This window comes from Hermetia illucens, chromosome 3, assembly GCF_905115235.1.
Source record: "Hermetia illucens chromosome 3, iHerIll2.2.curated.20191125, whole genome shotgun sequence".
NCBI lineage: Eukaryota > Metazoa > Arthropoda > Insecta > Diptera > Stratiomyidae > Hermetia > Hermetia illucens.
The window spans coordinates 111,483,049-111,618,689 of NC_051851.1; the positions used below are offsets into that span (position 1 = coordinate 111,483,049).

At 44.4% G+C, this 135,641-nt stretch overlaps 1 protein-coding gene across 1 annotated transcript; it reads right to left on the bottom strand.

Annotated features, from left to right (window-relative positions):
• Positions 1 to 54,579: 54,579 nt before the first annotated feature.
• On the bottom strand, positions 54,580 to 121,658 carry LOC119652438 (metallo-beta-lactamase domain-containing protein 1). The gene is made up of 3 exons (XM_038056581.1): positions 121,415 to 121,658; positions 93,698 to 93,862; positions 54,580 to 55,012 (listed from the first exon to the last, which is right to left on the bottom strand). Exons 1-3 carry the CDS (start codon positions 121,578 to 121,580, stop codon positions 54,699 to 54,701), a joined length of 645 nt encoding a protein of 214 aa, XP_037912509.1. The 5' UTR covers positions 121,581 to 121,658; the 3' UTR covers positions 54,580 to 54,698.
• Between the last annotated feature and the right edge of the window lie 13,983 nt (positions 121,659 to 135,641).

Consider the following 135,641-nt stretch of genomic DNA (forward strand, 5'->3'; position numbering starts at 1 on the left):
AAATCTTCCAAGAGGTTTCACTTGAGCTCGGGCTGGAGTCATCAAATTACCGGACTAGTCAAAGGAGTAACACAAGTACTCCACCTGTAAGGCACTCCATGAATCCAGTAGTCAGGAGAAGCTTAGTAACTGGGGATGTCGACCCAATTTATAATGAGGCTTTGACCGCATTCCAGGTCGCATTCACAGAGTATGCTGAGATTCTCCCAGACGCTAGGCCAAGGATCCCAAAACTGAAGTTTACTTCGGCAACTACTAACATCATTGCTGCCGTTGACAGAATTTTGGCTGATCGTTTGGCTAGCGAGATTACTGCTACAGAGGTTCACAGCCTGATCTACGTTGCAGCTGCCACGGTTATTCGTCTCCATAACCAACATCTTAGAGCGAATAACAGAGGTATGCGCAGAAGGACTTTGCCGTTCTGGGTGTTTCGACTCAACAAAAGAGTCGAAAAGTTGAGAAAGGAGATTGGTCGTGTGACGCAAGCACTCCTTGGAAATCCATCACCAAGAGTGCACAGATGCGTTGCGAACATCATTGGAAACTACCATCTGTCCAATGATATGCCAATCGAAGAAATCCTCGAGGTGCTGAAGCAGAAACTTGCGGTATGCTCCAATCGCATCCGTAGGTATCAGAAAAGCTTTCAGCGAAGGGCAGACAACACCTTGTTCTTCCAGAACCAACGAGGATTCTACAAAAATCTCATCAACTCAGGTAGGGAAAGTAACCTCAATCTGGATCAGGCAGAAGACTTCTGGAGAAGTGTTTGGAGCGAATCCAGTCGTTGCAATTTAGAAGCAGCGTGGCTCCCACACCTTATGCGTTCATGCGAGGCCCTCCCCGAAATGACCATGCCTGACGTAACTGAAGTCGACGTTAAAGCAGTCCTTGAGAAGGCAGGTAACTGGAAGGCGCCAGGAGTTGGCAAGATTCACAACTTCTGGCTGAAGCGGTTCAAGAGCACTCACAGGATATTGGCAAATCAATTTAATCAGATGATTGCCGATCCTGATTTAGTTCCACCATTTTTCACCAAGGGGATAACTTTCCTCATCCCCAAGGAACAGGGTGTCTCTTGCCCTTCAAAATGTCGACCAATTACTTGTCTTCCTACCATCTACAAGGTCTTCACTTCAGTTCTGTGCGCGAACATCTCAAAACATCTTGATGTTCATAAATTGATAGCTGAGGAGCAAAAAGGATGCGCAAAAGGCTCCCGAGGCTGCAAAGAACAGCTTATAATCGATACGGTAGCTGTAAAGCAGGCTGTCCACCAAAAACGAAACATCTCGACAGCCTACATCGATTATAAATCAGCCTTTGACTCCATATCACATTCGTGGTTACTACAAGTGTTACGCTTGTATAAAATCAACCCGAATGTTGTTCTTCTACTGAGAACAGTAATGAAGAATTGGAGCACGAAGCTATCGGTATCTTCGCAAACATCAGGAGAGATACCAATCAGGCGTGGCATTTTCCAAGGCGACTCTCTAAGCCCACTGTGGTTTTGTTTGGCTTTGAATCCGCTATCCCATCTTTTGCATGAAAGCAAATACGGGTTCCAAGTCAAGCATGGCATATTGTCGAAATGTACATTAAGCCATTTAATGTACATTGACGACATCAAATTGTATGCCAAAGACGAGAACCAACTTCGCTCCTTGCTGGACATCACCATCCAGTTCAGCAGGGATATCGGCATGCAGTTGGGTTTGGAGAAATGTCGCATAAAAACAATTGTTCGGGGAAAACACACCGACAACGAAGGATACAGCCAAAATAACATCCGAATTGAGGGCATGGATTCGGACGACGTCTACAAATACCTCGGCATATTGCAAGCAACAACACCTGCTGTAGCAATAATTAAATCTAAGTTGCTGGGGGAATTTGAGCGGCGTCTGGATCTTGTCCTTAAAACTGAGCTGTACGGGAAAAATAAAATCATGGCAATCAACACCTTTGCCATTCCCGTCCTTCTATACACTTTCGGTGTGATACAGTGGAGTAATACTGATTTAGAATCTGTCAATAGACGGGTAAGGGTAGTTCTTGCAAACAATAACATGCACAATAGAGCTGCCGAAAAATTGAGGATCACTATCCCACGTCATCAGGGAGGAAGGGGGGTACTTGATTTAAAAACGTTGCACTACAATCAAGTGCATTCTCTTCGTGAGTTTTTCTATGAGAAACAATCCTCTAGCCAAATACATCAGGCTACCGTCATGGCAGATAATAAATTATCTCCTTTGAACTTGAGAAGCAGAGAATGGGATCCCATGTCGAATGTTACTTCTGTAAAATACTGTAAACTTATCCACTTTATCATTGCCTACTATGTAATATTTTCTCTAAAAATACTGTAAACTTATCATTGCCTACTATGTAATATTTTCTCTAAAATACTGTAAACTCATATGTACCGGCCTACTAAGTATAGGTAAAAATTGTATAAAATAGGAAATATGAATTAAAAATACGTAGTTCGTTGGAACTATCAAACTCAAGCTTAACGTGTTTTATTCTGTGGAGTCCAAGCAATTTGCTGCTCCCAAAATTTACACTGCTTGACTAGATCATTGTGGAGTTCAGGCAATTGCTGCTCCCATAGCTGGTTAGTCTGGAGTTTTGGCATTTAGCTGCTCCGACTAACCATAATCTAATCTAGAAAGAAAGAAGAGTAAGGTATTGCCAAGTGGACTGGCAACAATCACATAAGGTGGCACATCACAGGGATTGCCAAGTGGACTGGCAACAACCACATAAGGTGGCACATCACATGGCGACCGTGACAGTCTAAAGACTTCGTACATAAGTAACAGTCTAAAGACTTCTACTTACTATCGTTTCTACTATTGTGAAAATTTGAAAATCAAGGTCGTGTAAATGAACGACATTGGGGAAAAATTCGACCAGCTTTACCAGAAAATCTGGCGATTGCTCAAAAAACCAGAGCGAAACAATGGAGGCATAACACTATATAAAGTTGGAGAGCAACCACCACGCTGGAAGCCGTCAGAATCAACACCGACAACTACGGTTGATGATAAACTTGCGAGACCTCGACGCCTTACGATAGAAGAATATAAGAAACGAACGAAACGACTATCCAATAATGTATCTGTCAGCGCTAAAGGAGGACGAAGAAGAGAACTCCAGCGGCAGTTCATAAAATATAAACGGTTAGAGCAAATCGCAGCTACACCAGAAGAAAACAACAAGTATAAATATTTAATAACCAAAGTTAAAAAAGAAATAAATTATTTAAAAAAAATGCAAAAAAAAAATAATAAAGTTAATCAGTAAAATAATATAAAAAAAAAATGTTTGTTAGAATTAGTTTAATAAATGTAATAGTAATAAATAATAAATGATTTTTTTGTTTGTTCCAAATAATGTTAGTATTTATATCACATGATTGAAAGCACGACAATATAACAATATAAAAGTAGATGTCTGAAAATGTTATTCTTTGCTTTTTCTAAATGGACAAATTAGAATCTCTAAAAGAGAAACTTCAAATTACACTAATAAATCTACGGAAAAGTGTAAATCGTCCTTACAGTGAAAAAACTATACGCGAAAAACGCGAATTAATTGAACAAACACTAATAGACGCAAAGTCGACTGAACAAAATATACGAACAGACGTTAAAACAGCAACTCTAATAAAAAGAGTTTGCAAGGAAATACAGCAACTATCTGCTGAAATACTTTCAATATTAGACAAACAACAATTAGGGAACATGGCTTTCGACATTAAAACAGCCACAGCTTTAGTCAAATACTTTGACGGAAACCCAGAGGAAACAGAATCCTTCATTGAGTCAGTTTCACTATTGAACGAACTCACACCAGTAGAACACAAAGGTATTCTACTTAAATTTGTGAAAACCCGGATAACCGGCAAAGCCAAATACACGGTATCCGAGGAATTAAACACAATAACTAAACTAACCAATAAACTGAGAGTAAAATTCTCTATAAAAATATCGCCTGATGCCGTTCTGGCACAACTTAAAAGTTGTAAACAGGGAAATACCAAATTAACTGATTTTACAAATAAAATAGAGGACTTGTCAAGACAATTGACAAGAGCCTTTGTATCAGAAAAAGTCGCAGAGGGCGAAACTGCAGAGAAATTAGCCGAAAAATTTGCAATGCAAACAATAGCGGAAAATGTTTCGAACAGCGAAACCTCATTAATTTTGCGTGCCGGTAATCTTACAAATCTATCCGACACAATTGCAAAGGCAATTGCAGTCGATAACCCAATTCCCAAAAATGTCTATCATTAACAATACTTCAGAAAACCGCATTCCTAGCAAAGACATGCAGCCTGATCAACTGCACGTTTTCGAGGTTCTATCACCTAATGAGGTAGTGCGTTTACTGGAATTGAAATTGCGCAATATAAAAATAAAAATACTGATATAGAAATGGACGTAATACGTAAAAATAAAGTCCAAATAAAGCGGTATATAAATCTAAATAATAACCAACCAATTGAACCGGCATTAGTGCAGGAACTCACAGAGCTGGAAAAATATCTAAATAATAGGTTTCAGACCAAGACTCTGAAATTATCGGCCGAAAGTGAATTATTCACTATATTAAATACAACCGCATTTAAAACGCTAGCGAATCATACTTTGAAAAATATGGATATCCAAATATACAAACCACTAATTACAATAACGGACAAATCGAAAATAATAGAAATATTGCATAACAATCACTCTACTCCAACAGCAGGACACATTGGACAGAGTAGAATGTATAAAAAACTTCGTGAAATATACAAATGGAAAAACATGAAAAAAACAATCGCTAATTATATTAAAAACTGTAGTTCATGTACAAAAAATAAACATCAAAAACAAAATAGGGAATTACTAGAGATAACAACAACACCAACCAAAGTATTCGATACCATGTCCATAGACACAGTTGGACCGTTTACCAAAACCAACCAAGGTAATAAATACGCTGTAACTATGCAGTGTGATCTGAGCAAATATGTGATAATAATACCTATTCCAAACAAGGAAGCGAACACTGTTGCAAGAGCAATTGTCCATGGATTCATATTAAACTACGGACCCATGAACAAAATAAAAACAGATCTCGGTACTGAGTACAAAAATCAAGTATTCTCAGAGATATGTAAATTGCTAAAAATAGAACAAATATTTGCAACACCAGCTCATCCTGAAACCATAGGAGCTCTAGAACGTAACCATAAGTGTCTAAACGAATACCTACGAAGTTTCGTTAACGAAAACAAAGACGATTGGGATGATTGGGTACAGTACTACTCTTTCTGTTACAACACGTCACCCAATTCCATACATGGTTACACACCATTCGAGTTAGTGTTTGGAAAAAAAGTAAATATACCCTCAGAACTCTCTAAAACAAAACCAGAACCAATATATAATTACGACTTGTACAATAATGAACTAAAATACAGATTACAAAATTCCATTAGCAAAGCCAGACAACTTCTAGAAAAAGCAAAGAAAAAGACAAAAAACCAAAATGACCCAAAATGTAACCCATTATCATTGAAAATAGGAGATCAAGTTTTGTTATCCGTCGAAAACAGACGAAAACTAGACCCATTGTATGAAGGTCCTTATAGCATAATATCAATTGACAATGTAAATTGCCTGATAAAAGACCAGGACAATAAAATATCTAAAATTCACAAAAATAGGTTAAGACGAATAAATAAATAAATAAAATAAACAAAATTGCTTTGAAATTGCCTATACTGTTGAAAATACTATTATAAATATACCACCTAATTAATCAATACCAATACAATATATTACAATAAGTAGACTTTAAAAATATTACTCATTATTGTTAAAAAAAAAAAATTGTAACTATACATAATATAAACAATAAAGAAAAAACGAATTGTCTACCGTTCCTAAAGACAATTCATTTTTTTCAAAAGGGGTAAGGTGTAAAATACTGTAAACTTATCCACTTTATCATTGCCTACTATGTAATATTTTCTCTAAAAATACTGTAAACTTATCATTGCCTACTATGTAATATTTTCTCTAAAATACTGTAAACTCATATGTACCGGCCTACTAAGTATAGGTAAAAATTGTATAAAATAGGAAATATGAATTAAAAATACGTAGTTCGTTGGAACTATCAAACTCAAGCTTAACGTGTTTTATTCTGTGGAGTCCAAGCAATTTGCTGCTCCCAAAATTTACACTGCTTGACTAGATCATTGTGGAGTTCAGGCAATTGCTGCTCCCATAGCTGGTTAGTCTGGAGTTTTGGCATTTAGCTGCTCCGACTAACCATAATCTAATCTAGAAAGAAAGAAGAGTAAGGTATTGCCAAGTGGACTGGCAACAATCACATAAGGTGGCACATCACAGGGATTGCCAAGTGGACTGGCAACAACCACATAAGGTGGCACATCACACTTCAGTCCAACAGAAGATCGACATGTGGAAAGAGAAACCCATTCACGGAGGTCATATAAAAAATTTGTTGTTGTCAGGCATTGACATCGAAGCCTCCAACAAATGGTTGACAAATGGTGTACTTTTCTATGAGACCGAAGCATTCCTAACTTCAATTCAGGATGCTTCGCTCCCAACAAAAAATTATAAACGGTACATTCTTCACGACTCCTCAATCACCAACTCCAGTTGTAGGTTATGCAACTGTGAAGAGGAGACCATCCAGCACATAACATCTGCGTGCAGGATGTTGAGCGGTACCGAGTACACCAATCGTCATAACTCCGTCTGCAAGATTCTCCATCAAAACCTTGCGTTGAAGTATAACTTAGTGGCAACCTACCATCCTTACTATAAGTATACTCCGCAGAGAATCTTGGAAAATGATCGGGTCAAACTACTGTGGGATCACACTATTGCCACCGACCACAGTGTAAATCATAACAGACCCGATCTAGTTCTGCTTCTGAAGGAAGAACGAGCGTGCTTTATAATCGATGTAGCCGTACCGTTGGACCGGAACACTGTTGAAAAACAGCACGAAAAAATCCGGAACTACGGCCCCTTGGCAGACGATATGAAGCAGACTTGGAGACTACAAAAGATCCAAGTAGTCCCAGTAATAATTTCAGCGACGGGATTAGTCCCGCAGAACTTACATAAAGCGCTGAAAACGCTCGATCTTAGGGCTGGACTATACATGGAGATGCAAAAAGCAGTTATCCTTGCAACCTGTGCTATAGTCCGAAGAGTCCTGTCCGGTAACAATCTGACCTAATGGGTTTCAGTCTTGATCCGCACTGTCTTCAATATAAGATCCATGTCTCTGTAGTGTAGGACCTCCGCGTCATTGGCTGAAGTGTTTGCGACAATCGGGATGTAGCAATACATTTTCGCATGGTCGCACACACTTTGCGTTAAAACGCATCATCGCTGTGATGCGGGCCTTTGGATGTTGCCTTCAGCCCATCCTTAGGTTGGTCGCCCCTCGGTCCGGTTGGGCGGGAAGAGGGTCCGTGGGCTTTTTGTATATACATATGTATGTTACATGTGAAAAATAAATTAATTTGTAAATAAGTAATTAAAATAGCTTCAGAATAGTAACTAGTTTCTATTGAAATTATTTAAAAGCCAACCGGTTATGTATCATATACATAGAAACGAACTTGATAGTGGGAGCTCCGGGATTCGACTGGAGATACTCCAGAGCGAGAGCAATTGATATTAAGCGGGATGAAAAAGAGAAATCCTGGTACTGGTGGATGCAGGATGCCGGTTAGCGGTGGCCGTGCTCAGTTCTGCCATTTGTTTCTTGGTGGGACTATGTAAATAATATAAATATTGCGCGGGTGTTACTTTCACCTCCGGTCATTATGAATTATATATTTTATTATATTGTATTGTGTTTATTTCGCTCATCAAAAAAGAAAAAAAAAAATTGGGAAATACAAAAATATCTTTAAATACATATATCATTCATTTTATCAGCTTTAAATTTCAATTTCAGAAGTGGTTTTTAAGGTTTTGTGTAAACACAAAATCTTATTAAAATCGGTTTACTGTCTGTCTGTCTGTCCGTCTGTTTGTCTGTCCGTCACACGCATTTTTCTCGGAGACGGTTATAGCGATTGACACGTAGACATGTGGTAGAAAGGCGGGAACTGTGAACGCTCACGCATACAATGAATTACATCCTTTTACGTCGAATTTAAGGGCAAAAGGGGGGTGTAGACATTTTTTTCATCAAATATAGTCATGTGGGGTATCAAATTAAAGGTCTCGATTAGTACTTTTTAAAGCCGATCTTAGTTTTGACGTTCGTTGGAAGAGTGGGGAGCGCGGGGGGTTGAAAATGATTACTTCTTTAAGGGGGCCATTCTCAGAAACTACCAAACCGAAAAATCTGAAAAAATCTCCGAAATACCTTCCATGCCGATATCTGTTTAAATAAAGTTAATAATAGTATATTACCACAATTTTTTGTAATTGGTTAGAAACCCCCCTTAAGTTCATCCTAGTACCATGAAATTTTGCAGTGATATAGGCTATAGTATAGGGCATGATCTTACCAAGTTTGGTGGAAATCGCACTATTACTAACAAAGTTATAATACCTCAAATTTGTTGCTTCTTCGAAAATTGAAGACTATGAATGTCAATATCACCCGAAAGTGGATATTCTCACATAATATATGGATATATTACGTGCTACGTACTAAGAAATACACAAAACCTTTCATACCTGAAGCGTCCAGCTTCCGGTGTCCTGACTTGTTTAAGATGTAAAGTGTAGAATTAGGTTAGAGAATTTCTTTTAATTTTTTTGTTCGTCAATAAAGCAAAGCTAACCTTGTCGGGCTTCTGACCATTTAACGATAACTTACATATTATTTTTCGATGTAATGAATTTTGTTATATTAATTATAGTTTGTTATTTATTAAAAAAAACTTTGAGTGCTTACAGTGGTCATAATGTTTATTCCATTTTTCCTTATTAGATTATAAGATTGCTTTTTCATTCATTTTTCTCGATCTATATTATTAATGTTCAACATTTGGTTTAAATAAAAATGATTTTGAAAATGAAAATCGTGCATGAATGGCTGGGTATGGGAAAGTTCTGTTCGAAGCGGGAGCCGCGCGAGCTCACAATCGACCAAAAACGATTATGAGCAGTGTCTCTCTCTTTCTCCATAAAAAACTCGAATTTATGCATCAATATGCGACAATGGACGAAACATGGCTCCATTGTTTCATACCAAAAACGATCGTCATCTGAGTGAACTGCACGTGGCGAACCGATACCAAAGCGTACAAAGACGCAACAGTCGGCTGGCAAGACTATGGCATCAGTACGTTGGGATGCACATGGTATAATATCCCCGACTACCTTGAGAAGAGAAAAATCATTAACGGCGACTATCACATAGCGTTATAAGAGTGTTTGGAGGATAAAATCGCGGAAAAACGGCCCGATTTGAAGAAAAAGGAAGTGCTGCTTCATCAAGAAGCCAATGAAGATGATAAAATCAAATTATGTCAATTTTTTTTTTAAGTTAGCCTACGAACTTTTAAGCTTGCAGGGTAGTCTACTAAATTATTAATAATAATCGTTGGCGCACAATCTATATTGGATCAGGGCATTGAAGTGTGTTAGAGCACTTCATTCAAGACCGTAACGGTACACTACAGTACACTGTAGCAGGCAATGTGGTCAGCATTGCACTCGCCCGAGATTATTACCCTGATTTGACTCAGGTACTCATTCACAGCTGAGTCGACTGGTGTCCGACGTCAAGTCACGATACAAATTCCATTGTTACCCAATGCTCTAATCACTGAGCTATTCGGACACACCTGCTACTAAATTATTGTTGGTTAAAATGCACGTTTGTCAACCAGTTGGCAACTGTACAAAGCACAAACAACATCGCTCGTAATGGTAACTACGGTGAATTTATATGATTCCATGATTATGATTACGGTGATTAGGATTCCATGATTACATGATTGCAATCGTAATCATGACCTGTGATTATGATTACAATCGTGTAATTAGAAAATCACGCTCATTGTTGATTATGATCACAATCATAAACGTGATTATCCAGGGTATCAAACCTCCGTTGTTCTGGCCTGCCTTTTGGTCGTTTACCATCGACTTTGATGTTCAGACCAATCTTGGCAAGTGAATTCTCGTTAGCGCGAATTATGTGACCATTGCCTCTCTCGCAATTTTTCCACGATCGGTGCAACCCCATACCGATCACCGATATCCTCATTTCAGATGTGATCAAAACGTGTCAAACCACTAGTCCAACCCAAAATCTTCGTCTCCATTACCGCAAGTTTGAACTCAATCTATTATTAATAAAGTTATTGCAAGCTAAATTTCTGCATTTCCCGTAAATTTATTGCACTCTAAGAGCTGTATGATGAACCGCTTCGCGTCAATGTCAGTGTTTATCAAGGAAGCGCCCTCTCAAAACTCCTCTTTGTTCTCTTATGGACAATATTGCACGGAACATCCAACGTCTAGCGTCCTATACACTACTTTATGCATGTTTTCCAAGCATCTATAATAATAGCAACAAATCGGAATACCGGAAGCTCGAGCATAAAGGTTTTGTGTTGATCTTAAAATATGTGAGAAACTTCTACGCACATTTTTCCATCCGTATATAGCTACAAATCCAATATGTTTCTTCATATTTTTCCAAACTACAAGATATGCGTATATATTACGGCCATAGATATTATCCTTACCCTAAACAAACAAACTGCCTATTTCCGAATACTGTACATATCCATACACGTATATAAATTGATCGTACCTATATTTCCGGTTTGCTTCATGCACAAAAATATATATATGTACGTATATAGTACGTATATTGAATACGGCTGGTTTAATGAACAAATATATCTAACTGGATTAACTACCCGCAAACTTCATTAGCACGCATATATACTTACATACACACATGTCTGTATGGAGTAATTGATATTGATATACAAATGACCCAAAAACTTAAAATAAAATGTTTCTTTGTGACCCCCATTCATATCAGCTCACTTTGTTGTGGTATTAACGAATTGATATGGGATGATGACGTCATACACGTTGTAGAATGCACGAAATTCACAGCGAATGGCAAAGTTTCACCCTTTATAACTTTGTTAATAATGTTTGGATTTTCTTTAAACTTGACTAAATTGTGCCTTATGTCGTTCTTTACACAATTGTGAAATTTTGTAGTTCTAGCATGAACTTAAGGGGGGTTTCCCGCCAAATTTCTAAAATATGCTAATATACTATTATTAACTTTATTTATACAGAATCGGAACCGGATGTATTTTGAAGCCTAGATTTCGTAGAGATGTACCACTGTGATTTTTTCAGATTTTTCGGTTGGATAGGTTCTGAGAACGAGACTTGTTACACTCTTTGATGGTCATATTTTGACTCCGCACTGAGTTTCGAAAAATGCTAATTGAAAAATACTAAGAAAAATTTGCACCCTCAACACAAAATGGCGCCACTTGCTATTATATATGCAAAGGGAACACCAGACCACACGCCCTCATTAATTTTCGTGGCCATCGCTTGAGCTGTTTTCGAATAAATCGGGTGTGACTGACAGACAAACCTGTGAGGATTGGCTAGATCTCCCATCATGCGCGACCTAATCTGGCGGATTGGGGCATACCTATTGATGTGTAAATATGTGTTCATGCACTTATTTTTTCTGACTGTGCATGGGCTAGTGTTTGCTCATCTCTGGTGCGTGGACCAAAATTGCTATGGGAAGGTTACCCAGGACATAAAACAGCATGGAAGACGAGAGAAGCAGGAAACTTACGGTGTAGGAGCTCGGAACCCCAAACCGGTGGCTTTTGGAAGTGAGCAAGCAGACTCCCGGTCGTCGATATCCCTCGACCGCAGTGCCTCGGTGGTGGACAACTTGGCCACCTTGTCATATAATGTTACAAGTGATTTGGACCTGGAGAGGAAGGTGTTCAAGCAAAGTACGACCTTACCGAGAACACCAATAACACGACTAAACAAAGATGAAATGAGGACAGATTGTTGTAAGACAAAAACCGTGATAACACCCACCGCATATGCTCAAGATGCGCGACAGCAGGAAGTACTCAAGCACCAAGAAAGGGATCCATTCAAAAGAAGCTCGTCAACTTTCAGAACTCCATCAATGCCAAAGACGGTGAAGGATAAGGTACAGGCAAGGTCAATAAATGCCAAAAGTGAAGTGAAGTGGCTTATAGGGAGCAGAGTCCCGATCCGGAGGAATTACCATTTACCCAGCTTGGGGCGAAAATAGTTGAGCTGTTCGAGTATATCAAAGACAAGTACAACGTGCACCAAGCCATAAAAAATATGATGAGAGCTATTAGAGTGCTCTACAACAAATCGCAGCAGGAGGAACGAAATTCCAAGGGCAAGTCGAAATCTGTTGCCCTAACCATGTCACAGGCGACTCAAATGAAACCTAACCGTATTACAATCAACCTGCCACCAAACAAGAGAGTGCGGGAAAGAGATGTGGATCCAATGGGAGATCAGCAGGCTCCTAAGAGGAAAAAGGGGATACAAATAGTTCCGAAAAATGGAACTAAAAGCATCGAAAAGAGAAAGCAGATCTCTCAAGTGCGAGCTCCGACAATCGACTCGACAAAATCCAAGGGGAATGAAAACGGTGCATGGACCAATATAGTTAAGAAAAAGGCAAAAGTGAGAATTCGCCCAGAAGCGATTGTAATCTCCAGCAATGGAAGTTTGGCATTACTCCCGGTTGTTGAGAACCAAGGCCATTGATGCCATCAAATTGGTTACTGGCTTGGTCGAAGATGAAATCCACGGAAAGGATAGTACCAGCAAATATTGGGTGGTTATAACACTGGACGTGAAAAATGTATTCAATTCGGCCAATTGGAATGTAATATGGAATGGTATGATACTGATGACTCATGTTTCCCCGGATGTCCCGCAGGGCTCCGTATTGGGCCCACTACTGTGGAACATCATGTACAACGATGTGCTTAATATTCCCCTTTCGAAGGGGGCGACAGTGGTGGGTTACGCTGACGACATAGCGCTGGTTGTTGTCGCAAAGCATCTCGAAGATGTTGAGTTATACTCAAACGAGGCAATCAGTGCTCTTAAAAGTTGGCTAGAGAGCTCTGGTCTGACACTAGCAGAGGAAAAAACAGAAGCGGTCCTCATCATCAAGCGCCGGAAGACAAATTACGCCTGTAATTGAATCGGGAACCATATCACCACTTCCAAGCCGGCCATTAAATACTTGGGGGTGGTGATAGACAGGAACCTCAGTTATAGGCAACACGTGCAGTATGTTTGCGATAAATCATCCACTGCTAGTATGGCCCTGATGAGGATGATGACGAACGTGGGGGGGCCACAGCATACCTATAGGTTGCTTATAGCCAAGGTGATGACCTCAATCATGCTCTATGCGACCCCAGTTTGGAGAGAGGCGTTGCAGATGTCAGTTAACACCAACAAATTGAGTGCAGTCTACCGGAGATGCAGCATTCATCATCTTTGGAATGATGCCGATTGACATACATACAATACATACAATAGCATATAATAGCTAATCTGCTGCATCCAAAAACAGGCCGTTTAAAACATCATCTGATTTGAAAATAGAATTCAATCCTCCAGTTACAAACAGTACTACTCAGTAGCGACCTCGAGAATATGTTTGAATCAGATAAGATTCAGATTGATTGTTGCTGCTTAGTGGAAAAGAGGATGTACGTTGCCAAGGTAGTAGTTGTGGCGTGTAGCAGGCGCCTGCCCCTTCGAGACCCTGATCGGATAGTGTGCATTGAATCGGTATCAGTGAACCGCGTTGCCCCAAGCGAGCGTTGATCTGTCCGTGAGTTCCGAGATCAACTCATCGTAGGTCAGGTCTCAGAGAAGTGGGGTAGGGGTTCTTTTCCACAAGCACATGGTCATGAGTGTTCGCAAAATCATCTATACCCCTTTTTCCTATGGCACCTTTTGCCATCTGTCTACTCATGCTGACCCCCATGGCCATTAAGTTCGCCTGTGAGGAAAATGTAGTCATCAACAGACACGTTGTAGGTCTTTGCATCGACAAGTCGCGAGAAGGCATCTTTCCTCGACATCAGGTCGACTTGTCTGTGGCGCGTATACTATGAAGAAGTGATTAGTGCGATCGGCTGATATAATGGTGAGCTTTATTAGCCGGTCATCAATCGTTCCGTAAATAATAAAGGGAATTAAAAGTCGAGATGGTTTAGTGAGAGTAGCTGAAATCAGAACATCCTCAGGAGTCCTGGAAAGAGGGATTCATAAGATAGCATCTTTATCAGTAGAACTTGAATACTTTTCCAGCAGAAAGGCTCAGTACCACCAGATAAACAAACAGCACCTTCCACCCGCTCGCACAAGAGCAAAGCTCGCTGCTGGCAAGATCTGGTCGACGAGGTGAACGGGGATCCGTGGGGACTCGGTTACAAACTGATAACCCGAAAAATCGGGGCTCTGCGGAAACCCTGTTCATTTAAGGCAGAGCAGATGGACCGCATTGTAACGGCACTCTTCCCTGCGTACCCCGTATGGGATGGTGACGTCGGCACGGAGAGCGCAGAGGACTGTCCACTTTTCTCTATAAAAGGGTTGGAACAGGCAGTCTTCTCTATGAAAAATAAGAAGGCGCCAGGACCTGATGGTATTCCAGCAGAGGTATACAAACTGGTATTCCAACACCAGCCAGACCTACTGCTCGGCGCATTCAACGCTTGCCTGAAAGAGGGCATTTTCCCTGCTCGTTGGACAGTTGCGAGGCTTGCGCTGATCCATAAAGGGAAAGTCGACCCCGAATTGCCGTCTTCATACCGCTCATTATGTATGCTTGACACTGCTGGGAAAATGCTCGAAAAGCTCATCAGAAGTAGACTCGCTGAAGCGAAACGCGCTGCCGAAGATTTATCTTGCCGGCAGTTTGGTTTTAGGGCAGGGAGATCGACAATTGATGCTGTCATGCAAGTCGTGGACGCCGTTCGACGAGCAGAGGCACATAGCCGCCGAACTCGACGGGTGGTGCTCCTCGTAACATTTGACGTCAAAAACGCCTTTAATTCCGATAGATGGAAAGACATTCTAGGCACACTAGACAATACTTTCAACGTACCGAACTATCTCTTACGGATTTTGAGGGACTATCGAAGGAACCGCTCCCTGCTCTATGAAACACTAGAGGGTCAAAGGTGGATGGAGGTCACGTCGGGGGTAGCACAGGGATCCATCCTAGGGCCAGACCTCTGGAACGCTACCTATGACAGTCTGCTTAAACTCAACATGCCAGAAGAGTCGCGCCTGGTCGGCTATGCAGACGATGTCACACCGCTTGTTGCCGCCGAACAGGCGCAAAGCAGACTCGATAAATTGATGCGACGGTTAAGCGGATGGATGACTAATCATGGTTTCAACCTTGCACTGGAAAAACCGAAGTAGTCATCCTGACTAAAAAGAGAAGTCCGACCCTGCGTTCCATATCGTTCGGCGAGTCGATAATCGAGTCAAAATCAGCGGTAAAGTACCTCGGGTTGACTCTTGACTCAAAGATGAGCTTTTCTGAGCAAATCAAAGCAGCAGCGAACAAGGCCCCGGCTGGAGTTTCGCCGTAAAGTAGGCTAATGGCAAACATTGGGGTTCCTACGTCTAGTAGGCGACGTCTCCTGATGAGTTCAACGCAGTCTGTCCTGCTCTACGGCGCAGAGGTATGGGCTGGGGTTCTTAAAAACGAGGTATATCGTAAACGCCTCGCGCAAGTACAGAGACGGGGAGCTTTACGGGTAGCGTCTGCATACCGCACTGCCTCTGAACCGGCCGTGATGGTGATCGTGGGAGTGATCCCCGTTGCCCTTCTTGCTAAGGAGCGTCAGGCCATATACAAGCGCAAGGGAGATGAGCCAAGAGAGGTGGTTGCTCGCGAAGAACAGCAACACACTCTAGACGAGTGGCAGCTCTCTTGGCAAAATGAAATTAGAGGCAGATGGACTGTGCGGCTCATCGGCAACTTAGGTGCGTGGCTTAATCGGAAGCATGGTGAAACTGACTACTTCCTTACCCAATTTTTAAGCTGACATGGAGGTTTTCAGTCTTACCTGCACAAGATTGGAAAGGCGCGTTCTCCGCATTGTGTGTTTTGCAGTGGAGTTGTGGACGATGCCCACCACACTTTTTTTTCTTGTGGAAGGTGGGATGGGGTTCGTCAGCAGCTCTATTTAAACACAGGGAATCTCTCTCCAGACAACATTGTCGAAAAGATGCTGAGGAGTTCTGACAGGTGGAACCGTGTCGCCCATTACGTTCAGGTCCTCCTCGTTGCTAAGAAGATAGAACTCGACCGGTGGAGGAGCCGGATGGCAGAGGGTTCCTTGAACTGACAATTCCCTGCCTCCTCTCCCCTCCCGTTGGTGAAAGGAATTCCCTGATTTGAAGGCTCTCCAAGGCGGGAGAGTTCGGGGACTAGCCCGAAGTAATGTGACAAACGGTTACAGGCTAGCTCTCTGACGATGAGGAGGTATTTAGTTGGTAGTCCGACGATGTACCGAATCGGGTGTCCAACACTGTGTGCGTAAATGCATTCACCTACCCTATAAAAAAAAACCTGCACGCAGTTTGATGTCGAAAAGCTAAGAATCGAAAAATTTCACGCTTCCCAATAAATTTGGTACTATGGACTAATTTAATGATACCAGTTTTAGTCAGACCACCACGGATCACAACTTTTCAATCTCTGCCAGGGCTTTACTTCGAAGGTTTAGCAGCAGATCACTCGATCATAAGCGATTGGAATTTTTATTTTTACCTAATTGCATTAGGTATATTCCTATGACTGGATTGCGTAACACTACACTATATATATATCCGTTTTATAACTCTAATATAAACGTTTATTTTACACTTAATTATATAACTATACTGTGCAATTAATTATAGAATAATTCCTTCAACTCGAGGCGTATTTATAACTGATGCCTGAACTTTTGAAACTCAATTGACTCCGAGGACGGACCTCCGTTTATACCTTGTATCATCACATCTCGTCAAGTTAACCTACAACGAAAACATGGGTGAATCCGTCCTACAAAGTTTGGCGAAGGTAAAAGTAAAACAGTAGGGACGTTCACCACATAACTGTCAGTGAGTAATTCCTCACGTTGACTTGTAACGGCATGTGTGTGAATAAGGAAGAGGCAAAGCCTTCGAGCGCTCAGTCTCTAATGGTCCATTGTACTCAGGAGAATCGAGTCTAATGAAGTATTCGATATTCGTTTATGTATCGCAGGATTTCCGTTAGTGGATGCGATGCTACCTGGTGCAGTTGGAGCACATCAGCACAAAAGATCCGATGTCTAATGCACCCGCAACCGGGGCACTCACATAGAAAATGTCCCGTGGATCTTGCTTCCTCATTACAGGATGGGTACCTATCATCTTGAAGAATTCCTAATCTCAACATATGCCCAGTTAATGAATTATGGCCAGTCAGCATGCCTACAATACTCTTGAAAATTTTCCTGCTTTTCAACAGAATAAAATTTGAAGTATGTTTGTTTGGTTCTAACAGGAAAAGTTTGGTGGCTATCTGCCATTACGGGAAGCCTGTTTCCAGTTTTTGATAGCAGTATTAACACAAGCTACTGACAGTCCAATTACTGGTTTCGGTCCGGGCATGAGTGAAACTGAACCCTCTTTTGCTAAACCGTCCGAGATTTAATTTCCCTCTATACCACAATGGCGGAGTACCCAGAGTAGTTCCACCATATTGAATCTAGAAACAGAGTTTGAACGGTTTCTAGATTCCTCAACGATTTTTGGAGTTATCAAAGGATGTGATCAGAAAGGACTGATAGCCAATGCGGCTTGACTATCTACAGATCGCGATGTGCCTGTCCTTCAACCTCTTGTCAATCACCCAGGTTGCCGCCCTTAGGATCGCATATACTTCAGCCTGTAAACCGTTCCCAAGGGAAAAGTCCACTTCTCATTTTTTTTCAATAGGTAAACTCCTGTTCCAGAATCCTGTTCTGTTATTGAGTCATTCGTATAGAAGACATCAGTACTTCCTTCTGATTGCTCCCAGATAACAGATGTATGTGGATCCAAGAATCAGAAGGCATTGCGAAAACTGGATTCAGTTCTCTTAATAACGTTTCCAATGCTTTTTGCCCCGTCCGCTGTTCCAGCGAATACTGTTTTGTTTCACCTTAACCCACCATACTACGGATGCATAGACAAACATCGGCCTAATGATAACAACATATATCCACACTACTACTTGAGGCTTAACTCCCCGTGTTGAGGCAACGGTTCGCCTACACAGCCCATAAGCTGTAACAGCTCGTTTCATTCTTATCTCTACCTGTTTGTTCCAAAGAAGCTTCTTATCTAGAAAGGGAAGGGCCACTCAGTTTCCTTCTTTTTGTAAATAATACCATTCTAGTTTTATTTGGATTTATTGAAAGTCCATCCCAATAGACTCCCCGCGTTGAAAAATGACTATATGTTTGTTTAGTTTGACCTGCCCAATTACCATATCCGTTAGAAAAAACCAATTCGAAAAATTCATCTGTTAATTACATTGGTTTACAAAAAAGGATTCTCACTACGCAGACAAAAAAAAACTCTGTGATTTGTTGACACTTCACCAAGCGTCATCGGGCGAGCAATTTGAAGCTTATCTACTTGAAAGCAGCCGATTTAGTTTTTGTTACTAATTATTTTTCAAATAATCAATCAGTTTTAACAGGAAAGTGGCAAATTGATGCGTGAATGGATAACCCTTCAATTCACTTTACATTTTGGCAGTAATGGTAACTAACTATACAGCAAATTCTGGCAAGTACAACGTCCCGGAAAAGAAAGGTCTTAAAACGGAAAGGTCAATATGTTGTTTAACGCATGTTAATTATACTAAGTAAAATAATAAGGTTGCAATGTTGATTAATATGTCTCCATTGATTGCATTATTTTTGTGAGGAAAATTAATGCAAATCTTCGCCATATTGTTACATAATTCATTTACATACGAAAGCGCAGAAGTTGTAGAAACGATGCAGTGGGGGTAGTACAGTTAATGTGCAAGGACAATGTATACACGGCTTGGCGGAAATAGCGCCGAACACAAGAAACTTCACTTGCATCTATACCTAAGTGGCAATAAAACATACGTTTCTGAAAGATTCACAGGTCGGAAAAAATGAAAACGTGGAACCTGGGAAATGCCTGCTGAAACAAGACCAACAGCTCTACTACCTATCTCCACCTCCACGTGGTGACCGCTGGCAGCTCTTTCTTAACGGAAAGCTGCCGAAGGAGAGGGATGAGTGCGAGTCTCCCGTGCCTAAAAACGGGACAAATTGTACCCACTGGTCATCCAGGTTGGGGTTTGGGTAGGGCTAACAACCCTACACATAAAACAACTTGTTACGAAGCCACAACAGGTGCCTCGGATTGGACGGATTACACAACGACAAATCCGGCAACAACAACGGAATAACGGTTTCCTGGAGAAGAGCCACTACACCATATATTTAGTGGCCATCCAGTAAACCATGTGCTCGGAGTAGGTTTCTTAGTCAGCCAAAATAATGAAACCTTCTATTATCGGCTTTGAAAACATATACGAACGGCTATGCACTCTGCGCTTGCGAGGCAAATTTATAAATATAAGCCTCATTAACGTTCACGCCCCTACAGAGGAGACTGCAGAGTCGGAGAAGGATACCTTCTACGAGGCATGATATGATATTAAAATCATACTTGGGGAGCCAAGTAGGGAAGGAGCCCGCATTCAGGCGATACGTTGGCTCAGATAGCTTACACGAAAATACAAATGATAACGGACTGCGAATTATTCAATTAGCAGGGTCACACGAAATGGTTGTTGTAAGTACCTGGTTTGCGCGGAAAGCGGTCCACAAATATAAGTGGGCCTCTCCAGATGGGACCACTTTCAACCAAATTGACCACGTGTTGATCGAACGCCACCACCTCTCAGCCTTGATGAATGTCAGAATATATAGGGGGGGGGGGCAATATAGACTCGGATCACTATCTCGTTGGTATGGTGTTCCAAGCTCCAAAAATAACACAACCCAGAATACCCTCTGACAATCAGGTGAGAGTTAACACTGAAGCCATCCACAACACAACCCTCCGCGACACCTATAAGAGGGAAATGGATGCCGCAATAACAGTAGTCAACAGAGATCCTGGAGATGAGATGTTCGTGAAGAACTTTATGTCATTGAACATCTTCTGAAGTTCAATGTGCACCTCAGTTATCTTCTTGTGTGTCCTGTAGGCTATTAGATCGTGAGCAAAGACAACCGATGACCTTTAACCAGATTTATTAAGCTCGAACAAATTGAGTAATTCGCCGGCAAATATTGCGAAAAGTGTAGGCACATTCACTTTTCCTTGTTGCAATGCATTCGGAACATGCAATTCTCTATCAGAAGTGGGATTTCTGCCCGTGATTGAAAAGCACTTGCCACACAGCATACTACATGCCATCGCTACGAGGTGACTGGGAAATTCGCTTTTCAGGAGCCCGAAAGTCAGCACATCGGACCAAATGGTATCAAATGTCTTCCTGATGTCTATAGGCAAGCGACTACGCACTCATTACTGTTATCCCGTCAGCAAATATCCGATGTTATCTTCACTATTGTATGGATGTACTGATTGTCGAATGTCCAGATCGAAATCCGCATTGCGTGTTCGATAATAAGTCTTTGTTCCTGATACGCCCTTCAGGGCTTTCAATACCAAAACCTTAAACACTTTGCTAATGTTAGGCAGCAAACTGACTGCGCGATAGCTTTTAGAACTGAATGAATCCTTCCCTCTCTTTAAGAACGGGCTTTTTTCATTGTCCTGAAAAGGAGGAACTCTTTTTCTTCTTTTTCTTCAGCCTTTGCCCCGTTCACAAGCGGGGTCGGCTCGTCGTGGTCGGTTTCGCCATTTGGCTCTATCGAATGCCTGACCTGGGTGCAATCTAGAGGTTTTTAAATCCCCATCCAGCGTATCAAACCACCGTTGTTTCGGCCTGCGTTTTGATCGTTTACCATTGCGTTGTAATGCGGCAATAAACAACGTTTGTTTATTTAGGATGAACACAATAGTTGCCATTGATATATATGTACATATGTGTATGGATATATATGTACATATGTTGGCGCAACAATCCATATTGGATCAGGGCCTTGAGGTGAGTTAGAGCACTTCATTTAAGACCGTAACGGTACACTAAAGGATAGCCTGTAGGAGGCAATGTGGTCAGCATTGCGCTCCCCGAAATTATTATCCTGATTTGACTCAGGTACTCATTCACAGCTGAGCCGACTAAAATCCGACGTCAAATCACGATACACTGCCACCAGTGAGATTTTGAACCTCGACCTTCCGTACGACAGCCTTGTGCTCTAGCCACTCAGCTATCCGGACATCCTGTATCATAATTATTTTTTTTTTGTATCATAATTAAAAATATATAGTTGATCTAATCAATAATTCATTCTTATTGCAAGTCAATCTAATATACGAATGTTTTTAAAATTGGGTTTTTCAAAGAAACCACTTCTTACCCCTGCGATGATGATAAAGGGGCTCAATTGATGCAAATAACATATGAATTTGATTGTTGGTATTTGGAAAAAGGTGACTAGACTTCTGTTCAATAAAAATAATCAGCCGTTTAGCTTCTATGTAGTCTCTGTTTCCCAAACTCAACAACCTTTTCCAAGTTTCTGATCAACTATTGGTATATTCATCCACTAACAAATCAGGTTTTATCAGACGGAGTCCTGTTGAAAAATTTAAAGAAGATTGCATCGTAAAAGCCTGGTCTAAGATTGGTAACAAAATTACTGGGCGCACGGCAATGAGGCGGGACCAATATGCAAAGGTGTTGGAAACCAAAATGATAATCAAAGTCACGAACGGTCATCAATGGCAATTTTATAAATGTGTATGGCTTTGCTCCATGCCAAAAGGCCAAAGAAGAACAGAATTTTTTCAGAAAAAAAGCCAAACAAGAGCAGTAGTAGGGTCCCACTTTAAGATAGTCTTGTGTATCTTATCGTAATTTCCTTGAAAACCAGTCGGAATACCGGAAGCTCACGCTTCGGGTATAAAGGTTGTGTGTTCACATTATGTAAGAAACTTCAACGCACATTTTTCTATCCGTATATACATAGCCACAAATCCAACATAATCCTTCATATTTTTCCAAACTACAAGAGATACGTAAATATTAGAACCATAGATATTATCCTCACCCTAAACAAACAAACTGTCTATCTCCGAAGACTGTGCATACACATGCAAGTATATAAATTGATCGTGCCCATATTTTCGAATTACTTCGTTCGCAAAAGCATACATATGTACAAGACCGTATGTACATATATACAGGGTGCGGCAGCATAACTTCCTTTTTTAAAATGCGCGCCACTCAGTTAGTTGATGTCATAGCGGAGCGCTAGTGGTCTCATTCAAGAGGGGATATTGTAAAGTTTTGTCCCGATACGGTTCAGTCGCCATCATTCGTTGGAATAGTGAGGAGCGTGCCTTTGCCGTTCAGGTTTACTTTTCAAGCGGATGTTCGGTTATTGCAACACAGCGTGCATTTCGGAATCGATTTAATTCAGCCCCGTTGGCTCCCGTCCCAGACCGCAAATCAATTGTTACATGGGTCACTACATTCAGACAAACTGCAAGTGCGACAGAAGGAAGAACTGGAGTTTCTCGGCGCGTTAGATCACCTGAGAACATTGAAGCCGTGAGAGCATCAATGTTGCGATCGCCACGGCGTTCTGCGCGCAAACACGCATCTGCCCTTGGACTATCCGATCGTTCTGTGAGAAGAATTCTTCGTGATGATCTTCATATTCATCCCTATAAGATGGTGATAGTGCAGGAACTTTCAGAACGTGACTTCAATTCTCGGATGAACGCGTGTGAGCTTCTTCTTGATGTCGTTCCCGAGGGTGCTATTGTTTTTTTTAGCGACGAAGCCCATTTTCATTTGTGTGGGTCGGTTGACAAACAAAACATGCTCTACTGGGCTGACACCAACCCTCGAGAATTGCATCAAAAGCCTTTGCATTCACCCAAAGTCACAGTGTGGTGTGGAATTTCCTCAGCTGGAATTATTGGTCCCGGGTTTTTTGAGGAAAATGAGGTTACAGTGACAGTGAATTCGGACCGGTATGTAAACATGCTACAGAATTTTTTTTCCCACGGCTAGAAAATTTGGATTTGGGGGACACTTGGTTCCAACAAGACGGTGCAACAGCACACACTTCGAGAGCATCGATAACTGTTTTGAGGGAACACTTTCCAGAGCTCCTTATCTCAATTAGAGGCGATTTGGAATGGCCGGTACGCTCTCCCGATCTGTCCTCTTGTGATTTTTTTCTATGGGGTTTTTTGAAATCCCGTGTTTATGTGAACCGTCCAAGAACCCTACAAGATTTGAAGACCAACATCCAAGAAGAAATTGCCAACATAACACCTGCTATGCTAACAAGAGACATGACAAACGTCAGAATCGGTTTATGTATGGAGAATGGGGGACATCATCTAACAGATTTGATCTTCTAAATAATGTAAATAAAAACTTTAGACATGTACCCACATTATGAAAAATAAATAAATATTTTCCGATGCATACAATAGTTTTTATTGAGTTTTGAAAAAAGGAAGTTATGCTGCCGCACCCTGTAGTACGCATATTAAATATGTATCTATCTGAATTAGACACTATCCGTAAACTTCATTAGCACACATATACTATATACCAACATACACACACGTCTGTTTGGAGTAATTGATATTCATATACAAATGACTAAAAAACTAAACAAAATATTTCTTTACGACCCCATTCATACGAACTCCCTTCGTATGGTACTAACGAATTGATATGTAATGATGACACCCTACAGGTTGTAGAATGCACGAAATTCACGGAAAATGGCAAAGTTTCACCCCCTATAACTTTGTTAACAATAATTGGATTTTGTTCAAACTTGACCAAGTTGTGCATTATGTTATCCCTTAACCTTATACTGAATGTACTTCTAGGATGAACATAAAGGGGGTTGCCGGATAAATTTCTAAAGTGTGGAAATATACTATTATATTATTAACTTTATTTGTATAGGTATCGGAACCGGATGTATTTTGAGGCCTAGATTTCGTGGAGATATGCATCACTGCGATTTTTTTCAGATTTTTCGGTTAGATAGGTTCTGAGAACGAAACCTGTTACACTTTTTGGGGGTCATATTTTGAGCCCCCACTCCCCTATGTTTCACCCGATATCAAATATGGAACCAGTTTCGGGAAATACTAATTGAGCCCTTTCATTTGATACCCTACATGGCCACATTTTATGAAAAAAATGTTGCACCCTCCATTCACATGTATGGGGAGCCCCCCCCTTAAACTCAACACAAAATGGCGCCACTTGCTGCGTGTAAAGGGAACAATAGATCATACGCTCTCACCAATTTTCGTGACAATCGATTTAGCCGTTTCCGAATAAATCGGGTGTGACAGAGAGACAGAGAGACAGAAAGACAGACGGACGGACAGACAAAGTCCTTGAGGGTTTAACGTGAGCACCTGTCTGGAAGACTTAATCCCACGATATTCTTAACACACGGATTGATTTTGTAACTACAAACAGAGCCCCGCTGTGACAAGCAACAACGGTACCAGTCTATACCAAGTGCATGGCTTAGCATTCATACTGGTGGATGCAAGACCTACCTAAATCTCTACCGAACTAAGGAGTACGGCACCCGTGTTGAAACGCAACACCACACCGAGGCCCGAAGGTCTCTTCTCACTTGAGCTTAACCAACAGCCCCCATGAAGCTCCCACTAGGGGGCCAATCGCAAACAACCGAGCTGTACTCACATACAACGGGAGTTCACCTGAAATATGAGAGTCCAGGGGCTATTCCGGTTCCCATGGTACCAGCATACCCCTGAGGTTTCGTGACCAAATTGCCACTTCAGATGAGTCCCCGTGCAGACTCGGGTCTGATCGCCCTGATTAGGGCTTTGGAGCATTCACCTACTGCATCACGGGCGGCATGATTCAACCACGCACCAGCAGATACAAAAAAAAAAGGAAGGATCCCCCGCCAAAATATCGGACTACGCTGGAGTAAAAGGAGCCAACAGCCAAAGGGATCCAAACCCAAGTTGGTCTTGGTTAAACCAATGAAGGAATGGGGTGAAGCAGGAAAAATAATTACAAAACGTAATCGTCAAGACGTGCTGGTAATAGCAGCAAAAGAGGGTATGTCCTACGCTGATATTTTACAAAGGGTTAAGGCTGATCCTATGCTGAAGGAGCTTAGCGATAATGTAACACGAATTAGGCGAACACAAAGGAGGATTGCTATTCGAACTATCGCCGGAAAAGAAGGATCATGGTGACATTCAAAGGAATATAGAGGCTTCACTCGCATAAGTCGGCCAATGGTAGCGATAGAATGTAAAGATCTTGACGAGGTCACTACCAAGGAGGAAATTTGTGCAACGCTCAAATACTAACTGAAACTGGAGGACGTGCAGGAAACGGACATCACGAGCAGAGGAGAGCGTACGGTGGAACGCAAACAGCGACCCTGACTATGTCTATGACCTCAGCTACAAAAGCACTGTCTGCGGGTAAAATCGGTTGGATCGTGTGTAGGCTATGTGAGCAAATTCTGCTAAAAAAGTGTTTTAAATGCCTCGGATGGCATATATGGCAAAGGATTGCACTAGCACTATTGATAACTGTGTCGAAGATGTGGAGAGGAAAATCATTTGGCGAAGGACTGCAGTAAAAACCGCCATTGCTTTCTATGCAGGGAAACCAAAAATCACGATTGTAACCACATAACGGGTAGCCCCAGATGTCCAACCTACAGGATATCTTTTAGTACATTACGTAAATGAGAGTCATTCAGCTGAACCTAAATCACTGCCAAGCCGCCCCGGGCCTGCTAGCACAGAAAGTATATGAGGAAGAAATCGATGTTGCTTTTGTCTGCGAGCAATACAAAAGCCTCCACCACGACGTCTGAGAAACAGACATAGGTGGAAAGGCTGCGGTGTGGGCTTGCGGCAGTCGAGCCTTACAGCAAGCAATGAAGCACCGCGAACACGATTTTGTAAGGGTTAAGAGCGATGACCTCTACATATACAGCTGTTATGCCGTCCCAAATATAACAATACCAGAGTATTGCAGCATGCTAGATAGACTGGCGAGAGACGCCCAAGGTCGCAACCCCAAAATTATTGCTGGCGACTTCAACGCTTGGGCAATGGAGTGGGGAAGTCAGAAAACAAATAAAAGGGGAAGAATCCTACTCGAGGTTTTCTCCAGCCTAAACGTCACTCTGGCAAACATCGAAAGCGTAAACACCTTTAGGCGTGGAGAGCTAGGTTCCGTTGTAGATCTTACTTTTGTAAGTGATTCGTTGGTCAAGCAGCTACACTGGCATGTTAGCGGAGAATACACCCATAGCGACCACCAGGCGATATATATTACTATTGAAAAGGGACCCAGAACAATAAATCCTCACTTGAAGAAACCAGAAACAGGTTGGTCATCATTTCTCGAGGTATTGCAGTGGAACACCGATTTTTTCTGGAACAGCCATAGAGAAAGCATCGCAGCTGTATCAACAGATATACCGAGCATGCAACGCTTCCATGCCACATTCTCGGAAATGCAACCCTAACTACTGGTGGAACGCTGAAATAGCGAAGTGTTTTACGGAATGCTTGAAGGCCAGTAGGCGGAGTCAACGCAGAGAAACATGCCAGAGTATGAGCAACGGTACCTCGAATATAAACAGGCACGAAAAAAGTTGCAATGGGGCATCATGAAAAGCAAAAATGATTGCTTCAAGCGACTCCGTGTTGAGGCAGACTCAGATCCATGGGGAGGAGCGTAAAAGTCCGTTATGTCAGCAATAAAAGGCAAAAGGTCCCCTCCTAGTTTCGATAGATAGTTTCGACATTATTCCCCCAACATCCGGAAGCAATCTCCCCATGGTACCAATGAGCGCCGAAGACATAGCTCCAGTAACCACAGATGAAGTCTTGGAAGCAGTGAAAACGGTCCGGGAGCCCGCAAACCCCGGCATGGATCGAATCCCCAATAAGGCGCTGAAATTGGCAATGAGAATGGCACCAAGCATGTTTGCACGGGTATTTACAGACTGCCTAGAAGAAGGGTCCTTCCCCGCAGAGTGGAAAATACAAAAGCTTGTATTGATCCCGTAGACAGGTAACCCGATAGGTGAACCAAAATCCTATAGACCTATCTGTCTTCTGAATACAATAGGCAAGGTCCTCGAGCGGGTAATCTATAACCGGTTATATCCGTTAACAGATAGTGGAGGTTATTTATCGAATAGGCAGTTTGGCTTCCGGAAGGCTCGGTCAGCGGTTGATGCTACCAAACGAAGGAAAATACTGCGCACTGGTGACTCTTGACATAAAGAACGCGCTCAATTCTGCCAGATGGAACCATATCATCGAAGCACTCATCGCGGCACAAACACCAAAATACATATTAAATATAATCTTCGATTACTTCCGACAGCGGACGCTACTTTATGATACGGACGAAGGGTCGAAGATGTATGTAATAACGGCAGGAGTTCGGCAGGGGTCTGTTCTGGGCCCTATGCTATGGAACTTAATGTATAATGGCGTTTTACGGTTTCCAGTATCTAAACAAGCCGTTGTCGTCGGATTCGCAGATGACGTAGGAGTGGTTGTAACGTCCAATCACCCCGACAAAGTACAGATATATGCGAACGAGGCTATATGGACGATCAAGTCTTGGCTTAAAAACCACAGGGCGGAGCTTACCGAACACAAGACGGAGTTGGTGCTCTTTACAAAGCGGCGGAAACAGGCAACTGTTGACATTTGCATCGGGGCGCATGCTGTTAGCTCTCAGCCATCGTTGAAATAACTGCGAGTAATATTCGACCCCAAGCTGAAATTTAAACCCCACCTAAAGAAGGGGGGTCAGGCTCGGTTGTAGACCTGACTTTTATCAGCCCTGCGCTGGCACGTGGTGTGTCTTGGTGCGTCAGGGAACGCTACACCCACAACGATCAGGGCAAAGAGCTATCATGCCCGAAACCGAAAAAGATTTCAGACTGGTCTGCAAAATCTTTGGATGAGCAAACCTTCGTAGAAGTGTGGTTAGATCAACCTAATAAAGCAGGCGCCTCTGTGGAAAGAGCCGTTCATCTGGTTCAATGCATCACCGAAGCATGTGACGCGTCCATGCCTAGGAGGTGTTCATTCCCCAATAGAAGACCAAACTACTGCTGGAATGTTGAACTGACCGGCCTTCGATCAGCCTGCCACCGACCCAGAAGAGCGACTCAGAAGGCGGTAGGTAGAGTCGATGAGGGGCAGAAAGAATGCGCCTATAAGGCAGCCCGCAAAACCCTCAAGCTCGCCATCCAGCGAAGTAACAGGAAATGCTTTAAGGAGTTCTGCTGAGAAGCGGACGTAAACCCGTGGGGAGTGCTTATAGAATCGTGATGGGACGATTCAGAGGCCGCTCCTCTTCGCAGATCATCCTCTTGCTGAAAATCATCCAGGGGTTATTCCCCCAGCAAGAGGAGGGTACCAACAGATTTCAACCACCTTTGAATTTGATCGCAATTCCGCCAGTAGAATAGGAGACAATAAAGCGCCGAGCCTGGACGGAGTACCGAATAAGGCCCTGAAGCTTGCCGTGAAATCCAGGCCGGACATGTTTGCTGATTTATTCGAAGCGTACATGTCCGAGAGAATATTTCCAGCGGTATGGAAGCGGCAGAAGTTGGTACTTCTGCCTAAGCCTGGTAAACCTCCAAGTGATCCAACCTCATATAGACCTGGTTGGGAAGTCTCCTAATAGAGCGCAGATCGCACCCAAGTCCAGCCAAGTAGTTAACTTGGCGCGCTTATTCCTTGGGAGCGATGGAGTCCTGGCCCTTTATCCCTCGCTGTCAAGTAAAGCTGTGGAAAGGACAAAGTTAGGGTCTTACCAATTGTTTTGGAAGTTCCAGTGGTTCCAATAAAGACACAAACACTCTTCTCTGGTTTCACTAATACTTTATTGAACTTTTAATAATATACTAATTTTGCTTATCTACCACTAACTTTCTAACTTTCCTAGCTACTCGATCGTTCGTTTACTCTCGATTACTCCAAACTTAATATCCAAAAAGAACTCCGTATCCGATAAAAAAAACACTCCGAACACGACTCCAAAATAACTCCAACACGACTCGACTCCAACCCGTTCGACTCCAACACGACTCGACTCCAACACGTTTGACTTCGCTCCATTTCCGCCTCGCAGCAGTTTAAATACGTAAAGTCCATTAGCAGCAACCCGGAACTTAAGTTTGTTTGAAAGGTCCAATCAAAACAAAAACTGTATACACAACTGTCAACCGTTGGGCGATGTCGTCAGAATATTCCCATATGCTATGGTGCTGGTGACGACATCGCTAAGTAGCAAGCCGGAACACGGAATCGCTTGCATTTTGCACATTAGCACATGTGCATGTTGTACATTAGCACATGGGCAAGGTTGCTGTTGTTTATTGTGATACTTGATCAGTCAGCAACGTACGCTGACCTTGCAGCAATCACTGCCGATGATTGCTGACGCTGTTGATGCGGACTTACGCGATCGATTGCTTGTGGGAAATCGCTTAAACATTCTCCCACCCGAGAAAGCTTCCTGCTGAGTCGGAGCATTTTGATGACGGTCATAATAACTTCGGTTGATCCTGATGATCTGCTTGTGCCAGATGAGTAATCCTGTGGTCATTGAATGTATTACCTATTATTACAAAAGATTTTCTTCTTACGAATTACATAACGAATTACAAGACGTGTACACTTCGCACCTATTTTCTAATGTTACAAAGTCATTTCTTACGGAATATACATAATAGTTTTATCAAGCTTACAAAAATCTTTACATGATACTTATCAGTTACGGTAATGATTGTTTTAAAATTCTCTCTTGAAAACTACCTTGCGAAGTAACAATTCAAAATTTTCTGTTCATTAATAACTTCCTTACAGTTTTTTTTTTTTTTTTAATGGAAGCTACTTTACAAAGTAATAACAGTTCAATTTAACTTACTAGTAACTTCCTTACAATTTTTAGATGGAAGTTACTTTACAATTTTTCAACATCGGTTCAATGGCGCTCCCCAAATTACGCTATTTCGTTCATCTACCACTTTTGTTAGTTTAGTAAACTATTACTACTGTATTTTTGTTAATCACCCAACAACAATACTAAAGTCATACATGGATTAAATTAAACACAGTAAGGATCATGAATCTTAGGCCGCGGCATGGGTTTTATTTACATTGCCGTGAAGGCTAATTCATGAACCTTAATTCGTAACATGGAATATATTTACATTGCCGTGAAAAAACTAGATACTCACTTCAACTACTATATTTACAAATCCAATACATATATACAGTGCACCTTCTTGATAAATTTTCTTATACAATTGAAGTGGTGATTCCTTCACCCCTGGTTTGTTCCCCTGACTCTCGCCAACTCCCTGGCCTTCTATCTTCCAAGGATAGGTGACTCACGAAGCTAGGTTCTTCTTCCGGATTTCTACCTCGTCTTTTAATTACCCAAATTAAACCACCGATAATGATTGCGATTAACGACAAACCTCCCCCAATTAATTCGTGTGGGATGTATTGCCGAAAATCTGATTCCAGTCCAAGTGCTGCTTCTAACTCCTGCCGCAAAATACTAATATCCCTGTCTACAGGAATGTTTGCGGCCACTGTCAACTTATCTAATTGGTGAAATCGAGGAGTCACTGCCTCAAATTTTGCTGTCCAATTCAATACTACGGTATGAGGAGTCCTGTGATATTGAACATGGCCATGTCAAGTGTGCAGTGAGCCAAGTCTATCAAGGACACTGGAAACCGAAGCTCTAAAGAAGTTTCACTACAGATTATTGGAATTTCCTTCACCTGACCCTTAAACACTGCCCCAAGTTGTGGTTTTAAACGTGCCACAAAAGTGCCATTACTCCACCTCCTAAGAGAACACCACTCTCGTAGATTTTTTGTTCCTTTTGCAATTTCACGCGCGCAGGACGGTCCTGATCGAACAAGCTTAGTTTCAAAGAATCCGGATAGAATCTCCACTGCATCTTCCTCAAAGAAAAATTTGTCATTTTTCCCAGGCCCCATGAATAAACCCCGAAACGGGACAGCCGTCCCCAAATCCTACGTAAGGCTTTGATGATCGGGGGTAGTAATTACTGCTACGTGGGCAAACCGTTCTTTGTAAGCCAGAGGGATTAAAAATTCGATAGTAACTAAATCGTCTTTTACCCATGCAGAAGGAGGATGAATGTCAAAGATGCTCTCCGGATGCTCCAAATTTGGTAAGGTCATCCCTGGAACATCCTTATTTATTCGCTTTACATATTCTGTAAGCTCTCCTATTGGTCTCAGTTTACGCAACTATTGATGCTTGGCCCATATCCCTGCTATTAGGGATTGTAGCTCCATTGAGTATTCTGATATTTCTTGTTGGAGCATTGCTTCTTCCTGTCGCTCCACAACAGCATTAATCTGCTCCTCAACCTGATGGTACTCGAGATCCGTGATATTAAGCATCAAGGATGCGATTTTAGCTTGCTGATTCTGCAAGCTCTGTATCTCATTACCGATCACGACATCTCGATAACCCATGTATACGAACACAGCTGGCAAGTACTTAACCCCTAGTTTCACAGCCTCTTTTACCATAAACGGAACCACGCTTGGGGCCCGCTTAGCTCGATTGAGAAAGAACAAACACAAAATCAAGGCAGCTCGAGCCAGAAAACCTCCTTTAACCTTTACGGCTCAACGGGTTCTAGACGCAGGGCCATCGATTGCTGCTTCGCCTCCCGGATTAGGCCTGCTATCTGCCGATAAATCCGGTTGCAGCTTACCATCCCCCGATAGTAATGGGACAAGCTGATGCACTGCACGGTTCACGTTATCCCGTTCAGTTGTTTTTGATCTCACTTGCCTCACCACACCGTTGGGATCCGGAAACGTCTCAACGACCCGTGCCACCTTCCAATTCAGGGGACTATGATCCTTTTCCTTTATTAGAACCAAATCCCTCTGTTCTAGCTGGCGCCCTGGATTTTTCCATTTGTATCGTTTCTGTAAATGGCCCAAATAATCTTGTTCAAATTTTACCCAAAACTGATGCTGTAATTCCTGGACCTGCAGCCACCGCCTTGTTGCAGGAAGATCTTCCCTGAGACCTTTCCCCATCGGAGGATTTAATAATCCCCCCTGGATTAAAAAATGTGCGGGTGTCAGCACCTGCAAATCGTGGCTATTATCTGACAACGGGTATAATGGTCTACTGTTAAGGATGGCTTCCCAAGTACATACAGCGGTATGGAAATCCTCAGATGACAGATTAACAACCGCTGGCATCCTTCTCACAAAACGCTTGAAGCTTCCCACTGCAGCTTCAAACAACCCTCCGAAATGGCTTGCCCTTGGCGGATTCTGGTGCCAAACTATCCGCTTTTGTGCTAAACTTTTCCCGACTTCGGCAGACACCTGCTGCCAAGCATTGGTCAATACCTTAGCTGCGCCGACCAACTTCGTGCCATTATCTGACCGAACCGACCTCGGCTGCCCCCTTCGACTCACAAATCTACGGAAGGAGGCAAGGTAGGCATTGGTGCTGAGGTCGGAACAAATCTCAAGATGGAGAGCCTTGGTTGCCATACACACAAACACAACCACGTATACTTTGATTGTTTTTGAATTTCGCAACGGGCCACTTTTGATTTGAAATGGGCCACAGAGATCAGTCCCAACGTTTTCAAACACAAATTCAGCTGCTGTCCGTTCTACTGGGAGATCAGCCATCCTGGGGGTAACTGTCAGACCTTTCATACGAATGCATTTGGTACACGTCCTTATCCATTTTTTAACCCTTTGCTGTAGGGCAGGTATACAATAGATTTCTCGAATTATAGTCATGGTGACTCCAATCCCACAATGATCATTGCCCTCATGAACCTGTCTAATGAGGAGATCCACCAAATGACATTTTCCTAAAATGATGGGGTGCCGCTGCTCAAATGGTAATGGAGCGTTGCTCAACCGTCCTCCCACCCTGAGAAGACCACTTCCTTCCTCCAAGAAGGGGTCGAGCGTACTTAGCCAATGATGTCTTTCCACGGGTAGCCCGTGTGCCAACCTCGCAATTTGCTTTCCAAATAGCTCCATTTAGTCGCCGCGACTTCTGCTTGTTTTAACTCCATGGCCGAAAGGAAGCCCGATTTCCTGTTTCTCCACCTCAAGCACCACGCAACGGTGTTGATCAGTCTAGTCAACGACGAGAACCGGGTACTAAAATCGGTAAAGCCCATCGACTCCCCATAATCTAAAGAGACGCAACTTATTGTTGAATTTTTTATCACAAAGGGAGTGGCAGGTAGATCCCCTTGCAAAAAAGGAGGACCCTCAAACCATAGCCTATGGTTTACAAATTTCCGGGGGAGCATTCCTCTTGATGCACAATCAGCCGGGTTTAACTTTGACTGTACATAATGAATTTCGGAAGGAGCGAGAACCTTTCTAATTGATGCGACCCTACGCTTTACAGCCTTATTTTCAATTTCCTTCTGACTTCGGATCCAAGCGAGGGCTACCTCAGAATCAGTGTAGGCTGAGCACTTTAGTGGAATTGCCCCTAAGCTTTTTTTGACATCCCTTAATAATTCGACTAATAATACCACGCTTTCCATTTCGAGCTTGGGGATGGTACAAAGCCCTTCGGCTTGACCAACCCGGGCCTTCAGAGGGGTAACTCGCCCTCTTGATGCAATAAGACGGACGACGTACCCCCGATGTGTCTTGACTCTGCTATAAATAACGGCAGCGTATCCATCCTCCGAAGCATCACTGAAACCAACTAACTCAGTTACGTGGCTCTCATTACCGTACCCAATCCACCTAGGAATTTGGACCTGATTCAAATCTCCTAATGAAGCAAACACTTTTTCTATTTGTTCTTGGGCAACTCCTGAAATCTCTTCATCCCAGCCATACCCTTCTTGCCACAACTTCTGAATTTCGATTCGTAGCTTCATTATAACGGGCAATAGCCAGCCAATGGGATCAAACAGAGATGCACTCACACTCAGGATGTTTCTTTTAGTGAACATAGTAATTTTTCTTACCTTGATACTATACTGAAAGCAATCCTTTTGAGGATTGTAGTGCAACCCCAGGATCTTTAAGTCGCTCTCGGCCTTTTGCAATTCTACAAAGGAATCAATTTGCCGCAATCTATCTATGTTTTCCAACACTTCTCTATGGTTACTGGCCCACTTCGTTAGAGACATCTTCCCCTTCTCCAATGTTACCGAAATTTTGTGAATCATTTCCTTGGCAGCATCAATGCTTGTTGCCCCATACAACAAGTCATCCATGTAGAAGGCGTTTTTTACTACCCATTTTGTCTCCTCATCGGGCGCGTTGTCCTCGGCTACCTGATGAAGTGTCCTAATCGCCTGCCAAGGAGCGCAATCAATCACATAGGTCACTGTTTTCAGAAAATACTCCTGAATAGGTTCCTTCGGGTTAGATCTCCATAAGATTCACAGTCTTAACTGGTCCTCTGGTTTCAGCAAAATCTGGCGATACATTTTAGTAATATCACTGGAGAAGACAAACTCAAATTTCCGACTACGGGTAACAATAGCAAAGATGTGGGTTTGTAACTTTGGCCCAGGAAGAATTGCTTGATTGAGACTAACGCCATTCGACGTCGGACTGGAGGCGTTAAAAACATTCCTGAGCTTCGATGTGGTAGCATCCTTGCGAATCACACTCAGGTATGGTATGTAATAAACGTCTCCACTAGTATCACCTCGGAGTTGAGTAGGGACTTCTTCCATATGGCCCAAGTCCCGATATTCTGACATGAACTTGTCCGATTTCGTTTTGAGTTTGACGTTTTTTAACCACCGTTTCTCCTGGCCGAGAAAATACTGAACTGCCTTGCTAAACGAGTTTCCCAACTGAACATCCTCCTGACACCACGGGGTTGGTACAACATACCGACCGTCTTCAGTTCGATAGTGCTGTGATTGGAATAGTTGTTCAGAAGAACCGGAACATGCAAAGCGTGATCTGTAACCGGATCTGCCAGCCTCTTGCCTGGGAACAATGAATTTATTCCCCTAGGTGGACGAGGAAGACCCCCTTTGGTAACTCGCTTGACTACTAGCGCCTTCGTTTCCACGTTTGAACCATCCTCTAAACTAAGAGTCAACCCGACAATTGAAGACACTCTTCCTGCGGATACTCCTCCCACTCCGGATACTTCCACATTGGTTCTTTTCTTAGTTAGTCGCAGCCTTTGAACTAATTCCTCAGTGACATAACTGCTCTGGCTACCCTGGTCGACCAAGCACCGAACTGAAATTACACTTCCATCCTTTGCCTTTATCTTTATCACAGCTGTGGGCAATATAGTTTCGGAATGGGCAAGTTTTGTAGAGTTTTCTGCGTGATGAGAAATACTCCCTTGCATGTATGACCCGCTCGACCGATCTTTGCCGGGATGCAATACTGTTTCATGCTGCCCATGACAAAGCTCGCATTTCAAAAACTTACGTCTTTGACATTCTGTACCTTTTTTGTACTTATGGGAGGCACAGAAGACACATATACCATAATGCCGGAGCAGATCCCTTTTGTACTTGCTGTTTATTAACCGTGGACATTTTAATACCAGATAATCTTCCATACAAATGTAGCATGGAAAACGCTTTATTTTTCCCCCTTGTGCTTTTGCGGCAAGGGAAATTTCCCTATGCGGTTTTTTTCGACCACCTAAGGTCTCTGCCTTCTTAGCAACGGAATGTTCTTCTGCTTGAACCTTCGCGAGTGCGCCCAACCCCTCCCAATTGGGAGACATAACTATGTATTTATTTTCCAGGAATAGATCAATATCATCAATTGTTACGGGAAGTTTTGGCTGTTTAAGCAATGAGTCGAATTCCCGTCGGGTGAAGACATCCATTTTACGGGTAAGGATAAAAGGTATGAATGGTACACCTTGATCACAATTGAACCCAGCCTTCCTCAGGTTTTGAACCACTGAGCACATTGTATCAAGTATCCAATGGTACTGGGGTCTTGTAATAATATCTGGGGAAGATCTATGAGGGCCTGGATCTCCGTTTCAACCAGCGCCCGAGGATTACTGTAGCGTCGTTCCAGAAGTTCCCAGGCCTTATCGTAGTTTTCCCCATGCACTCCTAAGTGCTGTACGACTCTCCTCGCATCACCTTTTAATTTGCTCTGCAGCATTATTAGTCTCTCTGCTCGCTCAATATCAGATCCTTCATAGACTGATTGAAAGATACTGTGGAAAGACTCAAAGTGACGAAGGTCCCCATCAAACGAAGGAATATCAGGGACTGGTGGACAAGGACGAGGTCTATGGCCGCGATTCCAATAAGGAATGCCTTCGGTCTCGGAGCTTCTTAGCCCGAAGCCTCTTGACGGCAACGTTATGTCACCAAAAGGTATGTTCAAGTCATCGCGAACCCTGGGAAACCATTCTCTAGAGAACAAGTTTAAGTCGCTTAAACAAGACCCATATGTCTTTTGGATACTGTGGGGAAAATGTTAGAGCTGTTAATCTATAATAGATTACTACCGGTTGTTCAGAGCCAAGGAGACCTTTAAGATCGGCAATATGGGTTCCGTAAAGCCAGATCAACCACTGATGCCATTAAATTGGTTACTGGCTTGGCCGAAGATGAAATTCACGGAAAGGATAGTACCAGCAAATATTGCGTGGTTGTAACCCTGGACGTGAAAAATGCATTCAATTCGGCCAATTGGAATCTAATACGCAAATCTCTAGCGAGGTATTCCGGACTATCTCGCTGCTATCGTCGATAGTTATTTAACTGAAAGGAGGCTCCGGTATGGCACTGATCATGGACCCCAGGAGTACGTTGTTTCCGCGGGTGTCCCGCAGGGCTCCGTATTTGGTCCACCACTGGGGAACATCATGTACAACGATATACTGAATATTCTTTTTCCGGGGGAAGTCACAGTGGTGGGTTACGCTGACGACCTAGCGCTGGTTGTTGTCGCAAAGCATCTCGAAGATGCTGCAATCAGTGCTATTAAAAGTTGGTTAAAGAGCTCTGGTCTGATACTTGCAGAGAAAAAAACATAAGTGGTCCTCATCACCAAGCGCCGGAAGACAAATTATTCCTTTATTAGAATCGGGAATCATACCATCACTTCCAAGCTGGCCATCAAATACTTGGGGGTGGTGATAGACAGGAAGCTCAGCTATAAGCAACACGTACAGTATCTGAGTGAAATTATGCGGTGTTTCCAACGATTAATTAATTGAAATAATGAAAAATCTTTTTGTTTCTTTTTCGTTGGTGTGAATTTTTATTCTTGCAAAAACTGATATTTCGGGAACAAGTTAGTACTGATGAAGGGAACAAGTGGTTCCCGAAATATCGGTATTTGCAAGAATAAAAATTCACTCCAACGAAAAAGAAACAACAAGTTTTAATTATTTCACGTACAGTATGTTTGCGATAAATCATCCACTGCTAGTATGGCCCTGGCGAGGATGATGCCGAACGTGGGAGGCATACCGCTAGGTTGTTTATAGCCAAGGTGGTGAACTCAAGCATCCTCTATGCAACCTCGATTTGGAAGGAGGCATTGCAGCTGTCAATTAAACCAACAAACTGAGTGCAGTCTACAGGAGGACAGCCCTGATGGTATGCTCTGTCTTCAGGACTGTCTCAGATGATGCAGCATTCGTCATCTCTGGAATGATGCCGATTGACATCTTGGCAGATGAGATGGCGAATATAAACAATGCGAAGCCAATCTCTCCCGTATCGCAGACGAAGAGCGCTGAGAGGAAGGGATCCATAAATAGATGGCAAGAACGGTGGGAACGATCGGTGGATTCACAGGCTTATTCCTGCCATCAAGGCGTGGTTGGAGAGACAACACGGTGAGATTAATTAAAATCTCACCCAGTTTCTCGCGGGGCATGGAGGATGTCGCCAATACCTGCACAGCTTTAAATTGGACACCTCACCCGACTGTTCACATTGCGATGGATTCCCAGAGCGCTCAGAGCATGTATTCTTCCACTGTCCGAGATTTGTGGAAGAAAGGAGGAATTTAGAGGAGACTCTAGGAGAGGTGCCGGTACCAGAAAATCTAGTGCCGAAAATGGTAGCACATCAAGAAAATTGGGATGCGGTCAACTCCATGATCGCATCTGTCCAAAATAAACTGCGAAAGGTAGAGGAGAGGCGAAAAGCTCGACCGCCTGCGCCGCGTATAGAAGAAAGGTGACTAAGCTAGAATGAGCTGACTCCGTCCCGTGATGTAATACCTTATGGTGGTTCCGCGGGGAGGGAAAGAGTCGGGGGTGGTTTTAGTGGGTAAAAATCCTACACGCTGGTGTGTCCAGACCAGTGGGTTTTGAAAATGTTCACCTCCTGCAAAAAAAAAACGACAGACAGACAGATAGGCATCGACTCGATAAAAATGGGGTTATAAAATTCAAAAAAAGAATTAATACAAGTTGCATATTCTTTTTATTTCGCTTTTATAGCAAAAATATACAATGTTTCATTATTGTTCTGCAAGAAATGTTCTTCAAGCTCGAGAACCCGGTACGGGCCTTCGCATGAAGGCTGCAGAGGCCTCCGGACAGCATCCGACCTGACCAGGAGCACAGACAGGTGTGGATGTGTGTCGGGTGGGAGGTGTGGTTTTAAGGCGGTGAAGGTTGTCTCTCGGCAGACGCAGCAATCCAGGATCTGTGAGACCCGATCTCTTGTCGAAGACCGGATCACTTGGGAACTTTGTGTTCTCCCCGTATACTAGCTCCGCGGGGATGGCAGCATATTTCTCTCGGCGGGTTGTTCGGAGGCCAAGTAGGACGAGAGGCAAGACTTGAGTCCAGGACGCTGGAGTTTGAATCCCAGGAGTTTTCGTAACTCGGAAAAAAGGGTGGACTCAAATTGCATTCCCTGGTCAGTGATGACCACTGCAGGGACGCCAAAGCGAGGTATCCACTCTCGACAGAGGGCTTCGGCACAAGATTGCGCCGTAATGTCTTTCAGAGGTATTGCCTCAGGCCACCACGTAAATCTGTCGATGAATGTGAGGCAATATTTGAAACCGTGCGAGTCTCGCAAAGGGCCTACGATATCGAGGCGTACTGGGCGGAAGCCCACTTCTTTTCTTACATGTCTGGTGACCTTATATTTCTGGCATGTTATACACTCTCTGGCCCAGGAGTTGACGTCTCAGATGTTGAAGCTGACGAGGGGATACTTTGTCGGGCTTTTGTTTTAAAGCATATGTGAGAGGCTTATGGTCCGTGACCACTGTGAAGGGCCTGCCTTCTAGGGAGAAACGGAAATATTTAGTGCTCAAATACGCGGCGAGCAGTTCTCGATCGTAGGTGCTGTAGTTGCGTTGAGCGGGGTTCATCTGTTTAAAGAAGAAGCTCAACGGCTGCCAGACTTGATTCACCTTGTGGTGAAGAGCAGCACCTACTGCGATGTCAGAGGCATCAACAAGAACGGCTAGGGGTGCATCTTGTTGAGGAAATGCCAAGAGTGTAGCATCAGCCAGTTGTTGTCGGGATTTGTGAAACGCGTGGACAGCCTCTTTAGACCACAAAATCTCTCGTGTGCCTTTTGTTTTGGGGCCAGACAAGTACGCGTTCAAAACGGGCTGGTGCTGGGCGGCCTTGGGTAGGAAACGACGATAGAAGTTTAGCATGCCCAAGAACCTCCTCAACTCCTTCACAGTTTTCGGACGCGATAAGCTTGTTATCGCTTGCATCTTGTCTGGGTCGGGCTGTATTCCGTCAGGGGTAATGGAGTGGCCCAGGAATCTTACCTGTGTCTGGAGAAACTTGAATTTATCAAAGTTTAGGACTAAACCGGCCTCGAGATGGGCTAAGTGCTCAGACTCTGAGGAAGAAGCGACCAAAACATCATCCAAATATACGGAAGAGAAGTCGGGGTTTCGTAGGACCGAGTGGATGAACCTTTGCAAGGTTTGCGCCGCATTGTACAACCCGAAAGTCATCCGGGTGGACTCGAAGAGTCCAAAGGGTGTGCATATTGCCGTCTTTGGAATGTCTTCTGGAGCTATACGGATTTGGTGATACGCCTTGGCTAAATCCAAGGTCGAAAAGATGCGGCAATTCGCAAGGTGATGCGCAAAGTCGTGGATGAGGGGAATTGGATATCGGTCAGAAACAGTCTGTGCGTTTAGCCTTCTGTAATCCCCAGAGGGGCGCCATTCGCCATTTGGCTTAGAGACCATATGCAGTGGGGAAGACCAACAGCTGTTTGAGGGCCTGCAGATACCCCGTTGAACAAGTTGTTCAAATTTTTTCCGTGCAATAGCCAGTTTCTGGGGTGGTAGAGGACGCACCTTCGAGATGATCGGGGAACCAGTAGTGTTAATGTGGTGCTGCACATTGTGCTTTACTGGTTTTAAGAGACTACACTCTGTAGTAATCTGGCTGAACTTTTGGAGGAGTGTTCGAACACGAGAGTCGGTGATGTCCTCCAAAAGAACGGAAAGGTTATTGTCAGTGTGAGATACCACTTGGCCCGACGAATTAGCAGTTTGCGAGATGATACACAAAGTCGTGGATGAGTGGAATAGGATATCGGTCAGGAACAGTTTATGCGTTTAGCCTTTTATAATCTCCACAATGGCGAATGGCGCCCCCATTCGCCGTTTGGCTTAGAAACCATATGGAGTGGGGAAGGCCAATGTCTGCAGGGTATCTGCTGTTGGATAAGTTGCTCGAATTCTTTCCGGATAATAGCCAGCTTCTGGGGTGGTAGAGGATGCGCCTTTGAGAAGATAGGGGAACCAGTAGTGTTAATGTGGTGCTGCACCTTGTGCTTGACTGGTTTAGAGAGATTACATACGGTAGTATAATAATATGGCTGATTTTTGGAGGAGTGCCCGAACACGAGAGTCAGTAATGCCCTCCAAAAGTACGAAAAGATTGTTGTTGGGGAGTGATATAAGGGACCTGTTCTGCAAGTTCACTAGCAACCCACAGTGACATAAGAAGTCTGCGCCTAAAATGGGGAAGCTGAGATCCGCCAGGATGAATCGCCACGGGAACGTCCTACGCAAGCCAAAACTCACGTCCACTTGCCTGTAACTGTAGGTATTAATGCGCGGAAAATTTGCCGCCGCAAGTTTTAAAGGTTGCAGGAATAGCCGGTGGTGCCGAGGTGCGGGAAGAACTGAAGTGCGCCTGCTGAGCGGGTCATCAATTGTTAGGTGACGTGGCGCTGCGTTCTGGGTGGCCGTCGCCAGGACCTCCGCGGACCTAGTTTTTTGTGGAAGGCGCGAATTTACATGGGAGCGTACATCTGGTAGCTTTTTCGCCGAATCTACGATGGAATCAACAAATGCTTGGGTCCGTAGGTTGTCCTGACGACCTGCTACCCGATCGCCCTTTTCGGGCGGTAGACTGCGAGCGAGCTCGCGAGCTGGCGCCCGAACGCTGAGCGTTGCCCTCATTTCCGCCATGCTGACCACAAGAGCGGCCATCTTGCGCATCAGCTCGCCTATTTCGATCTTGCTCCTATCCAATTGCCTCATTTCGCTAAGCAATTGGCTGGGAGTTCGATCGCCCAACGTCAAACCTCCCAGCAAGTGATCCAGCTTAGCTGACTCAATTACCGACAAATTGTAGAAGGCCGTTTTTACAATGTCTACCACCAGGAGGCTGGGCTCCTCATCCAGGCCCACAATGGCGTAGTTAAACTTGATCGCGTCCGCTGTGATTCCGGACATCTGCAATTGCGCCTCCAGATGGACGAATCGCAGCTCCGGGTTCCTTCGCCAAAAAAGAGGGACGCGCACAGCGAGGGCGATCGCTTGAGGGTCCGTTGTCCAGAGACATAACAATAGCTAAGTTAAACGATGCGAGATGAGTCGAGGACGCGGCCGTACCGAATTTGAACAGACCTTAATTTGACGATGACAGACCGCACCCCCAAATGCCCGTAGGAAAGAGAAAAGAAAAACCACCGATGCACACTGGAGCGGACGCTTGAAGCGCAGACCAAAATAAAACTCGAACACGAGAAAGCCAACGGCGAATTTAAAAAATGTCTGCAATTATTATTAATTCTATAATTATTATTTCCGAGTTATCACAATCTCGCCATATGCCGGCTTTTACCAAATACTAGCACTAAGTGCCAAGCATTTAGGCTCGGACGTTCTTACCTACTTAAAAACTACAGGGGCGCTGGTGGTGGTGGCGGGTGATAGGTCAACGGGAGAATCCGTCGAGAATTCCCCGCAACATTGAGCACGTATGCAGAATGGTTTGAACCAGACTGTGCGAAAGTCCCAGGACATCACGGGAAGCCGTGAGGAATTTAGGTACAATACCTGTAGCTGACAATATTATAGGAACTACAACCACCGTCTTGAGACGCCAAATTTCTCTGATTTCCCAAGCCAGTGGTTCATAGTTCACCTTCTTCTCGACGTATTTCCGTTCGATGTTGCTGTTATAGGGGATAGCAACATCAATTATATACGCGGAGCGACCCGTCTTGCCAAGTAACAATACGTCAGGCTTGTTATGTTGAGTATGGCGATGAGTCAGAACTTGCCGGTCCCAAAACATACTGTAAGCAGAACTATCAAGTACTGCTTGCGGCTCATATCGGTAAAGCGGACATGTCCCCGTGATCAGCTCATGCTTGTATGCAAAGTTTTGATGGATAAGCTTACATACAGCATTATGCCTTGTAATGTATTGTATCGGTGCCATAACAGTACAGCCAGAAATGAGATGGTCTAACGTCTCTAACGCCGAACAATACATTTTGCACTGGTCGTTTTCCACCCGTTCTTTCATGATCAGAATTTTATAAGCTCGGGTGGCGACTACGTCCTCCTGAATGGCACACACGAACCCCTCCGTCTCAGCAAAGAGCTCCCCAGCACATAGCCATCTGTTCGACAAACACAAATCAACACATGGCTGCCAAAGACGAGATTCACATGTTTACCGTGCATTGCTTTCGACTTCCATTCATCGATCCGCTCTTGTTCCGACTTCACCCCACTCAGAGGATTGAAAGTTCGATCCTTCAAGTTAAGTGGAGTCTGCCTTACAGACAGCCGCATGCAAGGCACTCGCCTGTTCTTTGCTGTAAATAAAAGCGCGCAGCGAGTCGACTGGGTAATGATGTTGTGTCGTCACGTCAACCACGCCCTCTCCGATGCCACGAGGCAGGTTCATCCGCTCCACGGCAAACTTTGGATGATGCATTCGGAATTTGGACATAGTTGTCCGTATCGGCTGCTGGACGTTTTCCAGATCGGTGTTCGTCCATAGCAATATTCCGAATGCATAAGCCAGTAAAGAGATAGCGAATACATTCAACGCGCTTAGTTTATTCTTCCCCGAGAGATTCGATTTCAGCATCAGCTTTACATTTTGCAGGAATTCGGACAGCAGAGCATCCTTCAGATCCCCAACTCGAGCATGGGTTCCTTGCAGAATTCCTAGGTATTTGTAAAAGTTTGTCTCTGTCATAGCTTCGGAGTGGAAGTCACCAATGTTATGTCCGACTCGTGATGACCTTTGCAGATGGGTTGGATTCGACACTTGTCTAATCCAATCTTCATCCAATTATCACGACTGAACATGTCTATTATTCGCAACAGACTTTTAAGATGGTCGTCAGTATCCGCATACAGCTTGATGTCATCTAAGTACATCAAGTGTTTCATTTCGCACTTAGCACGTAGGCTATACTTTATGGTAAAACCGTGCCCTCTAGTATCATTCAGTAGCCATGAAAGGGGGTTCAATGCCATCCAAAACCAAAGACGACTCAAAAAATCCTCCTTGAAGATGCCCCTCCTTATACGTATGGGCTCTGAGGTATTAGCACCCTCAGGTGTATGCACTGACTGTCGCCAAAAACTTTATTAGTTTCGGATCAATGCGATACAAATGTAGGACATCGATAAGCCAGGTATGCGGAGCGTTATGGAAAGCCTTGGCATAATCGATATAGCACCAAAGGAGATTTCTTTGGCCTCTAGTTGCTTGTCCTGCAACTAACGAATCGATAATGAGTTGCTCTTTACAACCCCTTGACCCAACTCGGCAGCCCTTCTGCTCCTCGGACAGAATGTTGTTGGTCTCGAGGTGCGCATTGACCCTTACACTAATAGGGGGGATAAGGTAGGTAATTCTCGCAGTGAGGAAGAGTGGAAATTCCTCCGACCGACTCATGACCTGATTTATGCGGTGTGCCAACCGACTGTATACGCTGGTAAATTTTTCATACCAGAAATTCTGCACCCGATCGAGACCTGAACCACTGCACTTCTTCGAGCTGTTTATGGCTTTTCGAACTTCCTCTTCGGTAACATCCGCAAAAATCATGCCAGGCGTATTAGCTTGGCGGATGCCTTCGGTGGTGATCCACTTAGCATGCTGGGCGGGTAACCCCCAAAGTCCACCCCAGTATTCTTTCGCTTCCGCTACCGAAAACTGCACTGTCTGGACACTCTGTTGGGAGTCGTTGAGAGATCTGAAAGAGATCCGCTGGTTCCTCGCGTATGTTGCGTTCGCCTAAAAACGGAACAAATTGTACCAATTGGTCCTCCAGGTTGGGGGTTGGGTAGGGCTGACAACCCTACACGGAAAACCGATGTTACGAAACCACGAAAGGAGCCTCGGATGGATCTTACAACGACGAACCCGGCAACGACAACGGATTAACGATTTGTGCATTTGTGATAAAGCTGATGAGCAGCTAGCCGATACCCTGTCCCAATATAGGGCTGATATAACAGCGTTACAAGAGATGCGATGGACAGGGACCGGTTTCCTGGAGAAGAGCCACTACACCATATATTACAGTGGCCATCCAATAAACCATGTGCTCGGAGTAGGTTTCGTAGTCAGCCAAAAAATGGAACCTGCCGTTATTGGCTTTGAAAACATAAGCGAACGACTATGCACTCTGCGCTTGCGAGGAAAGTTTAGAAATATAAGCCTCATTAACGTTCACGCCCCAACAGAGGAGACTGCAGAGTCGGAGAAGGATACCTTCTACGAGGCAGTAGAGCGAACCCTCGAAGCCTATCCCAGATATGATGTCAAACTCATACTTGGGGATTTTAACAGCCAAGTAGGGAAGGAGCACTTATTCAGGCGATACATTGGCACCCATAGCTTACACGAAAATACAAATGATAACGGGCTGCGGATGATCCAATTAGCAGTCACACGAAATGGTTGTTGGAAGTACCTGGTTTGCGCGGAAAGCGGTCCACAAACATATGTGGGCCTCTCCAGACGGGACCACTTTCAACCAAATTGACCACGCGTTGATCGAACGCCACCACCTCTCAGGCTTGATGAATGTCAGAACATATGGGGGGGGGGGGGCAATATAGACTCGGATCACTATCTCGTTGGCATGGTGCTCCGAGCTCGAATAACAATACCACCTAGAATCCCCTCTGAAAATCAGGTGAGAGTTAACATTGAAGCCATCCTATAAAAGGGAAATGGATGGTGCAATGACCGCAGTCAACAGAGGACCTGGAGATGAAGCATCAACAAATGATCTTCACAATCACCTGAAGAACGCTAGCATTGATACGGCCACAAACATACTTGGCCCCAGCCGCAAAAAGAGTCGGAACGGCTGGTTTGATGATTAATGTAAGCTAGTAACGGAACGGAAGAATGCCGCATACCGAGTAATGTTGCATTCTGAAAGAACGCGGGCACGCGCAAAGACTTATCACGAACTCCGTCGAGCGGAGAAGCGATTTCACAGACGGAAAAAGGAAGCCTAGGAGAACCAACAACTCTGTGAAGTAAAAAAGTACAGGGAGCAACCGCACCAGGGGCGTAAGTTTTACCAACAAGTCAGTAGGATGAAGCCTTATACACCTCGATGCTCATCCTGCCGACACAAAGAAGGAAATTTGATTTCCGACAGAATCGGCATATTGGAGCGATGACTCAACCCATCACTTTTGCATGATGATGCCACCACGAAGTTTAAGCGAAACAGTCGGTGCAATTCATCGACTAAAAAATCATAAGTCGCCAGGAGCCGATGGAATTACAGCCGAATTGGCTAAATATGGAGGCGACCAGTTACACCAAGTGGTTCATCAACTTGTGCTCAAGGTATGGGACAGCAAATCAATGCCTGACGATTGGCAACGAGGCATTATCTGTCTCATACATAAAAAGGGAGATATCACACAGTGCAACAATTATAGAGGTATCACGTTGCTGAGTACCATCTATAAGGTATTTTTCACTATCAACAACGGTCTACGGCAAGGGGATGCACTATCATTCATCCTCTTTAACCTGGCCCTCGACAAAGTGATCCGTGATGCCGAGGTAAATGCAAGAGGTACGATCCTCTTCAAGTCCACCCAACTACTGGCCTATGCTGACGATATCGACATCATGGGAAGAACCACCCGAGATGTATTATACAAACTGCCTTCATCCAGATCGAGCAGGCGGCGCGAGATCTTGGGTTGCACATCAATGAAGGCAAGACAAAATATATGGTGGCAACATCAGCACCGAAAACGAATCAACCAACAACATCAAACCGGTCAAACACAAACACGAAGAAGAATAAGGATAGGAGAATACAATTTTGACACCGTTGACAATTTCTCCTACCTAGGGTCGAAAATCACAACCGATAACAACTACGATGATGAAATCCGCGCACGGTTATTGTCAGCCAACAGAGCCTATTTCAGCTTACAAAGACTGTTCCGCTCGAAACGTCTCACCATAGGGTCAAAGCTCTTACTGTAAAAGACTATGATCTTGCCAGTCCTCATGTATTCCTCGGAAACTTGGGTTCTTAGCAAGAAAAATGGCAAACTCTTGGCCGCGTTCGAGAGAAGAATCCTCCGAAGAATTTTTGACCCCTTACATGAGGATGGACGATTCCGTAGTCTACACAATGACGAAATCTATGAGCGATACCATGACCGTCCGGTTGTGGATAAAATCCGGCTCAATAGGTTACTGTGGGCGGGTCACTTAATCCGTATGGATGAGGATGATCCCACCCGGAAAGCCTATAAGGGCAATAGCTATGGTAGAAAAAGAAGACGAGGCAGACCCTGCCTAAGATGGAGCGATGGCGTGGGTCAGGACGCCAGATAGCTTTTAGGGATATCGAATTGGTGGACCTCGGCGCAAAACCGGGATGTCTGGAGTTCCTTATTAAGGCAAGCCTAAACCGGATACCGGTTCTTGCGCCGTTGATGATGATGATACGTTCTTTATATGTAAACTCGCATGGTTTTGTATGGCACTGAAATCCCTTTCATGGCTACTGAATGATGCTGTGTCAGAGGACTCAAAGTATTGTAGGTTGCAGTTTCCAAATGTAACAAATCCATCCGTTCATGTCAACGGTTCATCATGCACGGAGTACGGCATTATATTATTACGAAAGGACCTCCAGTGGCGGAAAAACCTTGTAGACTCAAACCAGAGAGATTTAAATCAGCCAAGCAGGAGTTTGCATACATGGTTAAGATGAGTTACTGCCGGCCGTGGGCATCGCTGTTGCACCTAGTGCCCAAGAGGGATGGCACATTTCGTCCTTGCGGTGACTACCGTCGACTTAACGCCTCACCCAAACCGGATAGGTACCCTATGCCTTACATTCATGGTCCACCATAGGTATCTGGTGGAACACTCTGAGTTGAACTGAAGCTGACATCCAAAAAACTGCAGTCACCACACCCTTCGGACTGTTCGAATTTGCGGTGATGACATTCGGGTTAAGGAATGCTGCTAAAGACTCCATCTAGTTCCCTACTTACTTTAATACGAAGGAACTCATCGCAGCGTAGGAGCAGGACAAAGAACCCAACTTCGCTTGTACTTCGACAGTTTGAGGTTGAAAATGACAGACAGCTCGTGTGCGATACGTTGTCGTCTACCATGCGCCCTTTCGTTCCCGTAACATTGCGCAGGCCAGGGTTCGACATTTTCCACACCCTAGCAGTCGCGTCACACATAAAGCGATGAGCAGGAGGTATGTCTGGCCTAGCATGCGAAAACACATTCAACAGTGGGCTCGCACTTGCGAATGCTGTCAATGTTCCAAAATCGTTCGGCATACTAAGAACGATCTTCAAGAGTTTTTTTTTTATTTATATACATATCCCCCCAGGGGTCGTTAGCGATTTTTAAACGGGTCGCTTACGATACGGGGTGTGACATCCCCGAGGTGCCCGAGTCAGTAGTTCTGCCCCCTAGCTGGCAGCATACTTGCGTCCTAGGTAGTAGCCTCGAGAAAGCTTCTCGGTGAAGAGCGAACCGCGAATGACCGGTACACGTCGGGACACACTGGGAGTCTCCGGAGCCGTCGACAACTCTTTGTCGGCGTCGACGGGGTGATGTGAGCGTAGCTCTGCCAAGGTGGTAGTTGCGACGTGTATCAGGAGCCAGCCCCTTCGGGACCCTGGTCGGGAAGTGTGCATTGAACCGATGTTAGTAGACCGCGTTGCCCCGAGCGAGCGCTGATCCGTCCGTGAATTCCGGGATCAGCTAAGCGTAGGTCAGGCCTCAGGGAACTCGGGTAGGGGCTGTGTCCCCGAGGGTATACCCGTTCTTGACTATTGCGGCCCGCTCCCTTGCACACGATGCGCTGGTTACTTTTTCATGGAGAATATTCAGAAAATTATAAAAAAAACGACGAAACAACAGACAAGGAGGAAGAGCTGGGTGCGTTTGGGCGGAGCACAAAAATGCGTCGTTCACCGCAGCGATCAGTGAAAGAGGCAACGAGGGCTGACATACCCGATGAGACACCGGGGTGCCCAAATAAAGAAGAAGCCTCATCAAGTGGCGCGACTGACCGTGCGGAGATGGCAACTCCATTACCTTGCAGTGCCCCTGTTCTGGAAGCAAGCTCAGTGAGAAACGCTAGTCCTCAGCAGATGGGTTTGGACACAAATCGAGTGGAAGTGCATTCGACCGTCCTCGCTAGAGCCGAAGAGGAAAGGCTCATCAGAAAGTGCGCAGCAGTGGTGAAATGTAGCGGTCGGCAATGTTCCTTCAGAGGAACGTCAGCAAAGGCGTCAAAAACGGGCTGATGGAACTGGAGGAACTACTGGACCGCATTTCCTTTTATAGACGAATGTGGAGAGCAGCGGAAGACGATTGTAGAGCAGAAACAGTCGCGCGAAAAGGGATAAAAAGAAACAACGGACTCCGTCGCCAGAGACACATCTGTCCAAAAACAAGGAGGCTGCCAACCCAAAGCCAGTAGCGGAAAAAACGAGGAAACGAAGAAGGACTAGACCGTCAACTCTGCTCATTAAGCCGACGGAAGGCAAGACATTTGCGGAAGTCCTTAGTGAAATCTGCTACAGGATGAAACCCGAGGAGAACGGAGCAGAGGTGTCTTCGATACGGAAAACGAGAATGGTGGAGTTCTCGTCGAACTGGGCCCAAAGACGACCAACAAGAGCACGTTCTGCGAAGCGGTCAAGGGGCTATTGGGGGAGAAGGCTCTTGTTTCCAGCCTAGAACCCATGTGCTCTTTAGAAATACGGGATCTTGACTGCCTCACAGAAAAAGCCGAAGTAGAGGGTGCGCTAAAGCGTGAATGTTTAGAGGTGACCAATGCCCGGGTAGGTATTACCTTGTAAATGCTCGAGGCCAAAAGCTCGCCGTGGTGGAAGTCCCCGAGCAATATCCTTAACAGCGGGAGAATCAAAATCGGATGGGTAGTATGATCTAGTGCTGATTAGCGAGCAATACCGAAACAAGGACCCGTCCTCATGGTATCTCGACTTATCGGGCACCGCTGCCATCTGGGTTCGGGACGACGTTCGACTTCGTGTTGTTGCCGAAGGCCGGGGGGACGGATTTGTCTGGATCCGGTGTTTAGGGATAACGTTTTTTAGCATTTACCTGACGCCGAATGAGTCGATTCCGAACTTTCGGCGCCGGCTTGATGCTCTGGAGGACGCCGTTTCGAGCACGTAGGAACGAATCCTGGTTGGCGGTGATTTTAATGCCAGGGCTCTTGAATGGGGCATGCCTCAATCAGACTCCAGAGGAAAACGGATTCTGGAAATGGCGGCGAGAACCGGGCTCGTAATTTTAAACACTGGATCCACGCCAACGTTTCGGCGCCCAGGTTGTGAAGGAAACATTCCTGACATCACTTTTGCGTCGGAATCTCTGGCATCAGCGGTGGACGGGTGGCGAGTCCTAGAAGACTTCTCGGCAAGTGATCATCAGTACATTGCGTTCGAAGTGTTTGACACTACTTGCCGGCGAGCACCAACACGACGTTCCACTTGCGTGTGGAATGTCGCGAGGGTGAACATCGGAAGGTTCGTCGAAGCGGGGTGGTGGAGTCGCAGCTGACACCGTCGTAAATTCGGTGATGAATCTGATAACGACGGCGTGTGAGGCTTCCATGCCCGGAGAGGCGCCAGGCGCGACAAGCCTTCTATGTACTGGTGGAAATTGCCGACCTACGGAAAGAGTGTCATAAGCTCCGCCGTTTGGCACAACGTTTGTACGCCAACGAGGAGGCATGTGCCATAAAGGCACAATATAGATCAGCAAAAAGGAGACTCCGCAGCGCTATAAATAAAAGCAAAGCTCGCGGCTGGCAAAATCTTGTTAATGAGGTGAATGATGACCCGTGGGGACTTGGCTATAAGCTTGTCACCCGGAAAATCGGAGCTCTGCGGAAGCCCTGCATATTGAGCACTGACCAGATGGACCGCATTGTGCGGGCATTGTTCCCCAGACACCCTGTACGGCTTGATGTAAATAGCGCGGAACGCGTCGTGCATTGCCTCCTTTTCACAATGGGAGAACTCGAAGAAGTGGTTCTCACTATGAAAAACAGGAAGGCGCCAAGTCCTGATGGCATCCCGGCGGAAGTTTACAAACTGGTGTTCCGCCAACGGCCAGAATTGCTGCTCGAAGCGTTCAACGCGTGCTGGAAGGAGGGCATTTTTCCTTGTCGCTGGAAAGTGGTCAGACTTACGTTGATCAGTAAGGGTAAAGGAGACCCGGAGCTCCCGTCTGCATACCGACCGGTGTGTATGCTTGACACGGCCGGAAAAGTGCTCGAGAAGCTCATCAGGGGTAGACTCGTTGAAGCGATCCGTGTTGCCGGGGACTTATCTGCAAGGCAGTTCGGGTTTACAACAGGGAAATCTACAGTGGATGCTGTTATGGAGATCGTAGATGCGTTTAATCGAGCCGGGGCACACAGCCACCGATCTCGACGGATAGTGCTCCTCATAACGCTTGATGGCAGAAATGCCTTCAATTCCGTAAGATGGACAGATATACTAGGCACACTAGAGAACTCCTGTCACGTGCTAAGCTGTCTCTTGCGGATATTGAGGGATTATCTGAAAGACCGTCCCCTGTTCTATGAGACCCTAGAGGGCCAGAGGAGGATGGAAATCACGTCGGGAGTAGCACAGGGATCCATCCTAGGGCCGGACCTCTGGAACGCTTCCTACGATAGTCTGCTGAGACTCGATATGCCCGAAGAGTCGCGCCTGGTCGGTTATGCAGAGGACGTTGCGGTATTTGTTGCCGGACGCACTGTTGAACAGGCGCAAAGCTGACTTGGCATATTGATGCGACGGGTAAGCGGATGGATGACTGCTCACGCTTTCAACCTTGCGCTGGAAAAAACCGAAGTAGCCATCCTGACCAGAAGGAGAATCCCGACCTTGCGTCCCATATCAATCGGCGAGTTGAGTATAGAGTCGAAACCAGCGATTAAATACCTTGGTTTAATGCTCCACTCGAAGATGAGCTTCTTCGAGCAAATCAAAGCAGCCGCGGACAGGGGTGCAGCAGGAGTCGCGGCCTTGAGTCGGCTAATGGCGAATGTCGGGGGCCCTATATCAACTAGGAGACGTCTCCTCATGGGAGCAACGCAGTCCGTCCTTCTCTATGGTGCGGAGGTATGGGCTGATGCCCTTCACAAGGAGGTGCATCGTAAACGCCTCGCTCAAGTGCAGAGGCGGGGAGCTTTGCGAGTGGCGTCTGCTTATCGCACCGTCTCCGAACAGGCTGTGATGGTGATTGCGGGAGTGATCCCCGTTGCCCTCCTTGCCAAGGAGCGCAAAGCTATCTATCACCGTAGGGGCGAGGAAGAGAAGTAGTTGCCCGTGAAGAACGTCAACGCACCCTTAACGAGTGGCAACTTTCTTGGCAAAATGAGCCAAGGGGCAAGTGGACTGCGCGGCTCATCGACAAATTAGACCCATGGTTGAACAGAAAGCACGGTGAGATTGATTACTTCCTTACCCAACTTCTAAGTGGGTATGGAGGTTTTCAGTCTTACCTGCACAGGGTTAGGAGAGCGCGATCTCCTGATTGTGTGTTCTGCAATAGAGTGGCGGATGACGCTGAACACACCTTTTTCTCTTGCGAGAGGTGGGGCGGCCTCCGCCAGAAGCTTTATGCAGACACAGGGGAGCTCTCTCCAGACAACATTGTCAGAGAGATGCAGAAGAGCGCTGGCAGCTGGAATCGTATTGCGCATTATGTTCGGGCTCTTCTTACTACGAAGAAGATTGAACTCAACCGGCGGAGGGATCGGACGGTAAGGGGTTCCCTGAACTAACACCTCCCTTCCTCCCCTCCCTTCCCGTTGATGAAAGGAATTCCCTTACTTGAAGGCTCCCAAAGCCGGGAGAGTGGGAGGGCTAGCCCGAAGTAATGTGTCAAACGGTTCCAGGCTAGTTCTCTGATGACAGGGAGGTGTTTGGTTGGTAGTCCGCCAGCGTGCTGTTGCGGGAGTCCAACACTCTGTGCGTAAACGCATTCACCTACCCTACTCCCAAAAAAAAAAAAAATCACTTACATATGGATATAGTTGGACCTCTTCCACCGTCGCGAGGCTATTGGTACTGCCTCACACTGTAAGGCCCACATGGTGGGCCAGTCTGCGGAAAGCGTTGCAGAGGCATTCTACGCTACTTGGATTTCCCGTTTTGGACCTCCTAGCCTGATTACAACTGATTACGAAACTCAATTTGAGTCATCGTTATTTACTGCACTCACCAAACTCCTTTATTGAAATCGTATCGGCATCGATCATTAAAACCTCCCATCATGTGCCATCAGGACAGTCATCATTGGGTGGACATCATTTCCACGGTTTTGCTTGGATTGCGAAACTGCATCAAGGAGGACATCGGTAGTTTACCAGCAGAATTAGTTTTCGGAACCACTCTGAGAATTCTTGGAAAATGACAGTTGTGCCCTAAACCGTTTATTCATCACAACAGTCAAACAATACTCGTCCGCAAGGAACTGAATACATGTACTCATGTATTTTTGCGTGTGGATTCAGTTAAACGATCACTTACCCAACCTTATATCGGCCCACATCGGATCGTAAAACGAATCAAGCCAACCGTATTTCGAATCGATGTTAACGGAAGATTGGTTAATGTGTCGTCAGACAGACTCAAACCAGCCTTTCTGATTTCCAAGCCTAACGAATGGTTCACGATACCATCAGCATCGTAGAGCCAACCGGAGAGAAGTCCTTCGAATCCTATCGATCCTATTACGAAGCTTAGCAAAAGAGTTTCATTAGCTGAGTTGAACATCAGCCAGCCAATGAAACGACAGTTCACATCATTGTCACAATCGAAATACTCAGGGAGGGGGGAGTACTGTAACGATCCGACCTTCAGCGATTAACCGCCATGAGCGTTACCATCAGCATGTAGCAAGCATATAAACACATTCTCTCTATTATGATAAAATATACATGATTCTAGTGTAACATACGCAACGCAACGCAAATATAATATTTATACAGTTATTAAGGTATTATTTTGTATTTCTCTTTGGGCATATTTCGCAGCAGAATTCCTCCAACAAAGTAACGTAACAGTAATATACAACCGTCATTGTTCAAGCCGCTACAGATTGGCGGCCCCTTACGATACATATTCCTCTATATAAAAAAAAACACAAATTCGTTTATATCCGAAATGCGGAGCTTCCGATTTCCGACTTGAGGGTATGGCCTGTACAATAGTGTAATTCATATGTTGTATGTATTGGGCAATCTTCGTCTGATTGCAAATAATCGTTCTTCTAGTCAATGTTAATAAAATTATGCAGGTAAACAAGGACACAGTCTCACCGCATTTTCCAGGAAATAGAATTTAGGACAATATTACTCAAAGTTATATATTTTCGAATGTATTTTAGCATTTTAAATTAGCAACACAACTATATTGCGAAGTTTGTAAATCATTGCATTTATTTTACCAGATAAACAATTTAAATCGAATGTTTTTTTATGTAGGCTTGGGCACGTTTTTGTTATACATGTAGTTTGATATACATATATTATTTGTATATTGAATCTTCTTTCAATTTGGATCTCATCTCATCAGTTACTTTGAATCCCATGCCATGGCCAGGAATGATATAGTCTACAAGGGTCGAAATTTTGTAGCGATTCTTCGCCTGCTTCTCAGGGTCTTCACTTCCAGCAGATCGCCATATTGAACAATCTGCGATGTCTTCCTCTTTTTCAAATAAGTCACCACAAATTCCTACACGATTACCCAAATTACAATTGCTTGCAATTACCGAAACACAAGAAATCGTGTGACCGGGAGTACTCAAAACCTCGACTTCGTCATTTATTTTATATGGAACTGAAACGAAAAAAAAATACAGTACAATTTCTCCATAAGCAATAATCCAAGCAAAAAAATTTTTTAGATGTGAGGAGCTTATTTCTAAAAGATATTAAATCCATTTTTAAGGTTTTGTTAAAAACAAAACCGTATTGAAATCGGTTTACTGTCTGTCGGTTCAAAACCTACCGTTGACTACTACCACCTTGTTATTTGAAACTTTTACTCACTAAAGCCACTTCCTTCTCCTTCGCCTAACCCGCAGGGCTGGCATTTCGGTATTATTTCGAATTGAAGCTCGTGCCGTTATTTACTACTTTGCCCCGAAGCTCCTCCTTCCTCAGCAGATTGTGGACCTTAGAGGCTAGTATATGGTCCACGATATTCTAGGGTGGCAACAGCACTCCCGCGTCAATTTCCACCTCTGCGATTTGTGTGGCGAACCTCGGGTAGTTAAAAACAATATGCTCCGCATCCTCCGGAATCATCCGGAATGTCGCGCAATATCGGGAGTCGTCACACTCGAAGCGAAAAAGGTGTCCACGGTACCCTCCGCATCCGCTTAAGAATTAAGTTAGATCGTAGCTTATTTCACCGTGCTATCGTTTGATCCATTTTGAGACATCTGGGATAATTCTGTTAGTCCACTCCAAAATAGCTTCATTTCGTGCTAAACACCGACGACAGGTGCAGGACTCGCCAATTGCATATGCTCGATAATAGAGTCAACTCTCGTTCGTCAAGATGTCAATGGAGACCATGCCTGCTAGCACACAGCTTCTTCGTCTGATATTGTACGGTAAACGAACGACGTTCATAGTGCAATCAATCGATACGAGTGAGCGATTTTCCTCCTAGCTTCATTGCTAATGCTCAGACTGGAGCTGCATAAAACAGGATGGAGCTGACAACTCTCGAGATAAGGAACTGACGGCTTTGCCTAGGGCTACCTAATTCGGTAGTGTTTTCGCCAACAATGTAGCAACTCCGGGAGCCTGTGTTGCTCAATTCTCGAGATGCGGTTTGAATTTCAGTTTTAGGTAAATCATGACTCCTATGTATTTAAGCGTTGGTTGTGAATGTTTGAAGTGTTGGCCAATCCCGATCTATATCGACGTTTGCTTCCTTCGCTTGACGATCTGGTTTCGAAAACTGCATCGTTTGCGAAAGACTTGATCTCCTTAAAATCTTGAACCATTTAAAATCTTGAGCCATGACAGTCACTCTGATGTCCTCTGAGAAGCCAATGACTGCCAATCAGTATTGTGCGAGCCAACTATCTTGATTGTCATTAGCAGCGCCGGGATCTTCCTAAACAATGGGTAGGATCGATTCACTTAGGAGCTGTCGAAAAAAATATTGACGAAATCTCACAGCAAATCGGGTTTCGTGATCGACGGTGAGGGTTTATTCTTGATCGATGCCATGACTGCCTTGTATGCACCATTCATTAGTTGGATTCCGCTTCCCTGCATATACCTCCTGAAGTGTTCGGTTTTACTTCTAGCAATGGCTGCTTGCGGTTTTTTTTCATGCCTTTCTATATCTGAATATATGAATGCCGCTTACCTTAGCTCGTGTGAATCCATCTTCTGGGCTATTGCTCGTGTTTTCAATGGCTCGGTTTCCGCGGGTCCGAATCCTTGGAATATTCGCATATGATCGCAACGTCAATTTCAGTTTTACTCTTTAAAGAAGCAAGTACTGAGCCACCTGGTAGTGGTATAAATTCAGCTGCAAAAACTTCATTCATGAAAAGATGAAATCGCTTCTTGAAAGCTTGATATATTTTGCGGCCTTCCTTTTCTCTCTACTTTAGTCCCAGTAGAGTCATTGATACGTGTCTCCAGATGGTGCGGTAGACTTTCACGGAGTAAGTTTGTTGATTGCACCGATTGTAATTTCCCCTTCTTGGGCTTTGGAGTATAACTCTCGAGGATTCTCTAGTGTCCCTACGTCGTTCGCGGTATTTTTTTCGTCTCGAAGACGATCTAGTTCTATTAGGCATATGATTTTGAGGGTGCCTGTGTTGCTACTTCTACTTTTATTTTTCTTTCCTTAAAGTAGCGTAGCCCGTTTCGTGCTTCAAAAACCGATCTTATGTAACGTACTTAAATTTTTATTTCACCGTGCACGTTGTGTCAAGCATTAACGCCGTTTGCTGATTCCGATCCCAATCATTTTCTGTCCGCCTGTCTGTCACACGCATTTTTGTGAAAAACGGTCATATCGATTAACACGGAATTCTGAGGAAAGGTTGGGAATGCGAACCCCCAAACATGCGCTGTATTACATTGCTGCAGGTTGAACTGAAGGAGGTCCCAATACACCTAAAGGACAGGTGTACAATTCAGCAAATATGGCCACGTGGGGTATCAAAATGAAAAGTAACGATTAGTGCTTTTCGAAGCATGTGTTAGTTTTGGCATTGGTTGCAAACGGAAGGTGTCCGGGGTTCCGCAAAAAGTCAATTACTTCAAGGACCCGATTTTAAAAACTACCAAATCGAAAAATTTGCAAATAAATAGATGGTCCGTGCGCATGGTATCTAAATACCTTGGTGTCTAAACACCGGAATATTCTCCGTTACAATGCCTGCTCAAATAAAGTTAATAATAGTATATAATATATTTTGAAAATTTACTGTGAATCGCTCTTAAATTCATCCTAGATCCGTAAAATCACAGCAAAAATATGTCCTATGTCCTAAATATGTCGGTTACCGGCCAGCACTCGGAATCATATCGGACAACGACGATTGAAACTGAAGGAAATTTTGGATTTTAGACGTTGATGTGTTGATTGCCTAGGACGACAGGTTTCGTCCAGGTTGCTCTAATGAGTGCATATCGGAAATATCCCGTGGTGTGTCGCACTGCACAACTGATATACGCCCCGCTTAACTGAGCGAGTTATGTCCCCATGACGACAATCAACATATATCATATATATAATATCTTACATTCATTTTTCGCCTTAGTAAACATAAAATCATTCTAAATTGCACTTTTTCCAAATTCGAAATAAAATACATTTTTCCGGCAAGTAAGTTCATTGTATCAAATATCTTTCTAGCACATGCCGGATGTGCATTTTCGAGTAAGCATAAAATAAAATGTATAAAACTCAAGATACTTTTCTACACTTGATATGGCACAAGGGTACCACCAAGTGCTTATCGATCAGGACCCCGAGGGGTCACAAGTACATTCTGTCGATGGTGGACGACTTGACAAGGTTTATGGATTTCGCTGCTCTGCCTGACCAGGAAGCTAATACAGTGGGCAAGGTGTTGTTTAATGAAATAATTAGTCGCTATTCTTTACCACGGTCCATTGTGACGGATCAAGGGGCAAGATTCACAGGTGAGGTTTTCAAGTCTTTATGTAAACTTTTAAATGTGAAGAAGTTGCAAACGACGGCATATCATCCGCAGTCTAATGCTGTAGAAAGGCAACAGTCGACCTTGGGGAACTATTTGAGATGTTTCGTGGATGATGCACCTGGAGATTGGGACAAATACCTCAGGACGGCGGCTCACGCTTACAATAACATGCCCCACCCTGGAACGGGGCTGTATCTGATGGAAACTCTTTTCGGGTTTGTATCAGATGTACCGAGTAGCCAAGAGAACCCCTGAGCCGGTTTACAATGACCAACTGTACCATAAGCATCTGTGTAGGAAACTGCAAGTTACTTTCAAGCATGCGAAAGAAAATTTAATTTTTAATTTAAGGGGGTATCTAAGAGGGAGTACGATAGGAGGATGAATTGTATTCAGGTACACATTGGTGATAGTGTCCTACTGAAAGATACGCGAATAAATAAATAAACTCAATTCTATCTTCCAAGGCCCGTACAAGGTTGTCAATATCCATTCTCCTGAAAATATATCCATTCTAGTGAATGGGAAGTTGCAAAGGGTTCACGTGAACAAAGTTAGAATTTTTTAGTGCCTAACAGGTCAAATGAATAATGTGGTTTTCTTGACTAGGTGAACGGGCAGTTTTCTCAACTAGGCAAGCGAGCGGACTGGCGACGGGTGCTGTAATTGCGGTGAATAAGTATAATCGTTTCCCATTTGTATAAATCCCTCTTTAGGCGACCGTAATTGAGTTTCTTCCTCTCTTTGCAGGCATCAGCTGCTGCTACTCCCACCATTAGTGTAAGATTTGCAGTAGATAAGTAGTAGATAAGAAAAAAAAGAAAAGGAAAATATTGTACCATAGTTAGTGGTAGATGGTAGTGGGAAAGAACGTGAAGTTTGTAAAATTAGAAATAACAACTGTACTACTAGTTTCCTGGTGCTGGACATTGGTTTGCGGCGGAATGCTACAGGTGAAACAGGTCGAGCCTACAGGCGCCCTGTTTGAAGAGATAGTGCGCTTGCATTTTTTTCGCGTCCCGTAGGTCTATCTTGACGAAAATCCAGCTAGGAAATACAAGCGAATCGTGGAAATGGTGGTGAACATCTCTAAGAATGCAAACAGGTTATGTGCACAGCTGATTGGAATTGACGCGAGGTGTGGAGTTCTGGCAGCAACCATACATCGCTGGCTGGATGAAGGAAAAAACGAAAGGAGGCAGCTTCGCCACGTGGTAACAGAAACCCTTCGGCGTGGGAGGCGATCTTTCTTTGATGGCATTGGGAGGCTTAGCAAGACTCTCTTTGGTACTATGGATTCCAGAGATAAGAAGCGAATTAATGACGGGCTGGCGAAGTTGGATGCCAAGGAGATTCGGACTTTTCATTTACTGGAGGAACAGGTGAGCGTGATGAAGTCCAATTACGAATTATACAACGAGAGGAGGAGGCAGGAAGCGAAAGAACGAAAGCGAATCGTGTTGCTCTACGCATCTTTACCAGCGGCTTTGAATTCGAGGGCGAGTGCGGTGAACTTCGAGGAGCGACGGAGTGATGTAATCGAGCTCTTTTTATTAGCGCAATTGGAAATTCAGTTTTCGCTGGACCGTCAACGAATTTTAAGGGGGATCATTGAGAGCGCGAAATATGGAAGGCTACATCCAGGTCTACTTCATAATCAAGACCTCCTAGCACTATTGAAACAGCTACCAAATCGGGATCCTCTGAATGACTTTGAATCTGGATCATCAATTGCTGGATCAATTGATGAAGGTTCGAATGGTGCAAAGTGGTCGCGAGCTGCTGTTCCGACTTGATGTGCCATTGCTAGAGAAGCGATTGTTTCAACTCTTCCGAGCGTATGCTATTCCGACGGCCCTGGATGAAGGGTTTCATTACTATTATTTGGAAGCCGACTATTTGGCGGTTAGTAGTGCTGTCCAACATTTCGCCCTGATGAGTTAAAAAAGGGAATTAGCGAATGTACCCCGATGTTGTTGGCAGCTGATGAGACACGCTTCGCATGTGAAAAGAAAGTCCCTATCATTATGTCGGCTGAAAGGATGTGTGTGACCAGCATTTTTGCCAAAATTGGTAATAAGGGCTGCCGTGACAGTTGGGCTAGCCCTTCGGATGAGATAATTAAAATGAGCACACGTAACCACTGGCTCTTTATCCTGAAGAAGGTAGTGGCAGTTACGCTCCTCCGCTCAGATGGGCAAGGAGAGTATAGCACCCTCAGCAGAATGGGAGTGTTGGTACTTGGAGAGCGGTGCGCTTTGCGGGTGGACGGGTTTCGCTTGATGTAGCAAGATGTAGTAAGGAAAGAGGTCTTCATTCATACGGGTCAGTGCTGCGACGTGGTTCAACGGTTGCCGGAAGAGATTCGTGAGCTCGTGCGACTTAACGAAACAAGGCCTTGTACGTACTGAGCGCCGAAGGATTTCGTGGGTGGTGGCGCAGCGAAGGTCGGGCGGTGGAGGAGCTAGCAAGACGAGTTAAGGAGGAGGAATTCGTTCGACATTCGTTCGAAAGACTGCATATGTACACATCAGCAGGTACACTAGGCATTATGTTCGTTATTATCACTGCAGTGGCGTTGATGGCATATGTCAGGCGGAGGAGGACAGCAGGATGAGATCAATCGACTAAGTCAGTAGGACGACATCAGTCAAAAGCAGAAAATACGGATATACCCAAAAAAAGCAACACCTTTATCGAGCAGCAATCTGTCGAGGAGCCGTCCAGTAAAAATTCCGATTCCACCATCTTTGCCGTTGGACACACGCACAGGTACCATAAAACAAGAGGGGTTAGTATCATTTACGAGCCAGGCTTGATCAGGGAAGAATAGTGCCGAATGTCAGCAACATCCATCTCGACAAGAAATAGCGATATGTCCACAGAAATCATCGGCATGATCATTGTTTAAGTAAAGTTAAGTGAAGTGTAATTATATTAATAGGAAAACTATCTATTTCATATATATTGTATGGAGTAAAAGGCATTGTAACGAGTAATTAATGATAATATATAGTAATTGCAGTAAAATTAAGTTAGTAGCAGGCCAAGATTGACTCGGGGCAATTGTAAGGTCGCTCTCAGGGATAGCTTCATCTAAGATGGGAGGGATGAGGTGATTCATTGGGCGCGACCGGGAAGTGTGTAACCGATATTGTGATGAAAATGCAAGCTTTGTATTACAATATGCGGAACATACGTGTCGATCAGTATTGTGTCGTAGAATGCTGAGTGTTTGCATAACAGCACTGACCTCTTAAACATGTTTTGAGGTTAAGGTAGGTCTAGAATAAGCATAAAGAAATGTTAGAGTTAGTCGATGTTAAAAAGCGAACCCGCAAGGTCGATAAAGTGCAAGTGAAGAAAATGAGAAAATATGTGTAATAAAGTTAATTAAGAAACGAAAATAAAGAGTTTTAGTGATTACAAAAAGTGGAGAGTGAAAGTAGAGGTCACGACACTATGGACAAATTGGTTGCCTCTAATTTTGATATCAGGACGCAGGCTCTCGGTCCCAAAGAAGATCTTGGTCTTCTTTACTGATCCAATACCACAGACTTTGCTAAAACCAAACTATGGTTCTTGTACCAAAAATATATAACTACAGTGTCAATACGTCAATACGAGCCATTAAGCACTTAATTGTGGCGCGGCAGGATTCGCGGCATTCGAAATTTATTTCGAATGTCGCGAATACCAGCGGACAGATGACGTCACCGGCGCTCTCCACTCAGTTCAGATCTCGCTACAAGAGTGAAGAACAGAGTAGTTGACGAGAAACGTCAGATGAAAAAATAATAATAATAAGAGAAAAAGACAGTTGGCAGTCATTGTGAGAAGAACGAGTTTTGTGCAGAAAGAAAATAGTTACGGACGGAAATCAGTATAATTTCTAATATCTCGGAGTTGTAATAGGAGTACTTTTTTGAAATTGTGTATTGAACTTTGTTAAATACGGGAACTTTGTTAAATACGAAAAACACGTCAGAAACCTATTTCGAATTATAAAAGAATAGAAGCTCCTAAATTGGTGACCCCGGAGCGAACATCGCCGCAGGAGTCAAAGCACCAGCTCAGCCACCGTACCACAGAATAATCGGGAAAATTGAGGAGATCTTGAGAAGCCTTTCGCGGTGCCAGCAAGATTCCGTGATGCAAATCCTGAGTGTGTGATGTGCATTTTATCGCTGCCGTTTTAAAATAGACTCGTTGCCGTCGTCACGGCAGCCCCGCTGTCGCCGTTTCCGCCACGTCTGTTGTTACGGACGCAGCAGCTGCCACCGCTGTCGTCACAGACACCGCAGCCCCAGACACCATCACCGAAGCACCAGACACCATCATTGCCGCAGCCACTTTCGCCGCCGGAATCGTCTCCACCATCGCCGCAGAGTTCGAAGCCGTCAGTGGCAGCCCTCGCCGTCAAAACCAGCGCCACCGCCGTAGCCGCCGCCACAACCACCAACAAAACAGACACCGCCGCGTTATTATTATTCATAATTTCATTAAAATTTTTTGTTTTAAAAAAAGGTGGTAAGAATAAAAACAAAATCGCCGCAAGAGACGGCGTCGAGGCGTTTGCATCGGCATCTTTTCGCTTGCTCTCCGCTCTTTTAGCGAATTTTTTGCTTTGGGGTGCGTCGTTGGTGTCGCTTTATTTTTTCGCTCGTGCGTGCATTTGTGGCTTCGGCCTGCCGTGTCGACTAGATCAGTTTCACCGCGTCTTCGCTTTAACACTCGCGTCGAAAAGAAGTTTTCTTTTTATCAGTCAAGATGTCGATCGACAACAAAGACGCGGCAGGCCCATCGGACCCGCAAGTGACCGCCCTCGCCGTGCGCGTCCCTCCGTTTTGGCGGCGGAACCCCGAACTGTGGTTCGTGCATTTGGAAGCACAGTTCCAGATGTTCGGGATCACAGCGGACGCGACCCGTTTTAATCACGCGGTGGTCGGCCTGGACGAGGAGTCCATCGTGCTCGTGTCTGACGTAGTGAAATCGGCTTCGCAGATTCGGCGATAAAGCGACCAAGTGTACAATCCCTTGTAAATTCACGCCTACCGCAAAAAACTAGGTCCGCGGGGGGTCTTGGCGACGGCCACCCAGAACGCAGCGCCACGTCGCCTAACTATTTTCGACCCTCTCAGCAGGCGCAACTACCTCATCGATAGTGGTGCGGAGGTTTCAGTTCTTCCCGTTCCTAGGCAACATCAACTTTTTCCACAACCGCTCAAACTGGCGGCAGCAAATTCCTCCCGCATAAACACATACGGGTATAGGCAAGTGAACGTGAGTCTTGGCTTGCGTGGGACGTTTTCTTGGCGTTTCATCCTGGCGGATGTCAGCTTCCCCATATTAGGCGCAGACAGGAAGTCTGTGTCACTATGTTTTGCTGGTGGACTTGCAAAATAACTCCCTTATAGATTCCACGACCAACCTTAATTCGTCGGGGCAAATGATATCTCACACTGACTCACACTTGGAAGACATCACCGACTCTCGTGTTCGGGCACTCCTCCAAAAGTTCAGCCAGATTACTACCGATTGTAGTCTCTCAAAACCAGTGAAGCACAATGTGCAGCACCACATTATCACTACTGGTTCCCCGATTTTCTCGAAGATGCGTCCTCTACCATCCCAGAAACTGTCTATTGCACGGAAAGAGTTTGAACAACTCGTTCAACGGGGTATCTGCAGGCCTTCAAACAGCTGTTGGTCTTCCCCACTCCATATGGTCCCTAAGCCAAACGGCGAATGGCGCCCATGTGGGGATTACAGAAGGCTAAATGCACAGACTGTTCCTGACCGATATCCAATTCCACTCATCCACGACTTTGCGCATCACCTTGCGAATTGCCGCATCTTTTCGACCTTGGACTTAACCAAGACTTATTACCAAATCCCAGTAGCTCCTGAAGACATTCCGAAGACGGCAATATGCACACCCTTTCGACTCTTCGAGTTCACCCGGATGACTTTCGGATTGTGCAATACGGCGCAAACCTTGCAAAGGTTCATCCACTCGGTCCTACGAAACCTCGACTTCTGTTTCGTATATTTGCATGATGTTTTGGTCGCTTCTTCCACTGAGTCTAAGCACTTCTCGCCCATCTCGAGTGCATTTTTCAACGTCTCCTTGAGGCCGGTTTAGTCCTAAACGTTGAGAAATGCAAATTTCTTCAAAAACAGGTGAGATTCCTCGGCCATTTCATTTCCCCTGAAGGAATACAGCCCGACCCAGACAAAGTGCAAGCGATAACAAGCTTCCCGCGTCCAAAGACAGTGAAGGAGTTGAGGAGGTTCTTGGGCATGCTAAACTTCTATCGTCGTTTCCTGCCCAAGGCCGCCCATCGCCAGTCCGTTTTGAACGCGTACTTGTCTGGCCCCAAAACTAAGGACACACGATAGATGGTGTGGTCTGAAGAGGCTATCCGTGCGTTTGACAAATCCCCATTGGCCGACGCTACACTCTTGGAATTCCCTCTGCAAGATGCACCCCTAGCCGTTTTTGTTGATGCCTCTCACATCGCAGTAAGTGCTGCCCTTCACCAAAAGGTGGATCAAGTTTGGCAGCCGTTGAGCTTCTTCTCTAAGCAGCGGGGCTCAACAGAACTACAGTACCTACGATCGCGAACTGCTCGTTGTGTACTTGAGCATCAAATACTTCCGCTTTTCCCTAGAAGGTAGGCCGTTCACAGTGTTCACGGACCATAAGCCTCTCACATATGCTTTGAAACAAAAGCCCGACAAAGCGTCCCCTCGTCAGCTTCGACACCTGAGCTTTATAAGCCAGTTTACATTAGACATCTAGCACGTGTCCGGCAAGGACAACATAGTCACTGACGCTTTGTCTCGTGTCTCCGAGGTTAACATCCCCGCCTCACTCGATTTCTCGGCTATTGCCAAGGCGCAGGAGGATGACGCAGCACTTCAGAGCCTCAAATCCAATCGCAAATACAAATTTCGGGAGTTGCCCATCTTCGGCTCAAACCTCTCGCTCTGCTGCGAAGACTCGGAAAAGGGACCTCGGCCATACATTCCGGCCACATTTCGCAAGGAAGTGTTCCACGCAGTTCACGACTTAGCGCATCCAGGCATCAGGATAATAACTCGGCTAGTCACCGAGAAATACTTCTGGCCCTCCATGAATAAGGACGTCAATTCCTGGGCCAGAGAGTGCATCGCATGTCAGAAGTGTAAAGTCTCCAGGCATGTAAGGAAAGAAGTGGGCTCATTCCCCCGCACTACCAACCGTTTCCACGCGATACACCTCGACATAGTAGGGCCTTTGCGAGACTCGCACGGTTATGGGTATTGTCTCACAATCATCGACAGGTTTACGCGGTGGCCTGAGGCAATACCTCTGAAAGACATTACGGCGCAATCTTGTGCCGAAGCCCTCTGCCGAGAGTGGATACCTCGCTTTGGCGTCCCTGCAGTGGTCATCACTGACCAGGGAATGCAATTTGAGTCCACCCTTTTCTCCGAGTTAGGCAAACTCCTTGGTTTTAAACGCCAGCGGACTACTGCATACCACCCGCAATCCGATGGGATGCTAGAACGTTGACACCGGACGCTGAAAGCCGCCATTATGGCACGCGACGATCCGTCCTGGACCCAAGTCTTGCCTCTCGTCCTACTCAGCCTACGTACAACCCGCCGAGAGGAATTTGCTGCCAGCCCCGCGGAGCTGGTATACGGGGAGAACTTGAGACTTCCAAGTGATCCGGTCTTCGACAAGAGATCGGGTCTCACAGAATCGGGGTTGATGCGTCTGCTGAGAGACAATCTCCGACGCATCAAGGCCACTCCTCCCACCCAACACTCGTCCGCACCTGTCTGTGCGCCCAAGGAACTGGACACGTGTACGCACGTCCTGGTCAGGACGGATGCCGTCGGGAAGCCACTGCAGCCTCCTTACGAAGGCCCGTACCGCGTTCTCGAGCGGGGAGAACATTTCTTCCAGCTCGAGATCGGTGGACACAAAAAGGTGGTCTCCCTGTCCAGGCTGAAGCCCGTGTGCATCCCTAAACAACGGCGCGTTCGCTTCAAGGACTGATGGGGGACACAGTTCTGGATTCGGTCGCTGAAACCCCGCGATTTCATCTGGGGGCGGAATGATGTGGCGCGGAAGGATTCGCGGCATTCGAAATTTATTTCGAACGTCACCGGCGCTCTCCACTCAGTTCAGATCTCGCTACAAGAGTGAAGAACAGAGTAGGTGACGAGAAACGTCAGATGAAAAAATAATAATAATAAGAGAAAAAGACAGTTGGCAGTCATTGTGAGAAGAACGAGTTTTGTACAGAAAGAAAATAGTTACGGACGGAAATCAGTATAATTTCTAATATCTCGGAGTTATAATAGGAGTACTTTTTTGAAATTGTGTATTGAACTTTGTTAAATACGAAAAACATGTCAGAAACCTATTTCGAATTATAAAAGAATACAAGCTCCTAAATAATGATGCTCCAAAGTAAATTAAAGGACGACGCAAAACGTGTAATAGGCCTTCTGGGGGATTACGGTGAGAATTACTCTCAATTACGCCGAAGGTATAGTAACCTTGAGGCTTGACGCCTTAATAGAAAAGGAAATCCAAGCACTAACTGTTCTTTCTGAGATCGTGCAGAAGGAGTGCCGAATGTTAGAGAAAGCTGTGGATATGGTGCGATCCGTTCAATGCGCATGAAGGCGTTCCATTTATCCCGTTTGTCCTTCTGAAAAAATGGATTTGACAGTTCATAGCAAGATTGATTTAACGTTGAGCGAAATTGATCAGTTCTCGGAAAACAGATATGTGATAATACCTCCTGCCTGGGATGGTATTGAATGGACTAGCGAAAACAGAAGATTTCAGCAGTAGGAGGAGAATGCAGAGGGGAATAATTCTTCTTCCCAATTGATAATAGAAAGCACTAAAGGAATATTTCTTGAAAACGATTAATTACGGGTTAGATTGCGCACCATGGCAAGCCATTCGACGCGGAAGCTGGACGCTTCGGGTATAAAGGTTTTGTGTTCATCTTGTGTGAGAAATTTTCTATGCACATTTTTTTACTCGTATACCGCTAAAAATTCAAAATATCCCCTGATGTCTCCAAACTCCAACCCCGCCATTCATATGACTTCACTTTATAGGAAGATGACGTCGTACACATCTTAGGGTTACCGCACATTCACGTGAAATACAAAATTCTGTACTTTTCTGTAACTTTTTTAATAACAGTTGGATTGCCTTGAAACTCTGAAAATGTATAATACTATCACTTATATTGATTATGTTTGAGGTTTTGTACCTTTAGGATGAACTTAAAGGAGGTTTGGGGTAAATTGTGAAAATATATTATAGTAATATGTTATTATTAAGCTTATTTGAGCAGATATCGTAATGGGATGTATTTTGAGGACTTGATTTTATACAGATGCACCACTCTTCACTCTTTCTTGCATGTTGTACGTATGGGTATCCTATGTTGTATGATTTTGCGTTGACGGCGCCGGACAGGCAGCTGCTCTACGCTTGTCAGCGAGTGGCGTTGTCATCGTGTCTTCCTGTGAGTCGTACGGTCTCGACCGACGCCATGCAGGTCTTGGTGGGTGTTCCTCCTCTTGATCTGGAAGTAGTCCGGCGTGCCACGGCCTACAGGATCAGGAGGGGCGTAGCTTTGCTAGGGCCGCTTGTGGTCAAAAAGGTGTTAGACGAGAGTGTAACATCTAAGTGGCAACTTAGATGGAACGAATGTGGGAAAGGTCGGGTCACATATAAGTACGTCAGATATGTGTCTGCCAGAGACGGGCTTCCGTCTGACTGGGCATGGTAGCTTGAATGAGTTTCTCTTCAAGCGGAACTTTGCTTCCAGTCAGGATTGTGTTGTGTGTGAGGCAGACTCAGAGGACTGGTTCCATGTTCTCTGTGTCTGTCCGGCGTACTGTGACATCCGCAATCTAGACGACATGGGCGTTCGTGTGGTGAACGGTATCTTTGATTTTAGCCAGTGCCTTGCTAGCAGTGAGACACTTCGATGTGCTAATGTTTTCGCGCGTGGCCTTAGTGGCCATGGTGGATAGCCACCAGTCCTGTGTGTTTTGTGTTTGTGTTGCCTTGTGACGTCTTTTGTGTTGTAGTGTTGTATTGTACGCAGAGCGGTAGTTAGCTGGTGAAAGGTTCCGTTGCGGTTCTCCCCTTCGGGCTGATTCCAGTTAACCCGTTGGGGAATTCCGTCCCCACGTATTCGCGGAGGGTGATCAGACCCGAGTCTGCAAGGGACTCATCTGAAGTGGCTTCGACCACGAAGCCTCACCGGAGGTTATCCGGTACCATGGGAACCAGGACGGCCCTCTGAGAGCATATGCTCCAGGAGAATTCCTGGAGGATGTGTTCTCGGCCCGGTTATTTGCGGTTGGCCCCCTAGTGGGAGTTTCATGGTGGTTGTGGTTATACCTACATCGCGGGCAGAGCTCCTCGGAGCTCAAGCGTGGAGTTGCGCTGTACAACTCGGGTGCCGTACTCCTTAGTTGCGGCAGAGGTGTTAGATAGGCCTCGCCTCCACTGGTATGAATGCTGAGCCTACACTCAGTATAAACCAGGACCGTTGTGCTTGCATGGCGGGGCTCTGATTGTGGTCCCAAAATCAATCTGTGTTCGAAGAGGACCGTGGGATTATGCCTACACGGCAGGTACTCACGTTAAACCCTCAGGACTTTCATGACCGCTGTGAGTAATCGCGGACGGGGCATACTTGAACTCAGATACCGAACAAACCCCGGGAAGTGTAGCGTAGTGTACGCCGTAACGAAAGGGAATTTTCTATTGTGCTGGCCAGGGAAGTGGAAGACGTCAAATAATGCAATACTACATCAGAAAAGCGCTTACATGTGGTCGCAAATTTTTCGATGGTCCTGTGAAGAACGTTAACGATTCAGTGAAAAAATGATGTTTTTAAGATATTTTTTGAGGGAACAGATGGTGCCAACTTATTTAATCAATTTCCATATAATAGTACAACAATCGAACAATATTTCCCGAAATTTCTTTTGCAAAACTTTAAAATTGAACGAGTGATAGTGAATCTCCGGAGGCACTTCGGCAAATAGTTGTTTTGCGGTGTACAGGATATCTCGAGATGAAACATAAAAATAAAAGTGCATTCGTTAAAGAACATGTTCCTTGCGGTAACCATGGAAGGATTTTTTGTCATTTTTCGATTTTTCGTAGCACTTGGAAAACCAAAAACTCGATTTTCGCTAAAAAATAGTTATTAAAGAAACACAAAAAAGAATTACGTGAAGAAGCACTGCGCAAAATTTCAAAACGATTGGTACAGTAGATTTTGAGTTATGGCGTACATGGACCTCAGAAATAGCAAGTTTCAAAAAAGCATTTTAAAATTTTGCACACTTAGAGCAACGGACGTTCAAATATTCCTAATTTCGTCAATTTCACTCCGATCAACTTGAAATTTTGACAAAATATTCTTGAGATGTTATGCATTTATTTAAGATAATAAACAAACAATACAAAGAAAAAACGTAGAATTTAAATTTTTTAAATTTTTGATCTTTGATTGTGTAAAATGTAGTTTAGTTTATTTCTTCAAAATGGCTTCCTCAATCAATTCAAAATGAACATTTTCGTTATTATGAAAATATTTCTGAAGTTGCTCGAGATCATTTTCGCTATTAGACGCTAAAAAACATAATTTTCATAAAGCAGGGTATAGAGCGCTGGACGCTGGATGTCCGTGTCCATAACAGCAACATAAGAGTGGTGAGAGAGCGCTTCCTTGATGAACACCAAAAGAAACACGAAGCGGTTTTGATACAAACGTCACACTTCCAACTTTACTTTTCGGATCGTGGTAGGGCAATTAACCCCAGCGCGCGAATTCTTCTGGCACTAAGTGTTGTCGTACAGCATACCATATAAGTTCGTGTGGCACACGGTCAAACGCTTTCTCTAGATCGAGTAATGCAATGTAAAGACTAGTGTTTTTCCATGAGTAACCGCACAGCGTATGTTGCGTCAGTAGTTTCGAAGCGGTTGACAAATTAGGCTTGATTCATGGTTATTTCAACGATTTTGCGAATACGAGTGTTAATAATGCGTTCACAAATCTTCATGGTATGGAAAAGTAACTGAATCGGACGGTAATTTGAATATTCTGCTGAACTACCTTTCTTTTCCCATATTGGAATGATGGTACTTTTTTGCCAGTCAGATGGTACTCTACCTTCCTAAATAACCTGATTAAAGAACTCACCAACCCACGGTGTTGGGTCCCAACTCTTCGCTTTCCAGAGCTCAGATGCGATCTCGTCAGGCCCTGTTGCTTTCCCCGATTTCATTCATTTTATTACTTCCTCGAATTCAGTTGCGCTGACAGGTTAAAGTGCTCCAATCGTCGGCAATGGTTGTGGAGTGATGAATAAATTCTTCAGTTGAAATCTGCTCGAAATATTCTCGCCATTTATTGGTCGCGGTTCGACGGTCGGTAAGCAAAGTATCGTTCTTGTCATTAACGCAACAGGAGTGTTCGATATTCGGTGTGCATTCGTGTCGGGTTTTGGCAAGTCGATATAGACCTCTTTCGTCATCCCGAGTGTCCAGTTTAACGTAAAATTTTTTGTAATAGACCGCTCGGATGAGAGCGATTGCTTTCTTTGCTTCCCAGTTGGCATTCTTATTATTTTGCCAATTGGCCAGCGTTTTATCGTCGAGAAACTTGCAGTAGGGGCGTTTCTTTTTACAGACCTTCCTTTCAACATCGTTATTCCAAAGCCAAGTATCTCTGTTGATGTAACGCTTACCTGGCTTGGTGACCCCTAGGGTTCAAGAGGCCGCTTTGTGGATCGTGCCTTTAATTTGGCGCCACGATTCTTCCACATTTGTAATGGTTGATAATCGCGTGAGATCATTTCTTTTTGCTTCTCACGAATTCGCCACCATTTAATGCGCGGCAAGTGCGTTCTTTTTGCTGTTTTATCGGTGGCTTCATTCGCAGGACTGCGATCAACGGCGAATGTTGAGATGTGATGGTCCCTTAGAGAACGGCTTTGCAATCAGTGACGGTGGTAAAATGTCAGCGTCTTATGAGAATACAGTCAATGTGTGTTTTATTATTCCCACTATAAAATGTATTAAGATGAGACAATAGTTTGATTAATCATGCATTGATAAGAACAAGGGAGTCTACAAAGTCGCTCGCCGCCCTCTTTGAGTGCTCCAAACCCCTTTCCCTCATGGCATCTGTTATCGCCTGCCTTTTCTCACACATGACCGGCAATTATGATATAGCCATCAGTAGGCAGAATTACTTTACCTATTATCTTTGCCACGGCAGGGAGCACGCAGATGCCCCTTCAGTTCTCACATTGAAGACGGGTACCCTTTTTCGGAATCTTAGCGATCATTCCCTTCTTCCACACTCGGTCTCAGATTCCTAGGATTTGCATACAACTGGAAGTAGCATTTCTTCTCATACTTAATTAGAGAAAAAATTTTGACAGTAAAATAACAGAGGAAATTACTGTAAAAAAATCATAACAGAGCTCAAATGGTGCTTCTTAATAGCAGTTTAACAGAACAAGAACAAATGCTATTTTCTCCATTCTTGTGAAAGTGTTTTCACAATTGCCTCCGTAGCAATAGTTTTGAATATGTAGATTTCGAAGAAGAAATGATGTTGTAATCACATCAATGGAAGGTGCAGGTATGTATTTTTGAAAGATTGATAATCCGGTGTCGGTCTTTTGGTTCGCGCTCGTATACTAATAGGAAGGACATATTTGCAGCCTCTCGGAAACATTCGAAATTTTCTGATATTATTTCCATATTTGCTTCAAAACTATCTACATATATATCTTCACTCAAAGTTGTAAACTTGTAAAGTTATTATACTTTTTAAAATTACCGGATGTGAGTACGTCGATGAAACTTATATTCTGGTTTGAGGTTATTATTGATTTTTTAACGAAATTATCGACAAATTTGTATAGATAGAATTAAGTTAGAATCTAAATCGTACCTTAAAAAGTGTTGTGTAAAGCAAAACTGTATTAAAATCGACTCACTGTTTGTCTGCCACACGCACTTTTCTCCCATTCCCACTATATGGACATATGGCAACTATGAAATCCCACGTATACAGTGAGTGACATAAATTTACGTGGAGTTTAAATGGGAGGTGTAAAATTTGTTTTCATCGGGTATAGTCATGTGGATATCAAAGGTCTCGATTAATAATTTCCGAATCTGATATTTGTTTTGACGTTAATTGTGAAGTGCGCGAGTAAGGAGTCAAAATGTACGCACTTAAAGGGAGACAGGAGTCATTTTCTGAGACTATTAAACCCAAAAGCCGAAAAAATTAGGATGGTGCGCTTATATGAAATTTAAGCTTCAAAATATTGACATATCTGCTCAAATAAACTTTTACTAATAGTAAATTACCAACTTTTAGAAATTGATTGTAAAACATTCCTTAAGTTCATTCTAGGGGTACCAGCATACCCAAATCAAGTTTTATGGAAATCTTGCCACTAGCGTCAAAGTTATTGCAGTTCAAACTTATCAATTTCGTGCGAATTTACTGCATGCAAATAAGATGCTGACGTCATAATTAACGAGAATAATTGACATTCGAGTGAAATATTAAATTCTCATATATTAAGAAGTTACTTCTTCCCAGCCTTTTTACCCTTTGCTTCTTAGCAGGTGAACCCTTTTTATTAAAATCGGTTTACTGTCTGTCTGTCCGTCACACGCATTTTTCTCGTAGACGGTTATAGCGATTGACACCAAATTTGGTAGAATGGTGGGAACTGTGGACGCTCACGGATATAGTGAGTTACATCCTTTTACGTTGAATTTAAGGGGGGGGGGTCCCATACATGCACAAGGGGGGTGTGCATTTTTTCTTCATCAAATATAGTCATGTGGGGTATCAAATTAAAGGTCTCGGTTAGTACTTTTCGAAGCCGGTCTTAGTTTTGACGTTTGTTGGAAAGGTGGGGAGTGCGGGGGTTGAAAGTGATAATTTCTTTAAGGGGGCCTTTCTCAGAAACTACCCAACCAAAAAATCTGAAGCACTATATGGTACCTGGGCTTCGAAATACCTTCCATACCGATATCTGTTCAAATAAAGTTAATAATAGTATATCATTTTTTGTAATTGGCTGGAAATCCCCCTTAAATTCATCCTAGCACTCCGATGTAGGCTATAATGTGGAGCGTGATCTTACCAAGTTTGGTGGAAATCGCACGATTACTAATAAAGTTATAACACATCAAAGTTGTTGCTTCTTTGAAAATTGAAGACTATGAATGTCAATATTACCCGAAAGTGGATACTCTCATATAATATATGGATACATTACGTGCTACGTACTAAGAAATACACAAAACCTTTCCTACCTTAAGCGCCCCGCTTCCAGTTTCCCGACTTGTTAAGGTTTTGTGTTGAACAAGATAACGTATAATTCGCACCGTATAATTTGCATTTATACTCTGTCTGGTATTGCTCTATCCAAGATTTGAGGAATACCCGTTGGGATTGTTTGAGGCGTTTAGCCCAGATGTATGCTTAGCATTGAAATCGCCGGCTATAATATAATAATTATGCAGCCTGTTAAGTTCGAGTATCGTAAGTAGAGAATGGAATTCCTTCTTGAATTTAGCTCGGTTGTTTTCCCCTGCATAGACTGACAGAATATATATAATCCCTCCCCTAGGCAGTGAACCGAATACAATAGACTTCCATACATTCAAAGGTTTCGAATTCAGGTCTATTAATATACCTGAAACGATAATGGCGACCCACAAAAATTTCAGTACCACCTTCCCCATCACGATTTCGTCTATCGTTACTCATGGATTCAAAATCCTTGAATGTTATCGAATGCCTCGGACTGAGGTGGGTTTCTTAAATTAAGACAATGCCAAGCTGTTGCCTGGCAGTGAAATCAAGGAGTTCCGCTCTTCGATGGATTCTAATGGTGGAATTCAGATTAATCACGATGATCCGTTGACCATTCAGCGGTAGCGTTGTGACTACAGACCTAGCGGCGGGCATGCACTTGGTTAATATTCTATTGAGAATGGTGTTCATTCCCCCACTTGCATCTTGTTGGGACTTCTTAACATCCCTTGTCAGACTACTTTTGCAAACGGACATTTGGTGCAGAAGGGATGGTATAGTTCAACCTCCCGGAGCATTTTGAGCACCTCATCGTGCTCTTCCTCCGCATCCAAGCCTTTTACGGGGAAAGTTTGCACCTTCTCTTCCTTTGGAGTGGAAGTGAAGTGAGGAGCCTTCACTCGCTCGAGGACCTCCCTTGCTTTTTTGTAATCCGCTACTTGTTTACATTTGATTTGGACTCTCTCAGCCCCCATCTTATTGATAATAAAATTCGAGAGCCCCGTGCGCCCATTAACTAAAGTGGCTAAATCTTTACCACCTAATTGGTACACATTAATGGGGGGAACCCTTTCCCCCTTTTCTTTATTTCGGGTGCTACCTATGGCCCCGTTGGGAGCATTTTTTAAATGTTCAGTCCTACTTGTGTTACTCTTTTCATCAGCTGTCATTTTATCTTCATTTTTGTTTTTCTTTTCTAATTTTTTTTGATACATAAAGCAAAAACTCACTCAGTTTTCCCTCTTCAGGGCTGTATGCCGCACTTTCCACTACCGCAACCACCGTGGTTAGCACCCTCGTCTGGGACATTTCCACCGCCACCGCTGTCACCGCCTCTCGTTCCTTCAGTTTGACGGTTTCCTATGTCCTCCACCCGGACAGATTCGCCACCAAAAACTTTCTCGCCCACAAGGCAGCATCTCTTCCATGGCTGTAGAAGTATTTGAAGAAAGCTTCACTTTTTTCCTGGCTACCTTTGCAGACGGCGGGCCTGCCTCCCCAGCCATTAGCTGCTCCGTAAGCTTTTCGTTTTTCTCTATCAATATTGACATTTGATTTTTCAGATCATCGAGTGTCTTCGCAAGCTCGCCATTTCTTCTTTCAAGGTTGGCTCTCCTTACGTTGGCTCTTTTTAGATCCGGATCGTTCTCATTACGGGCTCAACCGCCGATCTGAGTGCCCCTATGCCTTGTGGTGGAGACCCAGTCTAGCCCCCATCCGTCGGCGATATTATCAATGAAATTTAATTTAAATAATTGAAATAATAATATAAATATATAAAAATATAACATTTTTTATATTATGCTTTTTTGCACGGAATAAAGTGGCAGGGCGTAAAGATGCGTTAGATCAATTTGGATGGGCAACGTTTATTTAGATTTAGCACAATATTGAGGTCTTTGGTATGTATGTGCATATGTATATCTAGATTTTAACAATTAATGAAAGAATATTAGTGTGAGGCATATGGACTTACAAATAGCTATAGTCGATAGAATACTTTGCAGAGCAAATTATCTTGATAGCTGCCGACGCAGTTGATTTTTAAATTATTATCCAACTACCACGCACTCAAAGTTCCTCACATAGGGATATACAAAATCTTTTACACCTGAAGTATCCAGCTTCTTGTTTCCCAACTAATTTTAAAAACGTTGCATTTCTGAAAGACTTTGTAGACTTTCAATATGTCCGACTTATGTAGACATACAAACCAAGATTTTCTTTTAGAAAATTACTAATAAAACCCCTATTCTTTTACGTTAGCCTTGCCTTATAGGTGACTTAAAAAATTCTTGAAGAAGGCGGTGATCATACTAAAACTATTTCAATAAGATCAATTTCGTGCGAATTTACTGCATCTTCATCATCATCAAAGACGCGACAACCGATATCCGGTCTAGACCTGCCTTCATAAGGAACTGTCTGGCCTCCTCATCTACATCATCGTTCCATCTCAGGCAGGGTCTGCCTCGTCTTCTTTTTTTGCCATAGATATTGCCCATATAGATCATCCTCATCCATGCGGATTAAGTGACCCGCTCACCTCAACCTGTTGAGCCGGATTTTATCCACAACCAGTCGTTCGTAATATCGCTCATAGATTTCGTCGTTATTGGCTACCATCCTACTCATCCTCATGTAGGGAGCCAACAATTTTGCAGAGGATTCTTCTTTCGAACGCGACCAAGATTTCCTAGTTGTTTTGCTAAGAACCCAAGTCTCCGAGGAATACATAAGTACTGGCAAGATCATTGTCTTGTACAGTAAGAGCTTTGATCCTATGGTGAGACATTTCGAGTGGAACAGTTTTTGTAAGCTGAAATAGACTCTGTTGGCAGCCAGCAACCCTGCGCAGATTTCATCATCATAGCTGTTATCGGTTGCGATTTTCGACCCTAGATAGGAAAAATTTTCAACGGTCTCAAAATTGTAGTCTCCTATCTTAATTGTTTTCGTTTGATCAGTGCGATTCGACGTTGTTCATTTTTTCGTTTTTGGCGCTGAGGTTGCCACCATGTACTTCGTCTTGCCTTCATTAATGTGCAGCTCGAGATCTCGCGCCATCTGCTCGATCTGGATGAAGGTAGACTGTACATCTCGGGTTGTTTTTCCAATGATGTCAATATCGTCAGCGTAGGCCAGTAGTTGGGTAGACTTGAAGAGCATGGTGCCTCTCGCATTTACATCGGCATTGTGAATCAATTTTTCCAGGGCCAGGTTACAGAGGACGCATGATGTTGAATGGTGCCGAGAGTGATCCTGTTGCTTTTATTTCGCCTCGCACATTGGTCAGTGTTAACCTAGTCAGAGTTATCAATTTCGTTTGGATACCGAATTCTGGCTATGCTCGCCGATATTTTGGTTGTTGGACAGTTCATCAAAATACTCAACCCATCGCTCCAATATGCCCATTCTGTCGGAAATCAGATTTCCCTCTTTGTCTCGGCACGATGAGTATCGATGTGTATAGGGCTTCATCCTGCTGACTTGTTGGTAAAACTTCCGCGCCTCGTGCGGTTTCTCCCGGTAATTTTCTAGATCACAGATTTGTTGGTTCTCCTAGGCTTCCCATTTCCGTCGGTGAAGTCGCTTCTCCAATCGACGGAGTTCATGATAAGTCTCTACGCGTGCCCGTGTTCTTTCGGTATGCTTACATTCATCGTCAAACTAGTCGTTCCGACTTTTCTTGCGGCTAGAACCAAGTATGTTTGTGACCGCATCAATGATAACGCTCTTCAGGCGGTTGTGAAGATCATTTGTTGATGCTTCATCTCCAGGACATCGGTTAACTGCGGTTATTTCAGCATCAAATTCCTCCTTATAGGTGTTACGGAGGGCTGTGTTGTGAATGGCTTCAGTATTCACTTTTACCTGATTGTCAGAGGGGATTCTGAGTGGTGTTGTTATTCGAGCTCGTGGTGCGGTGGTGGTGGTGCGAGTCTATATTGGCTCCCCTATATGTTCTTACAGTCATCAAGGCTGAAACTGGTCCCGCCTGGAGGCCCACGTATGTTTTTTGACCGCTTTACGCGCAAACCAGATACTTCCAATAACAATTTCGTGCGATACTGTTAACTGAATAATTCGCAGTCCGTTATCATTCGTCCCTACTTGGCTGTTGAAATCCCCAATTATGATTTTGATATCATGCTTGGGACAGGCTTCGAGGGTTCGCTCAACTGCCTCGTGGAAAATATCCTTCTACGACTCTGCGGTCTCCTCTGTAGGGGCGTGAATAGGGTTTGGTAGTAGAGCTGTTGGTGTTGGTTCAGTAGGGGCTTCCTAGGTGTTATGCTCCTTCGTGTGTACCAATCCACGTTTCGCCCTGGGGCCTATACTACCCTTTGACCGCTACTGCATCTTAAGCCAGAAAAATGTGATTCTGACGTCATTATTAACGGGAATAGTTGGCTTAGCTACTTTTCCTTATTCCTTTTCAACATTTCGCGGAAAACTAACTTAGTTTGCACCATAATATGTCGTTCTGATAATAGCTATTAGCTTCTCCGGGTATTGATGTGGTAAGTGTAGGGACGGAAACCAGCATGCCTTCTGTCGATCAAACCTTCGAGATGTTCCTTGATACATTCCAGGATTATTTTAACTATTTTCTTTGCAACGACAGAGACCAGGCAAATACCTCCCTCCACCTGTCGCACCCGGAATCTTAACTTTTTCCGCTCTCTGAGAAAGCTCTCGGATTCCCTGTACAAGTGGAAGTGGCATGGCTGCAGAAGCTGTAAGGTAATGATATATAGGTCTGAAGAGAGACTATTGATGGCCGAGATGACTTTCTATTTGCGTAATGCGTATCCGCATGTTAACTCCACCATGTTATTTACATAGCATGCTGGTCCTAAGCCCAGATAAAAGAGGAGTCTTTGAGGTGCCTTACCTTGTACTATCCTCAGTAAAACAAAAATAAATTGCTGGGGTTTGCGGCAAATTACTAAAAATTATAGTAATATACTAGGTACCACATAGTGGCGGCCTCTTGATTTTTTTTCAAATTTTTCGTTTGGGTAATTTCTGAGAATGGGTCCGTTAAAGAAATGATCTCTTTCGACCTCCCGTACTCCCCACCTTCTTAACAAATGTCAAAACGGCTTCGAAAAGTACTAATCGAAACCTTTCATTTAATACCCCACATGACTATATTTGGTGAAAAAAAAAATTTACACCCCCCTTTTGTATGTATGGGGACCCCCTTAAATTCAACCTAAAAGGATGTAACTCATTGTATGCGTGAGCGTTCACAGTTCCCACCTTTCTTTCTTCTGGAAATCGAAGTGCTGGGACCCAACACTGTCTTTCAGTGAGTTCTTCAATCGGGTTATTGAAGAAGATAGAACACCACCTGACGGATAAGAAAGTAGAAGCTCAGCGCTTCAGGTATGAAAGGTTTTGTTGATCTTTCATGTAATAATTTTCGGGTACCCGATAGTTTCATTTGTACATAGCTCGTAGTGTATATACGTTGAACGCACCCGATAGTCAATTCGAAGAGGTATTGCTCCCTTCACACTGACAATTTGTGCAATGGGTTGCCCTATCACTGAAATCATCATCATCATCTGAAAACTAAAGTTCGCAGTTTGGCAACATATCAAAACCGCTTCGTGTCTCTATCGGTTTTTATCAAGGAAGCGCCCTTTCACCATTCCCTTTTTAAGGTTTTGTCTGAAACAAAACCTTATTAGAATCGAGTCGGTGTCTGTCTGCCTGTCACACCCGATTTATTCGGAAACGGCCAGACCGATTCTCATGAAAATTGGTGAGAGTATGTAATCTGGTGTTTCCTTTCATCATCATCAACGGCACAACAACCGGTATCCGGTCTAGGCCTGCCTTAATAAGGAACTCCAGACATCCCGGTTTTGCGCCGAGGTCCACCAATTCGATATCCCTAAATGCTGTCTGGCGTCCTGACCTACGCCATCGCTCCATCTTAGGCATGGTCTGCCTCGTCTTCTTTTTCTACCATAGATATTGCCCTTATAGACTTTCCGGGTGGGATCATCCTCATCCATACGGATTAAGTGACCCGCCCACCGTAACCTATTGAGCCGGATTTTATCCACAACCGGACGGTCATGGTATCGCTCATAGATTTCGTCATTGTGTAGGCTACGGAATCGTCCATCCTCATGTAGGGGGCCAAAAATTCTTCGGAGGATTCTTCTCTCGAACGCGGCCAAGAGTTCGCAATTTTTCTTGCTAAGAACCCAAGCTTCCGAGGAATACATGAGGACTGGCAAGATCATAGTCTTTTACAGTAAGAGCTTTGACCCTATGGTGAGACGTTTCGAGCGGAACAGTCTTTGTAAGCTGAAATAGGCTCTGTTGGCTGACAACAACCGTGCGCGGATTTCATCATCGTAGTTGTTATCGGTTGTGATTTTCGACCCTAGATAGGAGAAATTGTCAACGGTCTCAAAGTTGTATTCTCCTATCCTTATTCTTCTTCGTGTTTGACCAGTGCGGTTTGATGTTGTTGGTTGATTCGCCTTCGGTGCTGACGTTACCACCAAATATTTTGTCTTGCCTTCATTGATGTGCAGCCCAAGATCTCGCCCCAATGGCCGCCTGCTCGATCTGGATGAAGGCAGTTTGTACATCTCGGGTGGTTCTTCCCATGATGTCGATATCGTCAGCATAGACCAGTAGTTGGGTGGACTTGAAGAGGACCGTACCTCTTGCATTTACCTCGGCATCACGGATCACTTTCTCGAGGGCTAGGTTAAAGAGGACGCATGATAGCGCATCCCCTTGTCGTAGACCGTTGTTGATGTCGAATGGTCTTGAGAGTGATCCTGCTGCTTTTATCTGGCCTCGCACATTGGTCAGGGTCAGCCTAGTCAGTCTTATTAATTTCGTCGGGATATGCTATCATAGGCGGCTTTAAAGTCGATGAACAGATGGTGCAACTGTTGTCCATATTCCAACAGCTTTTCCATCGCTTGCCACAGAGAGAAAATATGATCTGTTCCTGATTTGCCTGGAGTGAAGCCTCTTTGGTATGGGCCAATGATGTTCTGGGCGTATGGGGCTATCCGGCCTAGCAAGATAGTGGAGAATATCTTATAGATGGTACTCAGTAACGTGATACCTCTATAATTGCTGCACTGTGTGATATCTCCCTTTTTATGTATGAGACAGATAATGCCTCGTTGCCAATCGTCAGGCATTGATTCGCTGTCCCATACCTTAAGCACAAGTTGATGAACCACTTGGTGTAACTGGTCGCATCCATATTTAACTAATTCGGCTGTAATTCCATCGGCTCCTGGCGACTTATGATTTTTTAGCCGATGAATTGCACGGACTGTTTCTCCTAAACTTGGAGGTGGCAGTATTTGTCCGTCGTCTTCAGTTGGCGGGACCTCCAATGCTGATGTTCTGGTTGTTCAGTAGCTCATCGAAGTACTCAACCCATCGCTCTAATATGCCCATTCTGTCGGAAATCAGATTTCCCTCTTTGTCTGAGCAGGATGAGCATCGAGGTGTATAAGGTTTCATCCTGCTGACTTGTTGGTAAAACTTCCGCGCCTGGTGCGGTTGCTCCCTGTACTTTTCTAGTTCACAGACTTGTTGGTTCTCCCAGGCTTCCTTTTTCCGTCTGTGAAGTCGCTTCTCCGCTCGACGGAGTTCGTGATAAGTCTCTGCGCGTGCCCGCGTTCTTTGCGAATGCAACATTACTCGGTATGCGGCATTCTTCCGTTCCGTTGCTAGCTTACATTCATCGCCAAACCAGCCGTTCCGACTCCTTTTGCGGCTAGGGCCAAGTATGTTTGTGACCGTATCCATGATAACGTTCTTCAGGTGATTGTGAAGATCATTTGTTGATGCTTCATCTCCAGGTCCTCTGTTGACTGCGGTTATTGCGGCATCCATTTCCCTCTTATAGGTGTCGCGGAGGGTTGTGTTGTGGATGGCTTCAGTGTTAACTCCCACCTGATTGTCAGAGGGGATTCTGGGTGGTGTTGTTATTTGAGCTCGGAACACCATGCTAACGAGGTAGTGATCCGAGCCTATATTGGCCCCCCTATATGTTCTGACATTCATCAAGGCTGAGATGTGGCGGCGTTCGATCAACACGTGGTCAATTTGGTTGAAAGTGGTCCCGTCTGGAGAGGCCCACGTATGTTTGTGGACCGCTTTCCGCGCAAACCAGGTACTTCCAACAACCATTTCGTGTGACCCTGCTAATTGAATAGTCCGCAGTCCGTTATCATTTGTATTTTCGTGTAAGCTATGGGAGCCAACGTATCGCCTGAATACGGGCTCCTTCCCTACTGGGCTGTTAAAATCCCCAAGTATGAGTTTGATATCATATCTGGGACAGGCTTCGAGGGTTCGTTCTACTGCCTCGTAGAAGGAATCCTTCTCCGACTCTGCAGTCTCCTCTGTAGGGGCGTGAACGTTGATGAGGCTTATATTTCTAAACTTGCCTCGCAAGCGCAGAGTGCATAGTCGTTCGCTTATGTTTTCAAAGCCGATAACAGCAGGTTTCATTTTTTGGCTGACTAAGAAACCTACTCCGAGCACATGGTTTACTGGATGACCGCTATAATATATGGTGTAGTGGCTCTTCTCCAGGAGACCGGTCCCTGTCCATCGCATTTCTTGCAACGCTGTTATATCAGCCCTATATAGGGACAGGGTATCGGCTAGCTGCTCATCAGCTTCATCTCTGTACAGGGAGCGCACGTTCCATGAGAAAATGCGCAAATCGTTATTTCGTGTTCGTTGCCGGGTTCGTCGTTTTAAAATCCGTCCTGTCCGAGGCTCCTGTTGTGGCTTCGTAACAAGTTGTTTTCCGTGTAGGGTTGTCAGCCCTACCCAACCCCCAACCTGGAGGACCAGTTGGTACAATTTGTCCCGTTTTTAGGCGCGGGAGACTCGCCTTCATCCTTCTCCGTCTGCAGCTTTTCGTTAAGAAAGAGCTCCCAGCGATCACCACGTGGAGGTGGAGATAGGGTTTGGTAGTAGAGCTGTTGGTGTTAGTTCAGCAGGCATTTCCCAGGTTTTATGCTCCATCGTGGGTACCAATCCACGTTTCGCCCTGGGACCTATACTACCCTTTGTTCCCTTTACATGCGGTAAGTAGCGCCATTTTGTGTTAAGTTTATGGGGGGCTACCCATACATGTGAATGGAGGGTACACATTTTTTTTCACAGAATATAGCCATGTGGGATATCAAATGAAAGGTCTCAATCAGTACTTTTCAAAACTGTTTCAATATTTGATATTGGCTGAAACATAGGGGAGTGACGGCTCAAAATATGACCATCAAAAAGTGTTACAGGTCTCGGTCTCAGAACCTATCCAACCGAAAAATTTGAAAAAAATCACAGTGGTGCATCTCTACGAAGTCTAGGCCTCAAAATATATCCGGTTCCAATATCTGTATAAATAAAGTTAATAATAGTACATTTCGACATTTAAGAATTTTCCCGGCACCCCCCTTATGTTCATCTCAGAAGTACAAAATTTGGCAAGCATATAACGAAAAACATAGTGCACAATTTGGTCAAGTTTGAAGAAAATCCAACTATTATTAACAAAATTATAGGGGGTAAAACTTTACCATTTTTTGTGAATTTCGTGCACTCTACAACCTGCATGACGTCATCATCATATATCAATCCGTCAATACCATACGAAGGGAGTTCGTATGAATGGGGTAGGTATATAGTATATGCGAGCTAATGAACTTTGCGACCTCTCAGCCTTGATGAATGTCAGAACATATAGGGGGGCCAATGTAGACTCGGATCAGTATCTCGTTGGCATGGTGCTCCGAGCTCGAATAACAATACCACCTAGAATCCCCTCTGACAATCAGGTGAGAGTTAACACTGAAGCCATCCACAACACAACCCTCTGCGGTACCTATAAGAGGGAAATGGATGCCGCAATAACCGCAGTCAACAGAGGACCTGAAGATGAAGCATCAACAAATGATCTTCACAATCACCTGAAGAACGTTATCGTTGATACGGCCACAAACATACTTGGCCCCAGCCGCAAAAGGAGTCGGAACGGCTGGTTTGACGATGAATGTAAGCTAGTAACGGAACGGAAGAATGCCGCATACCAGTTGAGTAACAACACTTAGTGTGTATTTGTTACACATTTGTTTCTTTTAGTACTTCCGTACTGCGATATAGAAACAAGACTATTGTAACATCGAAACAAGACTGAGGTTCCTTCTCGGTCACATCGTATTTATATTTCCTTAAAATTATTTACATAATATACATATGTTCCTTATCTTCTATGAAACTATGCATCTTCGTTTATTATTCAACAACAGGACATGTTCTGAAAGAAAACATTGGACCTGAGTCGGGTATGACGAGATATGGCAAATGATAAAGACCGAAATATTTATAAGGGTCATACGGAGGAAAGAAGATGCGCAGATGCATCTTCGTTTATTATTATTTAGAACCAGGATTTATGCTGGTCGTTAAAAGATGCCGACGGTGCGGACGGTTCCATAGCTTACCGAGTAATGATGTATTCTCAAAGAATGCGGGCACGCGCAGAGACTTATCACGAACTCCGTCGAGCGGAGAAGCGACTTCACAGACGGAAAAAGGAAGCCTGGGAGAACCAACAAGTCTGTGAACTAGAAAAGTACAGGGAGCAACCGCACCAGGCGCGGAAGTTTTACCAACAAGTCAGCAGGATGAAACCTTATACACCTCGATGCTCATCCTGCCAAGACAAAGAGGGAAATTTGATTTCCGACATAATGGGCATATTAGAGCGATGGGTTGAGTACTTTGATGAGCTACTGAACAACCAGAACATCAGCGAGCTGGAGGTCCCGACAACTGAAGACGACGGACAAATACTGCCACCACCAAGTTTAGAAGAAGCAGTCCGTGCAATTCATCGGCTAAAAAATCATAAGTCGCCAGGAGCCGATGGAATTACAGCCGAATTGATTAAATATGGAGGCGACCAGTTACACCAAGTGCTCAAGGTATGGGACAGCGAATCAATGCCTGACGATTGGCAACGAGGCATTACATGTCTCATACATAAAAAGGGAGATATCACACAGTGCAGCAATTATAGAGGTATCACGTTGCTGAGCACCATCTATAAGATATTTTCCGCTATCTTGCTAGGCCGGATAGCCCCATACGCCCAGAACATCATTGGCCCATACCACAGAGGCTTCATTCCAGGTAAATCAGCGACAGATCAGATTTTCTCTCTGCGGCAAGCGATGGAAAGACTGTTGGAATATGGACAACAGTTACACCATCTGTTCATCGACTTTAAAGCCGCCTATGATAGCATAGCCAGGGTACAACTTTACACGGCCATGGGAGAATTCGGTATCCCGACGAAATTAATAAGACTGACCAGGCTGACCCTGACCAATGTGCGAGGCCAGATAAAAGCAGCAGGATCACTATCGAGACCATTCGACTTCAACAACAGTCTACGACAAGGGGATGCCCTATCATGCGTCCTCTTTAACCTGGCCCTCGAGAAAGTGATCCGTGATGCTGAGGTAAATGCAAGAGGTACGATCCTCTTCAAGTCCACCCAACTACTGGTCTATGCTGACGATATGGACATCATGGAGAACCACCCGAGATGTACAAACTGCCTTCATCCAGATCGAGCAGGCGGCCATTGGGGCGAGATCTTGGGCTGCACATTAATGAAGGCAAGACAAAATATATGGTGGCAGCGTCACTGGTCAAACAAGAAGAAGAATAAGGATAGGAGAATACAACTTTGAGACAGTTGACAATTTCTCCTATCTAGGGTCGAAAATCACAACCGATAACAGCTACGATGATGAAATCCGCGCAAGGTTGTTGTCAGCCAACAGAGCCTATTTCAGGTTACAAAATCTGTTCCGCTCGAAACGTCTCACCATAAGGGCAAAGCTCTTACTGTACAAGACTATAATCTTGCAAGTTCTCATGTATTCCTCGGAAACTTGGGTTCTTAGCAAGAAAATTTACGAACATCTGGCTGCGTTCGAGAGAAGAATCCTCCGAAGAATTTTTGGCCCCCTACATGAGGGTGGACGATTCCGTAGTCTACACAATGACGAAATCTATGAGCGATACCATGACCGTCCGGTTGTGGATAAAATCCAGCTCAATAGGTTACGGTGGGCGGGTCACTTAATCCGTATGGATGAGGATGATCCCACCCGGAGAGTCTATAAGGGCAATATCTAGAAAAAGAAGGCGAGGCAGCCCCTGCCTAAGATGGAGCGATGGCGTAGGTCAGGACGCCAGACAACTTTTAGGGATATCGAGTTGGTGGACCTCGGCGCAAAACCGGGATGTCTGGAGTTCCTTATTAAGGCAGGCCTATACCGGTTGTTGCGCCGTTGATGATGCTGAATGAACTTTGCGGGTAGTGCCTAATTCAGATAGATATAAGAAGTAAATCGGAAATACGGGTACGATCAATTTATATACGTGCATATATGTGTACAGTATTCGGAAATAGGCAGTTTGTTTGTTTAGGGTGACGTTATATCTATGACTGTAATATGTACGTATGTCTCGTAATTTGGAAAAATATGAAGGAATATGTTAGTTTTGTAGCTATATACGGATAGAAAAATGTGCGTTGAAATTTCTTACATAAGATGAACACAAAACCTTTATACCCGAAGCGCGAGCTTCCGGTATTCCGACTTGTTTTATTATCGACACTGTTACAATGAGAAACCAGAGTTTTTGACGACAGATCTCAATGAAACAGACACTACCATTGTCAGTAGCAGTGACCTGCCCAGAAATGAGCGATTTCAATATCTCTGAGTAATCTCATTAACAAATGGTGAACTGCGTTAGTAAATTGCTTCACGTATTAGGGCAACCTAGATGAAGTCGCGTTCCACAGCTGGCGTTATTTGTGATCGACCTATGAACGGATATCACAAACCCAAAATTTACCCCCGAGTCTTCTACCCTGTATCCCTCTGTGGTTTTGAGAGTTGACCGACTACCAAAAGCAATGAGCGACGCTTTGAGAGGTGACACCTGAAGCTAAGCGGTAATCAAAACCCCAAGCCAAGGAATAACTGCCGTGTCGAAGGCTGAAAGGTCACAGGGGTTAAGATGTCACATGAGAATTGTGAACTCTGGGTACCAGGCGACCCCCAGTTTCAGCTAGCCTTGTCTCGGCAAAAAGGGGCTTGTATGACGACATCAATCTTTCCGGTTACTATACAGAGCAGTGTGAGCAATTTAGGAAGAAACTCCTTCTAATTGTAACACTGCATCTCTGTGTTAACGTTATGTACTGCCACCTTGGGACGTCTTTCCCAAAGTGCGGCAATACATTTATTGCTAGCTTCTCTAGCTTGTATACTCACCCCCAGTCTCATCTGGGTTTTACCCCGTATTGTTACTCCTCCTAGACTAAATGAAAAGAAGAACGTTATCTAGAAGATAGCTCTTTATTAATCTTTTCTTCTAATATGTAAAACCATAATCGTTGGTTATATATAGATTTGTAAAATCTGCAATAGGCCAAAATCTAACCATGAAATGTCCTAGAACCCCCGGCTGATAAGCACACCAGGTCGACTGAACGAAAACGCAGCAACTACCATCGGCGCAGGGCCAACTGGAGTTGGTACCCCTTTCCTAAAGTAAAGCCTCCAGCATGAAGAGAGCAGAACTCTAAACTAAAGAAGGTCAGAATCAGCTTGGAGTAAACTAATGACCAACCTGTCCAGTGTAAGAACTAAGACAGGCCACTTTCCCTATCCTCCACTTGACTTTTATTTGAATTTACCGGGACACTGCCCCTTAAACTACCACGTGGAAAAAATCTGAGTAGTGGTCTCGGTCATACGCAGCTAATGTGAGGAGGGTATGCAGCTGACCGGCCTCCTCAGACCTCAAACGAAGATACCTCTGTAAGGTTTTCTTCAACGAAGCGTTTTCCCATTCTGTCCCTGGAGAATGTTCTCAGATTCGCGAAAGACTGCGAACGCTGTCGGCGACAGACCGATGAATAAGTGATCTCCAGTACAGATAGTACAATAGACCTAGCAAAAGTTTGGGTGCTTGGAACTGCGGCTCCCCCACTAAACTAAACTAGCTAAAGTAAAAGCCTCGCCACTGCATCCAGATCAGACCTTTGACGGAGCAAAATGGTGAAATCGATCAAGACGGGCCGACCCTGCTTCTAAACGGAACCAAGGCTGAAGAAGAAGCATATTACGCTGACTAGCCATCCAATCAGCAGGATAGCTCCTCTACTGTCGAGCGACAGTTGGATCGTTCAAGCGGTGGATATTGAACCAGGCCCTGCGAGAAGCGGTAGACATACACAAGAAAAAGCAACCGACCATTAGATCATAATCCCTTTCGAGGGCGATGTCAACGTGTCTCCTGTTAGTCACTGTTTTATCCAAGCGGCTGTATGGGTTCCGGCAAGCCCCACTGAAATAGGTAGCAACAGTCGTGAATTTTGAATTGTTGTTACGTACTGGTCACACTGAGTGTCGGAAACGTGTTTAATTCGGCCAACTGGGGTTAGATTTCTTACCAATTTAATCGAGAATTACTCTTAATGAAACTTCTTTCCTATGAGAAGGATGACGGGAGTCATCACTACCAATTTCCAATAGTTGGGAACCTCAAAATATTAAGAGCATAAATTCAAAACAGTTAATACATTCATATATCTAGGAATTCAGCACGCCAAATTGCAGCAGCGTGTGTGTCACACTTCCACCCATATCTTATCAGTGTATGGGTATAGCGGCTTCTTCCGGATTTTTTACCACCATTGGTGAAATCTTCCGTTCAGCTCCTTCCTAGTTCCTATTCCCACGTCCGTAGTGATTTCGGACGGATTAGCTTTCCTTCTATGGTAAAGAGAGTTCGCCTCATTAGCTAATAGGTCCAAGGGATCATCCTCACTGCCTCACCCGATGCTATACTATATGCACTGCATGCTCTTAGCGGAATATACCGGCCATACCAAATTCACTCTCCTCCGGTTCATAGCACTGTCCAATGCTTCTGCTCAGGCAAGAGCCGTATGGATTTCATCACCCCTAACAGGGCTTTGCACTTTCAAAAATTTCATTTAGGTTGTTTTACACGAAACATTATTAAAATCGATTCACTGTCTGTCTGTCTGTCACACGCACTTTTCTCCAAAACGGCTGAACCGACCCGAACGAAATTTTGTGGACAGATGGGAACTATGAAATCCCACGCATACAGCGAGTGATATAAATTTAGGTGGAATTTAAAGGCGGGAATAAAATTTTTTTTCACCGGATATAGTCGTGTAAGAGATCAAATGAAAAGTCTCAATTAGTACTTTTTGTAACTGATATTAGTTTTGCCGTGCATTGCAAAGTGCGCGAGTGAGGAGTCAAAATGTACGCAATCCCAAAAATCTGAAAAAAATCAGGATGGTGCGCTTAGATGAAATCTAGGCCTCAAAATATGTACCATTCCCATATCTACTCAAATAAACTTACTAATAGTATTACAAACTTTTAAGAATTTAGGAGTACACTGACATAGGAGACAGTCTCGTGTATACACATGCCAAGTTTCATGAAAATCCGACTATTAGTGTCAAAATTATAGCAGTTCTAACTTATCAATTTTGTGCGAATTAACTGCATCCTAAACCATACAAATAAGTTGCTGACGTCGTAATTAACGAGAATAATTGAAGAATTTCCTTCTCCCCAGCCCTTTTTATGGTTTTGTGTGAAACAAAACCTTATTAGAATCGAGTCGATCTCTGTCTGTCTGTCTGTCACACCCGATTTATTTGGAAACGGCTGGACTGATTGTCATGAAAATTGGTGGAAGCATGTAATCTGTTGTTTCCTTTACATACAGCAAGTGGCGCCATTTTGTGTTAAGCTTAATGGGGGCTCCCCATACATGTGAATGGAGGGTGCAAAACTTTTTTTCATAAAATGTGGCCATCTGGGGTATCAAATGAAAGGGCTCAATTAGTACATTTCGAAGCTGGTTCTATATTTGATATCGGGTGAAACGTAGGGGAATGGGGGCTCAAAATATGACCCCCAAAAAGTGTAACAGGTCTCGTTCTCAGAACCTATCCAACCGAAAAATCAGAAAAAATTCACAGTGGTCCATCTCTACGGAATCTAGGCCTCAAAATACATCCGGTTCCGATATCTGCACAAATAAAGTCAATAAAAGCATATTTCCATATTTTAGAAATTTACCCGACAACCCCCGTTAGGTTCACCCCAGAAGTACACAATTTGGTATGGAGATAAGGGATAACATAATGCACAACTTGGTCAAGTTTGAAGAGAAAATCCAACTATTATTAACAAAGTGAATTTCCAGCCATTTTTCGTGAATTTCGTGCATTCTACAACGTGGATGACGCCATCATCACATATCAATTCGTCAATACCACACCGAAGGGAGTTCGTATGAATGGGGTCGCAAAAAATTATTTTGTTTTAGTTTTTTAGTCATTTGTATACATATGAATATCAATTACTCCAAACAGACATGTGTGTATGTAGCTATATATTATATGCGTGCTAATGAAGTTTGCGGGTAGTGTCTAATTCAGATAAATATATTTGTACTAATGTATAAATATATCTATCTGAATTAGACACTACATACACATTAACACACCGTATTTAATATCCGTGACTATATATCTACAGTATTCGGAAATAGGCAGTTTGTTTATTTAGGGTGACCATAATATCTATGGAGGGATAGGAAAATGTGCGTTGAAGTTTCTTACATAAGATGAACACAAAACCTTTATACCCGAAGTGCGAGCTTCCGGTATTCGGACTTGTTTATATCTGTTGTAGGTTAAATTCTTCCCATTTGCTAATAATATTAAACTCATAGTGTGAAGCGTACGAGGTTGACTTTTATCAATACATCTACTTTCCATCAAATGATTTATTTAAATCACTTTCTAAAAACTAGAGGGTAATGGAATTTTTAACTATATGATACGGAGCTGTCATTTCTTTTTCCTCCGCCCTTGCCCCATTCACAAGCGGGATCGTCTCGTCGTGATCGGTTTCGCCATTTTATTTTATCAAATGCCTGATCTGAATGTAATCACCAGGCTTTTAAATCCCCATCCAATGTACCAAGCCACCGTTGTTTCGGCCGGCCTTTTGGTCACTTACCGTTGACTTCGATGTTTAGACCAATATTGGCAAGTGAATTCTCGTTAGCGCGGATTACGTGACCATACCATCGAAGACGCCTCACACGCAGTTTTTCCACGATCGGTGCAACCCCAAATTGATCGCAGATATCCTCATTTCGGATGTGATTAAAACGTGCTACGCCACCATTGGAATGCAACATCTTCGTCTCCATTACCGCAAGACGCCGTTCATTGTCTTTATAGTCGGCCAACACTCAGAACTATAGAGAGTGGCAGGAAGACGATATTGCGGTAAATTTTAGAGTTAAGACGTGCGCTGATACGTCGATCACAAAGAACACCAGTTGTGGAATGCCAGTTCATCCAGGTCGCATTAATGCGTGAAACGCAGCTATCCACTGACTGATAACATTGACCCGAGATATTTAATTTGCTCAGTTCTGGGCAGGTTATTGAAGCTGACGGCACTGAGCAATTTAAAAATCTTGGGAACTGCGTTAAGCTTCTCACATAGGCAAACACAAAACCTTTTATACCTGAAGCGTCAAGCTTCCGGCTTTCCGACTTGTTTTTTCTTGTAGTTAAACATTTCAAAAATATATTCCCAAAATTTCAAATTCATCCAAGCAAAATTGTCAAAGCTATCTAGCAATTAGTCTTCGCATCCTCAACTTGTACTTCTATTCTGCTAAAACTTTAAAAGCATTTATCTCAAAGCCACTCCGTCCGGGTTCACTTCCATTTTAAAAGTTCTTGACCGAACGAAGTTTGGTGGACATATGGAACCTATAAGATCCCACGCATGCACTGGCATAAATTTACGTGCAGTTTAATGGGGCTCCCCATACATGTAAAGGGGGATATAAAATTTTTTTATCGAATATAATCATGTGGGGTAACAAATGAAAGGTCCCAATTATTACTTTCCGATTCTGATATTACTTTTGACGTGAATTGCGAAGTGCGTGAGTAAGGAGTCAAAATGTATACACTTAAAGTGAGACAGGGCTCATTTTCGGAAACTATCCCACAAAAAACAGAAAAAAATCAGGAAGGTGCGCCTAGATAAAATTTAGGCCTCAACATATATCCCATTCCGATATCTGCTCAAATAAATTTACTAATAGTATATTACCAACTTTTATAAATTGACTGGAAAACCCCCAATTAAATTCATCCTAGGACTACCACCTCAGCATAGAGGAAAATATTTCATATACACATGCCAAATTCCATGGAAATCTCGCCATTAACACTAAAGTTATAGTAGTTCAAACTTAGAAATTTCACGCGAATTAAGTGCTTCTAAAGCCATGCAAATAAGATTGACATTCGCGTAAAATATTAAAGGCGCATATATGATGAATCTACTTCCCCCCAGCCCTTTTCAAGGTTTTGTGTAAAACACTTATGTGAAATCTAAGCCTAGAAAGATGTCCCACTCCGATATTTGCCCAAATAAACTTACTAATAGTATATTACCAACTTTTGGAAATTAACCAAATAAGATGTTGACGTCATAATTAGGAATAATAATTTACATTCGAACGAAATATGCCCTTTTCAAAGTTGTCAGTAAAACAAAACCTTATTAAATTCGGCTCAGTGTCTGTCTGCCTGTCACACCCGATTTACTCGGAAATGACCGAATGGATTGCCACGAAATTTGGTGTGGTTTGACTGTCCCTTTATATGCAACAAGTGGCATCATTTTGTCTTGAGATTAAGAGGACTCCTCATATGTGCGAAAGGGGGTATATTTTTTTCACAGAGTATAGTAATGTGTGGTATCAAATGAAAGGGTTCGATTAGTACTTTTCGAAAATGATTATTTCTGAGATTCGTTGAAATAGAGGGGAGTGAGGATTTTTGAGTTTTTCTTTTCACGTGTATTGATTGCGCTCTAAGACGTGTATGACGACATCACCATATAAAGTGAACTTATAGGAACTGCGGGTTCCACGGGGAAAGTTTAGTTTTTCTTTCTTTGCTTATTTTAGTTATTTGTACGTCAGTATCAATTACTACAGACAGACATATGTATGTTTATGTATGCGCTAATGAAATTTCTGGGTAGTGTACAATAAGAATTATGCTGAGATGCGTTAGATCAACTTAAATGAGTGCATATATATGTAGTAGAATACAGAAACATTCATAATATTTTAAATTTTGAAGATTTTCCATTCATAGCTATGGAGGAGTGAAAAAACACGCGGTAAGATGAACATGCCCGAAGCACTGAGCTCCCGGTATTCCGACTTGTTTTTATTTTACTCAAACCACCGCCTTTGCTATCGCATCGATCGTCGGACGGGTTTGACGAAATCCATACTGTCATTCTCATAGACCACCTGCTAACTAGATCTAACGGAAACAGCCTATCGTTTTTATTGTTTATTCTTGAATAAAAAATTTGAAAGTTTGGGTTTTAAATGTATAAGCTTAGATTAAGTTAACTGTTAAGTTCCTGTTAGAGTAGGTAATTTTCAAATGGCAAGTCATTAATAAAACTGTTGTTTTTAAAAAGTTTGATGAATACTATACTACTGGAAAGGGAGCTCGATAGGTAAATCTGGCATTGAAACTAACGAAAAAAATAGTGCAAAAAGAACTGAATTTCTCTGGATATGTAAGTGTCTCGAAAAATAAACATGGAATCTCATAAGTGAGTGCACAAAAGGCTGCTGGATTATTTACCCCTAGCATTTCCTAAAATTTCTATGTACACTCACCTTGAAAATTATAAGTCAAGTATTTGTCCCGTTGTGAAATACATTCGCCAACTATAAGCCATTCTGCGTTTACAAATAAATTGTTGTTTCCAGTGTGATCAGAATGCCCATGTGTATTAACAACTATATTTATGTCGTCTGGTTTTACATCCCTCGTGGCTAGTGCTGAAATATGAAATTACATTACATGGAAAGACCGTGGAACGTTTCATGCAAAATGTTCTCTATTTTCCCTTATCATCATCATCAATCAAAAATATAGAGCGGTAACGATTAAACTAAAAGAAGTCAGATCTTTGTAGATTAAGGCCCGGTTTTATTGCCCAATATAGTTATCATTGCAGGACTAAGCAACATACCTAACGTGGTTCTGAAAGCGACAATGAAAGCAAAACCATGGCAATGCATTTCCACTTTTAGCACCTTCTTGAAAGAAAGCACTTTGTCGGGTCAATAGAAAAAGCAGATGGTGGTGCCGCTACCAAAGGTTGATAAACTACCTCTACTCCTCTTTTGTTTACTGTAGATTTAATGGCAGGTAAAAGTACAGGTTTCGCGCCATCAACACGATCTGGCAGAGGGAGCAATTAAAGACATAAGGTGGGAGGACAATACCGCAATATACTCCGCTATCATCACTATCGAGGTGAGGAATGGTTTCTTTCAACTTTAAGCAGCAGCAGCATATTGTGGCGAAAATCACTTTGGGAAAAATATGTGTAACGTCAATATAAATTCTAGTAATGATAATTAGCCAGGATACCCAAATTGTAAAACAGTAGGGCGAATATTTACTTAGGATAATTGTTAACAGGTGACAGGATCTTCTGCAAGCGGGTAGATACGTGTTCAACGTTTTGGAAAATGAAGGCCATAGAGTTTAAGTAATCCAATTAAGTAATTATGATTACTTATTATTTTTATTGAAATATTTAAGCGAACTCAATGCGAATTTTATACAGCAAACTCAACGCGAATTCTATACAGTAAACTCAACTCAAATTCTATTTTCAAAAAGGACTTCCATATTCTTTAGCAATTTTCAACTTAATAATTAAATTCAGTGACAGGTCTGAAAAACATAATTACTGCGATCTTCCACTCCCTTGGTGTGCCACGCAAAGTGGATAGATCCGCGCCATCTATTCGCTCGCAACATTCGAAATAAATTTCAAATGCTGCGAATCCTGCCGCGCCACATCACTCCGCCCCCAGATGAAACCTAGGGGGTTTCAGCGACTGATCCCCGAACTTCGTTCGCCGTTAATCCACAAAGCGGACACGACGTTGCTTCGGGGCGCACGCGGGTTTCAGCCTGGACAAAGAGACCGCCTTTTTGTGACCACCGATCTCGAGCTGGAAGAAATGTTCTCCCCGCTCGAGAACGCGGTACGGGCCCTCATATGGAGGCTGCAGCGGCTTCCGGACGGCATCCGTCCTGATCAGCACATGCGTGCATGTGTCCAGTTCCTTGGGCGAACAAGCAGGTATGGACGAGTGTCGAGTGGGTGGTGTCGCCTTGATGCGCCGGAGATTGTCCCTCAGCAGACGCACCAACCCCGACTCCGTGAGACCCGATCTCTTGTCGAAGACCGGATCGCTTGGGAGTCTTGGGTTCTCCCCGTAAACCAGCTCCGCGGGGCTGGCAGCAAATTCCTCTCGGCGGGTTGTACGAAGGCCGAGTAGGACGAGAGGCAAGACTTGCGTCCAGGACGGGTCGTCGCGTGCCATAATGGCGGCTTTCAGCGTCCGGTGCCAACGTTCCAACATCCCATTGGATTGTGGGTGGTATGCCGTAGTCCGCTGGCGTTTAAAACCAAGGAGTTTGCCTAACTCGGAGAAAAGGGTGGACTCAAATTGCATTCCCTGGTCAGTGATGACCACTGCAGGGACGCCAAAGCGAGGTATCCACTCTCGACAGAGGGCTTCAGCACATGATTGCGCCGTGATGTCTTTCAGAGGTATTGCCTCAGGCCACCGCGTGAACCTGTCGATGATTGTGAGGCAATACTTATAACCATGCGAGTCTCGCAAAGGCCCTATAATGTCGAGGTGTATGGTGTGGAAACGCTTGGTAGTGCGGGGGAATGAGCCCACTTCTTTCCTAACATGCCTGGAGACCTTACATTTTTGGCATGCGATGCACTCTCTGGCCCAGGAATTAATATCCTTGTTCATGGAGGGCCAGAAGTATTTTCCGGTGACTAACCGGTTTGTTGTCCTGATGCCGGGGTGCGCCAAGTCGTGAACTGCGTGGAACACTTCCTTGCGAAATGTGGCCGGAATGTATGGCCGAGGTCCCTTTTCCGAGTCTTCGCAGCAGAGCGAGAGGTTTGAGCCGAAGATGGGCAACTCCCGAAATTTGTATTTGGGGTTGGACTTGAGGCTCTGAAGTGCTGCGTCATCCACTTGCGCCTTGGCAATAGCCGAGAAATCGAGTGAGGCGGGGATGTTAACTTCGGAGACACGAGACAAAGCGTCAGCAACAATGTTGTCCTTCCCGGACACGTGCTGGATGTCCGACGTAAACTGGCTTATGAAGCTCAGGTGTCGAAGCTGACGAGGGGACGCTTTGTCGGGCTTCTGTTTCAAAGCGAACGTGAGAGGCTTATGGTCCGTGAACACTGTGAACGGCCTGCCTTCTAGGGAGAAACGGAAGTATTTGATGGACAGGTATGCGGCGAGCAGTTCGCGATCGTAGGTGCTGTAGTTCCGTTGAGCGGGATTCAACTGCTTCGAGAAGAAGCTCAACGGCTGCCAAACTTGGTCCACCTTTTGGTGAAGGGCAGCACCTACTGCGATGTCAGAGGCATCAACAAAAACGGCTAGGGGTGCATCTTGCAGAGGGAATGCCAAGAGTGTAGCGTCAGCCAGTTGTTGACGAGATTTGTCAAACGCGCAGATAGCCTCTTCAGACCACACGATCTCTCGTGTGTCCTTAGTTTTGGGGCCAGACAAGTACGCGTTCAAAATGGACTGGAGATGGGCGGCCTTGGGCAGGAAACGACGGTAGAAGTTTAGCATGCCCAAGAACCTCCTCAACTCCCTCACTGTCTTTGGACGCGGGAAGCTTGTGATTGCTTGCACCTTGTCTGGGTCGGGCTGTATTCCTTCAGGGGAAATGAAATGGCCGAGGAATCTCACCTGTTGTTGAAGGAATTTGCATTTCTCAACGTTTAGGACTAAACCGGCCTCAAGGAGACGTTGAAAAATGCACTCGAGATGGGCTAAGTGCTCAGACTCAGTGGAAGAAGCGACCAAAACATCATCCAAATATACGAAACAGAATTCGAGGTTTCGCAGGACTGAGTGAATGAACCTTTGAAAGGTTTGCGCCGCGTTGCACAATCCGAAAGTCATCCGGGTGAACTCGAAGAGTCCAAAGGGTGTGCATATTGCCGTCTTTGGAATGTCTTCAGGAGCTACTGGAATTTGGTGATAAGCCTTGGTTAAGTCCAAGGTCGAAAAGATGCGGCAATTCGCGAGGTGATGCGCAAAGTCGTGGATGAGTGGAATTGGATATCGGTCAGGAACAGTCTGTGCATTTAGCCTTCTGTAATCCCCACATGGGCGCCATTCGCCGTTTGGCTTAGGGACCATATGCAGTGGGGAAGACCAACAGCTGTTTGAGGGCCTGCAGATACCCTGTTGAACGAGTTGTTCAAACTCTTTCCGTGCAATTGCCAGTTTCTGAGATGGTAGAGGACGCACCTTCGAGAAGATCGGGGAACCAGTAGTGATAATGTGGTGCTGCACATTGTGCTTCACTGGTTTGGAGAGACTACAGTTGGTAGTAATCTGGCTGAACTTTTGGAGAAGTGCCCGAACACGAGAGTCGGTAATGTCTTCTAAAAGAACGGAAAGATTATTGCCTGGGTGAGATACCATATGTCCCGACGTATTAAGGTTGGTCGTGGAATCTATAAGAGACTTGTTTTGCAAGTCCACCAGCAATCCATAGTGACACAGGAAGTCTGCGCCTAGTATGGGGAAGCTGACATCCGCCAGGATGAAACGCCACGAAAACGTCCTACGCAAGCCAAGACTCACGTCCACTTGCCTATACCCGTACGTGTTTATGCGGGAGGAATTTGCTGCCGCAAGTTTGAGCGGTTGAGGGAAAAGTTGATGATGCTGGGGTACGGGAAGAACCGAAACCTCCGCACCCGTGTCGACGAGGTAGTTGCGCCTGCTGAGGGGGTCAAAAATAGTTAGGCGACGTGGTGCTGCGTTCTGGGTGGCCGCCGCCAAAACCCCCCGCGGACCTAGTTTTTTGCGGTAGAAGAGAATCTACACGGTAGCGTACATCTTGTCGCTTTATCCCCGAATCTGCGGTGGTACCAGCAAATCCCTGGGTCCGTGGACTGTCTTGACGACCTGCTACCTGATCGCCCTTTTCGGATGGCAGACCGCGAGCGTGCTCGCGATCTGGCGCCCGAACGCTGAGCGTCCAACGTCGCCCGCATCTCGGCCATACTGGCTGTTAATGCAGCAATCTCGCGCCTCAATTCACCCACCTCATCCGACGGTGGTTGAACGGCCGCCAAGGTTGGGCGTACGTACACCTCCTGAACCTGGTCGGCCGTCGCTGCCAGTTCCTCCAAGGAACCGGAGACGCAAGCGAGGATCGCCTGGGTGCCCTCCGGGAGCCGACGCAGCCAGAGCGACTTGATCAGGTCTTCGCCGATCTTACTCCCACCCAATTGCCTCATTTCACGAAGCAATTGGCTGGGAGTTCGATCACCTAAGGTTAAACCTGCCAGCAAGTGGTCTAATTTTGCCGACTCGCTTGCCGACAGGCGCCTGATCAACTCGTTCTTGAGCTGCACATACGATGTCGACTTCACCACGTCGGACACCAGAAGTATGGACTCTTCGTCCAGGCCGATCACCGCGTAGTTGAAACGGGTCGCGTCCGATGTGATGCCGGACATTTGGAACTGTGCTTCCAGATGCACGAACCACAGTTCGGGGTTCCGCCGCCAAAACGGAGGAACGCGTACGGCGAGGGCGGTCACTTGCGGGTTCGATGGGCCTGCTGCGTCTTTATTGTCAAAAGACATCTTGTTTCACGAAAAGTACGAGATTGAAATGCAAACGCGGTGAGTTTATTCTGAAACGCGGTGAACTTTACACCGACACGGCAGGCCGCACCCACAAATGCACGCACGAAACGAGAAAAAAAAACGAAGCGGACGCTATCCAGCGCAGACCAAAAACACCACCAATGAGAATGGAGGACTCGCGATGCTAAACACCTGCACGCTGTCTCTTGCAGCGATTTCAATTTTTTTATTACTATTTTTTTTTTTTTTTAACTGAATAAATAAATAAATATTATATATAAATGAATAATAATTTATCTTAAGAATAACTCCTCGTTGTTTGTCGGCTGTAGCTGCGGCGTTGGCGGTGCTGGGGACGTCCGTTTGTTGCCGTTGTTGATCGTTGTGGCAATGATGACTAGTCCGGTGCGTGAAAGGTGTTGTGCAGGAGGGCGTGCGTACGGGAAGTCGCGTGAAAATCCACTTCTGGTGAGGGTCCGACGTGTGTCGCGCAGTACACTGTGTAGAGAAGGTTTTCTCGCGTTTTTCTTTCTTGCCTCTGCTCCGACTCGGGATGTGGAGATGTGACACGTTTTCGTGATGTTTACCACGGCACTCCACACTCAACTCAAATTCTATTTTCAAAAAGGACTTCCATATTCTTTAGCAATTTTCAACTTAATAATTAAATTCAGTGACAGGTCTGAAAAACATAATTACTGCGATCTTCCACTCCCTTGGTGTGCCACGCAAAGTGGATAGATCCGCGCCATCTATTCGCTCGCAACATTCGAAATAAATTTCAAATGCTGCGAATCCTGCCGCGCCACAGAGTCGTACAAATGTTGACTGGCATCTTTTTGAAGTAGCAGTAAGCAATGAGAATTTGGATGACACCGAAACTATAACGAAGAGCAAACAGCGGTTTTAATGGACTAGATGCTTAGGATCAGATTGCGCGAGATTATATGGAAATGGATTGGAACTAAATTCGAAAGGAGTTTTATGGTTAAGATAAAGCCACCATCAGAGAGCAGTGGGGAGAAACTGCACCCATGCATAGGAAGCTAGCAAGATTTGATGTAAGAAACAATTCTGATGGCTCCTTCGATTATCAATTGGCATTGCTCCTGAGTTTACAGTACAGGTAGAGGAAAACACTAAATTTACAATCTAAATTGGAAGTAACTCGTTGGCAAATTACGGAATTTAGTTATAACGTTAACTAAATTTGACGAAGTAGAAAAGCCGGACGAAAATGAAATTGGAGTACCTGCACAAATGGGCAGGATGCGGTACACCAGGCGGTGATTCTTGTTTGGGACGAATAAGTGGAATGTTCCACGGGGTATAAAAGGGCCAGAAACGGGCCCACGAACTCAGTCTAGTTCCAGAGTTAGAACTGATCGCGTCGGTTGTAAAAACGCCTCGAATTGTACCAGTTAAAGGAATTGTTCTATAATGAATTGTGCAGTATGGTTGTATAATTTAGTGTAAAATAAACACTTATATCAAAGTTATAGAGCGGATTTTTGTCTAGTGCTACCCAATCCAGTGATACAAGTCTACATAAAGCAAGTATCGTAACAAGTGACGAGTCTACGCAAAGCAATGAAGTTCGCTTGTGTCCGGCGAAGCGAATGGTTCGTTCTGACGATTGCTCTCGACTGTGTTCAGATCGGGGTTGTGCGCTGTTGCCAAGTTTACGATCATCGTTATTCAATTGTTTAGCCGTGTTTGATTAACGGTGAAACAGTAACAATTAGAGTTTTAATAACCGTGACTTCGCGTTAACTAAGTAAAGCCGGTGCAAGCCTCGCGCCGCAAGTGCGGAACTCATCCTTACTCGAGGGACACGAAACTACAGCGTGTAAAGGACGCGGGACCAGCTTACACTGCCGCCGGCCATTGATTGGCCAATTCTAATATCTCCACACAACTCCTCCGTTCGGCCAAGACCATTACAGCCGAAGAAATGATAAGCGACGGCTGCCTCGCCATAACTGTCGACGACGACCAGAGCTTCTCTCCTGGGGACCAGCCCTGGTGGTGGACTGGTGAAGCAAATTACTGCGTTAACTACATCCAATTCTTCCAAGATGAATTCAAATTTGCTTCAGGTAAGTCTGTCTTCAAATGAAAACAAACAGACTCGGGGATCTCGGACAACGAGGCCACAGCGAACAAAAACCAATTTTATCTCCTCTCTAACAACGAGCACCGCCCCGAAACGATGCACGCACGCCCCGAGACCTCGAAATCCGCTGACACGGCCACTCCACCGTTAGTTAAAGATAAGAATAGAATTAGCTAGGCTTTCCACCCCGTGGTCACGAGCCAATGACACCAATCTGAGCATCTTCCGTGTAACTTTCAACTCTGACGCAGAGGCCAATATAGTCACAAAAAAAAATACCCTACTGTATCAACGGATTAACTGGGAGAAGCCCCGAAAAGGAGAAGTCACCCAATGTTTCAATTGCCAACAATTTGGCCACGTATCCGCAAACTGCGAATACGACCCCAGATGCGTGAAGTGCGCAGGCCCACACGCCTCCAGGGACTGCCCCCGTTCGAATGTAGAATACAACGCCGAAAATAAGTCGGCGGCACCCCTCAAATGTGCAAACTGTGGCCAACTGGGTCATCCTGCCAACTTCTCTAAGTGCCCCCGTAGGCTGGAATCTATCCAGCGCAAAGAAAGAGCAAAAAGCATCCCGCACTCTCGATCTGCTTGGTTCTTCCTCCACCTTGACAGACCCTCGCCTGTTCATGTCTCGCAGCCCAACACTCTTCCTCATTCCAACTGGACCGCCCCTCCCTCACTGACCCTGTCTTTTGCCGCAGTGGCCAGGGGTCGAGCAAGACCCGAAACCCTTAGCCCTTTATCGCCTGCACATTCTTCCATTCCAAGGGGCTTCTTCATGGAAGCCAGGTCTCTATTCAATATGTCTTTCTCCTCGCTGTGAAGCACAATTTCCGACTTCTACCACAACTATCTTCGTCTCCCCCCTGAAGACAAACCCGAACCGTACCTACAATTCCTCTTCAAATTGCTAGACAACCAAAATGAAGGTGCTCACACTCACCACCAATTCGCTCATTTCTAACGACAAACGTTTCGCTAATTAAATGCTCCCGGTTACAGTACTTTCCGCGGGACGCGGCCATACTAGTCAAAGCGGGACTAAGGACAAATAGTATCCCATCGGTTGCACTAGCGTCAAACTGCCTGTTAGCAGTAGTCAGACTTCCTGTCAGGGGTGGTGGCGTCCTCCGAGTCCTGATCGTCTCTCTACTTCGCGGGCGGCACAGGTCGTCACCTCACTCCCACTCTGGACGAACTCTGGGAAATCGCGGTCAGTTTCGACGCCTTCATCCTCGGCGGTGACCTCAACGCGAGGCACGTACCTTGGGGCGACTCAGTTAACAACGAAAGCGGTAAAGTGCTCTTCGATTGGTTCCAGTCACGCCCACTCCTTAGCGCGGACATCATTAACGCGGGAGTGCCAACTTTTCCTCGTGGATCTTCTTTCCTAGACGGCTTTATAATCTCTTCCAATCTCTCAGCATGTGCCACTAGCTGCTTCTCTTTAACAACCCGCTCGGACCATTATGCCCTCAGCCCCTCTCTACATCTACAGCAAATTCTCCCTTCACTCCACCATCCGCACAAATGCAGATCTTTCAATCTGACAAACTGGGACGATTTCGAACGTGACTTAAACAATGTGCTGGGCCCTCCCCTGGACAAATCGCGCGTCCACTCTAATGTTGAGCTAGATACATACTTCCGGAAAGTGAACTCTGCCTTCGAAACTACAATTGACAAGCACGCTCCAGTTAAAGAACCTGATTACTATAAATACGGGTGCCTTTCCCTTCAACCCTCCTCTTAGTCCGCGATAGAAACAGACTACGGCAGCGCAGGTAACGTTTATTTCACCGGTTACGGAACAGATGCAACACTGACTACCGTCTCCTCTTCAAGATCATCAAAGACCTGTCCAGCAAAATCCATGGATCTATTCGGTCCGAACTGAATGCATCTTACAAGAGACTCCTCAAATCCCTGAAACCCGGCCCACAAGTTTTCTCAATAATTAATCGATTGGCCGGATGAAGAAAATATACTAACTTCAACCAAACCCCGATAAAAATAGGTAACCTCCAGTGTCACCCCTCTGAAGAAAAAATATCCGCCCGCGTAGACCATTTCAGCCACTTATTCAGAGCCAAATCGCCAGCGGACCGCATCTAGAACTCCGTGGTCGCCATTGCTGTCAGCGATAAAAGGTTGAGTCTGGAAGGGTCTTACCTTTGCCCCTTTTCTTCCAGATGCCCGGCGGCTACAGTCAGAACAGGCCCGTTCGCATCCTTCTTTACCTCCCTAGAAGAAGTCGAACTTGCAATCTCCCGATGCAACAATAAAAAACCTTCGGGCCCCGATGGCATCCCTAATTTTGTTCTGCGGAAGTGTGCGCCTACCATCAGTCAACGTCTCGCCATCCTCTGAAAAATACCTGAACAACGGCCACTTCCCGGTATCTTGGAAATCAGCCCTCCTCATACCTATCCCTAAGAAGGGGTGCTAGGGCGATCTCAAAGATATGAGGCCTATCTCTCTTTTTTCCAATATTGAAAAAGTCTTCGAACGTATCCTTTTAAGCCACCTCAATAGACACTACTCCACCATCATTCCACTTAATCAATTTGGCTTCCAAAACTTCAGATTCACCGAGCAGGCAGTCCTGTACCTGCAAGACCATATCCTCAATCAACTGGAAAACAGGCATTGCGCCGTAGCCTGCGCCTTAGACCTCGAAAAAACGTTTGATTCAGTTTGGAAAGAGGGATTGCTCTACAAACTAATCCAGTCCAATTGCCCCTCCCCTTATTCAGAATTCTCACACTCACATTCACAACTTGTAACGTGCACTTCGATGGACTACGCTCCATCGACTTCCCGGTCAACTCTGGAGTCCCTCAGGGATCTATTCTAGGTCCCAAAATTTTTAACGTCTTCCTCTACGATATTCCCCTCCCTCCCGTAAACTTATCCCCCACGACAACGGCAACTCAGGCAGCCCTTCTCCAGCCCGCTTCCCCCAACGAAAATGGTCCTCCCGCGTCAGGAGGGATCCTTTTCGCTGATGACACCATCCTATATGCGAGTGGTCTCAGGCCTTCAATAGCCCTCTCTCTCAATATCCTAACCAATAGGGTCATCGCTTATTTCAACCGGTGGGCCCTTACCGTTAATTCCCTTAAATCTGAGGTTATTTACTTCAGAAACCCCAATGGGAAGTGCCACTGGCGCACAGTGCCAGTAAGCAAAAACCTGCATTTACGCATTGCTAACCCCAACACTCAAGCCGAAATCAAACATTAAATACCCGGGAATCTTCCTCAACAATAAACTCAAATCCAATCCTCACGTCAGACCTGCTATTGCCCATGCCTTAAGGCCTCAGCTGCCTTAAAAAACCTCCTCTCCTCCCGGGCCCTGTTCCCTGCCACCAAAACCCTTTTATACAAAACTCTTATTCGTCCAATCCTGACCTACGGTTTCCCAACATGGGCTACCATGTCACCGAACATGGAAGAAGCCCTCCAACGCTTTGAAAGGACGATACTCAGGAAATGCACGCCAAATACAGAAGGCCAAACGTAAAATTTCACCAAAACTCTCTTCTGTACGACCTTTCCCGAGTTTGCCCCATAATTCTGCAAATGATCAAGTTGGCGCGCGTCAGACTGAAAAAGTGGCTGTCCCACCCTAACCCGCTGATAAAAAATCTCGCTAAACGCAATGCATTGTTACGCGATCAGAGGTACTACGTGTCAGGGCTGGCTCTCCTCCCGGACAGTAACTCTCCTCTCAACCATCACGCCTTCCCTCCGTCCTTTTATCAAAGCTCCTCCCCGAACTTTCACAGAGGCTAAACGCGTAAGTCCACTGTTCTAGCAGTCAATCCCCGCGCAGGTGTATATCACCTTTTTCTTTACTTAGTCCAGATTAAGACAAGAGACACTAATTAGCCTGTACAATAGGTAATACCTCCAAGCATTAACTTCTTCCCTAAATTAAGGTCCCTCCTAGCAATTAGGCTCCACAATACATGCCCCGCAATCCCGCAGTCCTCTTCATCCCCCCCGCCTTGGATCACTGCCATTGCACAGGCCAAAATCGAGTAAAAGGTAGCCTTTTCTCAGAATGCTCCCACCATTGAGAAAGGACTGCGCTTTACTCCAATTCCATCGATCAATCCTATTTACCGCTGCCTCAAATCTCCCTTTTTCCCGTTTTCCAGCACGGAGTACTATTTTGTGTTATGTTTGTTTAGTTGTAAGTTATAAATTGTTCCTAGGTTTAAGCACATGTTATGTCAAATGAGCACTGACATGCACCACCTTTTCACTTTATAACATCTAACCGGCTAGGCCGGATATTTCCTTGGGTTAGCGTTACATACTTATTTAGTCACTCTTGAGCTTTTAAGTTGTTATTCCTTTTGTACCGCACATGTATTTCTTTTCTTTGCTCAATAAATAAATCTGAAATCTACGCAAAGCAATAAAGTAAAAATACTAAAAGATGCCTTGAATCACAATGATTGATGTTTTAAATAATAAAAAAAAAATGTTTTTCTTATTCGCTAGTGTTGATATTTTTATTTTTTCAAAAACCGATATTTCGGGAACCCTTTGTTCCCTTCACCAGTGCTAACAAGTCTGCTCATCAGTGGGTTTACTAGGTATATTTATACTAATCTAAATCTGTACTATATACTATACTATTTTTATTATGGTTAAATTAGTTTTTAAAAACTTATATCTAAATCCTCTTAATGAAAAAATATTGAGTTACATGATACGCTTATCCGTAATCAGGGGTGAAGGAATCGACGCGCCCATCGCATGAATTTCAGTGATGTTACATTGTATTTCAGCGGCTCCCCTCCAAATACCTTCCCTACCTTTGGAGGTAACTATGGGGCATTGCCACATTGGGGCTCTGTTGCAGGGCTGACTGGTTCTTCATTACTAGTCGCAATAGAAATAAAAGAAAGACTAAAAACTTGGGAGCATTTCTTTAAATTCTTGGATGTTTTGGCGGTTATGCCTTCACGTAAGACCTAGGCATCGTATGGTTTGGACAAACCGACTTAACGAATTTATCGTCTGCGCCTATTACCGAGTCACGGATTTGGAACAGAGTCCATCAGGGTACAGACATAGACCCGCTTTCCGGAATTAAGATATGTTCCGAAACAGCACGTTGTCAATCAATACCGAGTGATAATCAAAAATTATCGAGCTGCCCTACCAACAAGGCAACAAATTTTCCACGAAGTTTCACTTGAGCTCGGTCTGGAGTCAACTTACGGGGCTGAACAAACGAGCAACTCGAATAATCCACCTGTAAGGCACTCCATGAACCCAGTAATCAGGAGAAGCTGTGGGGTCAAAGATGTGGGTTTGCAACTTTGGACCAGAAAGAATTGTTTGATTAAGCCTAACGCCATTAGACGTCGGATTGTAGGCGTTAAAAACATTCCTGAGTTACGATGTGGTGGCATTCTTGCGAATCACACTCAGATATGGTATGTAATAAACGTTTCCACTAGTATCACCTCGGAGCGCGGTAGGGACCTCTTCCATATGGCCTAAGTCCCAATATTCTGACATGAACTCGTCCGATTTCGTTTTGAATTCGGCGTTCCTTAACCACCGTTTCTCCTGGCCGAGAAAATACTGAACTGCCTTGCTAAATGAGTTTCCCAACTGAATATCCTCCTGACGCCACGGGGTTGGGACAACATACTGACCGTCCTCATCCTCGATAGTGCTCCTCATTCAATTGGCATGTCACAAGAAGACCTTAGGTTTTGAACAAGTTCCTCCAAGGAGACATATCAGGCCGATACTAACCAACCAAGTCGAGTATTTTGAGCTAAAAACCCTTCCACAACTTCCACTCCTTCCAAAAATAATTGAGGAAGGACATTGGAACCTAGAAGACCCGGAACATGCCAAGCGTAATCTGTAACCGGATCTGCCAGCCTCCTCCCTGGGAACAATGAATTAATTCCCCTAGGTGGACGAGGACAACCCCCTTTAGTAACCCGCATGACTACCAGTGCCTTCGTTTCCACGTTTGAATCGTCCTCTAAGCTAAGAGTCAACCCGACAATTGAGACACTCTTCCTGCGGATACTCCCCCCAACCCGGATACTTAGTTCTCTTCTTAGTTAGCCGCAGTCTTTGAACTAGCTTCTCAGTGATATAGCTCCTCTGCCTTAGTCCACCAAGCACCGAACTGAAATTATACTTCCATTCTTTGCCTTTATCTTTATTATAGCTGTTGGCAAGATAGTTTCGGAATGGGCAAGTTTTGTAAAGTTTTCAGCGTGATGAGAAATACTCCTTTGCATGCATAACCCGCCCGATTGGCCTTTGCCGGGACGCAACACGGTTTCATACTGCCCATGACAAACCTCGTATTTCAAAGACTTCCACCTTTGACATTCCGCACCTTTTTTGTACTTATAGGAAGCACAGAAGACACATATCCCATAATGCCGGAACAGATCTCCTTTCTCCTTGCTGTTTATTAACCGTGGGCATTTCAATACCAGATGTTCCTCCATACAAATGTAGCATGGAAACCACTTTATTTTTCCCCTTTGTGCCTTTGCGGCAAGGGAAACTTCCTTGTGCGGTTTCTTCCGATCACCTAAGGTCTCTGCTTTCTTAGCAACGGAATGTTCTTCTGGTTGAACCTTCGCGAGTCCGCCCAATTCCTCCCAACTAGGAATATAATTATCTATCTATTTTCCAGGAATAGATCAATATCACCAATTGTCACGGGAAGTTTTGGCTGCTTAAGCAACGAGTCAAATTCCCGGCTGGTGGAGATATCCATTTTACGGGTATGAAAGGTATGAAAACCTTGATCACAATTGAACCCAGCCTTCCTCAGGTTTTGAACCACTGAGCGCATTGTGTCAAGTGCCTTTCCAATGGTGCTGGGATTTTGTAACACTATCTAGGGAAGATGAGTGAGAACCTAGATTTCCTTTTCTACCGACGCCCGAGGATTGCTGTAGCGTCGATCATGCACTCCCTAAGTGCTGTACGACTCTCCTCGCATCACCTTTTAATTTGCTCTGCAGCATCATTAGTCTCTCTGCTCGCTCAATATCAGATCCTTCATAGACTGATTGAAAGATACTGTGGAAAGACTCAAAGTGACGAAGGTCCCCATCAAACGAAGGAATATCAGGGACTGGTGGACAAGAACGAGGTCTATGGCCGCGATTCTAATAAGGAACGCCTTCGGTCTCGGAGCTTCTTAGCCCGAAACCTCTTGTCGGCAACGGTATGCCATTAAAAGGCATGTTCAATTCATCGCGAACCCTAGGGAACTAATCCTTAGAAAACAAGTTTTCCTGCTGTTTTGTCGTGTCCTCCGACTCCCCTCGAGCATCGTTAGGTCCGGCGCGCGGACTTGATGTTGTCCTGCCGCCTGTGATTTCTGCATCGACTGGAGAGCTTTCGGAAATGAGATCGCGGTGAACACACCCAATCAGCTCCTTAGTTGCATTGTAAATACCGATCATTACGTATAATTTATTTTCTCGAAAATAAGTCATGTCCTTAGAAGCGTTTTGGCGAAGAAGGTGGCAATGGTCGGCGAGGAAATCCCAACAGAGCTGTTGCACTTCTTCCTATGCCGCAGAAAAACGCTCCCGCATCCTTTATTGCCGCAGCTTGACTAGGGTCTCCCTCCCACTTTCGAGTTTTGTAACCCTTTCCTGCTGGGCATCAATAATTGCCTAAACCTCCATTCTAGCTAAATTTGAACATCATGATAATGCCGAGCACCGCAACGATAAATTAACTTTGCGAACTAAATTCGTTTGCCGCAGCGATAATTACTTTCCGCTCTTAATTTAAGCGCCGCAACGATAATAAGTTTGCGCTTAATTCGAGCGCCGCAACGATAATAAGTTTGCGCCCTGAATTCGAGCGCTACAGCGATAAATTAACTTTGTGCCCTCGAAATAAATTTCGAATGTTGCAGATCCTGGCGCGCCACATCACTCCGCCCCCAGACGAAACCTAGGGGGTTTCGGCGACGGATCCCGGAACTTCGTTCCCCGTTAATCCACAAAGCGGACACGACGCTGCTTCGTACACGGGTTTCAGCCTGGACAAAGAGACCGCCTTTTTGTGACCACCGATCTCGAGCTGGAAGAAATGTTCTCCCCTCTCGAGAACGCGGTCCGGGCCCTCATAGGGAGGCTGCAGCGGCTTCCGGACGGCATCCGTCCTGATCAGCAGGTGCGTGCATGTGTCCAGTTCCTTGGGCGAACAAGCAGGTATGGACGCGTGTCGAGTGGGTGGTGGCGCTTTGATGCGTCGAAGATTGTCCCTCAGCAGACGCACCAACCCCGACTCCGTGAGACCCGATCTCTTGTCGAAGACCGGATCGCTTGGGAGTCTTGGGTTCTCCCCGTATACCAGCTCCGCGGGGCTGGCAGCAAATTCCTCTCGGCGGGTTGTACGAAGGCCGAGTAGGACGAGAGGCAAGACTTGAGTCCAGAACGGATCGTCGCGTGCCATAATGGCGGCTTTCAGCGTCCGGTGCCAACGTTCTAGCATCCCATTGGATTGCGGGTGGTATGCAGTAGTCCGCTGGCGTTTAAAACCCAGGAGTTTGCCTAACTCCGAGAAAAGGGTGGATTCAAATTGCATTCCCTGGTCAGTGATGACCACTGCAGGGACGCCAAAGCAAGGTATCCACTCTCGGCAGAGGGCTTCGGCACAAGATTGCGCCGTAATGTCTTTCAGAGGTATTGCCTCAGACCACCGCGTGAACCTGTCGATGATGGTGAGGCAATACTTGTAGCCGCGAGTCTCGCAAAGGTCCTATTATGTCGAGGTGTATCGCGTGGAAACGGTTGGTAGTGCGGGGGAATGAGCCCACTTCTTTCCTTACATGCCTGGAGACTTTACACTTCTGACATGCGATGCACTCTCTGGCCCAGGAATTGACGTCCTTATTCATGGAGGGCCAGAAGTATTTTCCGGTGACTAACCGGTTTGTTGTCCTGATGCCGGGATGCGCTAAGTCGTGAACTCCGTGGAACACTTCCTTGCGAAATGTGGCCGGAATGTATGGCCGAGGTCCCTTTTCCGAGTCTTCGCAGCAGAGCGGTTTGAACCGAAGATGGGCAACTCCCGAAAGTTGTATTTGGGGTTGGACTTGAGGCTCTGAAGTGCTGCGTCATCCTCCTGCGCCTTGGCAATAGCCGAGAAATCGAGTGAGGCGGGGATGTTAACCTCGGAGACACGAGACAAAGCGTCAGCAACTATGTTGTCCTTGCCGAACACGTGCTGGATGTCTGACGTAAACTGGCTTATGAAGCTCAGGTGTCGAAGTTGACGAGGGGACGCTTTGTCGGGCTTTTGTTTCAAAGCATATGTGAGAGGCTTATGGTCCGTGAACACTGTGAACGGCCTGCCTTCTAGGGAGAAGCGGAAGTATTTGATGGACAAGTACACGACGAGCAGTTCGCGATCGTAGGTACTGTAGTTCCGTTCAGCGGGATTCAACTGTTTCGAGAAGAAGCTCAACGGCTGCCAAACTTGATCCACCTTTTGGTGAAGGGCAGCACTTACTGCGATGTCAGAGGCATCAACAAAAACGGCTAGGGGTGCATCTTGCTGAGGAAATGCCAAAAGTGTAGCATCGGCCAGTTGCTGTCGGGATTTATTGAACGCGCGGACAGCCTCTTCAGACCACACAATCTCTCGTGTGTCTTTTGTTTTGGGGCCAGACAAGTACGCGTTCAAAACGGACTGGCGATGGGCGGCCTTGGGCAGGAAACGACGGTAGAAGTTTAGCATCCCCAAGAACCTCCTCAACTCCCTCACCGTTTTTGGACGCGGGAAGCTTGTTATCGCTTGCACTTTGTCTGGGTCGGGCTGTATTCCTTCAGGGGAAATGAAATGGCCGAGGAATCTCACCTGTTTTTGAAGAAATTTGCATTTCTCAACGTTTAGGACTAAACCGGCCTCAAGGAGACGTTGAAAAATGCACTCGAGATGGGCTAAGTGTTCAGACTCAGTGGAAGAAGCGACCAAAACGTCATCCAAATAGACGAAACAGAAATCGAGGTTTCGCAGGACTGAGTGAATGAACCTTTGAAAGGTTTGCGCCGCATTGCACAATCCGAAAGTCATTCGGGTGAGTCCAAAGGGTTTGCATATTGCCGTCTTTGGAATGTCTTCAGTAGCTACTGGGATTTGGTGGTATGCCTTGGCTAAGTCCAAGGTCGAAAAGATCCGGCAATTCGCGAGGTGATGCGCAAAGTCGTGGATGAGTGGAATTGGTCAGGAACAGTCTGTGCATTTAGCCTTCTGTAATCCCCACAGGGACGCCATTTGGCTTAGGGACCATATGTAAAGGGGAAGACCAACAGCTGTTTGAGGGCCTGCAGATACCCTGTTGAACAAGTTGTTCAAATTCTTTCCGCGCGATAGCCAGTTTCTGGGGTGGTAGAGGACGCACCTTCGAGAAAATCGGGGAACCAGTAGTATTTATGTGGTGTTGCACATTGTGCTTCACTGGTTTCGAGAGACTACACTCGGTAGTAATCTGGCTGAACTTTTGGAGGAGTGTCCGAACACGAGAGTCGGTGATGTCTTCCAAAAGAACGGAAAGGTTATTGTCAGCGTGAGATACCATTTGGCCCGACGAATTAAGGTTGGTTGTGGGATCTATAAAGGACTTATTTTGCAAGTCCACCAGCAACCCATAGTGACACAAGAAGTCTGCGCCTAATATGGGGAAGCTGACATCCGCCAGGATGGAACGCCACGAAAACGTCCTACGCAAGCCAAGACTCACGTCCACTTGCCTGTACCCGTATGTATTGATGCGGGAGGAATTTGCTGCCGCCAGTTTGAGGGGTTGTGGATATAGTCGATGATGCCGGGGTACGGGAAGAACCGAAACCTCCGCACCCGTGTCGACGAGGTAGTTGCGCCTGCTGAGGGGGTCGAAAATAGTTAGGCGACGTGGCGCTGCGCTCTGGGTGGCCGCCGCCAAGACCCCCCGCGGACCTAGTTTTTTGCGGTAGGCGCGAATTTACAAGGTAGCGTACATCTTGTCGCTTTATCACCGAATCTCAAATGGTACCAGCAAATACCTTTGTCCGCAGGCTGTCCTGACGACCTGCTACCCGAACGTCCTTTTCGTGTGGCAGACCGTGAGCGAGCTCGCGATCTGGCACTCGAACGCTGAGCGTTCAACGTCGCCCGCATCTCGGCCACGCTGGCTGTTAAAGCAGCTATCTCGCGCCTTAAGTCGCTCACCTCATCCGACTGTCGTTGAACGGCCGCTATGGTTGGGCGAACGCGTACCTGGTCGGCCGTAGCTGCCAGTTCCTCCAAGGAACCGGAAACGCAAGCTAGAATCGCCTGGGTGCCCTCCGGAAGCCTTCGCAGACAGAGCGACCTGATCAGGTCGTCGCTAATCTTGCTCCCACCCAATTGCCTCATTTCGCGAAGCAATTGGCTGGGAGTTCGATCACCCAACGTTAAACCCGCCAGCAAGTGGTCTAATTTTGCCGACTCGCTTGCCGACAGGCGCCTGATCAACTCACTCTTGAGCTGCGTGTATGATGCCGACTTCACTACGTCCGACACCATAAGAATGGACTCTTCGTCCAGGCCGACCACCGCGTAGTTGAAGCGGGTCGCGTCCGATGTGATGCCGGACATTTGGAACTGCGTTCCAAATGCACGAACCACAGCTCCGGGTTCCGCCTCCAAAACGGAGGAACGCGTACGGCGAGGGCGGTTACTTGCGGGTCCGATGGGCCTGCCGCGTCTTTGCTGTCAAACGACATCTTGTTTAACGAGAAGTACGAGTTTGTAATGCCGACGCGGTGAATATCGAGATAATGAGGAAAAATTTGATGACGATTTGTTTGTTTCTGCTGCTCCTGGAGCTGTTGTTGCTGTATTATTGGAATGCGCCTTCGACGAAAATTGAAACGAAGAAAGTTCATGCGAAGTGCCTGCCTTTGCCCGTTGTAGAGTGCTGATGGGTTGCGATGCGGCGTTGTTTACGTCGTCAGCTCGTAGCGCTGATGGGTTGCGATGCGGCGTTGTTTACGTCGTCAGCTCGTAGCGCTGATGGGATTTTATATGCTTCTGTATTCCCAAATTTTCCAACTTAATAAAACCACGATGGCGGAATCACCAGACTTGATGGCCTTGGGGTTCTGCTCGGCGGCGGCGCTGGTGCGAATTCGAGCGTCGGGCTTTTTAGCTTTTAACGGGGTCACCACTTTGGTAATATTTTAAACCAATTTAGCAATAAATTGAAATTTGTATATTTAAAACACAACAAATTTACTTTATTTAACTTTATCACAAGATGCGCGTACAGTACTTGCTCACTTATTCAAATTCCTGTGTACGCCGCCGCGGTTGGAAACAGAAGAGACCGGCTTATTTCCATGCGGTCCTTACTGTCCCAACCAACGGCATTTTTCCACCGCTAATTCTCCACTCCCTTGGTGCGTTCTAAAAATGAGTGAGTGGAGAGTTCCGCGCCATCTACCCGTCCGCATCCGCAACATTCGAAATAAATTTCGAATGTTGCAGATCCTGCCGCGCCACAAATTTGCGCCTTAATTCGAATGCCGCAATGATTAATTAGTTTGCGCCCTTAAGAGCGCCGCAACAACAATAAAAGATTTTCGCTTCGCAATAGTAATACACTGAACGAGGCGCTTTAATTTCATAAAAAACACGAGCGCACACAAAATCTACTGAAATTCACTTTTTGGTAATGTTTTATCCACTTTCTTTCTATAATAAATTACAAGTTATTGATTTTTGTAGACACTTACGTGAAGGATCCTAGTTTGGGATCCGGCTCGACGGACCAATTGTCTGGGAGTTTTAAATTAAGGCACAGGTCGTCCCAAGTCCAGCCTAGTATTTTACTAGGCGCGCTTATTTCTTGGGAGTGACGTTCTCCTGTCGCTTTGTCCCTCGCTGCCGAGTACAGATGATAGCTGTAGAAAACGTCTTTTAATTTAGGGTCTTACCACAATTCCTGTCTCAGACAGGGAGTTCATCGTCCTCAATGAAGGAAATCACACGTTTAACGCTTTTATTTAATTATTTTAGTTTTCCGCGCTACTACACTAATTTCCTCAGCCGCTCGGGCACTCAGCAAAGTCCACTTGCTAAAAAAGATCCACTTGCAGCAACCCGGAGCTTACACAATTGCCCAGGTCAAGAAGTTTTGTTTGTAAGTTCTAAATACAACAGTAAATACAAAAGTCAGCTGATGGGCGATGTCGTCAGAATATTCTCACTCATGTGCATACATCACTGGATCTATGGTGCTGGTGACGAGCTCGATAGCAAGCCGGAATACAGAATCTCTTACAAAGTTATACATTAGCACATGGACAAGGTTGCTAATGTTTGTTATGGAATTGGAGTATTCTGCGACGTACGCTGACCTTACACAAACCACTGCCGGTGATTGTTGACTATATTTACGCGGGCTTAGGCGGTCGATGGCGTGTGCGAATCGCTCAAACACCAATCACCATCGGTTGAAATATAACTTAGTGGCAGCCTACCATCCTTATTATAAGTATACTCCGTAGAGAATCTTGGAAAATGATCGAGTCAAACTACTGTGGGATCACACTATTGCCACCGACCACAGTGTTAATCACAAAAGACCCGATCTAGTTCTGCGCAATACTGTTGAAAAACAGCACGAAAAAGTCCGGAACTACGGCCACTGGGCGGACGATATGAAGCAGATGTGGAGAATACAACAGATCGAAGTAGTCCCGGTGGTAATTTCAGCGACGAAACTAACTAGAAACCCACCCCATTTTACTTTATACTAGAGTTACAAAAAATATAATATAGACTATAGTATGAAACGTGATATCGCCAAGTTTGATCAAAATTGTACTATCACTAATAAACAGATATACATTACGGGCAACGTATAAATGGGATAGTTTACTCAAATATACTTAGTTACATAAGAAACAAACAAAACCTTTCATTGCTGAAGCGTCTCGCTTCCGATTCCCCGACTTGTTTCTTTATTCTTAGATGTAAATACAAAAATCTCAGAACGACCCGCCCTATCTCAGCTACGTGACCTTCGGAGATAGAGGGCTCTACCGTGTGTTTTTAACATCTACAGTTTCTCCAGGTTGATCCCGCTAGACAATCATCAAGAGTTGTGTCTTGAATGTGCGTAACAAGAGAGACGCTGACATCGACTTAGAAAGGGATCATCATCTGATGATAATTTGAGAAGGTAACGACATGGAGAATACTTTGAGGCCTGGACACCGCATAAAAGCAGCTTTATGATTTTTTCAGATTTTTCGGTTGAGTAGTTTCCGAGGACGGGTCCGTTAAAGAGATCCTCATTTTTTACTCTCCGCACTCGCCGCCTTTCCAACAAATGCTAAAACTAAGACTAGCTTCGAAAAGTACTAATCAAAATCGAGTGAAAGAAAATGTATACCCCCTTTTTGCATGTATGAGGACTCTCCACCCCTCTTCCACTCAATGTAGAAACATGTAACTTATTGCATATGTGGGCGTTCACAGTTCACACCTTCTCACCAAATTTCGTATCAATCGGAATAGGTACTTCTGAGAAAAGTGCATGTGACACACAGCCAGACCTGAAATTAGTCCCTGGCTTTTTGCTCAATAGATCTAGGTTGATCACAATCCGGTATAAGACATAAACTTAATGGAGAATGGGTTTTAAGTTTTTTCTTCAAAAACAAAAAATTTCGTGTAGCTTAAACTAAAATGAATTTATTCAAAAGCGACAGTCCCTGCCTTGTCCTAAAGCTATATTATTATCATAGAGATATATGTATGTGACGGTGGAAATCGTTAAATATGGGACTACCAGCTGAAGATATTGAATCTCGAATCTGACGATTAATCCATGAATACTTCATCATTATTAAAAGTTTCGGTAACTCTTGTATTACGTCAATACCTAGGGAAAACGTTCAGAAAAAAATAAAATTATATTTTATTGGGGTTTTAGTAACTAAAAATTCAATGTAAAAAATCGCTGTCAAATAATCACAGGTAGGACCACTAATTTTTTTATTTTCACTTTTCCAAAAGCGAAAAAGATTTTAATTTTTTTTTTTGCGATTTTTCTTATTGATTTATATCCAACCACACAAAATAGTTGCCAATCAATAATCTCCTTAAATCTTAGGTTTTGCGAAGTATCATGCGGAAGCGCATTATACAGCGTTTTATTAGTATGATATAGATTCCATTGCTATTATTTTCAAAAATTGCAAGTCCAGAAGTATGTCTCTTGAGAAAAAATAATAGAAATAAAAGAGAAATAATCGTATTATGAGAATTAGTCAAAGGCTTTGTGTTCCCTTTTGTGAGGAACTTTGAGTGCATGACAGTTCCAGGTGAACATGGTTGAACATTCAATTGAACACTACTTTCTAAAGAGCTATAATTTGATCTGGAAAGTACTGCATGGATAAGAATCAACCTCATACGTTTCCCACGAGAAATTCAGCATTATTCGCAAATGTGAAGAAGTTCACCTAAAACAGGTACAAACGCAATACTGGGAACTCAACGCTTCGAGTATAAACGTTTTACGTTCATCTTATGTGAGAAATTTTCTCTATGAACCTTTTTCATTCGTACACAGCTAAAGATTCAAAATTATCTTCCGTATATTTGTGTACATATTAAAGCCATAAATATTATACTCATCCTTAACAAGCATTTTCTATTACCTCATACATATGTAAGCATCTGAATATCTCCGAATGCAATTGCTTAGCGCCCAGATTGAATTGAATACCGCTGGTGTAAGTACACATACATATGTACATCCATATATTTAAGTTGGGCACTATGTAGGTTTGCCTCCAGTAATTGATACTGATATATAAATACCTAGAAAAAAACCAAAAAAATAAGATCTTCACATGCTTCCTGCTTTCAGATGAGCCCACTTTATATGATGGTGACGTCATACACACCACAGCTTGCAATCAATTTATATAAAATACAAAACTTTCACTCTTTATACCTTTGCTATCCCTTCACTTACAACTTTGTAAACCCTTAACAGATACCGGGGGTCCAATCGGAGAAACCACACGTGCTCACTAAATTTCATAACAACAGGTTAATCACTTAAGATGCAGTACGTTCACGCGAAATTGATAAATTTGAACTGCTATAACTTTGACACTAACAGCTGAATTTCTACGAAACTTTGCAGTATTCTCCACAATTCTACCCTCTATGCTAAGGAATTTAAAGGGGTTTTCCGGTTAACTTCAAGAAGATGGTAATATGCTGTTAACAAGCTGAAATGAACAGATATCGGATTAACAAATATTTTGCAGCCTAGATTTCTTGTAAACGCATCACCCTCTTTTTTAAATTTTGGGTAGTTTCCAAAAATGAGTTAGGTCTCATTTCGACTCCTTACTTCAAAACTAAAATCTGATTGTGATTGTGCAAATCACCATCATCACCAATAACGCAACAACCGATATCTGGTCCAGGCATGCCTTAGTAAGCAACTCCAAGCATTCCGGCTTTGCGCCGAGGTCCACCAATTCTCGCTGACATCCAGCCCTATGCCATTGCTCCACGTGAGGCAGGGTCTGTAATCTCTTCATTTTCTATCATAGATATCGCCCTTATAGACTTTCCAGGTCAGATCATCCTCACCCGTACGGATTGACGGAGTACAAAAAACCATCCGTGTGGAAATAAAAAAATCGGGAAAAGAGAAATCGCCTTGATTAAGGAGGAAGCTACTAGAAATAAACTTTCGTTCGTTCCAGATTATGTCGAAATTACTTCTTCCTATTAAAAAGAGACGAGTCCAGCAGATTTTCCATACTGATAACAGCATTAAATATAAAAACCTTGCTAAACCACCTCATTTAACACCGAGACATAATAAGGCTCATCTCAAATTTATTAGATCGTGGATGAAATGGGAAGAAGAATGGAATGCAGTATTTTTTTCGGATGAGAAGAACTTCAACCTTTACGCCCCAGCTGAATATAGGACATTTTGACACGATCTAAAAAAAATTAAGCTCCTCGAATGAGTCGTAACTTTGGAGGCGGCAGTGTTATGGTTTTGGGGGCATTTTCTTTTCCCGGTAACCTTCTACAGGGAATCGTACCAAGCAAAATGTACTCAGCAATTTATACTGAGCTTTTGGAAGCCATTTTGATGAGAATAATAACATTGACTGGAATTTCCAACATGACAACGCCGCAGTACACGCTTCTGTCACATCGAAGTCATAATCTTAACCCCATAGAGAATATATAGGGGATAATTGTAAGGAAAGTCTATGCAAATGAACGCCAATTTGGCTTAGTACTTGGGTTAAAGAAAAAAATTGTAGAATGCTGGGACCAAATCGTAGAAAACACCTTAAAAATTTAATAGCCTCAACGCCAAATCGAATTTATGAAGTAAGGCCCAATGGGGGCAAAACAAAATATTAGTAACCAGTCAATATGCGTTTATTTTGTCAATAGGCTTAAAAGTGCAAGTGCGTATATAGAAATTGCGCAATAAAAATGTAATTTTTGTTTGTTTTTTTGTTGTTCTAAATTTAAATAAAGATACATTTACTATCATATAAACTTTATATTTCTCAAAGCTTCTATATAGTCACAACGAGCAATATATGGGGTACGTATATAGAAATTGCGCGCACTCTAATTTGATTCGAAAGAGGCAACTTTAACCTATTATTACTTTGTTAATAATGGCAGGATTTCCAACAAACTTTCCAGAATGTTGCTTCATATTAAAACCATTATTGCTGGGAGATGGATCTAGAATGAATTTTAGGGGGTCGGCAGTAAATTTATAAAATATACCATTATTAACTTTATTTGAGCAGGTATTATAACGGAGAGTAAAAATGTCCGCCCCTCTTTTAGGTGTATGGGGACCTAACCCCCCCCCCCCCCTTAAGTTCAAGGTGCAGCAATATAATACGCCACATGAGTACAGGTTCACAATTCCAACCTTTCGACCGAATTGAAACAGACAATAAACCGAATTTAATAAGGTTTTGTTTTCAACAACAGGCATCCCCTAGTCTTAGACCTTTCGCGGTGAAAGGTCTTGACAGTGGTCCTGTTAATTTTATCCGGCCTCGCACATTGGTCACGTTCAGCCTAGTCAGTCTTATCACTTAAGTCTGGAAATCGAATTCTGTTAGGCTGTGTAAAGTTTTACCTTAGCTATGCTATCATAGGCGACCTTTAATTCGATGAAGAGATAACCGACGACCGTGTTCCAATAATTTTCCCATCGTCTGCCGCAGAGAGAAAATCTGATCTGTTATTGATTTCCCTGGAATGAAGCCTCTTTGGTATGGGTCGATATTTTAGGCGTATAGGGCAATCCGGGTTAGCAAGATAGGGGAGAATATCTTATAGATGGTGCTCAGCAGTATGATACCTCTACAATTGCTGCACTACGTGGGACAGATTATGCCCGTTGATGTCAATGGTTATGACGAATTGTTTAGGTTGTATGCAAAAGCAGGATTAGACAGTTAGTTGGTTTCTAACCAACATCAACGTTAATATTCAAAAGAGTTTGATTGAAGGCCGGATAGACTCATACGCCCAGTACATCATCTACCCATACCGAAGACAATTTCGCTTTTCCGTTAGTGTTATTTTATCCGATGGAGGGAACAAATGGTTCCCGAAGTATTGGTATATGCGAATAAAATAAATAACATTAGCCAAAAAGTAAAACGCCTAGTTATTTCAAATCATTTAATCGATGGAAACACCGCAAGATTACACTTAGACCAGATTTTCTCTCTGGGCCTTTGGAATGGTCATAGCACCATGTTTTCATAGACTTCAATACCGCCTATGATAACATAATGAAGGTAAAACTGTAAACAGCTATAACAGAATTTGGTATCCCGGCAAAAGCGACTGATTGACTAGGCTGCCACTGAGCAGTATGTGATACCAGATAAAAGCAGCAGGATCACTATCGAGACCTATCATCAACAACGGTTTAAAACAAAAAGGACGCCATGTCATGCATCTTTCTTAATCCAGGAAAAATTATCCATGATACTGATGTATATATCACAGACACATTCCTTTTCATCTACTGTATCGACATTATTAGAAGAACAATCTAACTTCATCCAGATCGAGCAGGCGGAGCAAGATCTTGAGCTGCAAATTAATGAAAGCAAGATGATATACATGGTGGCAACCTTAGCACCAAAAACGACGACAACAACATTTTAACACCGAGTAACTGAAAACAATAACATAAGTGTATACAACTTTGAAACCGTCGAAAACTTCTCCTTCCTAGGATCGAAAACCATTGCTGCAATGACGAGATTCGGGCACGGTGTTGGCAACTAATAGAGCCTATTTCAACTCCCAAAAGCTATTCTGCTCGAAAAACGATTCCGCTGCTTATATAACAATGAAATTTAGGAGCGATGACCGTTTAGTTGTGGATAAAATACGGCTCAATAGATTGCGGTGAGTGTGTCACCGAATCGACATGGGTGAGAATAACCTAACCTCAAAAGTTTATAGTGGCAATATCTATGGTATAAAAAGATGTGATAGACATTGCGTCAGATGGAGCAATAGCTTAGGTCAGGCCGCCAGATATCTTAGGCAAAATTGGTATGTTTGGTGTTGGAAATTGGATTTCCATTAGCAGTTTTTTTTATTAAGATTGGGGTTTCAATAAAAAAAATGGAATTTAAACGGGAGCGATGAACTCTCGAGGAAGGGTGCGTCTATTTTCAGAAATCATAATTTGGAGAGCAAGAAGAGATTCGTTTACCGAGGCATTGCTTGAATTTGTGTGGTGGAAGAAACGTATTGCACATGTTCGATATTACTCAACCACTTGCGTGGGAAGAGCGCTGCTCCATACAATTTCGTGTGATGAAATTTATTTGGCAGCTCTCTCATGTTACATGCGTTTATTGTGCTACGGCTGATGCAGCTGATGATGACATACAAAAGAAAACCATCTAGGCGACATCGCACGCGCGCCAATTAGTTAACTCGTATCTAACCCGCATATACGTCACCACATGCTGTACTACATAGAAACTCGATTTATTCCTCCTGTATGTCGTATTCTTGTTTCAGAGTAATTAGAAGGACAAATCAAATCGTCAAAATTGTATCATTGGTCTAATTTTGTTGAAATTTCTCTTCGTCCCTCCAAAGCCTTGAACCCCTATGGTTTAAACGAACTTCTTTAATGTTCAAAATTAAGGACTACCAATTTCGTCTGCTCTCTTACACTATTTCTACATGGAAGGAGCATACATTTCAAATGCTTTCCTTCATGAGAAGTTTCTGTACTATATACTCGGGAGTATTTAGGCATCAATATCCACATGCAAAAAAGAAACATTATTTTAATAACAGCTAGCTTCATATGAAATTCTCCGGATATTCCAGAGTCCAAAGTCAACTAACCTGCATACAAACGTTTGCATATGCACTACGTACGCACATAGGGACATACCTTCAACAATCTTTCGCTTATCCCATGGTGTCATCGTGTCAACAATGATATTCGTATTATTTGATGCTTTTATTAACGTGCACGAACAGTTTGCCCTCATCGCTGTCTTGTCTTCCGGATCCGGAACAGAATAGCCAGGAAAAAGTACATGGATTTCGTTGGGCATTTTCAATATAAAGGCGGAAGGACAGCAACAACTCTACAGTAAATATAACATTGATTTAAAATATACTGCAGTTTTGACATAACCATAATCTAGTCAAGATACGCACCATCCATTCCAAGTGTTAAAGTGCGTTCAGACAGTTTGAAAATAGTTAGCTATTTTTGGAGTAATTACGAATCAACTCGAGGTGTTTAGGGTTCGTTTTCACTGTATCCGAAAAAATAGTTGTATCCACCTCTTAATATAAACATTTTGAACAGTTCGCCGGAGAATATCAATTTTGACCACGTTGCAAAAATCAGTTGCGGCCCTCTTAATTCGAGACATTCACATTCCCAACTTACTTGCAATTGGAATTGGAAAGACGGTTCTCAGAAAAACAAACTGAAGGTAGCTCAGCGAAGGATGTCGCTAAACCACTCAAAGAACAACACATAACCATGCGAGAACATCGTGAAAATTCAATGATCCACGAACTGAACCGATACATCCCCACAGCAGCAACCTTCGGTGCTTTGTGTATCGGTGCGCTATCCGTGTTAGCAGATTTTTTAGGAGCTATTGGCCCAGGAGCTGGTATCCTGATGGCCGTCAACTTTATCTATCAATACTTTGAAATCTTTGTGAAAAGTGAAAAACAGGTACATTTCCAAGAAGTTCCTGCAACAAGTCACAGCAGCAGCAACGTCGACATGGCCGCGGCTTTAGAGGGCCAGACAACATTCCAGGCCAAATTGTCCGGATCAAGAATTAGTTTAAGCGTAACTTAAAATTGCTTAATTAATTATTGTAATTTAAAGTTGTTTATTAATTTGATAAAACTAAAACTCACCAGGTCGCAAGAGTCAGCGCTATCTCTCTCTCTTTAACAAAAACATAAAAGAGAACAACGCCGCAAGGGACGGTGCAGGACCATTTTCTTCTTCGCTCTTTCTTTCTCCTCGTGTCTGCACTCGTTCCGCTTGCGTGTTTTTTCTATTATGGGTTGTTCGCTTTCGCTATTGATGTCCTCCGGAATAGAGACAAGTTAGTCGGTAACTACCGTGGTCGTACGGATCTCGACGTTTTGACGTAGAAACCCGGCAGCATGAGGCCCAATTCGCTTTGGCCGGCGTGAAAGCGGATGCCGTTCGTTTCAACCACGGCCTGGATGAGGAGGCAGTTGAACTAGTATGCGACGTTTTTATAAGCAGCTAAAAGAGTAGCTCATACAACGCCTGCCAGTAAGTGAGACGACTAAACTTATCCACTAACTCACAGACCTAAGGCTAGGCGGCCGTGTGCCAAGCCAATTGCTGAGTGAAATGAACCAGTTGGGTAGTGATAAAGTCGACACCGGCCTGCTATAGTCTTTATGGCTCCAGTGGCTCCCGAAGAGCACACAACCCATCCTTGCATGCGCACATTCGGGGTGTCTGGACATGTTAGCCATAACCGTGGACAAAATTTATGAAGTCCACATGCGACTCATGGTTTACAAGGTGCCTCACGACAACTCAAGCCAGGTGGCTCAGCTGCAGCAGATAGTCTTCTTTTTCTTCAGCCTTTGTCCCGTTCACAAGCGGGGTCGGCTCGTCGTGATCGGCTTCGCTATTTGGCTCTATCGAATGCCTGATCTGGGTGCAATCTCGAGGCTTTCAAATCCCCATCTAGCGTATCAAGCCACCGTTGCTTAGGTCTGCCTTTTGGTCATTTACCATCGACTTCGATGTTCAGACCAATCTTGGCAAGTGAATTCTCGTTTGCACGAATTGCCGGACCATACCATCGAAGACGCCTCTCTCGCAACTTTTCCACGATCGGTGCAACCCCATAACGATCGCGGATATCCTCATTTCGGATGTGATCTAAACGTGTGACGTAGCTAGTCCAACGTAGCATCTTCGCGTCCATTACCGCAAGATGCCGTTCATTGTCTTTTATGGTCGGCCAACACTCAGAACCATAGAGAGTGACTGGACGGACGACATTGCGGTAAATTTTAGATTTGAGACGTTCGTTGATACGTCGATCACAAAGGACACCAGCTGTGGAACGCCACTTCATCCAGGTTGCGTTAATGCGTGAAGCAATTTCATAACGCAGTTCTCCATTGGCTGGTAGCGTTGACCCGAGGTATTTAAATCGCTCAGTTCTGGGCAGATCACTGCCGCTGACAGTGATTGTGCCTGTTTCATGGGGATCGGTCGTCAAAAATTCAGTTTTTAAATTCAATCTGGGACCGTGTTGCATGAGGCGATCATTCCATTTTTGAACAAGTTGCTCGAGATCATTTTTGCTATCAGATGCTAGGAAAACATCATCTGCATAAAGCAGTGTGTAGGGTGCTGGACGTTGGATATCCCGTGTGACGGTGTCCATAACAAGGACAAAGAGGAGTGGTGAGAGGGCACTTCCTTGATGAACTCCAACAAAGACACGAAGCGGTTTTGATACACCCGCCATACTTCGAACTTTACTTTTCGGATCGTGGTAGAGCAATTGAAACCAGCGCACGAGTTCTTCTAGCACGAAGTGTTGTCGTAAAGCATACCAGATGATTTCGTGTGGTACACGGTCAAACGCTTTCTCTAGATCCAGAAAGGCAATGTAAAGAGGGCGATGCTTTTCACGGTGTTTCTCCATGAGTAACCGCGCAGCGTGTATTGCGTCAGTAGTTCCGCAGTTCTTGACAAATCCGGCTTGATTCACGGTTATTTCAACGATTTCGCAAATACGGTTGTCAAGAATGCGTTCAAAAATCTTCATTGTATGGGAAAGTAACCGGATCGGACGGTAATTTGAACATTCTGCTGGGCTACCTTTCTTTTTCCATATTGGAACAGTGGTACTTTCTTGCCAGTCAGATGGTGTTCTTCCTTCCTGAACAACCCGGTTAAAGAATTCACTGAGCCACAATGTTGGGTCCCAGCTCTTCGCTTTCCAGAGCTCAGATGCAATGTCGTCAGGTCCTGTTGCTTTCCCCGATTTCATTTGTTTTATTGCCTCCTCGACTTCAGTTGCGCTGACTGGTGGAACTGCTCCAAATGTCAGCAATGATTGTGGAAGTGGAGGATGAGCAAATTCTTCAGTTGAAATCTGCTCGAAGTATTCTCGCCATCTATCCGTTGCGGTTCGACGGTTGGTAAGCAAAGTACCGTTCTTGTCATTAACACAACAGAAGTGTTCGATATCCTGTGTGCGTTCATCACGGCTTTTAGCAAGTCGATACAGATCTTTCTCGCCATCCCGAGTGTCCAGTTTATCGTAAAGATTTTTGAAATGGTTCGCTCGGGTGACAGCGACCGCTTTCTTTGCTTCCCGGTTGGCATTCTTATAAATTTGCCAATTAGCAGGCGTTTTATCGTCGAGAAATATGTGGTAGAGGCGTTTCTTTTCACGGACCTTCATTTCAACATCATCATTCCAAAGCCAAGTATCTCGGTTGATGTACCGCCTACCCGGCTTGGTGACCCCGAGGATTGCAGAGGCCGCTTTGTGGATCGTGTCTTTCATTTGGTTCCATGATTCTTCCACATTCGTAATGGTTGGCAATCGTATGAGTGAGACCGTTTCTTCTTTCTTCTCACCAAATCGCCACCATTTAATGCGCGGCGGGCCAGTGCGTTCTTCACGCTCTTTTATCGGTGGCTTAATTCGCAGGACGGCAATCAACGGCCGATGTTGAGGTGCGATGGTCTCGTAGGGAACGACTTTGCAATCAGTGTCAGTGGTAAAATGTTGGCGTCTTATGAGAATATAGTCGATTTGCGTTTTATTGTTCCCACTATAAAATGTAGGAAGATGAGACAATCGTTTGATGAACCATATATTCATAAGTACAAGGTCATGGGTGTCCGCAAAATCGATTATACGCTCGCCACCTTCATTGCGCGCTCCGAACCCCTTTCCCCATGGCACCTGCTACCGTCTGCCTTTTTACCCACATGACCATTAAGGTCGCCGACAATGATTATGTAATCGTCAGCAGGCACGTGATAAATCTTTTCATCGAGAAGTTGCCAGAAGGCATCTTTCTCGGCATCAGGTCGGCCTGTCTGTGGTGCATACGCGGTGAAGAAGTGAATAGTGCGATCAGCTAATATAATGGTGAGCTTCATCAGCCGATCATCAAATCGTTCGACTTCTTTAATGGCATCACGGAAACCCTCTGAGATGGCAATGCCAACACCATATTGAGTGTGTGGGTTACCAAGCAGCATAGTAGAATAACACCAACTATACTCTATTTATCTCTTTCCCTGATCTCAGCATTTTATTTTTGTTTTACTGAGGATAGTACAGAGTACGTTGCCTCAAACCCTCCTCCTTTACCTGGGCTTGGGACCAGCATACTATGTTAATAGCTGCAGCAGATAGTGGCAGCATTAAAAGCCACCGTCTTTGAGTTGGCAGAGGTCGTCGGTTTTTATGTTCGGGAACTAGGACTAGATCAAAGTCTAGATTCGCATCCTGAAATAGGCGATCGGATAGTAGGTCGTCGGAACCTTCGGCGAATACCGGGGCATACTGGTACGATTGTAGGTTCGTCGAAAATACAAAGAAATGTAAGAGGGTTTACTTAACAGGCCCCTCATTGTCCCCACGGCTATCCTTAGGTCATCTTCAAAATTATTGCAACATCACTACCGAGCATAGTCTCTCTGAGCCCGTTAAGCATGATGTTCAGCACCACATCAACACTAGTCTACTACGGCTCTCCAATCTTTTCTATGGTGCGTCCATTATCACCGCAGAAGCTCGCAGTTGCACGGAAAAAGTTCGAAGAACTTCTTAAGCAAGGTATTTTCAGACCTTCAGACAGTTGTTGGTCTTCGACACTTCACATGGGCTCTAAATCCAATGGCGACTACAGACGTCTAAATGGTCAGACGATTCCAGATCGATACCCCATCCCATTCATCCACGATTTTGTGCACTCTGTCGCAAACTGCCGTATTTTCTCGACTTTGGACTTAGTCAAGGCATCCCATCAGATCCTTGTAGCTCCCGAAGAAATTCTGAAAACCATAATATGCACGTCTTTCGGACTCTTCGAGTACACTAGGATGACTTTTGGACTGTGCAACGTGGCGCAAACCTTTCAGAGATTGTTGTCAGCCAATAGAGCCTATTTCAGTTTACAAAAACTGTTCCGCTCGAAACGTCTCAACAATGATCTCGCCAACCCTCATGTATTCCTCGCAAACTTGGGTTCTTAGCAAGAAAAATTGCGAACTCTTGGCCGCGTTCAAGAGAAGAATCCTTCGAAGAATTTTTGACCCTCTACATGAGGATGGACGATTCCGTAGCCTACATAACGACGAAATCTATGAGCGATACCATGACCGTCCGGTTGTGGATAAAATCCGGCTCAATAGGTTACGGCGGGCGGGTCACTTAATCCGTATGGATGAGGATGATCCCACCCGGAAAGTCTATAAGGGCAATATCTATGGTAAAATAAGAAGACGAGGCAGATCCTGCCTATAATGGAGCGATGGCGTAGGGCAGGACGCCAGACAGCTTTTAGGGATATCGAATTGGTGTCTGGAGTTCCTTATTAAGGCAGGCCTAGACCGGATACGGGTGTTGCGCCGTTGATGATGATGAGTTTGTCCAACTCTGAGAAAAAGGCGGACTCAAACTACATTTCCTGGTCGGTGATTATAATTACCGGCACATTAAAGCGTGGAATACATTCTTGGATTGCGTGGTGGACCGAGGGAACAATCCTACCTCATGCTTTGTAGTCCTCCACTTCTGGAATGCGAAGCACTGCCTGGCCCAAAAATTAATGTCCTTGTTAATGAACGCTCAGAAATACTTCGCGGTGATTAACCTATTCGTTGTCCGAATGCCTGTGTCATGATTTTGATTTGTTTAATGTTTCTTCAAATATATTTCGTTTGTTTTATGTTCCTCACATTCAAACATTTCCATTAAAGAGAAAACAAATGTGCATTTTCTGCTTAACGAAATTAAATAACTTAACAAGAGGAGTTCGAAAGCATGAAAATATTATTCCTGTTGACGGTTCTACTTTTTTCTTCCAGCAGACTGTTTTTCTGTCAGGTCGCTCCGTCAACCTCGTGACTGTCAACCCGCTTCCGCTAAGCGAATCCACACATAGGTGCACCAGATCGTGAGCTGCGTGAAATACTTCCTTTCGGAAATCGGCCGCAATGTTAAGCCTTGGCCCCTTGTCTAAGGTTTCGCAGTATATACTGGATGTTGTGCAGAAGGTAGGAAACTCGCTAAATGTGTATTTGGAATTGGTCCTCAAGCTATGAAGAACTGCGTCGTTCTTCTGTGCCTCGACGATTGCCGGAAAATCGATGGTGGCGGGGATCTTGACCTCTGCAACACATGATAAAACATCAGCAACCACGTTATTTTTTCCAGACACGTGTTGAATGTCGGAAATGAAGCGGCTGATAATGCTCAAGTGACAAAATTGGTGAGGGGACACTTTGCCGGGCTTTTGTTTCAAAACAAAAGTGAATGGCGTATGATCCATGAACCAAATTAACGGGTACAATGCGGTCCATCTGGTCTGTGCTCAGTATGCAGGGACCCACAGAGCCCCGATTTTCCGGGTGTCATAGCCTCACCTCATTAACAAGATTCCGCCAGCTGCGAGCTTTGCTTTTATTTATAGCGCTGCGGAGTCCCCTTTTGCTGATCTATATTGTATCTTTATGGCACATGCCTCCGCGTTGGCGTACAAACGTTGTACCAAACGGCGGAACTTATGACACTCCGTAGGTCGGCAATTTCTGCCGTCCACCAGTCCATAGAAGACTTGTCGCGCCTGGGGCCCCTCCGGGGCATGGAAGTCTCACACGCCGGCCTTATCAGGTTCATCACTGAATTTGCGGCGATGTCAGCTGCGACGCTACCACCCCCCAATAGCGTCGACGAACTTCCCGATGTTCGCTCTCGCGACATTTCACACGCAAGGGATTGTCGTGTTGGTGCTCGCCGGCTATTCGCGTCAACCACCTCGAACGCAATGTACTGATAATAATTTGCCGAGAAGTCTTCTAGGACTCGCCACCCGTCCACCGATGATGCCAGAGATTCCAACGCAAAAGTGATGTCAGGAATGCTTCCTTCACAACCTGGGCGCCGAAACGTTGGCGTGGATCCGGTGTATAAAACTACGAGCCCGGTTCTCGCCGCCATTTCCAGAATCCGTTTCCCTCTGGAGTCTGACTGAGGCATGTCCCATTTAAATCACCGCCAACCAGGATTCGTCCCTCCGTGCTCGAAACGGCGCCCTCCAGAGCATCAAGCTGGCTCTGAAAGTTCGGCTTCGTCTCATTCGACGTCAGGTAAACGCTAAAAAAAAGTAATCCCTAAACACCGGATCCAGACAAATCCGTCCCCCCGGCCTTCGGCAAGAACACGAAGTCGAACGTCGTCCCGAACCCAGATGGCAGCGGCGCCGGATAAGTCGAGATACGAGTTATGTTTCAGTATTGCTCGCTAATCAGTACTAGATCAGCATTTACCTCCGCAGCGAACTGTGCTAGCAACTGGTGAGCGGTTGCACTCCGGTGCATGTTAATTTGCAAAATGCGAATCTTGGCGTTCGTACCCTAGCCCTCTCCAATTCCACCCTGAAGATCGGACACCGTCCAGAGCCCGCAGTGTGTGCAACGCTTTCACCAGACGCACCACGTTTCCTGCAAAGAACACAACTTTGGCTTTCCTTGCAAGTCTTCGCTTGATGACCCACTTGTCCGCATCTCCGGCATGCTGTCCTCCTGTCCGGACCCTTGCTAGCTGCTGACGTATGTTCATAGTCCAGACACCTGTAGAACTTGGTGGGGACTATCCGCATTCGTACCCTGCATACTACCCATCCAATTTTGATTCTCCCGCTGTTAAGGAGTTTCCTCGCATATTGCTCGGGGACTTCTACCACGGCGAGCTTTTGGCCTCGAGCATTTACAGAGGTAATACCTATCCGGGCATTGGTTACCTCTGAACATTCACGCTTGAGCGCCTCCTCTACTTCGACTTTTTCTGTGAGGCAGTCAAGACCCCGTATTTCTAGAGAGCACATGGTTTCTAGGCTGGAAACAAGAGCCTTCTCCCCCAATAGCGATATCGTCAGCATAGGGAACTAGTTGGGTGGACTTAAAGAGGATCATACCTCTTCCATTTACCTCGGCATCACGGATAACTTTCTCCAGGGCCAGGTTAAAGAGGACGCATGATAGGGTACCCCCTTGTCGTAGACCGTTGTTGATGTCGAATGGTCTTGAGAGTGATCCTGCTGCTTTTATCTGGCCTCGCACATTGGTCAGGGTCAGCCTAGTCACTCTTATTAATTTCGTCGAGATACCGAATTCTCTAATGGCTATGTACAGTTTTACCCTGGCTATGCTATCATAGGTGGCTTTAAAGTCGATGAATATATGGTGCAACTGTTGTCCATATTCCAACAGTTCCATCGTTTGCCGCAGAGAGAAAATCTGATCTGTTGCTGATTTACGTGGAGTGAAGCTTCTTTGGTATGGGCCGCTCCAATATGCCCATTCTGTCGGAAATCAGATTTCCCTCTTTGTCTCGGCAGGATGAGCATCGAGGTGTATAAGGCTTCATCCTGCTGACTTGTTGGTAAAACTTGCGCGCCTGGTGCGGTTGCCCCCTGTACTTTTCTAGTTCACAGACTTGTTGGTTCTCCCAGGGTTCCTTCTTCCGTCTGTGAAGTCGCTTCTCCGCTCGACGGAGTTCGTGATAAGTCTCTGCGCGTGCACGCGTTCTTTGAGAATGCAACATTACTCGGTATGCGGCATTCTTCCGTTCCGTTCCTGGCTTACATTCATCGTCAAACCAGCCGTTCCGTTGGGCAAACTCCTCGGCTTTAAACGCCAAGGACAACCGTGTACCACTAGCAGTCCAATGGGATGCTCGAAAGGTGGCACAGGACGCAGAATCGGGAAGTATTTGCTGCAAGTCCCGCAAAGTTAGCATACGGCAAGAACCCGAGACTGCCAAACGACCCTGTTCGCGACATCAAGTCGGTAATACAAATTCTGTTGTATTCATATTTTCAAGTTCGAATCCGAATTCTGTTGTATTCAAATGTTAGTATTCATAGCGAATATTGACGCCTTAATGAGCTGATCATGGTGAACATATAGATGGTGGAGTTGGACTTAATTTCCCAAAAACAGAAGAAGGAAGAACAGTCTTGAATTTGCAGAGAAACGACAACTTTGACCTATTATAATAAATGTATATATCTTAGTAATAGTGCGATTTCCACAGAACTTGGTAAGATCATGCTCTGTATTGTAGCCTACGTTGCTGCAAAATTTCGTGATTCTAGGATAAATTTAAGGGTAGTAAATTACCAAAAAATATAGTATACTATACTAGTATACAACGGATATCGGTATGGGTGGTTTTTCGGAGCCTTCCATGTAATGGCAGCCTCTTGATTTCTGATTTGTCGGTTGGGTAGTTTCTAAGAAAAGAATTTACACCCCCCTTTTGCATGTATGGAGCCCCCCTTAAATTGGACGTAAAATGATGTTACTTACTGTATGCGTGAGCTTTCACAGTTCCCACCTTTCTACCAAATTTGGTGTCAATCGTTACCACCGTCTCCGAGAAGAACGCGTGTGACGGATGGACAGATAGACAATATAGGGTATAACATAGAGCATGATCTCACCAAGTTTGGTGGAAATCGCACTATTACTAACAAAGTTATAATGCGTCAAAGTATCGCTTCTTTGCAAATTCAAGGCTATTAATGTCAACAACATCCGAAAGTGGATATTCTCACTCACACGCACTAAGAAATACACAAAACCTTTCGTACCTGAAGCGTCCAGCTTCCGGGTTCCCGACTTTTTTTATCTGTATATCATCTCGAAACTAAAAGTGCACAAAGGATAATTAATGCGTGCAATCGGGTTGGCAGATGGGCTGGGGCAGGGAGGAATTATCTACTAAACAGACGTGCAAGGTCTTCTTGAACGAGAATTTTCATTTTTGCGGTGGCGAAAGGGAGACTGTGGAGATAACGTGGGTCGGAACATCACGAGTTAAATAGAGTGCCGCGCGTGGTCTTCGCGTATTATAATCGCCTCAGACTCAAGTATTTATTGAAGTTCGCATAGAACTGAAGCGGTGGCCCTTGTCCGGCAGAGAAGTGGAAAAGTCGAGCAGTTTGGGAGAAAGATCGCGAACAGTCGACCTGAAGCAACATGCTCATTAAGGACTTCCGTGCAACTTCACCGCTGACTGTACAGGAGTACTGTTCTCTGTAGGCGGGACTTCGTGGCTGTCCTAATCCTCTAGGTGTTCACCCTCCAGTTGGGAAACTGATTAGAGAGAAAAATATAAATAAATAAATAAATAAAATGCGGAAGAGATTATTTAAAAAAAAAGAAAAAAAAAAACTGCTAAAAAAATCTCTTTATATGAAGCCAACAGGATATCCTCAGAATATGTACAGTAAATTTAATAAGAAATATCGACAGTGGTGACCAGATAAATGTTACAAAAGAGCTCTGTAACCAACTCGATTCGAAAACATTTGAGCATTGCAGCTTTTTTTGTTTTTCACAATATTTTTAAGATCACTACTGTGAAACACAATGAGTTTGGAAGTCCCGTTATTGAAATTGAACAAAATTTGGAAGAAAATGTGCGTGAATTGATTCTTAGTAGTGACTGGAGTGTCAACAGTGAAAATGCGGAAGTTAACTAGTGAGCTGGAATTTGTGTTTTTGAAGTTAAGAGACGGGAATCTGTTACTGACCGCTATCGGGAAAGAAGAAGAAGATCTTTAGGGAGAACTTCTGGAAGTGGAGAAGCGATCTAAATGACGACGGCGCGGGTGGAACGTGTTTTAAAGGAAATTTGCCTAAAAAAACGATGTTTGACTTAGAACGCATATTTGCTTCCATGCAAAAATGGGATAGTGAATTCAAAGCCAAACAAAACCACAGTGGGCTTAGAGAGTCGCCTTCGAAAATGCCACGCCTGATTGGTATCTCTCCTGATGTTTGTGAGGATACCGATAGCTTCGTGCTCCATTTCTTCGTCAATGTTCTGAGGAGAAGAACGACATTCAGGTTGATTTTGTACAAGCGTAGCACTTGTAGTAACCACGAATGTGATATGGAGTCAAAGGCTGATTTATAATCGATGTAGGCTGTCGAGATATTTCGATTTTGGTGGACAGCCTGCTTTACAGCGACCGTATCGATTATAAGCTATTCTTTACAGCCTCGGGAGCCTTTTGCGCATCTTTATTGCGCCTCAGCTATCAATTTATAATATCAAGATTTTTTAAGATAGATAGGAAGATAAATAATTGGTCGATATTTTGAAGGGCAAGAGGTACCCTATTCCTTGAGGATGAGGAAAGTTCGTTGCTTCTAAATTGCAACGGCTGGATTCGCTCCAAACACTTCTCCAGAAGTTTTTTGCCTGATCCAGATCGAGGTTACTCTCCCTCCCTGAGTTGGTGAGATTTTTGTAGAATCCCCGTTGGTTTTCGAGGAACAATGTGCTGTCTGTCGTTTACTGAAAGCTTTTTTGGTACCTACGGATGCGATTGGAGCATACCGCAAGTTTCTGCTTCAGCACCTCGAGGATTTCTTCGATTGGCATATCATTGGACAGTAGTTTCCAATGATGTTCGCAACGCATCTGTACATTCTTGGTGATGGATTTCCAAGGAGTGCTTGCGTGACACGACCAATCTCCTTTTTCACCTTTTCGACTCTTTTGTTGAGTCGAAATACCCAGAACGATAAAGTCCTTCTGCGCATACCTCTGTTATTCGCTCTAAAATGTTGATTATGAAGACGAATAACCGTGGCAGCTGCAACGTAAATCAGGCTGTGAACCTCTGTAGCAGTGATTTTGCTAGCCAAACGATCAGCCAAAATTCTGTCAACGGCAACAATGATGTTAGTAATTGCCGAAGTAAACTCCAATTTTGGGATCTTTGACCTAGCGTTTGGGAGAATCTCAGCATATTCTGTGAATGCGACTTGGAATGCGGAAAGCCTTATTGTGAATTAGGTCGACATCCCCAGTCACTAAGCTTCTCCTGATTACTGGATTCATGGAGTGCCTTGTAGGTAGAGTATTCGTGTTACTCCTTTGTTCCGGTTCGGTAAGACCGAGCTCAAGTGAAACTTCGAAGAAAATTTGTTGCCTGGTTGGTAGGCCAACTCGATTATTTTTCACTATCACCCGATACTGGCTGACGACGTTCTGTTCCGGAACATGATTTAGTTCCGGAAAGCGGGTTATGAACGCGTCATGGGCTCGGTGTCTGTACCCTGATGGATTCCCTTCCAAATCCGTGACAAGGTAATAGGCGCGAACGATAAATTCGTTAAGTTGGTACGTCCAAACCATATGACGCCTAGGTCTCCCGTCTCTGGTGGTTGACGGCATAACCGCCACAAAATCCAAGGGCGAAGAGCCGCTCTGATGTTGTTGAGCGACTCTAACCGTGTTGGGTACTGTCTTCGTCTCCCTGGGGTCTCATCAAAAAAATTTGAAATATTATCCCTAATTTTGTTCCCACGAGTGTTGGGGAGGCAGTCAACCCTGCAGCACAGCCCCAATGTTGCAATGCCCTATAGTTACCTCCAAAGGTAGGAAAGGTATTTGTAGGGGAACAGCTGAAATACAGTGTAACTTGACTGCAATTCATCTGATAGGGACGTCGATTCCTTCACCCCGGATTACGGATTTGTTAAACAGGTTTACTCCCCTTGAAGGGGAAGAATCGTTCAGCTTGTCTGCGGCTACTTATTTACAAGATTAACTTGCGATATTCGTAACTGACCCGGTAGACCATGTCATTATCTGCAACCCATGACACGCGCCTGGTCACATACAACTCTGCATTTGCCACTCAGGTGGGGATTACCCTGGTGCGCCAGGGATTGTTACCGGACAGGACTCTTCGGACTACAGCACAAGTTGCAAGATTTGTCGCTTTTTGCAACTCCATGTATAGCCCAGCCCTAAGATCGAGCGTTTTTAGCGCTTTTTGTAAATTTTGCGGAACTAATCTCGTCGCTAAAATTACCACTGGAACTACTTCGATCTTTTGTAGGCCAAGAGGCCGTAATTGCGGATTTTTTTCGTGCTCTATTTCAACAGTGTTCCGGTCCAATGGTACGGCTACATCGATTATGAAGCACGCTCGTGAAGTTAGGAATGCGTCGGTCTCATGGTCAACCATTTGTTGACCATTCCATGTCGAAGCCTGGCAACAACAAATTTTTTATATGACATCCTCAGAAACGGTTGTACCAATTGACACCAAGTTTGCCGGGAAGTTGAGAACTGTGAACTGTGTGGAATTCAAAGGGGAAATCTCCATACATGCAAAAGGGAGGTGTATTTTTTTTTACCAAATATAGCCATGTGGGGTATCAAATAAAAGTTCTCGATTATTACTTTTCAACGCTGGCCTGAATTCTGACATCTAATGCAGAAGGGAAGAGGGCGGGGGCTGACACTGGTCATTTTTTTAACGAATCCATTCTCAGAAAAAAATTCAAGTGCTGCCACTATACTGTGCCTAGGCTCCGAAATACTCCCATACCAATAACTGTTTAAATAAAGTTAATAGTAATAAATTGCTATAACTTTTAGTAATTAACTGTAATTTACTTAAGCTCATCCTAGAATCATGCATCAATCATCATGTCGAGGGTTATGATAGGTTAGTTATATTGAATGTGTGTTATTTGTTTTTTCATATTATTCACATGTTGTCTAACGACATTACTGGATCTTATTTCGTTAATTATACCGCTGATATAGTGGTGTTTTCATCTGGCCGGGCCTTGGAGATTACTTTCCCACAACCCCCTGGCCTCCTATCTTCTGGAGATGATAATGAAACTAGCCGCCACTTTGGCAACTATCCTTCGCCTTTTGATAATGAAAACAATAGCAATAACCAATGTGATTGCTTCTATCCCTTCAACTATTGCACACCCGTGAGGAATATATTGCTGGTAACTTCCTTAAGACCCTAATACTTATTCCAATTCTTTGCCCAGCGTTATAATT

Excerpts from the sequence above, each read along its gene's own strand:
- LOC119652438 (XM_038056581.1), bottom strand. The coding sequence starts at position 121,580 with ATGCCCAACGAAATCCATGTACTTTTTCCTGGCTATTCTGTTCCGGAT. Across the intron at positions 93,863-121,414 it reads TAAGCGAAAGATTGTTGAAG|CACTAGCCACGAGGGATGTA; the intron begins GTATGTCCCTAT and ends TTCATATTTCAG. Across the intron at positions 55,013-93,697 it reads CTTGACTTATAATTTTCAAG|TTCCATATAAAATAAATGAC; the intron begins GTGAGTGTACAT and ends TTTTCGTTTCAG.